At 42.9% G+C, this 144,179-nt stretch overlaps 4 long non-coding RNA genes across 5 annotated transcripts; 1 reads left to right on the top strand and 3 right to left on the bottom strand.

The window, feature by feature from the left end:
- Positions 1 to 54,413: 54,413 nt before the first annotated feature.
- On the top strand, positions 54,414 to 83,857 carry LOC132657027 (uncharacterized). Its single transcript, XR_009594871.1, has 3 exons — positions 54,414 to 54,746; positions 75,925 to 75,993; positions 83,619 to 83,857. It is a non-coding gene; the product is annotated as an uncharacterized LOC132657027 (long non-coding RNA).
- Positions 83,858 to 90,671: 6,814 nt separating this feature from the next.
- LOC132656846 (uncharacterized) lies at positions 90,672 to 112,270 on the bottom strand. Its single transcript, XR_009594609.1, has 3 exons — positions 112,240 to 112,270; positions 108,717 to 108,798; positions 90,672 to 91,444 (listed from the first exon to the last, which is right to left on the bottom strand). It is a non-coding gene; the product is annotated as an uncharacterized LOC132656846 (long non-coding RNA).
- Positions 112,271 to 122,335: 10,065 nt separating this feature from the next.
- On the bottom strand, positions 122,336 to 130,542 carry LOC132656845 (uncharacterized). 2 transcript variants are annotated; one of them, XR_009594608.1, is made up of 5 exons: positions 130,276 to 130,542; positions 130,019 to 130,113; positions 128,214 to 129,711; positions 124,194 to 124,303; positions 122,336 to 122,740 (listed from the first exon to the last, which is right to left on the bottom strand). It is a non-coding gene; the product is annotated as an uncharacterized LOC132656845 (long non-coding RNA). The 2 variants fall into 2 exon arrangements; XR_009594607.1 differs by lacking the exons at positions 122,336 to 122,740; positions 124,194 to 124,303 and having other exon boundaries at positions 127,323 to 129,711; positions 130,276 to 130,532.
- Positions 130,543 to 134,777: 4,235 nt separating this feature from the next.
- LOC132657026 (uncharacterized) lies at positions 134,778 to 135,166 on the bottom strand. Its single transcript, XR_009594870.1, has 2 exons — positions 134,975 to 135,166; positions 134,778 to 134,865 (listed from the first exon to the last, which is right to left on the bottom strand). It is a non-coding gene; the product is annotated as an uncharacterized LOC132657026 (long non-coding RNA).
- Between the last annotated feature and the right edge of the window lie 9,013 nt (positions 135,167 to 144,179).

Here is a 144,179-nt window from a genome sequence, read left to right as displayed (position 1 = left end):
GAAGGGAAGAGGGACTGGCCTTGTAGAAGAGGATGTAGCATGTGCACTGGGGAAGCATGTGCGACTCATGTTGACAGCGGGAATGAGGCCCATCTTGGCAGCTAATGATGACATATCCTACTGTTGCTGGGTCCCTGAGGCATGTGGTGGAGATGCCTGATTGCTAACAATCACTCCCCACTAGAAATGTCTGGTAGCTAGCTGCCCAGAGTGTGGAATAGATGCCAGGTTCTTTGACATGCCTGCCTGCTGTTTGTTGACATGGTCACTGCTTCTTGTTTCCTGCTCGTGCACTGTCACCAACCAAGGCTCTCTGTCCTGGTACTGTGCGGCCCACTCCTGTCCTTTGTGGATACCCTACCATTGATCTCCTGTGTCACACAGTCTGGCCCCAGGATAGCCACTCACTGCTAGAGCCTTTGCCTCCCAAGCACAAGGGCCTGAAACGAAAACAAATCCAAACCCTCCGCCACATTCTTTAGGTCTCTGTTTCTGTCATTGTCTCAAACATGTGACCCCTACCCCTATCCCATCCTACCCAATGTGAATTTATAATTTTTCTTTTTCTAAATTTCTTTCTGTTCTATGTAACACATTTTCTAACGGGCTCTTCTTTCATTCATTCCATAGAGAAATGTGGAATGAAAGAAAACCCTGGAGGTATTTCCCATCTACCCGACAGACCAGGACTTTCCTATGTTTTCTGTGGAAGTTAAGGTTGGTGAGGAAGAACACCATACAGTTCCAAGAGCACTGTTCACAAAGAACACAGTGGCTCCCGTAGCGGAACCATCTGTGCCTGTGTCCCATGAGAGCAAGGAGTTCCTGTACTCCTTGAGCCCAAGGGTTAGACAGACATGTCACTCAGAGGAAGACCCCAAGAAACAATGTGCTGTGAATAAAAGGGAGAGAAAAAAATGACACAGCTCTCAAGGATTGTGGGAGCAAAAAGACAAGGTCAGATTTTGTTTGGAACACATTGAGGCTGATGGCTTGATATACACTGAATAGGGCAACTCTATGTGTCTTTTCTTTGGGTCTAGGAGGACCCTATGTCCTCCATAGTGGTTCTCCTTTTTTTTTTTAAAGCTTCTTGAAAACTGTAAAACTTTTAGTCAAAAAATTTAAATGAGCCTGGTGGTGGTGGCACACACCTTTAATACCAGCACTCAGGAGGCACAGGCAGGTGGCTTTCTGAGTTCAAGGGCAGTCTGGTCTACACACACACACACACACACACACACACACACACACAGAGAGAGAGAGAGAGAGAGAGAGAGAGAGAGAGAGAGAGAGAGAGAGAGAAAACAGAGCCAGGAAACATAGAAACCCTGCCTTGGAAAAAAAACAAAACAAAACAAAAAACAAAATTTAAATTGAGCTGGGCATTGTGGCATACACTTTGAATCCCAGCAATGAGGAGGCATAGCACAAGGCTGGCATATATATATATATATATATATATATATATATATATATATCAGGAATATATATATATATATATATATCAGGAATATATATATATATTCTGCTAACAGTTCAGAGGCATCTCATGTTTATTAAGGGTAGTCTTCCTCTATGCAGGCATACATACGTGTTTACAGACTGCCTTGTACATCTCAGTTGTCTGTCTTCTTCCCCTTTGCTTCCTTCAATCATCATGCTTCCTTTGTAAAGCACAAGGACAGCACACTGCAGACAGCTGTGCACAGCTGGCCCCAAAGAGTGCTGTGCACTGGGATTCCTCTCAGCTACCTCTTTCGAGTCCTTCCACAAGATCCCATCCTACTTGACAGTTTTGCATAAAGCCCTGCAGAGAATTTCCCTTACAGAGCATCTCCTTTGACCTCTTCAGCAACCTGGACGGTAATCCAAGCAAATGAAATGAGCTGTTTTGTTGTGAACCAATGAGAAAGACTCAGAAAGAACCAAGTTGCTATGCTTGGAGTCGTTTAATGTTCTCTGCGGGTCCATGTGTTCAAGACTTGGTCCCCAGTTTGACACTGGGTTGGTGATGGAGCCTGTAAGTGATGGGTCATAGCAGAAGGACTTCTGTTCGCCTGGGTCATGATCTTGTGGAAGACTGTGCCGATCTGGCTCTTCCTCCTTCTGTCTGTCTCTCTGTTTCCTCCAGAAGAGTGTTTTTTCTCTGCCCCGCCACGTGCTATCTCATCACAGACTCAAATCAACTATGTCAAATCAATACATTTCACTTTCCTTAACTATGAGCCCAAAGAATCCCTTTTCTCTTTATGAGTTGATTGTCTTGGGTTTTTGTTAACCATAAGTGAAAGTTGACTGGCACAAGACTGCAGGAACCTTGGCTACCCTGAAAGTCCTTATTTTCCAGACTGTCCTCCACTGGAAGAGGAGCACTCATGGCATGGAGAGTCTGAAAGTAGCTTGAGAGAAGCTAAAGAGACATAACCAGCGACAGCAAGTAACAAGAGCAAAAAGGACTCTCAAGACGTCAGCTAGAATGGTAAGAGATTAAGCCCAGGCTACTTACTGTGTTAGTGAACGGAGTTTGGGAATGGCCCAAGGCCAGAGCTTTGCTGCCTGGTGCAGAAGGACCTGTGACTTCAAGGCAGAGGCTACTGTGAGAAAAGACATTGAGCTTGAGCACTTCTGTTTTCCTAACAAGCTCCTTCCAACTAGCCTGCAGTCAGCCCTCATTTCACGCAAACAAGAACCCTGCTTTGAGAAAAAGAAAAAAAAAGAAAAAAAAGAAAAGAAAAGAAAAAAAAAACAACCTTGAAGTACATTCATTCAGTTCTCAAGTACCAGGGATCATGTTATATTTTGAAATAAAAATTGTAATTGGATTATGCTCAATTGCAGCTGTAATAGGATTGGATCTTGGTATGGAATATGAACAAGGTCAAGCTACAGGAAGTAATTCATTCCTCTAATGACAACGTCTTGGTCTATGAAACAAAGATCAAAGCTCATTCAAAAATAAATGCATTTAATGGCACAGTAGTTAGAGAAGTCTGGAGAATTCATTTTATTTTCATTGTATAATATCTGTTTCTCATACAGTTGTCTCGCTCTCTACCACTTTTTTATTCTTACAACTGTGCATGGGTTTGATTAGCTTAATTAGAGTTAATGTCTTGGGAGCAGAATGTGGGACTGTGAAAGTTTGGGTTCTTGAAGACTTTGAAAAAAGAGAACTGTTGGCCTTGCTCTACATAAATTCAGAACCGAATGAGTCTGATGACTATTATCATCTTAAAATAATTGAAGCACTGCTAAAAATAAAAAGCAGAAGGAGAAAAATTGAACCCGAATAAAAGGAGTGGAGTTAGCCTGGATTTGGATACAATTCTTGCAGCAAATTGAGCTTAAATCTCAAGTCTTAGGTAATTTAACACAAATGCCAAAAAAAATTATTTTTCCCCCTCTGAGCTGTTAAAAAATGTGATCTTCTCAGGTTCACAAAATTGCATTTTATTTTCTCCCTTTATCTGTGGCTCCATGGAAGACAAAGGGGGACATTACAGAGAATGGCCAAGGCAGAGCAAAGCCTTGACAGATCTTACTTAGTAAACAGCATGGGGTCGTGCATCTGGAGCCAGTAGGCCTCTAAAGGAAACAGCACTGTGGCCTCCTTAGTGGGCTTCAAGAGCCAGGCTACCCACTCCCTCCTCATTAAGCCAGTGGGCTAGCCTCAGACTGGCCTTAGAGATGGACTTACCAGCCATCCTCCTAGCTAAGGAAGAGGAAGAAATCTCGGCATGAGCATAGGGTGAAGGCAAGTGGATTGCACCTCTGGTCTGCTGCTCAGGAGGCAGAGGCAGGAGGCTGCCTTGTACCCAGGAGTTCAAAGCCAATCTAAGCAATACAGTAAGGTACAAGTCCCAGATAAAATGTGTTTGCTTGAAGGATCTGTCCTTTAAGTTCTAAAACACAACCCTCATCATTTGGGGGAGAGGAGGAGACAGGACACTTGTTTAGCTATTATACGTGCGGACTTGTGAGTTACACGCTGTACTCAGGGCTAGAGAAAGTGGCGTCAAAAGCTCCCATGCTGGTGCTCCCGGTGCAGTGTGCAGAGGAGAGAGAGAACAAGTGAAGAACAGTCAGGGCAAAAGCAGATTTGTAACAACGATCAGAGTCAGAAAGCACAGAGATGGCCAACGACACAAATAAAAGTTATGAGAAGTTCTTTCCATTCTTTCCAACTCATCTTTAACGTTTACTTTTTGTAGTGTTGGAGACTGGATCCCAGGCCCGTACATGCCGTGCATGCTCCTAACCACTGAGCTACACCACCAGCCCACTTCTGTCTCTCCAACATCCACATCACGCCCACTGCTCCCAGTCCCTTGCTTTCTCAGATAAGGTCTTGCTATGCAGCTCTGACTGGTCTGGTCCTCCCTGTAAGTCAAGGCACTCTGGATCTTGTGGCTTTCCTGTCTCTGCCTTCTGAGTGTGGGATTTCGGGTGTGGCTACCACACCCGGCTTTCCCATTCTTGTGAACAATATGTTTGGTATTTAAAAGTTAATATTTAATCACCCTTCTAGAGATGTTTTTCTTGTAAAGAAGTCTTAATCACCACTGATTATAATGTATGTTGATTGAGTACATACTTTGTCAACTGGAAAATTTGATCTAATTTCCTTTCTGAACATTTATTTAAATTACATACTGTTTCTCATGCCATTTGTGGAAAAAACACTGTATTTTTATATTTTTCAAACTCCTTTTAGTGTCTCCTTTCTCCTCCCCCGATGCCCACCCCAATCAGGTTCTATTTTCTTGAAAATGGACCAATTCAGAGCTCTTTCATTCACCTCTTCAATAAACACAGATTCAGCATCTGAAGCAGGCTGGATTCTGGGTGCAAGGTACCATCCCACAGGAGAGCCCACTCATTATCAAGTATGACAGCACCAGTGAGGAAAGATTTTCTCCCTCCTGCTTTATGCCTGTCTAGTTTCCATTCAGAGTTCAAGCTCAGACCCACCTGGGCCCAGTCATTGCCAGTTCTTCAGGGAGCTGGTCAGCATTTGGCTCTAGCTCCTGATGCCCACAGCCATGCTCAGAGAGATGTGGATAGAGAGATGCCCCAGTAGCACAAGGTATGGATGGAGAGTTTCCTCAGTATCAACAGCTCCCATGTCCTTCTGGGGGTGGTCTCTCACTACTAAGTAACAAGGAATAAAAATGTCTCAGTCTGTTTTCTCTTGCAATACTCAACACAGAGTGATTAACTCTTGTCCTCTATCAGACAGCCTTTGACCAGTACTTCCCTGTTCCTTCCTACCTGGTCCCCCACCTCTGACAATCACCCTTTCTTTCTAAAGATGGACATTTGCCAAATTTTATTAGAATCCAATATCATCGAATTTAATGCTAAAGGACGGCCACTCCCATGAGAAAATGAAGGTACTCATTGTCAGTTGTCTGTCTTCTGTTTGTTAGGAGTCCCGTCTATTGGGGTGTGAAGAAGGGACTTTGAGGTGCGGTGACTTTAGATCACAAGGTCAAGGGTGGTGGGTGAAATCTGGGCATGGTTTAGCACAATGCTTCTGATGGGGAAGGCCATACTGGCTGGCCCCGGGTTCTCACTGGATGTTGTTTGGCATTGACATTTAGGCCTCTTTGTAGCATAGGAGGTGTCACCTTTGCGGGGAAGCCTTTTCTTAATGATTCTGTGGTTACAGTCCTGTGTCTTTGGGGACAGCTTGCAGGTCTGTGGAAGGAGTCCTGCACATCTAACTTCTGCTGATTTGTAAGCCTCCCACAGTGACCTGCAGACAGCTGGTCTTGTGTCTCATTCAGTTCTGTTTTCCCAAAACCTCACAATTTGCTGGAATGAGAGGGAGAGAGAGAGAAAGAGAAAGGGAAACAGAGAGAGAGAGGGGGCATTATATAAGAATAAAGCAAGGATTTCTCTCTGTGAGACTTCATTACTGTCCCTGCCATATTCCCTTTGATGGTATTAACACCTTCCACAGCATTTCTGTCACTTCCTCAGACTCCAGGGTGCCCTCAACAAGGCCTTCTGCTTGCATGTTGGCAGCTATTTCTGTGGTGTTTCTTTGTGTGACTTGTTCTGGGGAAGCACAGAAATGCTCTCCAGTGTGCCATTACAATGACGATCCATTACACACCCACTTCCTCACATCTGACATACCCTCTCTCCAGGAATGGGGTTGGGTGGGATCTTCCTCTCCTCTTGATTTGACAATTACTGCTCCAGGTTAGTCTCTGAACCCTTTTACAACCCAAATTCTGTGAGCCCATTTGCTGCCAACATTTGGTCAGGAGATGAGTGGAGACGAAAGGGATTTAAGAGCTATGTGGGACAGCTTTGTTCTGGGGCTGGCATTGGTGCCATTGTGGTCTGGAGAGGTTTTGTGGTTGGAGTTTGATTATTTGCTAGTTTTGGCAACTGTTGAGATGTTAGATCTCATATTGTTTCTATCATTTTTTATAGTTTCTCGTTTAACTCTTTGCTGAACGTATCAGACACACATCAAGACTCTTGAACTTGATTTAAAACAGAAGCAGTGGGCGCTGCCTCCTGTTTTCCTTGGGGGCTCACCTGGCAGGCTGTGTCTGGGCTGTTATGTGACATTGCTTCTCCTGCATTAGTGAGTGCCAAAGCCTCAACCGCATGGAAGACAAAAGGAAAATCAAATCCTGGCAAGTCCAGCCATCAGGTTTAGGGCATACCACTATGGCCTATTGTGACATATGTGTATATTTTAGTTTGATTCTCATTTGACACATTTGTGCTTTTCCCTTCCTGTATCTGCTCTGTTTTTTGTTTGTTTGTTTGTTTGTTTTTTGTTTTCTCTCTCTCTGCTCTTGTTTTTACAGTGCTATAGATGGAACTCAAGGGCCTTATGCATGCCAGGCAAGTCTTCTACTGAGTTACACCTTCAGCCTCATACTTCTTTTTCACACACTTGGCCCTGCGTAGGTCTCCCTGAACTATCACAGATTTCTCACCAATTTTGCTATTCAATACATCATGTCCAAGGAACACCCCCTTCCCCAAGCCCCATCCTCCATCCTTCCCACTGTCATACAGTTTAGTTCTGTTTCTTTAGGCCTTAAAATAATGCCATCTTGGGGGCTGTGGAGATGGCTCAGTAGGTAAAGTGACCAAGTCCCAATGTCCAGTACCAACATACAAACAGGCATGGTGGCATACACCTGTAATCCCAGGGCTGGGCGCAGGGTTAGAATTACATGTGTCTCTGGGGCTCACTGGCCAGCAATCTAACTGTAATCATGAGAGATCTTGCCTTCCAAATAAGATGGAGAACATTAGATGAAGAAAGCTCAAGTCTGTGTCTGGCCTCACAAGTGAGCGTGCAGGTGTACCCACCCACACCCACCCTAATGCATACCGCTTCACCCCCCCGCACTGCCGTCATAATTAACTTTTGAAGAAATCCATACTTCCATGCTCCCAACCGGCCACGCCAAACACTAGCGTATCCTCCGAGACTGCGAAGGGATAAGAACGTCTCTGCATTTGTCCCACAGAGAGGGGCTGTTGGCTCTGCAGCCCGGGACCGGGAGGCTGTGTTGCCGTCAGCTCGTAACTGTGAGCTGATGCTGACACTTTTATGGCCACTTATTATACTCTCGGTTTTTCAGTTCATAACTTAGAATCATATTGATAGGAACATGACATCCAAGCCCTGGGAAGTCAACTCCAGGTCTTGGACACTTGTGTGCCAATCCTGTTGGTCACAGTTGCAGCGTACAATGTTAGGGACCTGACAAAACCCCCAGGCTCTGGGCAGGACTGTGTGCGTTCCGTAAGCTTGAAAACCTCCATGAACATGGGCAGGAATCTGGCAGCACTGACACCAGGCTACTGGTGCTTTTTGCCTCCAATAGGTGGGTGCAGCCTCAGGGCACGTGAGGAGGCAGCCTCCCCTTTCCTGCCTGTCCTTGTAGATTTATACAGCTCTTAAAACAAAAATCAAAATCAAAAACGAAAACAAAAACCCTTAGTTTTTAAGTTTTTATTTTTAAGTGTGTGTGTGTGTACATGAGCACAGGTGGCCACAGAGGTCAGAAAATTTCAGATCCCTGGAGCTGGAGTTACAGATGGCTGTGAGGCACCCCATATGAGCACTGGGAAATGAACTCAGGTCTTCTGCAAAAGCAGTGTGAGCCATGAACAACCGAGCAATCTCTCCAGCCCCTAGTTAAGGCAGTTCTATGTGCTTTAACAGGAAAACCAAAAGCTCATCTGATTAATGAACTAGAAATATATCTCATGTTCATATCAAACTCAGAGTTGTGAGTCAGCAAGGCTCTGCTCCAGGCAGCCGTGCAATGGCCAAAGCTGGTTGCATCTGTGACTCAGCCAAACTCCATTGTGCCGTGGGGAGAAAGGTAGTGTAAAACCTTGTGCAGAGTTTTCATATGCCAACAGTCACTAAGCATAGTTGAATGGCATGGCAGCTGTGCCACGGTCCTCAAGGAGGACAGACCTCAGACTGCCCTTAGCACCCAAGGGAGCTGTGCTCCCACCTCCCTCCTGAGTGCTGCCCTTCACAAACATGTGCACGAGCATATGTTTATTAAATAACATGTGCTGCTTTGGGATGTGGATCTGGTGCCTGGCATTGGTGTAGCACGTACTGTAATCCAGAGCTCTGTGACCAACACAGTTCAGGCCCCAGAGAAATGCTTCTGTCCCCTCCAGCTTCTCCCAAGTGAGAGGCCGCTGGGCACAGTACCAGAAAAGGATTGAGTCTTCTTAATGAAGAAGCAAGATGAAGGTAGCCTTAGGAGAGCAGGGGTTGTGGAAGTCTGCAATAGAAGATCCCAAGGATACAATTAACTACTAACCTTCTGGTCTGATAGGGAGCCTGGTGCGGATCCCACATCTAGAGATGAGAAGGGATGTCAAGAGGAAGGAGTACCCACTTCTCAGTTCTTTTCATTTCCCAGGTATGCTATCAGGGAGGTCTAGAAGGTAGCTTTACACTTTGAATGTACCACTATGAAGGTGCATTGTCTACGTGGCCCTGGGATTGTTGGTTTAGGCAGGCTAGAATTCAGGATGTCCTTAGGTAATCTGGCAACCCCAGGGAGGGTACTGATGTTAGCTTCATTAATAACTTTAAAATATTCATGCATGTGCCTGGTGGATTTTATTTAGTCTCCACTGAGCCCCAATTTTTTCTTAGGATTTAGATGGCACCATTTTCTTCCTTTATTCTGTGGCTTTTGAAAGACCAGCTCCTGGTTCGGAGGCCAGCAGCTCATTAAGACAACCCAGGCACAATGAGTCCTTGGACATCTGCTGGAGATTAAGAACAAAGGCACCTTCAGTTTTCTTAATGAATTGGGACACACAGACTAGGGAGCTATCAGCAGCCACTTTAAACTACGAGAGGGAACATTGTGGGGATCTGAATGAGAATGTTCCCCACAGGCTCGGGTGTTTGAACAGCTGATCCCCACTTGGTAGCACTGTCTGAATTGGCTTAGGAGGTGTAGTGATGGATGGTGAAGGAAGCATATCACTGGGGGTGGAATTTGAGGTTTTGACTGCTCATGATTCTTAGGTTGTTCCTTCAGCTTCCTGCTTGTGGTTCAAAATCTAAGCTCCCAGTTTTCTGCTCTAGCCACCATGCTTTTCCTCTGGTACCAAGGACTCCTGTTCCCTTGCAACTCTCAGCCCAAATAAACTCTTCAACAAGTTATTTTGACCATGCTCTTTTATCAAAGCAGCAGAAAAGTAACCAAAACAAACATGTTAGTTACTTTTGTGTTACTGTGGCTAGAATACTCAAGAAAGCAATTTAGAAAAGGAGTGTAAAGGCCTGTTTTCCTCCTGTATCCCAGCTCCTAAAATAATGGTTCTTAGGCTTAAACATACTTACAAAAGCCTAGGCCACACAGCATGTTCCCTGACTTGTTCATAGCTAATATTCTATTTATGCTATTCTTAGTTCTGCCAGGTGGCTGCTTACCTCTGCTCAGTTTCATAAGTCTCTCAAAGCTCTTCTTTCTTTCCATCTGAAACTCTTATCTTCTTATTTCCAGCCTCAGTAACAGACCACTAGAATTTTATTGACAGATGGTACTTTTATACAGACATAGGAAATTCCTTCTACAAAGGAAGGATTTACTTTGCCTATTGTTTCAGAGGGCTCAGTATGTACAATTGGTCCTGTTTCCTTGGGCAGAAATCAGGGCAATGGTGAAGCATGTGATAGGGGACATTTTTCATATATCAGTAATGAAACAGAGAAAAAGGAAGCAGCTAGGAGCCAGCTACATCCTTAAAATGCACACCCCAGTGACCTAATTCTTACAACTATGCCCAATCTCTTCACCTCACTATTCTAGTCTAGAAGTTCTGAAAAGCTTGAAATAGGGCAAGGAACATTAGAAATAGAGGGAAAGATCGCATTTCATCTAAAAAGTAGCCACCTTTAAGGTCCAGTTAAGGTAATTTTCCCTAGGAAATGTTCTAATTATGGAAAGGAAGTTCTTAAAAAGGAAATGAAGATTATCCAAATGAGCCAGAACAATGATCTCTTGTTTTCTTTTCTCTCTTGTTTTCTTTTCTTTTCTTTTCTTTTCTTTTCTTTTCTTTTCTTTTCTTTCTTTCTTTCTTTCTTTCTTTCCTTCTATGCAATAGAAAATCAATGTCTCAATGGTTGACTCATTTATTAAACTTACACTGGGTTTCCTTTAGGTGTCCTGCCTAGAAATTCTGTCTGGTAGCAAGAGAGTAATAAGTCAAAGACTGTAAGCATCCTAAAATGCTATAGGTTTTTGAAAGAATTTTGTAAATGGTGGCCTCAGGTATCAGCAATGAAGGCTTGGTCCCAACTTGAGCCAGAAATGATTCAGACCAAAGGCTCTGGCCAGAGGGCCTTCTGCCCTATGCTTTCTCAAATATTTTCTAACTACGCCTATTGTGGATGGGATTAGATGTTGGAAATAAAGAATAAAAAGTCCCTGTCTTCAGGGGTTTTCCATTCCAGAAAGACACAGAAACCTATGAGCAAAAGGATGCAGACATGCGATGATAGGATTTAGAATCACCTAGGAGACACACATCTGGGTGTGTCTATGAGGGTGTTGCCATAGAGGATAGACTGGACTAATTGCCCTCTAAGGGGAAAGTACCTGTTTTAATGGGTGGCCCAAAATAGAAGCATCAGGGAAAAGCAGTCACCTGCCTGCCCACACTTCTTCTCTAGTGGGCAGGTGGATTGCTGTTGCCACCATCATCTGCTAACATCATACTCCAGTTTCCACAGCTCCTCAGGTTTCCTATGTGAATTCAATACCAGAGATTCTCCTGGTATTGACATAGTTCATAGTCAATCGAAAGTTTATTCCAACTGGTTGGGACTACACTCAAGTATTGAGGCTTTCATGAAGCCCTCAGCATTTAGACCAAGGGGATTTTAAAAGCAAAACCCACATCGGATCATCTTGCTTAGCTGCTGAATATGTAGGTTTGCATAAGCAAGGAGTTTAACAGAAGTAAAGGTAAGTTAGCTGAGGCATCTTGACCTCAGGTTCCTAGGATAGAACTGGATAATTTTCCATGGGATTCTTCATTAGGAGATCAAATTCTCCTTAAGTCTGAAATGGTCTCAGTAAGAATACAAGCCGGTGAAACCTCTTCACTGTCTTGTCTTGTTGCAGTCTCATTGATTCCTATAAGGAAAGCCCCAGTGTTGATTTTTTTTTTGGGCAGGTTAGAAGGGCCTACCTTAGAGCTGGTGCCAGGGAGTAATCTGTAGATAGGGCTAGGGGTTTTGTCTTGTGGAAAGCTCTCTTATGATGGGAAACATAAAAAGGAGGGACTGGGTTTTATCTTCCAATCGTTTCATGCTGGTGAAAGAGAAAATGAATGCTGTGAAATCCTAATTATTGTCAGAGATTTCTGCTGATATTGGCTGCTTCCAGGAGTGCTTCATGCTCATTTGTAAAAGGAAAACATTTTATGAAATGATTCACACCACCAGAGTGTGGTCTGGAGGATACAAGGGTTACCAACGACTCCACATGCCCCAATGTCTCCTTTGCTAGAGCTACCTGCTTTTGGGAGTATTGCAAAACCTGGTTGACAAAGCCTCTCCTATTTACAAAGTGTTACCAGCAGAAGATAATTGAGAGCAATTGGTTTTAAGAACAGAGAGTTGAATTCAAACACGATTTCTCTGCACTTTTCTCTTGTGGAGTCAAGCTAGTTCCCACATCTTTACAGTTTACTCTTTAGGTATGTTGAAGAGGAAAACTGATATTTCTCATATGTTGTGTGTGGTCCTGACGGTATATAGTCTGGTCAGTGCATCTCAACTGTTCTTTTCTGGGTACTTATCATATAAAAGTTGTCTCAGCTTTTAAAACAGTTACAGCTATTACAATAGTTGTAAATATCTAACTTAAGTGACAGAACTCACTGACTCAGAGTTTAGGAGACTATAAGTCTAAAATCAGGATTCCAGTGTGGCTAGATTCTTGTGACGGCTTAATTCCGGGTTATTGCCGAATTACTTGTTTCATCTCCTCATGCGGGGCAGGTAGACTGCAAACAGCTTTTTGCTCTCTTTTTAGAGGGCTACTGATCGTATTCAGGAGGGCTCCACGCTCATTATCCACTCACTTCTTTCTCTATCAGAGTTTTTTTTTGCTGTGATGAAATGTCCAGCGTAAACCCCTTAAAGAATGAAAGACTGAGTTTTATTCATGGTTTCAAATGGCTGAGTCCATTTGACAGAAGAGCATGGTAAAGCAAAACAGTTGACCTGGCAGTGGCCAGGAAGCAAGTACAAGAATGTGTTGCTAGTAGACTGTTTTTTCCTCTTTCATCCATTTAGGCTCCCAGCCTATGGAATGGTGTTGCCTACATTCAGAGTGGGCAATCCCAATGTATAGTAATTTGTTTCTTCTTAAGGATCCTAATGTCTACTCCAGCAACCACACCATCATTGATGCTAACTTCATACATTATTCTTTCCCAGGCAAACGGTAAGTTTTTTTTTTCCTTTCTTCCTTTTTTTATTGTTTTTGGTCACAATTCTCATTGTAAATGTGGCTAAAAGCAGCTATCAACATCTATGTTACAGCCTGAATGCTATGTTGCTGAGAAGTACTTTTCCACAACCTACCACAGATGGCTGGTATCCAGTTCCTGACAGAGTCTTTCTTCTCATCTGAAACCTCATGAGCACAGTTTTTCTTTTTGTTCTATCAGGATTCTGTTCATTCAGTTTTACAACAGAATCATCCATTAAGTTCTACTTATCCCATTCTAGGAGTTTTAGAGTTTCTACCTCTAATATTTTCTAAGTTCCTTCTACAAACTAGCTTTAAAAGCTAGTTCATGAAATGGTTTTCCTCACCTTCATGTTTTCGTTAGCCCACTTAAAGACCTCTAGAAATGGGCTGATGGGAACACTGAAAGTTTGTTTAGGTAGTCACTAAGGTGCTTCCCAACCCATTCATGTTACAGTCAACCTTACATGTCCCGTAGACTGTGTCCTCCTAGCACCATGGGACTAAGGCTTTAGGGGAACATGCACATTAGTTGTTTTGGTGACTCTGTTACATACTTGAGCCTGCTATCTCTCTTTCTCCTCTATCTATCACCTATCTATCTTTTATCTGTCTATCATCTATCTATATCTATTGTCTATCTATCATATCTAATTTCAATATACCTCTAATTATAGAAAAAAAATTCCTGAGAAAATGCTTCAGTATTGCCCATAGAAGACTATATGAGTCTCCTAATGGAGCCACAGTACAATATCACAGACTGAGCAGCTTAAAAAGTGTGTGAAATAAAATAAATAAATAAATAAATAAAATTCCTCAGAGGCATACCTAGCAGCTTGGGTTGAGAAGCACCTTGGTGACTAAACAAACTTCCGGTGTTCCCATCAGCTCATTTCTAAAGACTGCTAAGTGGGGGGAAAACCTGACTGTGAGGAGAAGCATTTCATAAACTGGAGGAGGTCAGTGGAATTAGAAGAGGCAAGAAGAAAGCTTGGGCATACAGGGATTCTTGCTCCGTGCTTTCTAGCCACCATGATGTAAGATGCTTCTCTACCTTAAAGTTTCCTCCATAAAGTTCCTTTCCTCAGGCATTTTGTCACAAAAATGAATATCTGACTCTAAGACAGAAAATTGGCATGAGGATCGTGGTTGATTTAGTTGATTCCACATGTAGTCAAGTTGACAACCAAGATTAGCCATCACAATATATATTTCTTTTATGCAGGTACTTAATGCTTAGCTAACAGTGTATCTTCGATTTCTGATTGAATTAGATGTTCTTTCTAAGTTCATAATGTTCTCTGTGTTAGGTATAGCTTAAATATATAGTTTAGTTTTTATATATACTCCATAATAATTTACATTTGTTCTTTTGGGACACAGTCTAACTATGTAGCCCTGGCTGTCCTAGAACTTACTACATAGACTAAATTAGCTTCCACCTTGTAGAGACCTCTCTATCCGGGCCTTCTAAGTGCCAGAATTAAAGCCAAATGCCACCATGCCAAGACTTATAGAAGTATTGATGCATTTCTTAATGACAAATTTATGATCTATATCAGAGATAATATTCATCATTAGTAACTGTAGTTCAAGTGTGTAAAGCAATCATTGGTTTGGAAAAAAAATGTATATATGATCTGGTGAAATATTGAGCTGCTTAACTGTCCTTGGTCTTTTAGGTAATGATCAAAAGTCAGTGTGAAGTGGAACTGTGGCACACATGGCTCAGTGGTTAAGAGCGCCTGCTGCTGATATCCTAGGTTCAGTTCCTGGCTCACCACCACCTGTAACTCCAGACCTACCCAGTGCCCTCTTCCATGAGTACCAGGCATATGTATAGTGCACACACATAATGGAAGCAAAACCATGCAAACGTATGAAATAAAACTTTTTTAAATGGTTGAAATTATTATTTTTATGCTTTAAATTTTATTTATTTAATCACTTTACAGCCTGATCCCAGCTCCCACCTTCCAGGTCCTGCCATCGTGACCCCCTCCCTGCTTCCCCTCTCTCTCCTTCTCAGAGAAGGGGAGGCCCCTCAGGGGTACCAACCCATCCTGGCACCTCTAGTCACAGCAGGACTAAGCACATCTTCTTCCACTGAGGTCAGACAAGGCAGCCCAACTAGGTGAAAGGGATCCCAAGGAAGGCAACAGCGTCAGAGACAGCCCCTACTCCCATTGTTAGGGGTTCGCATGATGACCGAACTGCAACCTGCCCATGAAGCTCTTTGGTTGGTGGTTTAGTCTCTGTGAGCGCCCATGGACCCAGGTTAGTTTACTCAGTAAGAATTTTTTGCAGTGTCCTTGACACCTCTGACTCTCTCAATCCATCCTTCCACTCTTCCATAGAACTCCCCAGGCTTGGTCTATTGTCATGATTCATAACAGTAGCAAAAGAGGTAGCAATGAAAATAATATTATGGTTATAAGAGTTACCGCAACATGAGAAACTTTATTACAGGGTCACAGCATTAGGAAGATTGAGAACCATTTCTCTACTGTCTGTTTTTTACCACATTCATGTTTCCCTGTTGTTGTAGTAAATAAAAAATGAGTGTTGGATTACATAATGTTTATTATTTGCCCTAAGATTATCATGGCGGTATTATCTAACCTACTATCAAAAATAATAAAACACAGACACCTGTTATTTACCCAAGGTAAATAAGGCGATTGCCCAAGGTAAATAAGGCAATTATAAAATCTAACAGGTGTCTGTGAAATATTTCACCTATGTTGTCTCAATAACCTCACCATCCATCTCCAAGCCCCCATCCACTGCCATCTGCCTTCCATTCATAATCTTATAAATGCTTGCTTGTTTTCTCCATCCATATCACCCTCAGAGTTCTTCCTCTTTGCCCACCTAACCCATCGTGGCATCCTCCATCCTCCTCTCTTCCCATCTGTCTAGTTCCTGTGATTCTCCTGTCCTCAAACACTAAAAACCTTAGCTACACCTACCCCATCCTGCCCTGCCCAGGTACAGGACTTTAATCAACCAAACAGGTAAAATGTCTTAGGTGGGTTTACAAAATAAGGATAAGGTAACCAACTCTTGAGAGCCAGTAATTAGCATCAAAATAAAGCAGCAGAACAATCCCAGCATTCGGCTGTATTTAATCTATTATTTTTCTTTAAATTGACTCCTATACCTCAGTTCCATAAACGTGATGATTAGTTTAAGCATCAAATTGCCACACTCTAGAATCACCTGAAGCGGACCTGCCTGAGGGATTACCTTACATTACACTGGCCTATGAGGGACTGTCTTGACGTAGAAAGACCCAGCCCATTGTGTGGGTGGCACCGTTCTTTAGGCAAGTGGTCCTGAACCGTGAATACAAGACTGGGAAAATTAAGATAATAGTAGCTAATATTAGATAATATTCATTTCCCTCTGCCCTTGACTGTGGATATGTAAAACCAGCTGTGACAGACTGTAATCCGAAATTGTAAACCAAATAAGACTTTTCTTCTCTAAATTGCTTTTTGGTCAGAGCGGTTTATTACAGCAACAGAAATGAAGCCAGAACAATAAGTTTATGGTAAAAGAAAACTTAAGTGATCAGTAAGAAGTAGAGACTGTCTTGCTATTTGAATATAGCCATCACAAACTAAACAGAATAAAATGCTTTGCTAAATTTCCCTGCCATGTGATTGAACAAGGCTTGCACTTACTGTATGCACAGACATCCTGATCACTTTAAAAACTTAGTTTTGTATTTTCTTCATGACCTGTCAATAGTTAACTTGTTTCCCTTATTTATAGAGGAACAAATTAAGGCACAGAGAAGGAATCTGCTTCTAGAACTTTTAATGAGTAAATCATATTTTAGATCTCCAGACTCAATGGCGAAAGTCCTAGATATCTCTGTCGGTATTCTCAGCATGAAAATTCCAAGCTCATGTCAAATAAAAACAAAACAAAACAACCACGAAAAGCTTTTGATTCCGAGAACTAGCATCAAGAGTTTGGGCAGCGTCACAGTCCAGTCTCCCTGACTGAGAAGCCTCACGTGTCCATAATGAGCAGGAAGCATCCACAGGACAGGGCCGCGTCAGCCACCTGACTCCTAGCCACTCCTTGCAAGCAGATGTCCCTTCCCAGCAGGTAGCAGAGGTAGAGGGATGGGAAGTGTTACTCTAAGGAGCGGTGTGGGAGCCCAAGCTCCATCTGCTTGTGCCTGGGTTAACAGAAAGGAGTCAGCATTGAAGGATAACTCCTGGAAACAGCACCCTGCCGCCACATTAACTTCCACACCCGGGGCCCTCACAGGAAACGCGCCCACAAATACACTCTCATATTCATACACATTAACATATATTTTAATCTTCGTCATACATGTGGAATTATATGTACACGCAAGAAATCCTTTCCTTGTATCCTTGGCGATTTATGCCAACATGATTTAGATAATTAAAAAAGCCATCGTTTAATGATGTAACATGTACATACTATAAAACATTCACGCTCTCCCTGTGGCCCTAAGCCCTACACCAGAAGACAGGAACGGGGGACCTTATCGTTGTTCCTTTAATCCAGCTGTGTCGGGCTGTTCTAACAGTCCCGTGGAAAACGGACAGGCTCACCCAGGCCATGCTCAACCCACCCTCATCCCAGCCAGAAAGGGTTGTGGCGGTCCAGCCAGCCAGTGGTCTGAGTGGCTGACCACTGAGCCATGCTCGGCTTTGCCATTGTCCCCAGCGCTGTGTTGGAGATGGGCCCTGGCATTCACAGGGCCATTTGTACCCTTCCAGAGCAAGCAGTGGCCCTTGCAGTCAGCAGGGGACTAGCCCTGGCAGCCCCGGCTTTAAAAGTAGCTTTGTGCAAATGAGCCTCTCCCAGAGGCCGTCTTTGAGCCCGGCGCCCACAGATTTCCAGACCCGGGGGAAACGCTGGCGGGATTAAGCTTTCCAGGGTTTGGGAGCCGGGGGCGGGGGTGTGTTTATATTTTCTTCGCATCCTTTTGGATGGGGGACGGACGGGGAGGGGGAGGGACCGAGGTGGGAGAATCTTCATTTATATGCTAATAGTTGCCTGCACCCAGGCTAAACTGAGCGAACTATTTCATGGGAAACTGACAATTTTTGTCAGCCAGGCTGCGCCTTCACATCTCAATGGGCCAATAATCTTGATTAGCAAAACAATTGGGGGCCTTGGGTTCTCGCTCAGGTTACACTGGGCCAGTTTGAGCATAGCTGGGGCCTCGGAGATGGAACTCATTGTCTCGAGCCAGGAGTTTAGGCAAATGAAGGGGACCACTGAGCTGGGGGAGGGAGGTAATGGACAAAAGGGGTTAATTTGATTGACCGAATCTTCATCGTTTTATAACAATCATTTACTTAGCAAGTAATTCGAAAGAAACCAGTGGCGCCGACAGGAAATTAGAGGCTGTATCTGTGTGCCCCAGATGTGTGGGAATTTGAGCTGCCCTCTCCTGCCACTAGCCAACCCGCGGGAAAAAGAGAAAAAAAAAAGAAGGAAAAAAAAAAAAAAAAAAAAAACAACAACTCCTTGGGGCCCTAATTGCCACATGCAGAATTAGTCCTTATCAAAAATACACACACCTCCCCACCTACAAACAGTCACTGCGGGCCGCGGCCAGCACCTTCTTTCGCCGAGGATCGGCTTTCGGCTTTCATTATTAGTTCACAGATTGCTAATTGATGCTGGACGCAGAGCCGGCTTCTTCCTTCCAGGAACTCCGGAGCCTCGGAGAGCTGCCGAGGCGCGATTTTCTGCGCGACCCACTGGCCGCCTTTCGTGTTTGCACACACGCAGCCGGAAGGGCTGTGGCTGTCCCTGCACGCCGGGTAGAATTTCGTCCCCACCCGCGGGGAGGGACCGTCCCCATCTGCGGCTGCTACAGAACTGCAGTTCAGCGTGGCAGGGGTTAATTCAGTGGAAACTTTAACTTCTGAAAGAGTGGTGAACTCACTGCAACTGACGCCGTAATGCTACCGCGAGGTCCTGAGAACCCTCCGCGGAGCGGCTCGTTCTCAGAAGTTAGACGTTTGTCCGCCGTGCAGCTAACCCCAGACCTTACTTCTAGCAAACATTTTAAACTGCTGCTGTGTACATTTTGCATGTGTGTGCGCGTGCGAGTGTGTAGTTCTATGCCTTAGTTTTAACTTAATAACTATGGAATTTCAGGGCTGGGACGGTGGTGGCGGCAGTGTGAGTGCGGGGGTGGGGTCTGGGTGGGTGCGGGTCATCCCACCCACTACCCTCCTGTCCTTCCCACTCTCAGAGCAATCCTCCAACTCCCATCTCAGAAACATATTGTCCTTAGCAGCTATCACAACCTACCTCCCTAGGAAACTCATCACTTCTTCAAATATCTTGGTCTGTTTCTCCTTTCAAAGTCCTCGAAGAGACACACAACTTTAGTGGCTCAGAGGAAGTCAATCTAACCCAGTGGGTCCTGTCTTCAAATTACCCGCCAGAGTTTCCCAACTCCCTAGTGACAGGATGGACCCAAATTCTGTGTTTCTGGAGAGGATGCTAAAACGGTCCCCACAGATTCACGTTTTGAACACAGGGTCCCCAGCTGGTGGCGCCCTTTTAGGAAGGTCTGGAAACTTTGGGCATTAGGGACTAGTTGGACGGAGTAGGTCACTAGGGGGGGGGTTATTGTTTATTATTCATGAGCCCACTTCCGGATGCCTCTCTGCCTCCCGGTACACTGTTTCTGAACAGCAGTCCTTGTTAGATATTAAGAAAAGTGGTTTCAAGAGAGAGGTGGAAAAGGCAGAGGAGAGCTGACCTTTTTAAGGCAGGACCGTTTTTATTGGGGTTATCTCAGATCTCACCCACGTGGGTGAGACCATCAAGCAGCCAGATGAGCGAACCACACCAGGTGTGTGAATGAGAGAAATTCTCTGCAGGAAGAAGCTGTCTGCAAACTTTATGGCGGAGGAAAAGACTCTGGTAGCACGCAAGGAACTCTGGGAAGTGCGGTCTTTGAACAGGAAGCAAGCTTTCTGCTTTTCCGGCTCATTGTATCCACCGTCCTTTAATCTAACAGTGCTCCTTTACACGCTTCTTCTGCCGTAACAGTCTATGCCTGTGCAGGACCAAGCCAGCATGAGCTGAGAGCCCTCTGGAACCCTGAGCCAAAATCAGTCTCTCTTTCTTTAAGTTCTGTCAGGTAAAATCCAGCCATAGCAATGCAAACATGACTGAAAAGTAAACTCAGGCATCAACACTGTTTTTAAAACATCTCAGCAGAACCAGCAGCTAAGACTGTTCCAAGCCCTCAGGATGTATAAGACAGACCCACCCCACTTAGAGTAAAACACAGCACCCGGTTAAATTTAACTTTGGGACCAACAGTGATAGTAAGTTTTTGTATAAGTGTATTTCAACTCCTGTCTCTTATACGTTTATTCTAGAAATGCTTAAAATTCAAGTTTAGTGCCGTATACTTGTGTTTGCTAAGTCTGGTATGTTGATGAACACTTACTTTCCTGTCTGTGCCACGTGCTTCCAAAGCCTTCGCCCGTAAATGAGCTGAAGTTGAACACCTTTTGGGACTAGTTGCCGTGAATGCCCTCTCTTCTCTTGTCTCGATATTGCTTCATATCCTTTCTTCCTCGGTCCTGGCTCCAGCCATTCCTAGTGTCAGAGAATTGGGAAAGTGAGGGTCATACCAACAAAGGGTGTGGGCAAAGGCTGTGACCTATGACTTTTCATTTGTTGGCTAATACTGTGTGGTCATTTCCCCCCTGCTTCACAGTAGGGCACATGCCCTGGCTGCTTGGTGTGTAAGCCTTGTGTAAGGAGCATCAGCGGCACCCGGGAGCATGGTGTTGCAGAGGAAGATGTCTACAGGCTTGTGAATCAACACTGCAGTAGACAGAGTAACAGGAGGAAAATGGGCACAAGTGAATGTTGAATTCACAGGGGTCCATGTGCCTAACTTAGAGGGGAGAGGGAGAAGGACCGAAAGGCAAAAGGCAAAGGATATTTTGAGACAAGTAAAGGAGCCTGTAGGAGAACAGCTGCCAGGAGAGCAGGTTGATGTCTGGATGTAGGGACAACTTTTCCTCTCTCCTGAGAGTAGCGTTTATGACAATGGAGTAGCTAATACTAACTCTCTTCATCAGAATTGCAGGCCCTCCCTCATCTCCTGAATCAAAGCCTGTATGTTAGCTAGATCTTTAGGCTTTCTTCCTCCACCAGAAATTGTGAGGAACATTGTCCTAAGTGTAGCCTGCCAACAGATAGCCTGCCTTTAGATAGTGTCCAATTGTGAAACCTAAGGCCCTTGTGTGCCATTTAGACCCTGTGGGTATGGGTATGCCTTGGTCTCTTAGGAGAGGAAGGCGTTCCGAGTCACTCCTCAAGGAGATGAGAAGAGATAGATGCCTTCGTTTTTTTTCCTGTTGCTATAAACAATATATCATAGCCTGGGTCTTTGATAAATAATAGGGAGGTCAGCAAGGCCAAGTCCAAAACACCAGCAAATTCTGCAACTAGGAAAAGCTTGGGTGTGTTTCCAAGATGGCACCTTGTTTCCGTGTCTTCTGGAAGGCATGAATACCATGTCCCTCCATGGTGACAGGGACAAAGGACTCCAGCAACCTTTCTGAAGATTCTCTTACAGGATGTGAGTCCCATCCTAAGGGTGGTGCCTTCCTAACTTAGTCACTTCTGAAAGGCTCCATTCCTAAGTCCATCACCTTGAGGCTCAAATTCTCATGAGGAAGCTTGTAAGAGAAAAATCATAGCAACAAGAATACCAGAGGCAGACCCAGGGGGCAGAAGCAGGATCTGCCATTGGTCCTGATCTTGTAAGCATGAACTGCTGTGAAAGTTCTGACCGGGCACCTGATGGTGCTTCTAGAGGGAACCAGGATGAGCCGTGGTCAGCTGGTCCAGCTGAGGAGAACTCTGCACTGAGAAGATCTGCCAGACCGAACAGGACAGACAGCATTAGCCACGGTCTCCTCTGTGCCTTCCTCTCCCCTGTCGTACTGTGAAACAACAGAGGATGCCCAGAGCCAGGGCTTTCAACACTGTGCTGTAGTTTCCCTTTACTTTGGTTCAGGTCAGTGTCAGGCAGGGACATTCATCTGGGACATAGAGCTTAGAGCCAGAGAGTCACCCTGCACACCCCACCTGGCGTAGGCTTCCCTCTTTTAACAATGTTACTAGCTCGTTTTATTGTGAAATGTGATTTCCTCAAAGGAGGTTGAAAACTTTCCCAGTTACCTCCTGGGAAACTTTCACATTTCTCCAGAGTCTGAGTTCAGTTCTAAGAACTAGGAAGGTTCCCAAAGCATATTTGCATGTCATTTACATTAATGCTCTATATGCCCCTGCTTCAAGATACAGGAACTAACACATCACTCTTTTCAAAAGGGAGCTTTTTGACTTAGCAAAGGCCAGTAAACCCCCCTGTTTCATATCTGAAGGCCAGAGTAAGTACAAACTGCAAATCATCATATTTCAGATAAATGTATTGACTGAACATAAGCTTTTCTTTGTTATGTTTTGTAATTTATCAGATTCTAATCTGTTCAAACTAGTAGAGATTCTAGAAATCATTTGCTTCAGGGGATATTGACAAAGTTTCATCTTTTGGTTTAACCCTGGGCAGGGGAATGAAGATTATACTGAGAGCAATCTGAAGCTAGGTCTTGGCTTAGGAGAAAAGAAAAAAAAATGTTGTGATTGATTAGTGATGTTTGCTCGGGACAGCAGTGTTGAAGGAGCTGTACCGGGTGTTAGTTGTGCAGTGAGGCCCATCCCTCATTTCCTAGACGAGTAATTCACATGCCAGAGAAAGGGAACCCTGCAAGTCTTCAGATGAGCCAAGATGTTTTGTTTTGCCCTAGACTTCAGCTCCAGCGTTATTTCTATGATATAACAAAAGGTCTCTAATACTCAGTCTGGCTATCTACATTAGTTGAACCTACAGGTTAATTGCTTAAAGCTCATTCTGTGCACATTGTCTTATTTTACTTATTTAAAAACAGGCAGAGAGCAGTTTTCAATTGCTAGTCTACTTGGCACAAATACCAATAACTCGAAACTTGTTTTTTCCCTTTTATCGAAATTTTTTTCTCATATAGTATATTCTGATTATGAATTCCCCTCCTCTGTTCCTCCTAGTTACTCCCTACATACTCCAAGCTCTTTGAGTAGAACAGTAATGATTCATATGCTTACTAATATAGCAGCAAAGTGGGTCAAAGATCAAAGGCTCATGAACATAGCTGTGACAATGCTGGAGTAGTAATTTTTAAAGGTACACATTTATGAATGAATCAGCTGTCCTTATTTTAATACTCAAAAGAACACTCTGAGTTCCTAATAACTGACTTGAAATTATTATCAATGCAAGGGAAAGAGGACAAGGAACAGCAGTCTACAGCTAGGAATATAAATCTGTCTTCCCTTCAGGTAAACATTTCCAAGAGAGGTGTTAAATGCGAATATGTCCTATTTGTTCCGGTTTTCCTGTTGCTTGTTCTTATTCTTTTAAAGAAAGATTCATTTGTTTTTATTTTTATGTGTATGAGTGTTTTGCCCGAGTGTATGGATGTGCCTGGTGTGTGTGCCTGGTGCCTGCAGAGGCCGGAAGAACCCTGGGACTTGAGTTGCAGATAGTTGTGAGCCATTGTGTAGGTGCTGGGAACTGAACCTTGGTTCTGTGGAAGAGCAATAAGTACTCACAACCACTGAGCCATGTCTCCACTCTCTTGTTCTCCTGTTTGACATGCTGACCTGATGCTAACTTCAAAGGCATGCTCCCCCTGCCTCAGCCTTCCAAGTGCTGGTACTACAGAGCTGTATTGCTGTGCCCATGCAGTCATTTTAATACAAAAAACCAAGCTACTGATGCTGTAGCACAGATCCGAGGAAGGCACAGAGAAAGATTTGTCTATACATGATGATGTGTCATTTCACTTTTTCTTAGTGAGCCAATCACTTATTTGCTAATGTGTAGATCTTCTGAGAACAGAAAGCTTCTTTATGGGCTAAAAAAAAAAATCTATAACCATTTTTGCCTAAGGGTGGAAGTTATGATAGAAACCAAAATTATTATCCTCCTAATGCATTTTAGACTAAGAAAAGTTTTGCTTTAGCTCATAGTTGGACACCTGAAAATTCCATTTCCCTGCTAACCTTGCAGCAATCGGAGGGAGAAGTTGAGTGCAAGAGCTGGCAGAGCACAGCAGCAGGCAGAGGTATGGGTCTCTGATATCAGTCCTGGGCCCCTGCAGGGTAGTAAGCTTCTATCTTATTTAACCTGTGGGTTACCCTGATCCTGCCTCTAGACCTAGCTCTGGGCTTCTGGGTTTGTGCCCTGATAAACAGCTGCTCCGAGCTTCTGCTGCCATGTCCTCACCGCATGGGCAGTGGGGTTAGCGTCCATCGCTTCTTCATGAGTCTCTCCACTGTCCTGAATCACTGAATTAAGGTTTTGTTTTGTTTTGCTTTGCTTTTTTATAACCTCTGGTCTAAGGATTCTATTGACAAGCCGTTGGACTTAGGCTAAAGTCTTGGAAGGTCCTGACTTTGCCCCTAACTACCTTTCCACAGCCACTGGCACTGTCTCCCTCCCTTCCTTTCTGCCTGTATTTTGATTCCTCCTTTCTTTTAGAAATGGTTGGGTTTAAATGTTGGCTGCCTGGAGAGCAAACTTGTCTAAGGAACCATAGAAAGCCTAACTGAATTTTCTCTTACTTTGCTTTCCATTATCATCATCATCCTCATTCTTGTCATTGTCACCGTCATCATCATTATTTTCTCTTCCTTTCCTCCCTTCCTCCTCCTCGTCTCTTCCTTTCCTACTTTTTCTCTTTCTCGTTTCTTCTTTCTCCATCATCTCCTTCTTTCCTTTCTTTTCCTTATCCTTATTATTTTTTCATAATGATGTCACTATCTGACAGTAGTCAGTCACCTTATTTGCTTGTGTTCTCTTCTCCAGGGAGAGTACCAGCTTCAGAATGATGTGGGCTTAGCATCCCACTGACTGGACATGCCAGGGATATATTAGGTGCTCAGTAAATATTTTCTGAATCACCAGAGTAAACATTTTATGAAATACATCCTGTTGTTGACCACATTGAACAGATAAGGAAATGAGAAACAGGTTCACAGACTCAGAAAAGTGACCATGTCAGTCTCAGTCACACCTGGTGAAGCTCATGTACGCAATGAAGCTCATGCACTGCTCTGCATGATGGGGACATTACTTCTTCTTCTTCTTCTTCTTCTTCTTCTTCTTCTTCTTCTTCTTCTTCTTCTTCTTCTTCTTCCTAGACATAATTTTCTTATCTTTTATACTGATATTATAGCTATTTCTTATATCTCACTGATATATCTCATTGATATAGCCATTATGACTGTTTATTAATTTATAGTGTGAATGGTGAATATGCTGAAGGGGATGTCTGGCATCATGATACACACTTGCATGTGCAAATAAAAAAACATATAGCAATAATCAATCATTTTCTTTTTGGTCCCTTTTTTTGGGTATCAGAATGTGGAAAAAGAATATGTTTTGAACTCAGTTCTTGAGTCGGACTTGTTAGGTGGTGATCATAACATAGCAGTTTTTAGCTTAACTTGACTTTATGAAATATAAAGGACGAGAGACACCAGGATAGAGGTTTAAAATGAGTTTATTGACAGCTTTCTAAGAGAAGCTAAACAGATTTGGCCATGTTCCTGCCTCCTCGATTGGGGAAGAAGGCTTGTCCAGCCAGAGCTATGTTTGGTTATAGATTAATAATCTAAGGTACAAATAGTTCAGAACATTACAGAAAACATAAACGACAACAGCCAACAAATGGGGGTTCAAAGGTTTCTGGAATATGCTGAGTGTTCTCACACAGACATTTTTTGGAAGTGATGATGCAATACAGAGTTTTGAGCTTTGCAACACAAACAACAGGTCGATTTCTGCCTCAATATGATTACAAATTGTGCAACCATTCCACAAAGGCCAGGAGGAAGGCAAACAGAAAGGGCAGAGAATGCAGACTGCCAATTAAAGAATAATCCAGTAATTCCTCTGCAGCAAATATGCCCTTTCTACTGATTCCCCATTGCTTGGGTTGAGGGAACACAGGGCTTTGGGCTCTGTCTTCAGACCCCGGATGCCTCTGATGGAGTCAATGACTAGGCTGAGCTTCTGGGAGGGTTGAAGCTTTGTGTGCACAGCCAGCCAGGTCAGCCTACAATAGCAATCACACTGCTGCCTGGCCTCTAGAAGAAGTTCGAGACCATTCTGGATAATGTGGCAAGATCCTGTCTCAAAAAGTTAAAACAAAAACCAACCAACCAAACAAAAAAGCATTGTAATTGTTGCTTCTTGGGAGAGCATTTGCCTAGTAGATGTGTGCCCTGGACTCAAAAAATCCCCATAACTACAGAGAAAAATAAGCCACGTCACAAATTGCTTCTCAAAAACCCCAAATGTCTTTATATGGAGATGTGCTCTTCCTTGACCTGTGTCCCAGTCTAGTCACACACTTCCTTGTGTCCAGGGCTTCAACCTCATTGGGCAGCTTTGTGTTCCTTCACTCTACAGCTTCATACCCCAGGGCCTTTGTATCTGCTCTTCCTTCTGCCCAGAATCATTTTTTGCATCTCATTTCCCTAACACATTTTTTGAGTTCTGTGTAATCATGAAGTCTGTGTGGAATGGCCTCCAGCCTTCCATATCTATTGTGTACACAGGTGAACTCAGACAGTGAATTGCTTAATTGGTGGCTCTTGTCTACCATCTGCTCGGGGTATCAGGTTCCATGAGGAAGGCTGCAGAATCAGACCTGTCTTTTGCACTCACACCCCTCAGCTCAGAGTCTCTAGTGGGCGAAGCTATCCTCAGCCATTGGAAGAAGATAGAACAAAGGTAGAACTTGCAGATCTCAGAGGTTCTCTTCCTTGTCTGTTTGCAGTGGGAAGAAACCAGACCCCTCAATGACTAAATGAGGAGGCCTGCCCCAGGCTTTGGAAGCCCTGAAGGAGCCCGCAGAGGAAAGATGACAGCTCAGAATCTACTCAGGGTAATTCTAACTTCAAGGTACCCCACTTCAATTCAAAGAAATGGGTTTTAGTCTGAAAAGGGAGAAAAAAATCAGCAGGGATTTTTGTCACTTGAGACTGAAGGGGCTGCGGTGGTAGCATTCGGATGTGGATTTCCTCTTTCTTCTCTCTGCTTTCCTGTGTCCTGTCACCTCTGGAGTAGAGAGGGATGCAGCTTAAAATCCCTTATACCAGCCTAGCTCCTGGGGACAGAGAGACATTGCTTTCTATAGTTGCTGTTGGAACCTGCCCAGAGTTCTCCTTGGCTTGTTTAAATGATGTGAGCTCTTTGAACTGCCTACTCTTAAGAGGGTGGACTCACTGGCTACCGATAAGGGACACAATAGCCTTGGGACTTGGAGTTGGGGTTAGCCACACTGAACAACATGGACTAAAAAGGAAGAATGATTGACTGACCAAGAAAATAGGGTTGCTTAGCAAAAGCAGAAATCAACTGGTGTTGGAAAGATCATGGAGGATCCACAGCTGTGGTCCAACTCAGTTAAGGAATTACTGGCTTGGTGCTTGGGCCCAACAATGAGAATGAGCTGAGTTCTCTGCCTCCCCCCACCCCCGCCCAGCAGTCTGTGCAAACTGTGCTCCACGGACATGCAATGTGCTCCTCTGGTTAAATGGCCTGGCTTGGGAGTTGGTGGGAGGAATAGAAGAGAGGAGGTAGGGAAGGCATTTACAAAAAATCAAGTGGGACCATCAGTTCTCTGAAGGAAAACAGGTGAGAGCCTAGCATGAGGGGCACTGCATTTGGATCTCGAGAAAAGACAGAGAAGCACTCAAAAGTTCAGTGGGCCCTCTAGTTCTCAGGAAATTGGCATCATGCAAATCACCAGAAGCAACAAAATTACGAATGATTAAATGGGATTTGATTCACTTGTTAGTCTTGTTAGTCCTGGATAAGTATGGCAGATACATGCTGGGTAGCCAGACAAGCCCCCTTCCAAGCCCCATTTGTAAGGCACTTTCCACTCATGATCTTTGAGGTCTGTGTTGGCTACTGTTCTGTCAACTTGACACATGCTAGAATTATATATATATATATATATATATATATATATATATATATATATATAAATATATATATGGGAAGAGAGAACTTCATCTGAGAAAAGGCCTTCAGAAGACTGGCCAGTAGGGGAGCGTGTGGGGAATTTCCTTGATTTGTGATTGATGTGAGAGTGCCCAACTCATTGTGTGGCACTACCTCTGGACAGGTAGTCTTGGGTTATAGAAGAAAGAAAAATGAGCAAGCCAGAGGGAACATACCGGTAAGCCAAATTCTTCTGTGGCCTCAGCTTCAGCTCCTGCCTCCACAGTACTGTCTTGAGTTTCTGCCCTGACCTCCCTTCGTAATGGACCAAGCAGTATGAGAAAATAAGCCCTTTTGATGAAATAAGCCTTTTTCTTCCAAAGTTGCTTTTGGACATGGTGTTCATCACAGCCACAGAAAACAAACTGATACAGGGTCCTTGGAGGGGATGCTTTTGGCCTATGATACATGTAAGCTGAAGTTGCTGGATGGGCTTATGGAGATGTGGAAGCCAACTTGTGATTTTAGAGACAAAATTCTCACTGTATTTTGTTTTTGTTTTTGTTTTTTGTTTGTTTGGAGCCCTAGTGTTTTCAGGCCAGTGTCTTCGTTAGCTTTCAGACATTGTAGACAGTGGTTATCACCATGCCATGTGATAAAACGGACCTACAAAGCATCATTTCACCATTTCATTTTCTTAGTCTTTTGGGAGAATTTTCTGGATGATATCACGTGAAACACATTCTTATTTTGTAATTCATCAAAGTCATCTCCTTTTATAGTATATTTTTAAGATTGTTTGGGAAGTGAATCTTTAAAGAATGTTTTATGTCAATTTGTGGAAACTATTAAGGAAATTTGTTGGGTGTTTACTTAGCTCTGGTACTTTGTGCTGTTCTGAAATGTCTGTAAAGACACTGTGTCTGGAGTCTTCCTTGGGAAGAAGACTCTAGGAATCTTCCCTGGGGAACGCAGAAGGCAAGAGGCATGTATTTGTAGTTGTAAACATTTGGTTTCTGTCAGCCGGTGATGGCCATGCATTGTTCAGTTTCGATAGCACTTAGTGAAGGTAGTCAAGAAAAGCATAGTATACAGGAGTTCAAGAAAAGGAGAAGGACCAGTCATTGAGTCTCTGAATTTGGTTTTGGCAAAGCGAGGCTCATCTTTGCCAAGAACACGCTGAAGTGAGATGTTTCTTACTTTGTTTTAGAACAGAGCTATAGCACACTGAGCAATGGGATGTTGCTTCTAGAAAAGTTGTAGACCATAGGAATAACTTTCTCCAGGCCTGTCTAGTCCAAATCTGGCTCATCTCACGGCATCAGCACTGGAGCCAAGAGGGGCAGGCCTGGACAAGGTAGCCCAGCCAGGGAAGGCTAAGGCTCTGGCCTGGGAGCTGCTGTTATTTAATCCCATCTCCATGGCTGTGATCAAAGGACACAGTTTCTCTCACACATAAAGCAATAACCTGGCCTTAATAAAAAGCTGGGTAGGTGACTAATGAACTATGTCTACCATGAAGTGGGTATCCTTAGTCAACCGCCAAGCCCTGTTTATGCATAAGCTTTTATGTCTGTGTGACAAGCTCTCATTTGAATGCACAAGCGAGCACACAGACCCCTGTGGAAAAAATCATTAACTGAGCTGTGGTGGGGCCCACAGGTGGCCAGACCACATGTCTGTGGCACTGCTGGAAGTGATGGGGTGTATGAAAGCTCACTTCCCACCGTGAGCGCCTGTGTCACACATGTGAACTTGGGCCCCTCCCGTGAAGTGCAGAACAGATCTGTATGTGAAGACTGACCACCCTCTGCCTACTGGGCACTCTCTCTCTCTCTCTCCCCCCAGTATCTGCACTCATGGGTATGTTTTGGCATGGGCAGGCACTCTGCATCCAATGAGAGTTGGAGATGGCTATACTTTATTTTGAGAGGCCTGTCAATTCAGTCAATCCTTCCTCCTTTGAATTTGTTTTTGTCTTTTGGGGGCTTTCTTTATTCTTTCCCCTTCCCTTCTCTTTCTCTCCCTGATGCATTTCTTTCTTTGGCAGGATCTTGCTTCATAGTACAGTATAGCTTCAAACTTCTACTTCTCTTGCCTTAGTCTATTGAGTACTCAGATTATAGGTGGACAGCGCATTACATCACACCATGGCTGCTTTTGTCAGAGTTTTTTTGTTGGTTTGTTTGTTTTTGTTTAAATTAGAAGTCTCTCTCCTTTTTAAAAGGTGCATTAAAACAAAAACTACAAAACCAAAATCAACCAACCAACCAACCAAACAAACAAACAAACAAACATAGTTACTATCTTCTGCTCTAAACTGGGTCTTGAGTTTTATTGGGTCTGGTAGAACACACTGCAAACCAATGTACTGAAATACAGTTGGAAATACACTGTGATGGCTATAAGAGACTTTTAGTTTTCTTACGTTTTGTGGTACTGAGTATCCAACCTAAGGATGGGCTAGCACATTTTACTCCTGATGTCTAGCCTGACGAAGGTTTCTAAGGAAAAAAAGGAGCTCTCAAAAGAAGAGCTGATCGACAATGTGTAGCAAAGACAAAGTCCTGGCCTGGCCTAAGACTGGTGCCTCATGACTTTGGGCACACATTGTTTATCTGTGCAGGCTGAAGTCCCCTCTCTATGGCCCTCTTTCAGCAGTGGAGAGGGCCTTTCCCCATGTGGGTCTTGAAGACATGAAGCTTTCAGGTCCATCCACTTCAGTCTCACAGATCCACTAGCTCAGGGGGTACTTCAAGAACCTTTTTAAAAAAAAATCCAAGCCCAGGCTTAGAATTTCTCTCTCAATTCTGAAACTTCAAAAGAAACCCTGCCACCGACTGAAGCCCAGGGTCCCGAATTCTTTATGTCCTAATTTTGCATAGTGTCAAACTCTTAACCTTCTGAATGTACAAAGAGGTTTTTTATTTTAAATCCATGGCACAAACGACCTCTTCAGATTCATAATGAGGCACGCATTGAATGGAACATAGCTCAAGGTGAGTCATTCATTAATCATAAACAAAACAGCCCCTGATCAAGGACACATAAGCACACACTGTAAAAAGAGGCCAGTTGCCCAATCTCTTTATTTAATATTAACTACATTATGTTTTTCATGTGAGTCCTGAGAAGGTGATTTTTCTCACTTTATTTGTAGGCAACCCAGTATGAATAGATCATTACTTCCTTTAGTGTTGTTTCCCCTGAAGCTCCACTGTGTTCAACAAGGCACCATCAAATCTGGCCTCTTGTGGTGAGGTGGAGTGTGAGGGGCCCAGGGCCTGGAGCTGGAGACTTCAAGCTGGAATCCACCAAGCATGAAAAACAGCCACCAACAAAAGTATTACGAGTGACACGAATAATATTTGTGATTAATAACAGCTAACCAGAGTCTCATGATCTAAGAAATGCATGATTACTTTATTACAGATATCTGATATGTTAATTATCTTCAAAAATTTCACCAGTGTTCTCTGTTTTGGCAGGAATTTGAGCAGGAGAAGAGGAAATTTGAACTTTTATGTAAGTTGGAAACAAAGCATTTAGGAGATTGTGTTTTAGAAGACCTGGGAATGGTATTTGGAATTTAATTCTGTTGGATGAGAAGGAAATTAAATCGCAAGAATAGAAAGCAGTGTGAAGACTGAAATTCGAGTCTAGGAGAACTTGGCTGTCATCAGTAGAAGCTCGCCATTACCTTTCTGAACCAAAGCGCTCTGTGTGTAAAGTAAGAGGGAAAAGAGATGAGACTGGCAGCATTTGCTGCAGTGCCTTTCAAGGGGGCATGTATCACTCTCTGCCTAAGACTCAGTTGCCCGAGGATTTTCTTCTTACTCCCAGGGACGCTTTCCCACATCAGCTCCTTTCCCAGGCAAGCTGTCACTGAAGCAACATCCCAACTGGGGAGGGGGGAGGTTACCCAACTGTTAATACTGGTAAGTAGGCTGAGTCAGTAGTTACCAGAGATCCCAAAGGAGGATGGAATCCTGGCTGCAGGGAGCCAGCCATCTGGCTGTGGCTCAGAGAACTGACAGCATTGAGTTATCTGCTTAGCCATAGCAATTCCTCAGAAGAACCTTCTAGAAGTCAAGGGTGGCATTTCGGTGGTAGTGGCAAACAAAAATAGACTAAAAATATCTCTCAGATTGCCTGTCAGCCAGGCAGACTTTCTGGAAGGGTAGTGCCCAGAAATGGTTCTCTTTCTTCAGGTGAATTGCCAGGGTGGCACTTCTGTTTTTCACTTCTGTCTACTTACAAAAGGTCAAGTCATCTTTGTATTTATGATCATAGAAGAAAAGGAGGGAAGTCATACACAGGGCAGTTGCTCAGGGGACAGCAATGAAGGTGGGCTTGGACTCCTCGGGTTTACATAGCCTTAGATTTACGATACTGCTTCACAACAAACCACTGAGCCTGTCACAGTAGAGCAAGAATTGACATAGAATAGTCTACCTGCTATAGCTAAAGTCTGTGAAGACCCAGCCCACAGCACTACCACTTACCACCAGTCACTGTCCTAGAACAGCTTTGATTCAACACAGGCTCAGTGACTGATGAAACATCACAGCTGACCATTTTTTAGCTCTTTCTTTGGGTCAGCCTCCTGAGCACCTGAAAAGAGGCCACCCTCCCCTGTCCTCAGCGAGTTCTCAGTGTGTACAGACCAAAGATGGTGTGGTGAACCCAACATCTACTGCTGGTGAGAGCTCACAGTGTCCAGACTAGTGTTTGGTGCCCTTGCTCTTCCTCATCGGCTTGTTTTGGCTTAGAGTCGGCTGGAAGACTGGGGGGTGCACCTCTGGCCTTGTCTGTGGGTATGTTTCTAGAGAAGACTAAAAGAGTCAAGGAGACATACCTTGAAAGTCAGTGGCACCACCTATGGCCTGGCCTTTGAAGGAAATAAGAGGGTTTGGGAGGACACAGCCACACACACAGCGGTTTCTTCTTTTCCTTCCCCCAATCTTGCTGCGTGACACTCTGCTCCACTAACCCTTTCTTCTATGACAGACTGGAAGCTCTCAAACTTCGAGCCAAGGTAAATCCTTCACCCATGAAACTGATTCTGGCAAAAACTTAAGTCACAGGAGCTATGAGAGTAACCAGCAAGGGCCTTGATCTTCAGTGCACCTGCTGTGTAGCTGTCACAGTGACAACATTTCAAGGTCATGTTTCCTCAACTGTAGAACATGGAAAATAGTTACCCTTCATACATGGAAGGGCATGTGAAAAAAAGTCACAGAAGTATTTCAGCACAAAGCTGGGTCCATAATGAGTACTGCTGGAAACTCACTGGTTTTCATTACCATCCTCCTCCACCTCCTCCTCCTCCTCCTCCTCCTCCTCCTCCTCCTCCTCCTCATCATCATCATCATCAATCACTGGGTAGTGCTATTAGCAGTGGTAGTGTTACCACCATGACCGTGCTCCTTTGCCTTTCTTTTAGCCTTTCTGTGTAAGCCCTCTGCTCTATATCTAATACAAGGATAGCTACATACATTCCTATCTGCTCAAGCAATTTGGATCCTCTTGAAGCAGTGGATCTCAACCTTCCTAATGCTGTGACCCCTTAATACAGTTCCTCATGTATGGTGACCCCCAACCATAAAATTATTTGTTGCTTCATAACTATAATTTTGCTACTGTTATGAGCCTTAATGCAAACACCTGATACGCAGGATAGCTGATAGGCAACTTCAAAGGAGTCTCAACCCATAGGTTGAGAACCACTGTCTTAAAGGCTGGATGAATCATCTCTCAAGCATTTCAAAGGGATGAAAAAGAAAATGCTACTATTGTTCTTTGTTTCTTCTTTCCTTTCATGTTTGCAGCTCTTAGCTCAACCCCTGTACTTATACTCAACCCTGTAGGTATAGTCTAGTGACGTCCATGAGTTCATGTGAATGAAGGGAATTCAGGTTGAGTTGCAGCCCTTTTCTCAGAAGGTACAAGGGAACTGAGGTGAGCTTCCAGCATTTATTGAGGGGTAGCTGGACGCTCCCAGGGAGTCACTAAATGCCTCCGCCAGTTGTTGCAAACAGCAGCCCATGTGTTGTAGGTAGCCTTGACTGAAAAACTAGTCAGCAGGCTGGAGGTGCTATCAATAAAGAGGAGAAAGATTGATTTGAATACTTGATAAAAGTTTTCAAAGTCCAAATACTTGAAAATGTAGAGATAACTAGTAAAAAGACAATAAAAAAATGGCAGGATTTTATGAGAACAGTAACATTTTCTAGAAAACCATCTCCGTCCTATGCAAGGACTTAAGAGAGAAGATTTGGGGCTGGAGGGATGGCTCCGTAAGCTGAAAAGAAAATAAACATTCTGTTTCTCCACCGCACGTGCATCCTTGGGTGGGCTGTGTTAGCCTTCAGTCAACTGATGGGGCGGAATTATCAAAATAAGAAGCAGCAGAGTCCTCACCGTGGTCCGGCTCTGTGCTGGCTAGTCCTCAGACAGACTGTTTGCTTTCCCCAAACACTCCTGATGCCCCAGTGTTTCTGTACCTGATTTTACAGGTGAGAAATCTGTGGGGAGGGTAATTCCACACAGCCAAAAGTGCGGAGTTAGGCCTGAAGGCTCATGAACCAACCCATTGCATTGCTTGAAGACAGTTTAGGCACACTTCAAATTTAGAGATGTGGGACAATGAAGAGCCAAAGCCCTACCACATTGCGGAGTATACTGGCCTAGTGATCTAACTTTGGTCAGGTGTTTAGCACAGTTCTGACCAGTAAGTCTCTCCTGCATCTTAACAGAGAAGCCTTCTGGTGTGTGTGCACGTGTGTGTGTGTGTGTGTGTGTGTGTGTGTGTGTGTGTGTAGGGCAATCTTAGCAATTTTTTTCTCAGGAAACCATCCACCATCCACTACTTGCTTAAGACAGGGTTTCTCATTGGCCTGGAAGTCTACTAAAGAGACTAATGTAGCTGGCCTCCAAGTTCTGGGCATCCTTCTATCTTGTCCTGTCTCACAATAGTTGGGATTATTAGCGTACACTTGCCATTTTCCACAGGGTATAGGCATAAGAAGTCAGGTTTTCATAGCTGCAAGGCAAGTGCTTTCCAAGTGAGAAGTATCTGATGGGCATAAAAGAAGAGATGCACCCCCAATTTAGGGGAACATCATAATCAGGGTACAAGATGTCCCTAAAGATACCAGAAACACGGGAAGGTGGAGAAACTCTACTGAAACGGAGAAAGGAAATGGAGAGGGAAGCTCAGGTGACAATGACATCACCATAGTAGCAACACCTACCTTTTATAAAGTATCTGTTTCCTTCTTGACTGTTTGTAAATGAATCTTGATGCATGTGGTAAAACCTGCCTATAAATTTAAGGTGGGCTAAAAGTTTAAGGCCAGCCTTGGCTATTTAGTAAGACTTCTGCTCTGCAACAACAGCCAGCTTATAAACTGTTTTCTTGGAGATGGCTCAATGGTTAAGAAGAGCATTGGTTAGTTTTGCAGAGGACCTGGATTCAATTCCCAGCATCCACATGGTACTTCACAACTGTCTGTAGCTTCAGTTCTAGGCTGTCTGCCAATCTCACAGAGCCAAAACACAGGCAGAACACCAAAGCCATAGAATAAAAACAAATCATGTTATAAGAGAGAGAGAGAGAGAGCGAAGAAGAAGAAAGGAAGGAGGGAGGGAAGGAAGAAAGAAACAAAAGAAAGAGGAAAAGAAAAGACAACTTTTCTTCCATGGTGCTGGTCTGACTGTTTACTGCCTTGCCTGGCCCTGTAATCAGCTTGCTTTGATTTCTCTCAAAAGGCTCCAGGCTTTGATTACACCTTGATTAGCACTGACTAATTTTTCTCCAATGATTCAGAGATGTAAACAAGAACATTTCCCCCAGTTCAGCTTGAGGGCTGGGAGCTGCCCGTTGGTTGGTCTCTCAGTCCCTCCCGAGCCTTCATAGTTCTCAGTGCCCAGCAGGCACACTCTGATTGATCAGTCTCAGTAGCAGATTATTTTGTGGGAATCCCACTTTAATATCCACATACCTTCTTCACAGAGGTTGTCTATTTACAGTGTAGCTGCTACTGAGTCCTTACCAGGAACACACGGATTTGAGAGTCTATCTTCCAGCATGGTGCTGGATGGCATCAGATGGGATTTAAACAGCAATGAGGAGCAGAAGGGTAGGAGAGAAGGAAGCTGCCCAGGGAGTAGACTGAGAACAGTGCTGTGGATATGTGCAGACAGGACTATTGTCATACAGGAACCCGAACAGGCACTACCACGCAAATTAAGACCAGTGCTGCTGGGCACTCAAGCACTGGTTGGCTGGCTACCCTGGCTGGGTTGAACACCAGCTTGGAACCCCAGAACATTTTTTAGTGAGTGCATCTAATCCCACTCCCCAGCACTAGGAGAGCTGTCAGGCTCACACCTTCCATCAGGCAATTCGGCAGCCCCCAAATCGCTCCACTACAAAAGCAGCTTTTGATTGATTCATCAGTCACCAAACAGGAAAGACACAGCTGTCATGGAGCTGTGAGCAGCAATTAGCAATGGGAAGAACCTCAGAGGCTGGGAATTTGGGTTTTGGTCTAGAAGCGAAAGTTGACAGTTCTCCGTGTAACTGCCCCAAACTGCTTGGCTGGTGACCTAGCTTGCAGACAGGAATGAAATGGAATTTGGGGGACAAATACTGAAAGCCATGTTGACTCTGTAATCAGAGACCCTTTACTGAGACTGATCTGAATTAGAGGTTTTATATATATCACCAGTCTTCAAAATAAGCCTCAGAGGGGAGAGGGATCATCATCATTTTTGCTGACAAGGAAACAGAGGGTCAAGGACATTAAGCAAAGCCCAGCTTCAAACAGCAAGGAAGAGGTGATGCAGGGATTTGAGGACAGATCTTGATTTCTTCTCTTCTTGTCCTTCCTTCTTGTCTCCTTTTCTTTTATGCTCCTATTCATACCTCTCCCACCCCTTTTGAGACAAGCTTTTCTGTAGCTGAGGATGACTTCAAATTCTGGATTTTACTGTCTCTACCTCTTGAGTGCTGGGATTTACTTACAGTCCAACAGCATCAATCCTGGGTTAGATACAGGCCTCTGCCCCCCCTTCCTATGCACAAGCACTTTTAGATATTCTGACATTCTTATTTGCTCTGCTAGAATCCATCTTCTATCATCTGGTGGTATCAGGAGAGCTCAGACTGGGTATAATATAAAATTCATCAAGTCTTGCTTTCAGTGTGAATCTTTCCCTTTGCTCCCTCTCAGCTCCTTTCCACCCTAGCAAGCATGTAAGTGAGGATTGCGGTGTAGCCTGGGGATTCCAGAGAGCCGCCAATGTAGTTTTTCATCATTTCCATCTTTGGGTGCTTTCTTGGATGGTTTGTTGTTTGTATGTTTTGTTTTTCAAAGTAGGAAAAGCCCTAGTCTTACACAGCACTCATACATTCAATTACTATTATTGACATTATTTATTTACTTTTTTAAAACCTGGTTTAAAAAAAATAAAAGGCTTCCATGGTGTACATTATCTCGAACTATGATATACTTTTGGATAGCTTTTTCCTTAAAAAGATTGAACAAGGACCTAGATTTTTAACATTGGCATTGTACATGTATGTATTTTATAGGTTTCACATAGATTTACATGTAATCTTAGGTTTTCAATAAGCCGTGAAGAATTCTGTCACATCAGCTCCTCTGTTTTCTGCGGTGATTCTGTCTGTGTTGAGGTTGGGCCCACTTTTCAGACATCACCAAGCTAATGGCGCTAAGCAGTAAACACTTCTCCATTCCTGAAGGCAGTAATGTCTTTTCCTAGAGTCCTTTCATGTGCCCTTCCCACCTAATTTAAAGAGTTGATGCAGGGCATTTTAATGAGCTGACTTCCACCATGTTACGCTACTCTTCAATTCTCTTTCCTAAGCCTGTCAGACACCATCAAGCCCCAAGACCTTGTGATGTCCAGGATGTTTGTTGTATGACTATACCCCCAAAATGCCTCAGCAAAGGATTCTAAAGTTCCATTAAAGAGAGAGAGAGAGAGAGAGAGAGAGAGAGAGAGAGAGAACAGCACGGCTTCAGGATGTGGAGTGACCCGGTGACTTCATGTCGCCGGTAGCTGTGGAGCGAACGGAGAGCCAGGCTGCTCGATCGCAGAGTGCGCCCGTCATACGTCACCTCTGAAAGACCCTGTTCACTGCTCTGCCATGCCGCTCAAGCATTGCTGAGTACCCTCCCTTCTCTTCTCTCACTTCTGAAAACCCCTATGAAACTCCCTTTCAAACTACTCAAGGCTTTCTTTACTCTACTCTCACATTTTAAAGGAGATGGAGGTAAAATGCCCCGTGAGTTCCACCAATGTTTGCCGAGGTAGCCTGGCATCCATGCTTCAGAGGTTCCCAGGTGTGCCAGTAGGACAGACATTCTTCCTCCCCTTTTTCTTTTTGAAGTCCAAAAAGAAAACAAACAAACAAACAAAACAAAACACCTCTATGCACAACGTATCAAAAATTTTTTTTTCCTCCCTTGCCCCTATTTGGGAAGCAAGGGGAGGAGAGGTGGCTACTTAGAGTAAGGAGACCAGCCACTGGGTGTCTCAGCTTCAGGGAGATCCAAAAGCAGGGCCATCCAGCCATCCTACCTCTGTCATCTCTGGCCCTCATCTCCCTAAGGTGGAGGAGAAAGTTCTCTGACTCTAGGAGTTCTGGCTTGGGCATGGTCTCCATCTAGCGCTTCTCTACCTGCAAAGCAGAACCTCTGACCACAGACCTAATCCCCCTGTACTGTCCTATTCAGATCTGTCAGAGCCACCCCACCCCCAGAGCCTGAGCTGCCCGAGGCTAGCAAAAAGGGAAGGTAGCTGGAGCCCAGGGACCCTCCAGCCTCAGGAGATTTTGTTACCCCTCTGCAGTATGTTCTGTCCCATGCTTTAAAGGGAGTGACTTTGGGTGTCCAGGGACTGGACCTAGAGTCATTACTGCCTCCACCCCTTCCCATCCATATATCAATGGAAAGGACCTCAAAGGCACCTTGTTTTTTGGTCTGGTTTGATTGATTTCTTCCACCTTCTTTTGCTTTGCTTGGGGATGTCTGGTCCTTCCCCCAGGCCCTATCCCTCCTCCCGACCCCCTTTTATCATGCTCTAAGTAAGCTTTCACTAACACTTTGGACTTCACTCTTTCTTTAGAATTCTACTCCCCGATATGTGGCTTCTTGTCCGCCGTGCAGTTAACTCCGTGTTGGCTTAATTCAGAGGGCATAGTTTCATTTCCCTTCCCTTCTCCATTCTTCTCCTCCCGTGGCTGCTGAGAGTTACACCTTCCGGGTTTCTCTTTTAAATTGTAATAAAATTGTCCTTAAGCGTCCTTCTGAATCTACTTAAACATTTCTTAAAAATAAAAAGGATCCCAATTTCTCTTGGTAAGAATCAACAAATCTGAAAGGACACCCCCAGTTTTCCATTAATGAAATCTTACAGTAAATGGAAAGTTAAAGGAGGACCCACAAATTGGACAAAGGGAAAGCCTGATGACTGAGACTGAAGCTCTACCAATAGAGAAATCACCTGAACTTTGAGGAGGCTAGGAAGAGCTTTAGTGTTGCCATAAGGCTCAGGAGAATAAAGGGTTAAAAAGCCCAGGTAAGAGGCCTGGGTGGTGGGGAAGCCCCTTCCTTCCCCACCCCCAAGGCAAGGAAATGACTTGTCTATGACCCAGGTCCCTGGGTCCCTTTTCTCCAGCCCTTGGTTCCTCTGCAGAGATGAGTCAGAGAGCATATCACCTCAGCTTCTCAGGTGTGTGCATGTCACTGTTATTTGAGGCCTCTCAGCCCACAGCCCGTAAAATGCAAATTTTGCCGAAGGCCCTACTTTTCCCATTTACCAGGAGAGGTTGGGCAGTGATGCTCTGAGTTGACCCATCAGGATTTGAAGGCCAAGAACTCTGAGGCAGCGGGTTCCTAGCTCCTACCTCCAAGACTGCTGGTCAAATTGCTTCTTAGTGTCTCCCTAAAGCAAATCCAGGGTATGGGCCCCAAGTCTCTGTCTACTAGGGTAGGGGATGAGGAACTCAGTCCCAGAGGTTGCGGGTGTCTATGGACCATCAGCACAGAGGGCTGTGGCTGCACCTGGGGAGACAGTAGTTCTGTTTTGCCCTTCAGATAGAAAACTAACATGGCAAGTGACTTAGCCATGCAAGCTCAAGACCATGTCCTTGCTTTTAGACTGGTCTAAATGGGACTGTGCACTTTGAAGGGGCTGATAACCCTCTTTTTGAGGTCTCAGATGGTGTTATATGGTGTGAGAGTTTGGCAGCATTTTTCTGTCCTCAAGATGCCAGTACCATCTTTCTTCCTACGCGATTAACGATGGCACCAAACTGAGCATGGCTGTCCTCAGTTATCACTGCACTTGGGAGACTGAGGCAAGAAGTTCAAGGCTAGCTTGCATTATGCAGTCTCAGTGACCCAGCCACGTGGAAGGGACTCTGAACGGGGGCTCTGCAGAGTCCACATATGTGGGTCGTCATTATCATTATGAGACTATTGTATATATCAAAGTACCTGTGTGTAACACTGGGTTCTTGGTGTCTATTCTGATTCCACAGGTGTGTATGGAGTGTGTGTGTGTGTGGGGGGGGCAGAAGGGATGTCTGCATTTCCAACAATCCCCAGGGACTGTTGCTACTTAGACCACACACTGAGTAGCAGGTGCCAAGGCTAGCTACATCACTGTTATTTGAGAGTTCAGCTACAGAGGCGGACCCTTGTGGAGCTCTGCTCAGAAAATTGTAATTATTCATCTATATCTCCGAAAAGCCAGGATTATAATCCCAGCTCTCTCTCTAGCCACATCTTAAATCCTGTCAAACACATGGACCTCACCTGTTTCTTAAGTTTCTTACAAAGTACATGCTTCAGGCTACTCTGGTTTCACCAGCAGATGTTGGCATACCTACCTCTGCTTGGCCTTTCTTGTGCTTCAAGTCCATTATCTACAGCTAGATCTGCTCTCCTTATCAAAGTGTCAGGCTTCACATCCAGCCTAATGCTTTTTATTTTGCTCATCTCGGGAAAGTCTTCAAGTCTGCATGGCATATTTTTTCTCCTCTGTGGCCCCTGCCATTAACAATTATCTACATAGGTGCACATGGTGCCATGTGATCCAGTTATTAGAAACTGGTGTAACCTGAAAACACACACACACACACACACACACACACACACACACACACACACACACCAGTATGAGAAGATGCTTTGCTCCAAGAATGGAAAACCTTAAACATTAATAAGTAGAAAATCTGTGAAATCAAAGCATTTTTTTCTTTTCTTTTTTTTTTGTATAATAGCCTTTCATTCTTTTTATGATTTTGTCTTTGAAAGCTCTTTCTACAGATGACAGATGATATTGTTCTTCCATCCTGCTACAGACAGAATTAAGGGAGGAAGGGGGAAACTATTGTAGAAACTCCATTCTGCACCACGATTTTTATAATTAATATATACAACTGAGCAAAGAAAGGTACGTTATAATGAAATGCAATTAAGAGGTGTTTGTTCTTTCCCCACACATGATGACTATAATTTCCTTGGCTGTTTAGAAGTCAACCATTATCATTACATTTTGCACATATCTTTTCTTATTTTTTGTCCCTGAATTTGTTTATTTTCAACAAAAAAACAAACAAACCTAGATTTAGAACATTTGATATTTGGATGACATTATCTCGTGCTTATTACCTCTGGTAATCATCAAATTTGACACCATTTATGGAATTTCTTGCACTGGCTTGGCTTCCAATTTTTAATTAATGGACCTTTAAAAATAGCTCCAAATAAAACTGTAATTTCAATTTACAAAAAAGCCTGGGTTGGATGACAACATTATGTTTTCCTTCCATGTGGAAAGGAACCAATCTGATTTTATCGTTATCTGTCATCTTGGACTTTAATTATAACTCTCTCATACAACCTGACATTTACACGTGTATGCTGGGCTGCCCTAGCTTCATGCTCCTCATTTTCTTTCTTCTCGTCCAGATTCTGCCAAACCTGAATGGAAAAAAAAAGTGTTGAGAGGATCCAGCCATTATGTGTAGGACGGTGGCATGTGATGGGTTGAAGTCGGGACCATTTGGATCTCACCTCTCACTTCCTCCAGGCCTTTCATGGGGCTGGAAAAGTTGGGTATGTTAGTGTCCATATAAAGTGTCTAACCCATTTGGAATTTTGGAGAAACCTACTTTGAGCATCGAAGACCCACCTTCCTGTAGAGTAGAGCGCAACCATCGAGATTGTATAAGAGTTGCTTAATAAAAATGTGTGGCTTTGAAGCCGGGAGCTTTATTGGGATGAGAATAGGAGTAGACAATTATGTAGAGCAGGCTCTCTGATAGCAACTGTAAGGGCATAATTTTTACTCAACATCTTTTAAGTGTTCTGGTACTTGAAGATAGTGGTGGCATTAATTCTTCTGTACTGGGAGGGAGCTTGTTCAAAAGCACACATTGCAAAGGATGGCAACTTGGGAGCTTATCAGGGAGGTGGCTAGGTCACAGATATGAGCTATTCTTCCAGGCATGGAGAAACAGGAGCCACAGGAAGAACACAGAAAGAGATGGACACTTCTTTATGGTGCTTTATTAAATTGGCAATGTCATTAACAACTTGTAATAGCACCCCCCCCCGTTTTTTTATCCTACAAAGAGAAGTCAAAGCAGAGAGAAAAATAGCAAAGCAGAGGAAAGACTCCCGATGGTGTTGGGATGAGCCTGCATTCCCATCTTCTTCTTGCTTCCAGCTTGCTTGTGGTTGGCAGTCAGCTCCAACCTGGAGAGGGAGCAACTTGCAGGTTCCCAGGAGCCTTGAATACCTTCCCTTGTATCCTTAGTCCCTGATCTTACCACCAAGGCAGAGAATGGAGAAAAAAAAGAAACTAACAAAAGCAGCATGCCCCATTCCGCCCAGCTTTGCTTCTCACCTTAGGCTCATTTCCTCATTTCCTCCCACCCAGGAGCAGTCTTCTAAGATGGGACTTAATTAACTTTCCTTTACACTATTCTGCTTTTTCAGCATGAGAATTTAGCATGAAACCACGTCTCTGCTCAGCTCTGAACTCCCAATGTGTATGTGATACATTCAGGCCTTCTTAAATCTTTGAAATGATTTCTGCCTTTCACAAGAATCTGAAGCTTACAAGGTTTGACTGTATTTGTGTCCTGGTCTCTTCACTTAGGTTTTTTTCCCCCCTTGAGAGATTTTCTCACTGTGTAGCCCCAAATGGCCTTGAACTCAGGATCTTTTGGTTCCTTCTTCAATGTTGAGATTGCAGGTGTGAGCCACCACACCCTGCTTCCCTCAGATTTTTCGACTTATTTCTCCCAGGTGAGTGCCCAGCTCTGCAGCAGGCTGCCGGAAGTGTGGAATGTGGAACTCAGGTCTCCTCTTCTGTTTCGTTATGGATAGTTTGTGCCACGTTCAGATCTGATTTGCCTGTGAATTTCCCAAGTGAATTTCATAGGGGCTTAACTGTTTCTCCTGACTGTCACAGTCAGAGGTGTCCAACTAGTTGTCACGAAAAGAAAGCCAAAACGAGTGTTGAGAGAAGGGACTCTGGCCTAATGCTGAGATGCCCACTCAGGGCTGTCCACCCTTTGAGCCAGATGGGACATTTTATGATGATTGACTACCCCATCTTCAACATAAGGTGTGATGGGAGTAGTTATGAAGACCAGGTAAAAGCTTTTGGTATTCAGATTAACACATAGTAAGTCATTCCTAACTGCTGGCAAGTATTGGTTAGGTGTGTGTATATATGGTGTGTATATGTATGGGGGGTTATGTGTGTGTGTTTGTGTTGTGTATGAGAGAGAGAGAGAGAGAGAGAGAGAGAGAGAGAGAGAGAGAGACATAGAGAGACAGAGATAGAGAGCAAGACACACTCAGAGACAGAGAGACAGAGAAGGACAGAGACAAGGAGACACAGAGAGAGACAGAGTCAGAAGACTAGGGGCACATGCCCCCATCTGGTGAGGATTTCTCCAGTAAGAGATGGCCTCCTGGGTGTGAGATTGGGTTAAAGGGCCCTGTTCTCAGGAGTACCCCACCTTTGAGTTCGTGTGTTGCTGTGGTCATCTTGAAGTCCTGCAGTCTTCAACTTTTGGCTTGGCAAATCACTGTGCCCCTTTCTCTTCAGTCTGCTAAAGTGGCCTTTGGTTCTGGAGGTGACAGGCTCCAGAGGGAGCTTCTGCAGACACTATGGGTGTCCTCTGACCCTCCTTCAGTCCCACATCTGGATCAGGTATTTGCTTTTTCGCTCAAGGTAGATTTTGAGGATCAATGGCTGGTGATCTCCTGGCTGGATGTGCTGGGCAACTCTTTGGTTTTCACTCTGATGGGAAAAATGTAGCATTTATTTAATTAAACCAGTTCCTCCCTCCCCCCCCCCGCCCGACACACACTCCTCCTCAGTGAACATTGCTTTGCTGTATGATTTTGAAGCCCACTGATAGCAGGTATGACTCTCCTATGGGCTACATGATGAACGTAGCTTTTCATGGTCAAGTGGGCTGAAGGCACAAGGGGTCCTTTCAGGATTAAGCAGTCTACAGTGAGTCAGCCCTTTGTGTGTGTGTGTGTGTGTATTTAAACCAAGTCCCAGGAAGCAGTCCCATGTTACCTTTGTTTACCTGTCTAAGACAGTTCGCTCCCATGCCTTTTGAACTTAAACATCCATTCTTCCTGCTCCGATGCACCATTGGCATGGCTCTGTCAGTTCCATACCTGCCAGGCACCACTTCAGTTTTTCTATTTCTTTCTTTAATGTCAGGCTCTGTCCAGTGATTGACAATCATAATTACTCCCTAGAAAGCCTCATATTACTAACAGCCATTGATCTAACACTGATGATTCCAAGCATTTTTATTCCCTACCCTCAAATATGAAACTTTATCTCCTCCAAGCTTGAATTCTGTAGCTTGCCATGAAAAACTAAGACCAGGTTTCAAAACAATAGGTAACCTTCCTCTCCAGATCAGCCCACTGCACAGCCCCCTCTCCTTGAGATTTTTTTTCCCTCTTCTTGATCAACATATTATTATTTTAAAAAATCCATTTTGACTTTCTCTTGCCAGAAAAGGCTCTCTAACCCCCCTGCTGCACAGCAGGAAGCTCCTTTCAGACAAGCTCAGATTGCTGGGTGGAGGAGACCACAATTATACCCCCTTTCAATGACATGTCTGGGGTTGCAGTGGCTCCAGACAAAGAAGCTGAAATGTAGGAAAGTTTCTGTGTCTTCAAGACAGAACCTAAAAATACCTGCCTGAGATGCAGGTTGGAAGCTATTTCCAACAACAGGGCTCCAAGCTTTCCCTGCTGGGAGCCTGAGCGCCTGTGAATTCTTTTCAGCGGGCTGTCGGAGGAACCTGGTGATCACTGCAGTGATGCACAGAGACCAAAGAGGGTAGAAGACCCCTCCAGAGGCATCTTCGCCTCCTGTTGCCACTTGCTGTGCTGGGTGACAGGCTGTTGTGAGTCTGTGGGCAGCCCAGGATATGCTCCATGAAAAGGACAGGACTCTCTGGGCACCAGCCTGATTGCTATTGGTCCTATCCCAAGGAAATTGCCCTGTCACCAGGCAGTTGAAGACAAGAGAAAAGTGAGCAGCTTGGGAGAACACCTAGAAATGTTGGAGTCATTCCTTTGCTTGGGGCTTCAGCTATGTCACAGAGAGTCCTCATTCAGTGGCTTCTGTGCTCACTCATCCTTTGATGGAGAGCTTACTGCTTGCAGTGGCATAATGCTGTTTCATGTTCAAAACTGACCTGTCCCTGGTATTTCTTGGCCCTGGAGTATCCATCCTGTTTCTCTTTTGTGTTTGAATAGGCACTTACTTAGAGACATGCTCACAACCTTCTACAGAACTTGTCTTCCTTAGGCCAAGGTCACTGTTTCCTTCAACTTTTCCTTCTATGACTTTGGCTCTACCTTCACGTCCCCCTTTTGAGAAAGGCCCTCCCAGTGGTGGTACAGAAAGCCTGGCTTCTGCGGTGGGCCTCTTAGAGAGGGCATTCGAAAGCCGTTTAAAGGGCTGAGAGTGGGCCACTATCACATTTTGCACCCAAATTCTTGTAGACACACAGGGACCGGCTGGGCAGACCAGGTCTCGTCTTGAGATGATAAACTTGAAGCTTATGATGGCGCCATGCTCAGGGGTGTCTCTTGGCATTTTAAGATCAACCTCTCTGTTCCAGAAAAACTCTCAGTCTGTGACAGTGATGCTTTTCTAGAAGGACCAGGAAAAGTGCCTCCCGATTTGCAGAACAGTGTAGAAATGAACTGTGTGTTATGGGAGAGCAGAGGGTACCAGACTCATTTAGAACCTTTCATCATTCTTTTAAAAAGGGCATTGGACACATGTAGGAGCCACACTGGAAAAAAGCCAGCTAGTAATGACAGCAGAAAATCTGGGGCAAGGAAGCTGTGGGTTTTGCCCAAAGATAATTTTCCTGGTCTTTTCTCTTTTTGTATTCTTATGATCTTTTCCTTTAAAACACTTTTTGTTTTGTTTTTCAAGACAGGATTTGTCTCTGTAACAATAGCCTTGGCTGTCCTGGAACTCTCTTTGTAAACCAGGTTGGCCTCAGGCTCACAGAGATACCCTGCCTCTGCCTCCCATGTGCTGGGATTAAAGGCGCATGCCACCATTGCATTGCCAATCTTTTTTTTTTCTTTTCTTTCTTTTTAATTTTACATCCACAAGGAAAGATGAAATCACTCTATGAGGAATGTCCAAATGTCATCATCTAACTTCAACACCTACCATCATCTTATAACTGCTTCCCTCTCTAAACATGCACACACACAGGCACCCACGGACATTATACATGTACACATTGACACACACAATCGTGCTCATAGTGACACACAGACACACACACATTGACAGACAAACACACACGTGGACAGACAGACACCCTCCTACATGCACACGCACACACACACACCACCCTCTAAGCAGTTTTCAGCCTTTGTAGTACAATCATTCTCCCATTTACATTCTTTAGTGGCATCATTCAGGAATAAGACAGTCCTGCTCAGTCAGTGTATCCTAAAACATCTCTGAAAGTCATAAATTCAACAGCAGCCCATCCTCAAAATTTCAAAATGATTAAAAGCAAAAGCAAAAATATTATTTGATTATGTGTGTATGTGTGTATAGCCCTGGCTGTCCTGGAACTCGATCTGCAGACAAGGCTGGCCTTGAACGCACAGCTACTTAAAGAGTGGAGTCACACTCACCTGAGACGCAGACTCATTTGCGGAGTCCTGTACAGTAAGCAACACTCTGAATTTCTCTGACTAACTTTTCAGACTTATACTAAGGTTAAATAGCTATTGCAGGAAGAGCAATCCTTCTTATGAGATCATGCATGATTGGGGATGTCTATTTTTGCATGTTGTTTTTTTGTTTGTTTGTTTTATTTAAAGTTTTAGGCATCTCTTAATGCCGACCCTTCCCTGTTCCATATCAGCAATTGGGGATTTGAGCACCCACAACAAGGCACTCATTTCATACCTAAGAGAAGATGGCTATTCATAGAACTGCAAAGCGTTTTGGAAAGGCGCCAATTAAAGCAACTCTGAATGGATTGTGCTAAGTATCTGTAGATAAGGCTGCAGTCATCAGGTCTGATTTTTGACACTGATCAAGGGGGTGAAAAAGAATAGATTGCCTTAGACGGGATCTTAAAAATCTAAATCTGAGAGATGTTGAGCAGCTTTGTTCTTGACCAGCTTTATACTCCAGGCTATGTCGACTGGCTGGCACCCTCCTCTTCAGCTCTGCTCAACACTCTCTTGGAGGGATATCTTGGGGTTCTTAGGATAGGTGGTACCCAGCCAGAAGCTCTGGAGAAGTCTCTTCATGTGCTTCTCTTCTCTGTCTCTCTGCCTATGTCTTTCTCCCTCACTGCTCTCATCAATCTCCAAATCAAGCTTCCCCAATTTGTTGCACTCAGAGCTTTCCCTGCCACCTGGTATAATCCACCCGGAGCTAACAAAGTTGTTCAGGGAGACAAAGCTTGGCTGTAAGAATCCCTGCCTCACTCAGGCCTCACAGGAGCTCTCTGAGATGTGCAGCTATGGCTGATAGATGCTGCGCCGATGTCTTGCTGTCCTCCTCCATATGTGTCGACTGTCAGATCCAGAGCTTTCCTCCCTGCTCTGGCTTGTGAACCATGCACTCCCCCTCCCCCAAGCCCAGCTTCCCACAGGCATCACTTCATATTCACAGCTACTTAAAGAGTAGAGTCACTCACCTGAGACCCAGACTCATTTCAACAGAGCACAAGCTAGCCAAGGCCAGCATTGATGATGTATGCTTCAGTAGAATTAATTTCCTCAGTTAATTAATTTCCTACAGTTTCAGACATCGATGTAAGTCAGGGGAACACCTACGTGTTTTAGAACTTTATGGCCAAGCATGTTTGGAGGCTGTCATGTCCTCACACACAATGCATGTTTTTGTCCTTGTGGCAGACACTTATCAAAACAACGAGCCTTGTAATGCTCCAAGAAAAGACTCACTTTTGCAGTATTGCTCTAGTCACTTGCATGAGAACCCTGATTTCTTGGAGGAGTTTGTGGCACACCTGCCACTGCACACCTGTCTAACGGTGTCATCTGTTCCAGGAATTGTACAGTTGGAGGATGTCAGTGCTGCCATCCCTGGGATAGAGGTGTGGCTTATGGTTTTCTGCCAGCCATTAGGTTCTGAAGCCCAAAGACAAGACAGCCCAAGGATAAATTACTTCTTATTTGGAGATTAAAAGCAGCTTTGGGGCATGATTGCCTAATAGGTTCTGCCTTACTTATGAGTCACTGGGGGAAAAAACACTTATTGGTATTTTATAAATATGCTTTTATCTTGGAATCTTCCATCAAGAGTCTAGGGAGATCTCTGCTGTTCTATCAAAGGTGAAGATGTCACTGCATTCAACATGCTTTTATGAGCAGAACAAGGGGACATCCACTCATCCATATCTACTTGATGTCCTCAGGGACAAAAGGCTTGTTCTTTTCTTGTAAGATTACCTTCGAAGTATAAGTACAGACACAATTGCGAATTGCTACTTGTACTCATCTTATCAATCCACATCCTATAATTTACTGAGCCCTTCTCCACAACAGGTTCCCTGACAGTGTCTGGAAGGATTTTAAGAAGTGGAGGGCTACTGAAGTAGTGTGCAAAATGCCATCTCCGGGAAAACACGGAGACAGTGGCTGGTGTCAGTTGCACTCAGTCTAAACATTCCCCACAGTCCTAATGAACCACATCTGCTTTGCCTTTCCTTCAGGCTGAGTCAGCCCAGGCATGACCAAATTCTGTATGCTCACATGACATATGACTGTATCTTGGCCTGTGATAAATAATCATGTTCGTTGATGTGCGAGAGTCTGTAACATATTTTATAGTATGTATTGAGTCATTACTACAACATCAAATCAAAGTTGGTGAATATTAGCCCATTACTACTGCCATTACAGAAAGAAAAAAGAAAGGAAGTAAGAAAGGAAGGAAAGAAGAAAAAAAGAAAGGGAAGAAGAAAATAAAGGGAGAGAGAAAGAAAGGGAAAGGGGGTGGAGGAAAAGAAGGGAAGAAGATGGATACGTATTTTGTTCCATATCAACGTCTCAGGGCCTGCCAGGCAGGATGGATAGATTTGAGCTTTCACGATGCTCTAGACCAGTTGTTCTCAACATGTGGGTTTCAACCCATTTGACAAACCTCTATATCCAAAGGTATTTACATGATGATTCATAACAGTGTTGGGGATTTGTCTGGTGCTTTGCATTTAATTGTTAATTACTGGCCTCCCAAGATCTGGCTACACTGCTGATGAGTACATTATCAAGCACACCACGTAATGCTGTGTAGCTCTGCCTCCAAATTATCCCAGATGGGCTAGATCAAGCTACCTGTAGCCTGAACTGGTCAGAAGAGAGGTAGGTAGAGACAAGGTTCTTGACATAGTTGGGTCAGACTAGATGAATATCTGCCCAGGTAGATACCTTAAAAGGTTCTTGGGCTATGGTGGAGGGGATCACAGGAAGATCATGAGGAGAGGGGTGTAGGAGGGGAGGAAAGGAGGAGCTCGTGACAGAGTAGTGTGAAGTGAAGAAGCATGTGGCTGGGAGGAGCTTGCTCTGAGGATTGGCATGATGGAGAGAAGCAGCCCAAATGGAGCAGGTACAGGTATCTTTTTGGAAAATTTGGATGGGAAGTGTGGCTGGGAGATAACAAGGTAGCTTAGGGGTTAATATCTATCCAGCCCCAGTGTTTAAGGCATATTAAAAATATAACAGGTGTCTGTTTATAACATAGTGGGTTAAAGAATAACCACTGCATTAATAATCATATCAATCACTATTAATTAATAATAGTTATTTCAACATAACAGCAGCAAAATTCCAACAGTTATGAAGTACCATTTATGAAGTAACAACGGAAATAATTTTATGGTTGGGAGTCACCACTACAGGAAGAATTGTATTAGAGTCATAGCATTAGGAAGGTTGAGAACCACTGCTCCAGATGTCTGGCAGTTCATTCAGTTGAGTCAGTTCCCAGCAATAGGAACACTCCTGGTGGCTATGGTTTGAACTCTCATTGAGACCTACTCTCTGCTGTGATTCATTGATGCTCTCTGGCAGAAAGGCCTTTGGAACCTGATTGACATTAGATAAGAGCTTTAAGGTGAGACCTCATAATGACTTTGACGCTTGTAAAAGAAGAGAAAGACAGACTCACGCTGGCTAGCTTTTTTCTGTTTTGTCATGTAATGCTCTCTGTCATATTATATAGTACAGCATGGAGCTCTCAGGAGACTATGGCACCATATAGCCAAGTGTTCAGAATTATGAGCTATCAAAACCTCTTTTCTTTAAAAGTTATCCAGTGTTTGAGATGGAACTATGTTGAGGGATGGGCTTGTGCATTGTGTGTTCAGATGCCAATTTCTGTGCCCCGAGATCTGGTGGCAATCTGGACGTGGGCATTGTCATTTCTGTGATGTATCCCCTGTCTCAATATTATGTAGAAATTGTTCTCTGATTGGTTAGTAAGAAGCTGATTAGCCTATATCTGGGCAAGAGAGGACAGGAGGTGGGACTTGCAGTCCAAACCAGGGGCTGTCCTAGGTAGGGACCAGAAAAGAGGAAGAAGAAGGCAGAGAGAAGAGGAGGTTGCCATTAAGGAGTTGTCATGAGAACAGAGAGATGCAGCAGAAAGCCAAGGCGACAGCAAGGAATGGCCTTTTGCCTGGCAAGTAGCCAGACTAGCATAGTTGGGTCAGACTAGATGAATCTGCCCAGGTATAATGCTTAAAACTTGTTGAATATATCTAATAGGTCTTTGTGTCAATTATTTGGAAGCTAGGGCATTTGTTGGCAAAGTCCCCTACTCATATCCTAACTCAACACAGTTATAACAATAAAAGCATAACAAGACACTAAGCTTGAGTGAGGCCTCCACTCAGTCTCTGTGAACCTGAGCTACTTAAGCTACTTAAGGCCCCTTTGCCTTACTTCTTGCTGGCCCAACCCTGGTCATCCACACAGAGCAGCTTGCTCAATTCTTTTGTCCTAGCTTGTTCTCCATTGCTGCCATAAAACCCCATGATGGAAAGAAACTTAAGGAGGAAAGGGTTTTCAGCTTACTGTTGTAGTCTATCATGAATGGAAGATGGGGCAGGAACTGAAACAGAAGTCATGGAGAAACTGCTGCCTGCCTTGCTCCTCTTAGTTTATACATCTCAGGACTACCTTCGAAGAGACACTACCACCCACAGAGATCCAGGCCCTTCTACATCAATCATTAATCAAGAAAATGTCCCCCAGGCTAATCTAAAGGAGGCACTTCCTCAGTTATGCTTCCCCTTTCCCAGATGACTGAGAATGTGTGGAGTTGACAAAAAAACTAACCAGCACAGCTTTCTACCATCTTAAAGAAAGGGACTTGATAAAGCCCATCTTATCACCAGGGTACTTGCTTTCCCTGGGTTGGCTTGTGAGTCTTCTGAGGATAAAACAATGCTATCAGTACAAGGCCCTCAGCTCAGTGCTTGGGCTACAGGAAGCCCAGGAAAATTGTAATTGATTGTGTGTAAGATGAGGCCATTGTGATATTATGTTCCAGGTACTGTTCTAAATATTAAAAAACTACTAAATTATTCAGCCCTATGAGGTAGATATAGGTTCATTTCCAGGCAATAACTGTGAAAACGAGTCTCAGCCATGGATCTATCCATGATCACACAGCTGTTTAATTGAAAGCTGGGATCCGAGCCCAGGCACTCTGGCTCAGGGATTATACTCTTAAACCCTGTACCAAAATGTCACTTGTTTGCAGGTTCAGGTCTGCTGTCACCTTTTGCATATGACTTTCTTCATCAGAGAAATGATCTGCAAACTGGTGTCCTTTACCTCTTTCTCTTCCTGCTACCGCTGCTAGAACTGGGAAGTGTGTGTGTGTGTGTGTGTGTGTGTGGTGTGTGTGGACAGTGGCATGTTTTGTTGTTGAATAAGTGAATAATCTTAAGAGGTGGCCTATGGTTTGATGGAGACACGGTCAGAGAGCCGTAGGAGTGGCAAACAGGTAGTTTGCTGCTTGAAATGTTGGTACTAGTCAAAGAGGTACCAATGCCACTTCAGTGGGCTCAAAGGGTTCCAGCCCCAGTGAAGAGCTACCAGAGCTAAGCTACATTTCTTCACAAAATCGTGAGGAGACTGCTGTCATCCATAACATATAGAAGCAGAACCTGTGTGTAGGCTGGCCTGAATGTGAACAGCAGGCTCACACCACTTACTCCCTACCCAGCACAGCACCAAGCCTTCCTCGGCTTCCTGAGCTCTTCCGGTTTTCCAATTTCATTCTCTCCACAGCCATTCATGTTCCAGCTGTATCTCCATTGGCACTCAAGCAAACTGAGTCCTGGGCTACACGGTCACAAGATAGTTAGGAATTGTGTCCACATTGTTAGATGCTGAGTACCTCTGTGGAGCTCAGTGGGGCAAGGTTCTCATTTGTGATGGCTCACGGAGGCTCATACTCTTGCCAAGTGCCTCTTTCGGGGATTTCTTCTCATGCATAATGTCCAGTCCTCCTGGCAGAGTGAGTGCAGCCAAAGGGAGAGGCAACCCAAAGTCAAGGGACTGTTTGCCTCTTGACACAGTTCCTAACATGTTATCTGTTGAGTGCTCTGAGAACCCTCAGCTAAATAATGACACTGGGGAGAGAGCAAGCTGTGTTTACACTCTTTAACCCAGTTGTTCCACTTTATTCTAGAGTCCTGCATACTCTAGTGTTGTATTGTTTTGTTTTTGTTGACTTTTGTTTGCTTGCTTGCTTTTGAGGCAAGATTGTCCTGTACAGCTCAGGTTGGCCTATCAGTCCTTGGCCTCTTGCTTTTACCATCCAAGGACTACAATCATAGACAGGCACCACACTGGGCTTTCTATTTTTCCCCTCTTAATGCTCAAAAATCTACCATGTCACTGGGGCAATACTGCAGACTATGCCATAAAAGTTGACTTTGATGCCAAGAGCAGGCAAATATTGCTGGGTTTTGTTTGATTGCTTGTTTTGTGTTTTATTGAAAGAGGAGGGAGAATTGGCATTGCTTAGGAAATCTCTGTGTGTTCATTTTAACAGCATCAGGTCCCTCTGATTGGCCACTTCACAAATCCCCAAACTCCATGAAACAGTAAATGACAAAGAACAAGTGACGTCAGAGTGAGAAAAACGAACCGAGAAAGATTTTCATAGAAGCACCCATTTTTTAACAGAAAAAAAATATGAACAAGTTCAAAGGCACATTCATGAGGCTTTTCATGAATCTTTTTTAAAACTAGTAGAGAGAATGGAGAATAGGAAGAAAAGGGAGAGAAGAATTTGGGCTAGTAGAACTTGGAAGTTGAGGAGACGATTAAATTTTCCCTTCAGTAGAAATGTCAGCAGCCTTGATGCTCCCAGTGTTCGTGGAGTCTAGATAGAAGTTCGTCTTGTCACGGGCTCATTAGTATTCATCATTAATTCATATTTTCAAAGCAACAAAGGAGCAAACAGTAGCAGGAAGAATGAGGAGATGTCAAATCCTGGGAGTGACATTTCAGCACAGTGTTCCCACTGAGGTTATCTGAGTGTTGTGCTGTTTCGAAAGCCAATCCAAACACAGGGAGGAGACAGCGGGACCTCCCACCTCTGCGGCAGGCAACCTCCACTCCCAGCCCATCTCCTTTACTCCAGAAAGTGCCTCACATGACAGAAATGACTTTAGGAAGTGTGTGTTTTGTGCCAGGTGCATAACACTGCTATACAGTACATAGTAATGGCTACTGCATTGTTCATATAGTAAAGGCAAGGTGACCCAATGCATAAAGGTCACCCAGAGGCTGGGTGCTGTGGCTGAAACTCAAACCAAGGCAGTCTGGTTGTAGAACCTGTTTTCATGGCGACACTCCCACAAAGGACATCTGTCATCTGCTGGGCTATAACATCCCAGCCTTTCTACTACCTGACACGAGGACATGTGGTTTCTTCATGGTCAAAGTGTAGACTGAAGCAAGACCTTCCTTCATCTTCATGATTTGGTGAGCCTCGTGTCCTGACCAGGAGGTGACAAGCAAGACTGGTGTGGTTTTCTACTGAGAGGAAAGTTCTGAAGTTTCTCTGAATGAATGGCTGTGGGAGTGGGTTATGTAAAAGAAATTGTGTTTCCAATTTTAGAATGCACATATATACATACGTATGTGTGTGTGTAGGATAGCTTGCTTGCCCTCTCCTCTGCTGTCCTCTTTCTCTCCCTGCTCCTTCCCTCTCTCCCTCCCTCTTTCCTTCCTTCCCTTTCACCTATACTTATGCAATGTACGTTTCAACATAGAAAGTCCTCCCTTTCTTTGATTTTCTATTTTCTTGTTCTTCTTAACAATTCACACAGCAGCCTTGCCTGGCTTCCCATGCCTTATCAGGTTCCAGGGTAAGAACAGAATACAAGGATGAATACATGAAGGTTCTTGTCTTGGATGTTGGGGTGCAGTGAAGGGGGAATGTGATATTTCCAGACACAGAAATGGAAAGCCACCACAGAAAACGAGAGCCAGCCTTTACCAGAGCTCTTGGGCATTCTAAGCACATAGGTTAATGTGTGTTAGATGCTGTCATCTGCTTTTTATTTCTAGTGAAAAGGGGTCTGACTATGTGGCCCAGGCTGGCCTTGAGCTCCTCCATCCTCCTGCCACTGCCTGTGATTACACAAGACTCTTCCCACACCCAGCTTCTAGTGTCCTTATTTTATGCACAGCAGAAAAAGGCACAAGATGCCTATGGACTCCCAGCTAGTGTTACAAGGTCAAGAACCTTGCTCCAGGCCCACAACCTTTCTGCTTTACAAGTAAATTATTCTAAGGGAAAAGAGCTCCGGGTGTGTGAATCAGCCACACAGGAGGCTGACATCTGAACTAGATCTTGGCAGAGAAGCAGAAGTTGACCAGGCAAGGGAAATATAAGCCATGCAAGGAGGACTGGCCCTTCCTTGCAAGGCCCCATGGATGTGAAAATCATGTAGACTAACAGAGGGTGGGTAACAGTGAGGGCTACAAGATGGGTAGATGGCCAAACCCAACTGTTTTAAACAGAAACTCACCTGGCCTACTTGGTGGGTAATACAGAATAGTTGAGGGTTCAAAGCACAAGGTGTACTTGGTGAACTCCAGTGAGAACATTCTCTCCATGATAAAAAAATAAAAATAGAAAGAAAGAAAAGAAAAGAAAAACAAATGAAAACAAAACAAAACAAAACAACAACAACACAAATGAAATCAGGAGTATGGCTCCTTCCAGAGAATTCTTTTGGTATTAGTTTTAATTCTTTGAGGATGGTTTTTCTTCACTTTCTCAGAAAAGTCTGAGTCTACTCAAAGTGCAGTAGAGGTGGAAAAAGGAAAAGTTATTTAGTCTGTCAATCCGAACACCGTTTTGGACTGTGTGGACCTGGGTGTGTGTGTGTGTGTGTGTGTGTGTGTGTGTGTGTGTGTGTGTATGGAGGGGGAGGGGTGACTGTGGAGGTGGCCCATGAGATGGAGTCAGAGATGAGCTTCCTCCTGGTTTGACCATAAGAGAGAAGCTTGCAGGCTTACCATCCCCACCCTTTTGTGAGCTCTGCTTGTGCCCCTTTCTCCCACAGATAGTAAAATACAGAGAAGCAAGCCTGCAGCCCTGCAGTAGCACAGTTAGGCCTGACTGTGGACGCCATGATGGGCAGGAAGGGCAGAGTGATTGTCTTGCTGTTTGAAGGTCCTTCAGGTGACCTCCAGGTGGATTTGTTAGTTTCACCTAAGAGCGTCCTCTGCTAACCTGATTCTGACTGATCTGAGAAAGACTGCCACCATCGATGAATGAAGTCTGCTGTGGTTGTAGCAGGGCTTGAGACAACACTTGGCTGAGTAGCTGTTGTCACTGATCAAAACCTCTGATGCAAATGAACGCCGAGTAGCCTCCATTTTTAAACTATGCACCTCATACATGATGCTATGTGTCGGGGTTTAACTGAGGCCTTGTGGCTGGTTTTCTGACTTGGCCCCAAACAGAGAAGCAACCCACACCATGTGCAAAACACACATTAACACAGAATGATCTGGTAACACATGCTCACAGCTGGGAATGACTAGATATTGACCTGTGACTATGTATGAACTCGGTAGGACATGCTCAAAACCATTCTGGCCAATGAGTATGATTAGCCGACTTAGCCTTTTGTTTTGAAGTCTAATCTTAATCAGACCTTCAATTGTGGTGGTCTCAACTGTTCTGTGCAGAAGATTTTGTGTCTACACTACACAGCCAAAACTTGCAAGCTCGCTGTAAAAGATTGCCATCCCGGGCTCTGTCGTGAGCAGCATGCCTGAGTTAAATCAGGACAGTTTATTCCAGCTACACCCTGATGACAAGGGCAGATACGCAGCCCTCACTAGTATTAAAGGAAAACTGACTTTTTACAATTCATTTTACACTTGCTGAACGCAGAAAGTTTTTAGATAGAAATGAACCACGGGCAAATGTTCCAAGGGCCACATTCTCAAGGTATCCTTGCTGTTAGACCATCCAGTAGCATCTTGGGAGGGGCAACAAGACAAACAAACCAGCAGACAAACAGAAAACCCTTGGCCCTGGGAGGCAGGAGCTGAGGAAGGATTCAGGTGGACGTGAGGAGATGGAGGGGTGCTACCAGCAGACAAGTGTAATAAACTCTACTTATTTGGGACCTAATTATTTTTGTTTGAAAAAAAAATTCTGCCCACAGCAAAATAAGAGTGAAAGGAAAAAACAAACAAACAAACAACACATTGACAGAGAAACAGGTACAGAGAAGAGCTAGGAGAAAGGGGAGAAAGGAAAGAAGGGAAGGAGAGGAAGAGAGAGAGAGAGAGGGAGAAAATCCAAACGGGAAATTTTAGACTGAATATAATGAAGCTGTTAACATTTAACTGACTAACTTGCAAAAAGACAGCTTCTTGCAGTGTAACCCTACAGGCTCCCCGGGGCTTCCACTCGGCCCTGTTAGGCCCATCTGTGTTCACGGAGGCCCAGCCCACAGCATGCTCTGCAGTGGCAGAGCTGGTCCTCCATCACTGTCTGAGGGTGTTTGTACTGAGCGCTCTGAATGTGGCTCGGCCTCCCCAAGGGGCATCTCTCCCCAGTGCCTCTGACCTCCACCGAGAAACAAAAATCGCAGGCAGAGAAGTAGCTGTTTAAACATCCTTTGATTTCCCCCTCGTCATTTAGTAAATGCATTAAATGAAGCTGCAGATGTTTTACTGTCAACACAGCGCTGTGTTATGGTGTGTTATTTGCCTGATAGAAACATTTTATATACTGTAAATAAACACAGTTTTGTTAATTAGTTAATGAATTATTTTTTAATGCTCCATTAGGCTTTCGAAAGAAAAATAGCACAAGCTATTGAAAGTTCTCATTTTTAATAAACAGGCCTTGTGGTAAATACAGAATGTCTACTGTCTACTGAGATGCAGTTCTTGGCCTGGAATAATTACATCTCTATCTCTCAGTTTTAAGGTATTTTATGCTGCAGAGAGAATATTTTAGGTGTGCAATTAAAGTTCAGCAGTAGCGTCCAGAACCAAGAATGGAGTATCGGAACGCACAGAGGAAATCTTGGGGTTTGCCCACTTTTATATTTTAATTTTCTTACAACAAGGGAGTGCTTTAAACACATATTTGGGAAATAGAGAATTCTGTACTTAAAGGTCCAAGTCAGCCCTGAGAAATGCCAGAATTTTAGCAACAAAACAAACCACAAGCCTTCTTCGTTCTTGAGAGTCAGGCTGTTTTCCTCTAAACAAGGTCGGAAGGCTCTTTGCTGGAGTGTCTCGGTCCAGCAGTAGATTGGAAAAATGTCCAAGCAGGGGACGAGAGTTCTCTCCCGGATGAGTTCATTTCAATAGTCACTGTGTTTCATCCGATGCAGCTGGTTACATTTTTAATAGGCAGATGGCTAATTTTACAGTTCCAAGCCAAACTCTCATTGGATAGCATCCAGAAAGCCCGTGGTAGGGTAATGCCCAGCAAAAAGTTCAACAGGACACTTGGGGGGAACATATGCTAATGTCAGCCCTTTTACTTAACCGTCTTTAGAAAGAATATTCAGGGCTAAGCTGGGGGATTTTCATGGATGGGAGCCTAGCACCAGATGGGTGGCCAGCTAGGACATCCTTAGGGCCTAAGCAAATGCTCTTAATCAGGCTTGCATGGCCAGAGAGTCAAATAGCACCAAACCAGTCATCACTGAGTCATTTAAAAAAACAAAAAACAAAAGAGGAGAGGTGTACTTGTTTGTACACATGACCCAGCTAACCAGAGTAGCCATTTTCTTCCATCCACAGTCCACACCGCCGAAAAAGCCCGGAGTCCTAGGACCACCTCTGCATCGCAGCTGTCCTGTGCCTCAAGTTGTGAATACCGTCCCCCCTCCCCGCCCCCAACACACACACACACACACACACACACACACCTTCACATCCCCACAGGTGGGGTCCCCTTCCCCCAGAGTCAGAGAGGGAGGTTGTCCGTCCCAATTCAGCATTTTTTTCTAAACTGTTTGGAAATCGTGTTCTCCAAAGCAATGGCTATTTAGACATCTTAATTAAAAGAGAATTGGAAATATCTCCCGTTTTGGAGGGCATGTAATCAAGCATTTCTTATTCTCTGCAGAAGGACTTTGGTTCCCTCGTCACAAAAGGCTTTGAAATGTCCTAAAACAATCTCCCCCGCAGCTCAGAGTGGGGGTGAGGGTGGGTGGGAGTTAAAAAAAAACAAAGCAAAAAACAACAAACAATTTCTGGGGGGTGATAAAAGTCTTGGATGCAAAGTCTCCTCATTTTCCCCCATGTGATGAATCGCCATAGGGTGACTGGAGAAGGATTTAAGACCCACAATGGCAAACGCTGTTGTTTAAATGAAGCAAATGTTTACCTCTAAGCAAAATAAAAGATGAGGATCAGAAGGAAGAGGGGATCAAAAGAGCTTTCTCCAAACAGATTTATAAAAGAGAGTGATTTTTAAATGATTTCAACTCCTACTTTATAAAAATATTTTATGAGCCACTTTTCGGAAAATAACATGCTTCATGCTTCTGAAGGGTTTTCCTCCTCAGATCGCTTCCTGGAAATGGCGACATGACTTTTATTCCCTGGGTTGCCTGAAAAAGACCTTATTTAAAACAATGCAACACGGTTCCAACAAAGCCCAAAGCCAGTATCGGTACAGAGAAACCAGTCCTGCCCCTGACACCCCCCCCCCCAAGAAAATAACCTTCAAACCTCAGATTTAATTTGTAAATGCTTCATCAGAGTTTCTTTCAGAGGTCTGGAAAGCGGTTCATTTTCTTTTCCCGAACAGGTTGTGAAAAGAGTTTTCTTGCAGAGTTTTTGTTTTATAATCAAAATAATTCAAAAGAAGTGAAATGACTTTTCTTTTGAATTTTTTTTCTCTCTCTCCTGGTCAAAGTAGAAGAAGAAGGGTGGGGGATCTAACCAAATCTAAGACTTGCAGACAAAAGTTATAAACAATAGGGAAAACCTCAAAGATAGTTATAAATTATTCTGTCACTAAATTAAAGTATTGATAGAAGAAAATGTCTAAAAACTGCAAAATGAGTATTGGCCAAAATCAACAGAATCAGGGTGCTAGAGAAATTTTTCTCTAGGATAAATACCCACAAATACTTTGTATCGGCTTATTTTTAAAATCTATTTTCAAGAAACTTTATGCTAACATGAAGAAAAAAAAAGAACTTTGAAAAGGTGGAAAAATCCGAGAGACAAGCAGAAATAAGGACAGTTTTTAAACTACAAGCAAACTGTTTGCCCCACTTTGCTTTCTTTAGCAGTTCTCAAGGTATTTAAAACTTGAACATTAAAACTGCAGAATAATTTGCAAATGAATGCAGTTGCAGTGTGAAAATATAACTCACAGCTGAATGTGGGTTATTCAGACAAATGGCTGCTTTGTTCCAGGAGGGGAAGTAAAGTTCTCTGTTAATTTATTACAAACTGCAGCATTTCATCCCTGATGTCCAGGCAACAATGTTTTTTATTTCAAGTAATTTATAAGCACTTCCCAGAGCACTTAGCAGCGATGTCCTTGGCTGTTTGGCTCCCAGAAACGGAGTGTATATGTATTTACTGTGGGAATTTGTTTTTAATAAAACTGTTGTAAGGCATTTTTATTCCTTTGCTTTGTTACATTAAAACATTCTCTGCATAAGTAATGTATTTTATTCCACGCTGAAAGGCAGCAGATCACAGCCGGCAACTGTACTGGGGGGCGGGGGTGGTGGTGCAGAGAATAAGGATGGGAGAGGTAATGTTTAAAGAGAACCAGACTGTTTTCTGCTGTTAGGTGTGGCCTCTTCCTGGGCTCTCAGGGAAGCAGCAATTAGATGACCCCCAGCCCCTTGGGAGTTCCCAGAAGTCCCAGGATGCTAACACTCCAAAGTAAAATCCTCTTGAAAACTGATCTCTATTGAAAAATTTGAGTGAAACCTACATATATCCAGGTTTCTTGTGGACACCTGGATATTTACAACTTTATTTTATAAATTTAAACTTCTTTCTTTTTTTTGAGACAAAGTTTTGTTTTGCTTCCTCCGATGACCTGGCCTTGTGACGCTTCTGCCTCAGTCTTCTTAGTGTTACAACCAGGACCATCGGTGTTCATCATCATACCTACCATAGCTTCTGTGATACAGGATGGAGCTGTGGTGTGATTTTAGCTTTCATGAAAGACTTGTAGGATCATTTAGAAAGGTCTTGCCCCAGAGGAAGTTTTCCACCAATGTCAAGAGTCTTTCTGGAGAGTCTAGGTCCTCATTGTCCTTTAATCACTCCACTTTTCAAGAAGGGATGAGTAGGTGAAGGCAGAGCTCATCTGCCCATCTGCGTATCTAACCATCTTTTATGTAGGTTCAGTAGTTTCGAAACCTCAACAGAAAGAAGACTGCTTGCTGTGTCCCAGGAGCTGGTGCTGTAGGAAGCTCAGAGGTCATTTCTACAGGACTGTGTGTGCAGCCTCCAGAATGCTGTCTCTAAAAAATGTATCACATGGTATTTTGCTTGTGAGCACAATCAGTGAATCTTGGGCTCCAACACAAAGATTATAACATGCCTTGCAGCCTTCTGATTGCACAGGTTGACTAAGTTGGTAGATAATTGTACTTGCAACAGCAGACATGCTATATAATGTAATTTCATTATATGATGTTTGCTAATGAACATAGCTGATGGATTGAGTCTTATAACAGGCCTCACAGCCTCCCGGGGTCTAAGAGTTACATAAAATAAAGCCTCATAATTATCTAGACACATCTGAGAAGTTCTTTATAATTTAAAAATTACCTTGACTTTTAAAAAGAAATTTGATGAGCAATTACTCTATAACAATAGATTTTAAAACTTATTATTTAAAAATAAACGGGAGAACTGTTTGAACAAATTACCTTTAGGATAACCTAGCTTCCTGAACCCTGTTGGTTCTGGCCACTAACTTTTCAAGGAGTGAGGAGTAGAGTGAAATAGAGATCACTGTGTAAATCAGCCATAAGACAATAGTTTTTATTTGTAAAGGAGCCCGTGGGCCGGAGAACCAGGAAGCAGATATAAGGTAGCCAGACAATACCCTCTTGTCCCCCTCCCCCGCTTACTGCTGTCACTGTTCCTCATGGAAAAGCTTTGATTAATATGTCCTCCTATGCTTCCCATTTTCTTATTAAGAGTCAACATAGCTCTAAAAGATAAGCTTTTAGAAACTTTCCTGATGTTAGTGTCCCAGCCTTGATCACTTTGGTCTTCTGTGCTGGTGGCCACATGTATGTATATATGTAGGATTTGTCATGATTGAGAAGAAGTATGGACAACTCTTGTCTGGGCCTTGAGTATCTCACTTGTCAAGAAGGCAGCTGGATTGGGAGGAGAAAAAGCACAGGTGTTCCGACAAAGCATGGCCATGGTTGTAGAAAGGTTGGGCTCAGGGGGTTGAGTGTCTTCTGCATCTTCAAGTTTTTACAGAGTTCTAAGGACCCTCTCCAAGGCTGCTAACAACCTTGGTGCCTTGAATAAAGAAAAGTGTCAAATATTTTTTCTTAGGAAATAAATTCGCTTAAGAATTGGTGGAAGAAAACAGTGTTCACTTTGTTTTTTTTTGGAGAGAAAAAGAAAACATTAAAAGATAACACATCAATTCATGATTTGGCAGTGACAGCTGAGCATATTTAGCTGACAATGAAAACAATTATCTATCAATCAAGCCATCTTCGATTCAAAATTTGCCTAAACAAATATTTACCATGTATAACGAATCTCAGTGTTTCTGGAGGGTCTGCTTGTTCGTCTTCTAGATGAACAGATCTCAGTTCTTATTTGTTTCTGCCAAGCTGAGTTTAAAACCCCATTTTAAGCATGACCCTAACATAAGCTATAGTGGTTAACCTACATGTCACAGAGTCTTTGGGAAGGAAATATACTCAGTCCCCCAAAAGGAAAGGCCAAGATGGCCAAGATACCTAAATTCTGTTTCCCAGTGAACACTAAATCCAAGTAATGGAAGAAATCAAGTACTTACCCTAAAGGCACCTTTTACCTGATTCTGATTCTGAAACCTTGTCCCTTCTCTTTGGGGTATTTTGGTGTGGGTCCTTCAGAGCAGGTATACAGTGCCTCTATGAGCTAGTGGGAAGCTCTGAAGGAGTACCTCCCCAGCCTCTGGCCCAAGATACTCCTACCATTGTGACACTGGGGCAATGACTTTCCCATGCCTGTGTCTCTGTCTTCCCATTTAAATGTTTGGGGTAGCCATGACAGCACCTACCTCATAGGTGTGTGGACGCATATTCTATTTGTCACCAAAGCAACAAATACATACGGCAAATCCCTTCATGACTATGTCAAGGCTGAGCCTGGGTTAATGACTTTCTTCAGTGTAGTAGCATCTGCATTGAGCCTCAGCTTGGTTTGATGAGGAGGGGCATGCATACTTTCTGCCCACTTTACTCTTGTGAAAAGTGTTCCCTTCACCAACCACACTGCACAAGTTACTTGTACATTCTGTCTCCCTGAGTCTCTGGCTTTTTCGCCCTTTCAGTCTTTTCTTCTTGTCTCTGTCTCCTTGAGTTATCTCTCTACATCCTCAGTGCTATGGCTATGAGAGCAGTTTTTATTGATCTGTTATCATATGGCTTATGTGTCCCTCTTCTAAGTAAGCCATAGTAGGTGGGTGATGCTACTCAGAGATAACAGGATGCTAGGACTTCCAGGTGTTAAGAAAGTCTAGAGAACCATTATGGAAGAAGGTTGAAATCCAGGCTTAGAAGCCCCCTGAATAGGCTATTAGGTTTTGGGACCTCAGTTCTGCTCAGAGCTAGTAGGAAAAGTGCTCCATTAAGGGATAGGTGTTTCTGTTTCTAATCAAAGCTGGGGTAGCAGGGATGAAGGTCAGGTGTAGATCAGGACCAGATCTGGGCTCCCCAGTATTCGAGGTTTGCTCTTTTGTAGTTTTTTAGTTTCTTTTGATCTTATTGCAGGTTTTCCTGTACTCCACCATTATCTACACCTGTCAGATTTATACTCCGGTGAAAGGTGCTAATCCAGTTTAATGTAGTATTTCCCCCCAAGGGATTTGGGTTTTGATAAGGTTCAAAGACTTTTCTCTAGATTTTAGGACAAGGCAAAAAAACTGGTAGAGTATGGGCCACATATATATTGGCCCTTACATATCCATAATGTGAGGTCCTAAACCAAACTGGCATTAACCATTGGGAAGGTCCCCATACATGCCTGGCCTTCCATCTTTCTCACACTGTCTGTCTCTAAGCCACTGGGTTGATTAAGCCTTCTGTTTAATCAATGTTCATTCTGAAATGCCTGTGATCGAAACCAAAAGTAACTAAGGCCACCACTACCTAGGTGCTTTGGGTCTCCCAGAAGAGGCAGGTGGATTCATATGACTCACTAAGATTTAGGAGCAGAGCTGGAGTTTTTTTTTTTTTTCAATGCAGTTTATTCAGGAACCTTGAACAATCCTCGGACCCTGGGGAAAGCCAGCCCACAGCTTAAATAGCCTCTGGGTAGCCAACCCAGGCGTGCCACGTGGGCAATGCAGATAGGTCCACATACATGGAAGCAAGCCAGATCCTCAGCCTTAGCCAAATGTGGAATTGTTCGTGACAGAGAGCACTCACCATCGGGGAGGTGGAAGGCGGAAACCAGCTCCATCTTTAAGGCATAGCATTCCGCAGCTCTCTACAGTTCCTCCTTTTTGTTTTAGACGCATCAGGCAAAAGTAGAAGTCTGATCTCTGATATTAGAAATAAATTGGGACTTTGTACCGATGTTCATTTAGGTGTCATCCACCCAAAGAGCATCAGACCCGTCCGATACCTTTTTCTCAGAGGCGGGACCTGGGGCATCAACCCGCATGCAATCAGACATGCTCTTCTCTGGGTCGAAAGCGGCTGACCCTGAGTGCAGTAGTTAGCCTCCCATCCTGAGCGTATCATTTTGAGCTGGAGTTTTTAATTTCTCATTTTGTGTTTGTGTACTTTGTTTCATGAACATAACATAATGAAAGAAATGCACCTCTATTGGGGTGCAGGTCCAACACTAAATTGTACCCGATCACATGTGGAGACCCTGGTTGCTACAGTGTGGTGTGCTGTGCAACAGTTGTCATAGTGCAAAACATACCAACTCATGAATAACAAATGAGGCAGGTTGAGCTTGCCCCCGGAAGCCTGGAGACAGAGATAGGCATGTACGCGGGGAGGCAGAGGCCGGCATCTCTCATTGTAAATAGGAGTCTTTAAGGAAATCTGTATGTTCTGTAACAAGTCCGTTTAGAATTGGTAGAAATGCCGAAGTGGGAGCAAACACATGGGATTCTGGGCACATCGGCATGGAGGTGGGAGGAAATTTAAGATGACCAGTCGAATAGATCAGTTTGAACAGATGGGAAAAATCAAGAAAATTAAGTTTGAGAACTTAAGCACAATATCTATGATCGTCAACAAGGTTCTTTAACGATGAGCTGGCTATTTCAGGTTTCTGAGAAATAAGTCATTATTGCTGTGTATCAAAAAGTACTCACACATTCCACCAATTAAGGAACTGCCTCTGACATAATCTGATAGGCCTGCTCTTTGATCACCTCCCCCTGGGGGGAGCAGTCTTACCAAGCCACAGAAGATGACAATGCAGCCACTCCTGATGTGATCTGATAGACTAAGATCAGAAGGAAGGAGAGGAGGACCTCCCCTATCAGTGGACTTGGGGAGGGGCATTCATGAAGAAGGGGGAGGGAGAGTGGGATCGGGAGGGGTGGAGGGAGGGCTTACGGGGGGATACAAAGTGAATAAAGTGTAATTAATGTAAAAAGTGCCCTCATCTCTCAAAAAAAAATTTCCATTTGCATTCAAACTATATCCTTTATCAGAAACCTGTTCTTATCATTTCTACAAAAATAAATTACTTTCCTACCCACCAGGTGCCACCCATGTTCTTGTTTGTCCACAGGGAAAAGAAAAATATATTTTTATTTATTTACTTATATTTATTATGTACATATACTTCTTATCATGATACACACACACACACACACATATCAGAATAAGTAATACAGCCAATAGGGCAAAATTCAAGCTAGAGCACAGTAGAGAAAGCCAATGATTTCCATGACCGCCTTTGTCAGGTGTGACCATGGATACAAAGCAAGTCAATTTTCCCATCTGTAAATGGAAGCAATGACAATTATCACCATCTCAGGTTCTTGGGAAATTATGAGATGGTGTGAGCAGGATCAGGATAGTGCCTACCACATAAAAAGAGCCCAGTAAGCAGTCAACATTTTGAGATGAAAATCTGAGTTCTTATGTCATCTCTAAGCTGTCCGTGTGTCAGTGACTGCTGGAAAATGGAAACAGCGGATGCCTTACCTTAAGAGTCTTCTTTGAGTGACAGTCATTCTCCTCCATCATTAGGAGTGATTTCCTTAAGTCCCTTTTCATCCATGATAGAACCATAACTTATTAATATTAGGAACTTTGGTCCAGGAAGAGCTCTACCCTTATTCTTTCTGAGAGAAAGCAAAACAAAACGTCTTTCTGATGAACTGTATGTGTAATCCAAGATCTATGTACTGAGGTGTGCTCATGCTATCTCTCAGAAAGAGAACTTGGATGTTCACTAGGGTGTCCTCTGGTCAGAAGGGTGTTTGTCTTATAGGATCTATCTATCTGTCTGTCTGTCATTCTGTCTGTCATTCTATCTATCTATCTATCTATCTATCTATCTATCTATCTATCTATCTATCTATCTATTTATCTATCTATCTGTCTATCTGTCTGTCTATCTTCTAGCTATCTCATAATTATCATATATATAATTTTTGGTAGGGGAGAGGAGCTAAGGAATTTACCTGAGGTTTGGTTCAAGAAGGTCTCCTGACTTATTTTTGTTCTGTTGTGCCCCCTTCTCATTTTTTTCTTCCTTTAGTCAATCAAGGGAAAAGCCAAGGACTTTGACTGTGGCCTTGACTCTTCCTGGCTAGTGTGCCCCTCCTGGAACCTCAGTGGCCTTCTGTTTGTCCTCAGTGGCACTGTGCGTAGATGCTGCTACCCTCCCTCACAAGGACAGATTGGAAGTGCCCTTTCTCTCATCTCTGTACCAGCTTTGAAAAACAGTGGCCTCTCATCTCCAACTCAAGTCCACAGACTCAGAACATCCTTTCTGCTCTCCATGAAGACTCCTTCATGTTATTTCACCCATGTTCTATGGAAGAGCCCCAAATACCAGTAGTGAGCTCTGGAGGGATGATGTTTTATCTCATCCCAAGTGCTCTAGTAGGAAAGGGATGGTCAGTGCTAGGGAAGGAATCCAGCTCAAAAAGTCAGTATTGGCCATAGTGACTATTGCCACCATATGTCATGCTACTCCAGGATGGGCCACAGACTCCTTTTCCTTTCTGCTGTGGCTCTATCTGTCTGTACTAGTAACTTCTAAAACTCCATTAACTAGTAATTCTTCAGGGTCAGCAAGAGCACCTCCACCACTCCAGGAATATCCAATTAGCAAACCATGATCCAGCCTTCCCACGAAAGAAGTCAGATCCATTATCCATGGTGTCCCCCAATTAGAGTGTTTATTCATGAAAGACTGAGCTAAGTTGGCCTTTGCAATACCTTCTTTCTGCAACCCTGGCCAGACGAAGCACTGGTTCCATTCCCAGCCCAGTACTCCCTCCCTTCCCCTGATTTCCTTCCTAGTCTGCCCAAATCATGAGGAATTCAGCTAGCAGCAGGACGGAAGAGTCACATTCTTCAGGTTTGGTCATGCCTGACTCGAGCTCCATGTTTTGTGTTCCTTTTAGGGTGGAGAAAGAAATGAGCTGCCCCAAGCGTGCCTGTGATTTAGTTAGAATTTATCAATCTCACTTTGGCAGTAAATCTGGCATTTATCAGACACCGAGAATGCCCCAGGTGCTGGGATCTCACTCCTTCCCTTTCCTGCGTTTGCTCCTCACTTGCAATCAGTTATGTTTTAACTGCATAAAAATTCGCAACAAAAATTCATCTACTTCTGTGGTTAAATGGACCCTTTGCCACCGCAGGGTCAGCCCCCTCTTTGATTCCATTTTACAGACAAAGAGTGGTGATCACATTAGGGTTGGTTGCTTTTGATAAACACTCTTTTTTTTTATATGGCTAAACATGTACCTCCACTTTCAAAAGGCTTACATATATGCATTGAGCATGGAGCACAGAGAAACCAAATGACCTGAAAAAGATGTTCTCATTATTATTATTTTAAAAAAAAAGGGAAAAATATTTGAACACACTTAAAAGAACACCAGTTATCCTGTTTACTCAAGAAAGAACATCCCAACTTGTAGAGCATGTAGATCTGCTATAGCTTGAATTTCCTTTTAATACAAGCTTAAGAAGTGCAGCCTCTTCCCCGCTGGCAAGGAGCTGATGTCCCTCCCTCCTCCTGCTTATACAAGTTACAAGTTGTGTGGGGGAATTAGGGAGCATCTTTCTCCACCAAAACTTGTGTCAGGCTGCTGAAAAAACACAGTCTGTCTGTTTAGATTTCTAGAGCCAAACGTGGCTGTTATCGCTAATTCTGATTAACATCTACTTGGCTCCTTTCTTGAAGCATCCTCTGTGGGAATGCTTCAAGATAGACGTGTCTGAGCTCTTACAGGCAGTGAGTGTCTGGGCTCCAGGGAGCTTCATTGGTCAGAATGGAGCTTTAAAACACAACTGTTACTAAAATTCACATGGCACAGTTGAACAATGAAAAAAAAAAAAAAGATAACCATACACAATCAGTTCCTAGGGTTTTTCCTGCTTGTTAATGGTTAAATACATTTCCACTACCTCCGAAGAGGAAGCACCCCAGAATAGTCACTGCGAATGAGGCTCTGTTCCCAATTCTGCATCACAGTGGTCCCATAGCAGCCCCTAAGTGAATATTTGCAGCATGAAAATCAGCCATCTACAAGCCCTGCTCCTCTGTCTCCTCCCGGCTAGCTAAGCATTAGCCACCAGTTTAATCTGCAGCCTTAGGAAACGCTCCAAGTGTGAAGTTCACTCTGCGGCCCTGCTTTACCTGGGCTGGCTGGCCACTGCCTGGCTGGTACAAGTGACCTCACATGCACCTGACCCATAGTCCACTCTGTATCAAGTCCTTTATGGTTGTGCAATACTTTTGCCATTTTTTTTATGGACATTTTACTAAATCATGCGGTGTCTTTCAAACAGACATTCAGAGGCTATTTTGATATTTTCTTGAGGACGAGGTACCAGCATTGCTGGGTGCTCTAGTGACATCCTTAGGAGATGTGAAAGTGGTTGCTTATTTCTTACAAATCAGCAGCTAGGAGAGCTATGAAATTTTAGGGTTTTTTTTTCCAGTTTTGTTTGCTTTCTTAAACACCTTTCTTGATTAGTGGAAAGATGCCAGTTGTTATTTATGCTTTAAATTATATAAATAGCCTAAGACTGTGTTCACAGTGAGTGGTTTAAGCAAGACATCGCTTATAAAGATGATCTCTCCCTTTCTTTTATAGTTACTGATTGGAAAATAGCCTTCATTACCAGCTTCCTCATGAGCTTTGGTATACAGTTCTAAATGCTGTTAGTTATAATAATACATATTTATACCATATATACTCAATCTTTGTGTAAATGGGAATCAGACCATGGCAAGGCTTTTTCAATTCTTTATAACGTACAATTATTTACAATAACTAAAGTAAGGTTCTAAAGCCTTAGTTTAACCATTATCTCACTGATAGGCATTTTGGTTGGTTCCTTCTTTTTAAAAAAAATATTAAAATATTTGCTGCAAACATGAGCCACTTAATATCTCTCTTTACTTGCCCCTGTGAACGTATGTAAGGCAATATTCACAAAGAATAACTGAGTTATAGGTTAGTTGTCATTTCTTACTTCTTATTTCTTACTTATAATTTCCACTAAGTTGAGGAAATTGTACCATCTTTAAATGTTGCATCTATGTGTAAATCTCCAATACGAATAAATAATTGCTATTACTTATATAGTACGAGGATATTGAGATAACTCTCCCCTGACTAAATGAATACAGTGAATTATTTTTCTTTTTCTTTTCTTTTTTTTTTTTACCATTGGTGTATTAGTTATCTTTTCTGTTGCTATGACAAAATTCCCCAGCTAAAGGAAGGAAGGGTTTGTTCTGGCCCACAGATTCAGGTTACAGCCCACCATGTTGGGGGAGTCACAGTAGCAGTCGGTCATATTACATCCACAGTCAAGAAACAGTGAGAAATGCCTGTGCTCAGTCTGTTTTCTCCTATTTATACAGTACAGAGTCCCAACCTAGGGAATTGTATCACCTGTAGTGGACAGGTCTTCCTGTCTCAGCTAACTCAACCATGATGATCCCCAATACATATGCCAAAAGGCCATCATCTCCCAGATGATTCTGGATCACACGGAGTTGGCAGCTGAGGTTTCCCCTCACATTGAAGAGACATAGCATGGTATCTTCAGGAGCCAGCACCTTGAGTGTCCATCATTTTCTTGAGGTAGCACCCTTGAGATAGTATCAGTTCCCTCCAGCTAATGCTTTTGACCTTTCTATGCTTAGAAGCTCTCTCCAATAACCCCCAAAGCTCTTATGAGGTGAAGTAGACTCAAAGTGATGGGAAATCAATAGCCTTCAGAAGCGGGTTGCAAACAATAACTAGAGATGACGTAAAAACACTTTTTCTTCCCCTACCCTCTCGGGTGGGGTCATCCTGAGAGATCCCTGTGTTTCCCCACTCCTTCACATTTCCTCAAGGAACTGAGCTCATAATGGTAGAGGGTATACAAAACACTATGTACTGGTAACTCTCCCCTCCCAAGCTCATTTCCCTAGTACTCTGCAAAGATGTTCTGTTCATACCAGATTGATAGCTGCACTTGAACCAGTCTCTGGGTTGCTTTTGGAAGAACCTTATCAAGTATGGCTTCTCTCTTAGGTGTAGGATGTTGGTCTTGACCTGGAAATAAGATTTTGCTAAGCACACATGATGCTTTCCTCCACTCTTTGTAAAACACGGGGATCTTTTTTTATGAAATAAACAGGCTACATCTGCGACCCTTGGACTATGATTTGACCAGTAGACTGCGCTGATAGAATTCCAGTGTGCTGCATTTTTAAGGTCAACAATCTAGACATTCTCACGTTGTACTTCTGCAGTGTACATACAGAGAAGGGGCCCATGGTTTGACACACCTTCCTTGCATTTAGAGTTTGGGGAACTTGTGTGAATTGGGATAGTCAGTCAGTAAATCTGCATCAGGTACACAGAAGAAAGTGAGGTCTCGGGATTGCATCAACAAAGACATCCAGGACGAGGCAGCACAGGCTGCCTCATAAGGTAATGTTCGCCTGCTGGAGGCTGAAGACTGGCACATAGACACATGATCGCATCATCTCTGGGCTGAGGTCAGAATGCCCCAGAGCTGCTCTCTGGACGCTTGACGGAGGGCTTGTGAATTATTTTATAATCTCGAGAGAAGTCTGTAGCTTCTTTGAGTTGATAAAACCTTTGGTGGAATCTGGCCTGTTCTACTCCTGGGGTGTGGATCAGCCATTGGGACTGATACCTTCTCTGTCACCCCGGTTTGGATCCTTTTTCTTATCTGTTTATCTCTTGTTTAAAACAGCTCTCAGATGTGACAAATGGTCCCTAGACTAACCAGTATAACAATAGAGGTACTGTAGGGAAACCCCCAAACAAACAGCAGAAGAGCTTGGATAAAGAGAACAAAGTGACTGTTATATCCAGATGGAGAAACTGAGGCACAGTGAGGTTTAGCAGCCAAGTCTGAGCCACGTAAGTAGTAAGTGGCAGAGCTGGAATTTTATCCCAGGTGGTGTGGTTTCAGAACCCACAGTTTTCTCTTCGTGAAGGGCAGTCTTGGAGATTAGACCCTTCCTGTGTTGATGACTTAGATTACTTCGTTGTGTGATTTATAGGAGTCATTTGATGTGCCTGAGCTTGAGGGTGATAATACTCATAAGGATGTCAGACTTGCATGGATGGAGAGGGTTCAACCACAACAGGCACGTAGGCACACACACATACACACACACACACACACACAAACACACACACACACACACACTTTAGGCCAGGCTCACTGAACAGGCGCTCCTTTTGCACACACACTCAGCCTTCCGGCTGACTGCACTGTTCTTATCTTCACTCTCTGGTGAACTAACCACCCTTTTAGGCCCGGTGTAGACATTTCCTTGTTGAATTTCTCAGAGGCACGTCTTCATCAGCAATTCTGTCTAGCAGGGGAATACCATTCTGATTAACAGCATAAGGTCTAGAGATGGACTCTGGAGACTTAAGAAATGATTCCTATTGTAGACATGGATGTGTGCAAAATGAGGGAAAGGTATCTATCTCGCAAGATCATCATGATGCTTAAATGAGACATAGCATGTTAACAGTTGGCATGGGGTTGGAATGCAGACATATTTGGTAAACAATATCATATCAATTTAGCCCTCTGATTCTATCCTTTCTGATATTTAATATTGAGTATTCATGTGCTTATGTTTTTTTATTTTCACCAGGCCAAAAAATCTTTAACCTAAGAGTAGAATTGTGTGTGTGTGTGTGTGTGTGTTTGCTTCAATGTCAAATATATAATAATTGATTTAACATTGAATGGACTGATGGATGATGGTTACACAGTGAAATGGGTGGATAACTGTTTCCAGTACTTGTGGCAAGGGCTTGGACCATCTCTGCTAACTGGGGTGTGTTTTCTTTCATATCAGTAGTAGGAGACCAGAATGGCCAAGAATTATGGTTTGAGTTCTTTCATTTGGCCGGAAGATGACAAAGACAAACCAAACAATAACAAAGCCAAAAGGGTCAGTGGCTCCTCACTGAGGGATGAGCTGATTTCTAGTGCATCTCATATCCTCTGAGTCTCAGAAACGACGTGTCATGAGAACCTCTTCCCCAGCTAAGAAGCTGGGAAATTCGTTTCTCAGCAGTGTCTGCTCAAAGCTAGATGTCCTGGGCCTGTACCAGGAGGGAAGAAGACAACATAGAACCTGGGTTTGGGGTTACCCTGACTCAGAGAGGTCTCTGTATATGATCTAAGAGCTGTGCCAGTGGGACAAAGGCACTATTGAACTGATCAAGCAAGAGTCTTGATATTCAGTCTTGGTCCTCAAAAGCTCTTCCTGGATCCCTTATCCAGTTCTTCTCAGTGATTCTTAGCACCTTGACTCAACAGGCTGACTCAGCAGTTTCCTCAGCTGACTATCAAATGAGCACTAATCCCCCATGTCATCAATGATCCCCTCCCCTTCCCTGAAGCCCAGTGTAGCTTGTTACTTTCAAGGCTGTATCTATGCCACCAAAAAATAGTTAACATTCACCTTTTTCTTCAGTCATCTCAGCTGAAACCAGCTAGGGGAACTGCCAATTACCAAGCATGCATTCTGCTCCTGCTAGGCTTAAATAATGAGCTTTAGCACTTTGGTGGGGGTAGTTAGAAGTGTGGGGGGGCAGAGCTGAGCTGAGTCTAAAATAACAGGAAAACAGGGGGTGGGCAGACAAAGAAGAAGATTATTATTCTCCCAAATTGAACTCTCCTCCAGCTTGGAAAATGGGCACTCATAAAATGATCAAAGACCTTAAGGCCAGTGATGGGATACTTTGCTAGGTGACCCTGAGTCATCTCTGCACTAAAAGGAAGAAGCAGAATTGGCTGAAGAGGCGGAGAGATGTGTGGAGTGAAGTGAAGCATCCTTTCCCATGTCTCTGTTTTTGTTTTTGTTTTTGTTTTAATTTTATTTTTTACAGTGAAGACATGCAGATTCATCTAGTAAGCTCTTCTAAGTCATCCAGCCATGGGGGAGAGCAATGAATTGGACCCCAGGGCAGTGATCCTGAGACCAAAGAATTGTCACAGGGTAGTGGCTTCTCCCTCCCTCCCCCTTCCTTTCTCCTTTCTTTCCATTTAGTTGTTCAACAGATATTCCTATTAGCAGAGCTACCAAGTCCAAAGCAATCTTCTGTAGGGTGTTGTGGGTGCTTGGTAATGAGCTCTAGGTCTCATACTCTGGCTAGCTAAGGAACTCTACAAGTCTAAAGGTGTATCCTTACAGTGGAGTACACCTGCCTTGGCGGGAAGGGTGAAGCTCAAGATGAAGTCATTAACGGAAGGCACCAGAAGGAGCTGTCACTTCATAGCGTTATTAATTATAGTATTACAAAGTCACCAGTGCACCAAAACTGGCTGGCTGTGTCTTTATCTTTATATTTCAGAGCTTATTTAATAAACAGTCCTAGTGTATTTCATTGTAAATTTAAAAGTCTCAGAAGGACCAGGACATTAATATTCCTGTTTTAAAAATAGTAGCACTATCAAAATTGAGGTTCCTAAAGATCCTAGGTTGGAAAGGATGAAGGAAAAGTGAGGATAGAGATGGCTGAGTCACAAGCCTACAATTTTCATGAGGACAGAGTGATTCCCTAGGTTTGAGGAAGATTCCAGAGTAGAACTTAGATTTAATGCCGCTGGCTAGGGTCTGAGATGAGCTGTGTCACGTTGAGGATCTCGGAAGTTCTGGGCTCCCTTCTAGTCTTGTGATGGTGAGACAGCTGATCCAGAACATCTGCTCTCAGGGATGTCTTCTGCAACGACTCTCTTTAAGGTGCAGATTCTTGCCTGTATTAAAAAGTTTTTTATGTGTATCTGGATTAGACAGTCTGGGATTCTGATACTTCAGGTGTGCCTTTCTCAGCCCTAGCCATATCTTGCTTCCATTTTCAGCTAGAGGAAAACCTTTCAACTTTCCTGCTCTGTAACTAGCTTTTTCTTTTCTTCTCTTCTCTTTCCTTCCTTCCTTTTCTTCTTCCTTCCTTCCTTCCTTCCTTCCTTCCTTCCTTCCTTCCTCCGCTTAGCAACAGAGTTGTTCTCACCACGCATGCTGGGAAAGACCAAGAGACTTCTTTGTTTGTTCTGTGGGGCAGAACAGCATCTTACCCAGCCCACCTGTTCCTTCGTAGTGGCCCCTGAGGCCTCAGAGTTTGGTGTCCTGCACATTTTGACTTAGAGAACAAAAGAAACTATTGAAATGTCATATGTCAACCACTTCCTCTTATTCTATTAAAACACCTCTCTCTCTCTCTCTCTCTTTCTCTCTTTCTCTGTCTGTCTCTCAACATTCTGGGAGGGAAATAAAGAGAAACGGGAAGAATACAGCAATGGGAAAAACAGTTTAGTTTTTTTTTTTTTTTTTTTTTTTTTTTTTTTTACTAAGGGGGAAAAAAGACCCAGCAAGCCCAAGCCCACTTCAGGGCCTTGAAACATCTGCACTTTCTCAGCAGTTTGAAAGGAAACAAAAAATTGCCAAGTGGTATAAAATTTGAAGAAAAATTACCCAAAGGAGGAATGGATGTTAACCACGCTTCAATTCCCCACTATGGGTTGACATTTGAAGCACTTTCTTCTTTCCTCTTTCTTTCTGATTCACAGTGTGTCTAAAGAGGTGAATTGGGCGCACAAAACCCAACCTCCTCTTGCCAGGGTGGGTATGAAATATGAAGGCCAGACGATTGTCTGGGCTCAGTGCATTGGAATAACATTGGTTAAATTATGGATAGTTTTTGAATAGTGTCACTTTTTTTTCTCTGCAGATGGTTGTTCTCACAAGGAGCCGGGTCTGCATAATTGTATCAGTAATCAGCAGTAAGGCAATTAGTTGTGTAAGTGTGCTATAATCATTCTAACAGAAGAGATGACGAAAAGACAAAAAAAGGGAGGGGGGGACCAACATGTCTTTTCTGAATCCATCAACTGACAGCCATAATTAGATATATATAATTGAAAATTCCACAGTAGGGGGCCAGATTATACAAATGAATTTTCTCTGCTGCCCTTATGCATTTTTTGTCTTTGGCTGAGCATCCCCCCGGAGAGGCAGAAAACTCGTCATTCCAAAAGAGTGCATACTGTACTCAGTATTGTTCTAGACCCATGATGTCAGCATAGCATTTTTTTTTTTTGGTGTGGGGGTGTGGGCACGGGGCTGAGGTTAGTGTGGCGTGAGGACAGTGCATGGGCTGATGCGAGTCACACCGCTTTGAATATCACTGTCTGCACTGCTGCTTAGACTCTCTTCTCAGCTCGTCAAATGTCCATCTTTTGGTTTACAGTGAAATCCTGGGTGAGTTGATTTGACCGTGAGGTGTGGTAGACAGGCATTATAGAAACAACCATACTTTTAGGGGTCCATGAAAATGTTTTAAGTTCTTTACGCATCAAAAGAAAAAATGAACAGAGTGATAACCAGTCTGGTCTAGTTTGGGATCACCTGTATGCCAATGTGGATGTACAATAGAATCTTTAATGCACTTTTGTGAAGGAAGTTGTGCATGGATGCTGCAATGCCCCAGGGATCTCTGAAGTTATCATGCAGCCCTCATCCTGGGCTGAGGGAGAGTCTCTTCAGGAAGTGAGAATGATGGCGTCTGAGGAGCTCCCTTGCAAGGGGATATTTCAAACCTCAGTTTTCATAGGAAAGAGGGGACTCTATTTAACTAAAGTCTGATTATCAAAACCTATAATTACATTTGGTTAAAAATTCTTAAGTGCCTATGAGTTTGTGGAAACTGTGCAGAAAAGCTTAGCACCGAATTAATCAGACTATAGGTCTCCCATCAGACCGAAATCTTCTTTTTAAATTGGAAGTGCAACCCCCAGCCTCCCCCTCTCTCCTTTTGAATTCAGCAATTCTTCTATAATTTAATTGGACAAATCTTAACTGTGATTTTTCCCCCTCCCAAAGAGGGGCACATTGCGGCCAAGGCTTGTTAATTAAGGTCTTTAAATGCCCCCAGCTGTGCAATAAGTTTTCAAAGCAACACAACTGCAAATTTATTTATTTTTTTTAACATTTTTCGGCTAGTTTTCAATCATGTATTATTCCCCCCTCCTTGTTATGAGGATGGGAAAAACAGGAAAAATCTCAGAGAGAGTTCCCATGCATTGTGGAATCTTGGACAGACAGTCAAATTGGAGGTGCCATTAAGTGGTGTCTAATTGGAGCCTGTTTAAAGGCGAAGGGAGCCACAAGGGACAATTCTTTGGACTCGTAGGCCATGTGGGCATATGCGTACTGTCTAGAAATTACCTAGATGAGTACCAGAAAGGCAAAAGTCCCATTGGCGTTGGAAGGCAGCACTGCTCTCTAACAGACAGAAGAGGCTTTTTGGGTGACTGTACTGAGCCAGGTCCTAGGAGGTGTCTCTGGTCTCTTCAGGGTACTGGTCTCCCACTAAATATAGCCCATATTCCTGGTCCTTCCCACTCTAACTTAGCTGGGAAAGAGAAGGAATTGGAAGGAAAAGTGCTGAAGTGAGTTTGCAGTTGCACTCCCTCTAGGAAGTGACACGTACGAGGCTACATCTTAGATGCCTTCATTTAAGATGCTAAAGGAGCAAGATGACTCGGTGGGTGAAGCCACCTGCTGCCAAGCCTGAGATCCGAGCTCAATCCTGAGGCCCACGTGGTGGAAGCAGAGAACTGACTTCTGTGAGTTGTCCTCTGCCTTTTATACATGGAGTACGTGCACACCCACACCCAAACACCAACCCCAACAGTCAATAAATTAAAATGATAAAAATACCTAGAAGATGCTAATAGGTGGCATCATACTTAAACAAGTGGAGCCCAGTTTAAAATGGTGAAGCTCTTGGCTAATAGTCCGATTTGTCCATGTTCAGATTTGTTTTTCAGACACCTTACGACTCTCTTAAAACTGAGACTAGCCAAGGCAGATTACACTACAGGTGTGCAGTGGCCGCTGAAAGCCAGGGCACCATTTGCCTCATTTAGTGGTCCTCTGCATGAGTGTCTGTGTTGATGGGGACCAAGTCATTCACCTTGGGTCCCGCTGCTTTCCTGATGCTTACTTGAAGAAGAAAGAAACTTTCCCATGGTAATTGTCCACTAGTCTGATAAATTTAAAATCTATAGCTCAGACACGTTTTCTATAAAACTGGCCTTCGAGTTGAGTCACCTAGTACTGGAACATGTTGTCAGTATCCTTCTTGGTATGACCCAGGAAGGTCAGTTACATGACCACTTGTTCCTTGCAGGCCAAGATCTTTGCCCACCTAAAGAATGGATGGGAGCTGGAGGCCGAGTCTAGAAGATGAAACAGACATCTAGGGTGTGGTGCGTCAGAGACAGAGGCTGAGGCTGAGGGATGCTGTCTGGGAGCTGGAGGCTGAGGCTGGGATATCTTGCTCTTTGATATGCCTTTTATTGAAGATGCTGTGGCTCAGCTGCCTTCTGTGATCTGAATTTCACAGAATGGCCATGGGTACTGAGAAGAATAAACCTTGGGAGGAGAGTGTAGCAGAATGGCCACTTGCCAAGTTTGTACCAACCACACTAGGCTAAGGCAAAGAAGACAAGACAAGGTTGCTATTGGTAAGTTCAGGGCAGGACAGTGCGTGCTACCTCTTGCCCTGTCCCCACAGGCACAGCATGCTGTGGCTGCCCATCTGGAAAGCAAGCCTTCTATGTGTTCTCTGGGATGCCCAGTTCTTCTTCCTGTGAGAAGAGACCCAGCTGCTTGCTCTTCTGTTATCCCAGAGTCTTGTGAACACGTGGTTTCACTGGTGATTCTAAGAGCCCAAGCTGAACCTATGAAGCAGAGAGAAGCCAAAACAGTCGTATCAATACTTCACTGAGGGAGTTCCCCTTGGGTTGAGGCCCCACAGGATGGCTATTTCATGTCCTGCCTCTGTTGACTCTGGGCAGGTTTCTCTCTGTTGAGTGCCGTCCCCAATGAACCTTCCTTCCTCCTTAGCATGTCTGTCTGTGTTCCAGGCGAGATGCAAACCTCAGGTAAACCCTTAAGCAGAATGAAATTTTCATCTTCAAAGCTTTATCTTAGGACTGTGTCCCTGGCCCTACACCCCTGTCCACATTCTCTTGCCTGCAGATACTGCACGCTTTCCCCAGGCTACTTTGATTCTAGTGCCCCAGTGGGGCACAGCACCCAGTGCCTCTGCTTCCTTGTTTCATAAGACCATTAGACTTCTGTCTTCTGAACATTCTTATGTTGTTACTAATATATTAGGACGTATAGACCACTTCAGCTGTCACCAGGCTTCCAGGGGTTCTCAGTAGGTCAGCCCCTCCAGAGCTCTGACCACCTTTGCTTCTCTGACCACCTTCTTCAAGAGCTGTATCCTCAGACATCTTAGGGTCAGCAGGCACGGCATTTCCTTCCTTCCTCTTTCCTAGCCTGGAACATGGACTGTCCCTTCCTGCCTCTTCAACAGAGTTTAATGATGGCAACTGTCAAGAAACAGTTCCATCAGGTAACGATGGAACATCTCTTTCCTAAGCCAGAGGGGGCTTTTAACCCCTTTGCCCTTGAGATCCTGATGGAAGTGGCTGTTTCTATGGCTTTTTCTTTGGACAACCTTCATTCAGTCTCTACCCAATGATAAATGAGCCCTGAATTGAAGTTGTCTATCATCCCACTTCATCTGGAGCACCTTCTGATTTAGGAAGATCCAGAATTGATCCTGGCAACTCTCAGCTGCCAGGGTTGAGAACTGCCATCAGAATTTGGAAACATGTCCTCTACCCCTCTGTCTTAGGCTTTGCATGCCATGCTGGCAACCTTGTAAGGTTGTCTGTTGCCAGCTTCTTTGGATTATGTCTTAGCTTTTATTAAGCCACATGCAGTCCTGCTTTTCTTGTCATCCAGTTACGTGGGGCTTTGAGACCTGACACCAATACACTGCCTGTACTTATCAGCTTTATAATGGGTGGCCAGGTCCCTGGATGACCACAGCTTGGCCATCCCACTGAGCCAGCCGGCTTTGTGCTGAGTCAAGGTAAGGTTAGGAGAATCAAGCAAGTCCTGTGCTGGGCATTCTAGGAGAAGGACCTGGCTCGTTCTCAGAACACAGATGAATTCAGTCTGCACAGCACGTTTAATAAAACATAGATTTCAGCATTTCAAAGTGAATTGAATACAATATCTGCTAACTCCTTTCTGTCTTAAATCTGGCCTACTTCATTCCCTGCATTAACCTGCTTGGTTCCTGTGAACAGCTGCCCTGGGAGCCCAGCGCATCCTTTGTAACTATGGAAACGCCTCCTAGGAATATAGAGCATAGAGTGTTGAATAGGAAAGAAAGTCATGATTTTCTTGGTTGCAGACCTGCATTTCCAAGCAGGGACTCTGAGGCCAGAAGAAGAAACAGGAACTATTTTTTACCCATGGTCACCTGTCATTACAACTTCCTTGGCATGGTTTCAGGCTACATTATTTTTTTGGAAATATTTTGAGAAGAGTAGTGGAAGCAGTGCTAAGGGTGTCATTTTCTCTTCAAACCCATTTGACAGCTGTCACTCACTGTGGCCTCTGCCTGGTCTCTCACCTAACGGAAGGACTTCTTGGTGGCATGGAAAAGCTAAATGAAGTCATTGGTGAACAGTGCAGCTATGAAGATCTCAGCTGAACAAGGATAAAGTGGTTTGGGGCTCTAATTACCCAGTTTTCTGTTTCTCTCCTGGTCTCTCTTCTCTGCCCATGGTCTAGCAGCCCTGCTCCTGCCCTTAATTTGCTTTAGGCTGGACATTTCTATCTTCTCCATTCTGCCAGGCTTCACAGCTCTCCCTTAGTTTCCACTGCCTTGTCCCCCTTAACGCTTCCTCAAGTCACAGTGTTGGGTTCTCCAGCCTCACCCAAACTCCTTCCTTCCTTCTTTACTCTGTGAGACCAATGGATGACGGTGGTACTGTTAACTTCATTGATTTGCAGGCACCAATTCCAGACACCAATTCCAGGCACCGATTCCTTTAGATTTTCCTGGGATCTAGTAACTCAGAGGTGGCAACTTTGGTTAAATACTCTCTTTTTAGAACAGAATTCATCCACAGGGAACTTCCCAGGACTTAGAAGGAAACCCCTAATGATGAGGCCTCCCCAACTTCTCCTCATTTGGGCCTCATTGTAATTCAGGCCTATGCTTCCCTTCTGACAGTGTTCTCTTTTCTTTCTATCTTTAATTAGTACTGTCATTTTTAATCCCCTGGAAAGAGGAGAGGAGGGAATGAATGTTCCAACAACAGGCATGTTTGTGAGACTCTGATGAACTCACAGAGTTATAACATATATGACGCAGGCATCTGCATACATTTTCCCATAATCTCAGAGCAGGGGAGTGTGAGTCTTTTTCTCCTCTGGGGTTAACTTCAATGCCATTTTTGGTTGCCACGTAAGAGGCATTTTAAACTGAGTTGTCAAGCTCTCAGATGGCTTCACCATGAAGTGTCCCAGTAACCCGACCCCTTTGGATTGCTCCAACCATCTTAAATGTTTTGATTGCAAAAACAGGAGGGAAGCCACTGTTCCAAACAGTGGCCCCTCAAATCATCATATGGATTAGTGTGCTGGGTGGCCTGAAATAGGTCAAAAGGTTTGGGCTTGGAAGTAGAATTCTAGAAATAATCACCCTATAGACACTCTAAATCAATCATAATTAATGCACTTGCCGAGTCCTGTCATCCGCTTGCTGCTAGAGGGTGAAATAAAGAGACCCTTTCTAATACAATTTGAAAAGAGATCAAATCTGTCATTTCATCTAATAATTGAGCCAAATGAGAAAAGAGAGAGGTCAAAGTTCGCTGGGTGACCTTATGTAAACCCAATAATGCATAATTCATTTCCTTTTTATGGAATTTAAAAGCTGCTGTAAATGGGCAGGACAGAGGCTCTGCTTCCCGCAGCTTCTGCCAGGCTACTCATGTACAGTCCGAGAGAGCTTCACCAACTTCCCAGCAGCATATTCCAACCGAATAATCCCCAAACCTTCCATATGGGCCGGCATTTAACTCATCTTCCCAAGCGTGTGGCGTTAATAACTGAATAAATCACTGACAGCCCTCTCTGAAGGATATAAAACCTGTAATTTATTTATTGAGTGCTACAAATACAGTTAAAACATGTTTTCATGCAAAATGCTTTCCCTCTTTTTAATATTATCAAAAGGGAGAATCTAGGTTGAGCTTTGTGGAAGAGAAAGTTGCAGATAGCCTTTGTGTCATTTGTCTTCTCTTTCTTGGTGTCAAAATGTTGGAGAATTTCATCTCTTTCCAACCTTAACACAATTTGGGCTGAGGATAGTGGGAACGGAAGACAGTGCATTTGAGGAAAGCTTCCAGCAGGGCACCTTAACAATCTGGGCTCAAGTTTACCTGAGCCTAGAACTGGAGCGGGCTGATCTTCTCCCATGGATCACTTCAGGAACTCCTGGGTATCAGCCAATCAGATGCCTGCTTTTCCATCAGGTGGCACCATCGGAGCCTTAGTTAGTTACTCTTGTAAGCGGTGGTAAGCGCCGACGGAGAGACTGCATGCCCCCGCTATGAAAGTGGCCTCGAGATGCCTTTAGAACACTCCGTGGCTGCTCATAGTCCTTCCGTAGTTGCAGCGTCTGAATGTTGAGTTGAATCTGTCTCACAAGATGGAGAGCCCTCCAGCTCGCGCAGCAGGTTCCTGCTCTCCACGCTCTTTGACACTCCCAGCCTCAGCACACGATTGCATGCCTGCAGCTCCATGCTCAGACTTTACACCCCGAGGCTGCACTTTCTAACACTTCCGATGTGATCTTGCCGTTTTCTACTGATGGAGACTTTAGTGTGCCTTGAGGTGGTTGTGGAGAAATTAATCTAATTTTTCTAGAGCAGTGGTTCTCAAGCTGTGGATCTCAACCCCTTTAACAAACCCCTACCTCCAAAAATACTTACATTATGATTAATTACAATAGCAAAATTACAGTTATGAGATAGCAACAAAAATAATTTTATGGCTGAGGGTCACCGCAACGTGAGGAACTGTATTAAAGCGTCACAGCATTGGGAAGGTTAAGAACTGCTGCTCTAGAGGAAGCTTTAGCATTCTATAACGAGATGGAAATGTCATCCACTCTGAGTCCCATACTCGTGTTTAATGATTTTTTTTCTAAACAATAGCTAATTTGCCTAAAATATAATGTTATATACTTTATAATTACAGTACATATTACATATACTATTTGTTATAAGTATAATATTATATACATAAACCATATGGACTATATTATATTTTGTTGAAACAGTTTAAAGGCTTATCAGGATGAAATCATTAAATAAAATTATAGAGTTCCCAAAATGAGGAAATATTTTATAGGCATGAAAAATAATGTCTTTAGCCACATCTAAAGACACCTAAGACCTGTCATTAAGCAACAAAGCATAGCATAATGTAACCTGAGAAGTATGATCTCACTGTTCTTAAAATGTTCTTCTCTCTAAACAGAAAGAAGAAAAATGTGCTTTGGAGCTTAGCACAGACCGGTGTTACAAGACGCAGGAAGGCCGAGGATGGACATTAACAAGGAAATCTAGGTCACAGTCACGATTGACAGAGGATGGAATGGATGACAAACAGACCAAAAAAATAGACAATTGCTGGAATATTTGATAATCTGTAATAAGCCCATAGAGAAATTCCATATGAAACTCTGGACCATAAAGTTGAAGCCCTTAGCATGAAAATGTATGAATTCTGTACATATTGTTCACCTACGCACATGCCCACTGACACCTACATAGATACGCATGTAAATACAGAGAGATTTGCCAACAGTGAAATGAAAACCTTCAGTATGCTATAGGATATGTTATACAAAGTTGAAAGATAAGCCACAGACTGCACAACTATAGTGGAAAACCAGAAAGCGGGCTTGGGACCTACCTTGGTGCAAGGCGTTTCTGGCATGCACTTGCAGGAGATCTTAGTTTCACCCTCAGCACTTCAAGGAAAAGCAAGTAAAAACAGCTCACTAGAAAAACAAAAGAGGGGGGAATCCTATTGATAATTAGAGAAAGAAATCTAAGTGACCAAAGAAACCGTAACAGAAGCTTAATGTCTTTAGTTATAAGGAAAACATACATTAAGAAAAAAAAAAAGACCACCACTGTCATGCATTAACTCCTATGCAAATGATTTTTAAAAATGAAGTGGGGGTGGAGCACAAATCATGGAATTATCTAGTGCTGGTGGCTCTGTGGAGAGGCAGCCAGTCCTAGGTTCAGTATGTACTACAGCCCAGTTGCCATCCTTCTTGTGCTGACTTGAAGCAATTCCTGTTCTGGGCAGGTGGCTCAGTGGATAAATGTCCTTGCCACCAAGCCTGACTACCTGAGTTCAGTTTCTGGCAACCCATATGGTAGAAGGAGGGAACCAACTGTAGCAAGCTGTCTTCCGACCTCCACATGTGCACGGTGGCATGTGTGCCCCTCACAAGAAAATAAAACTAGTAAAATGAGAGGCTCCCATCTATAGCAGAAGGACACAGGCACAGGGATGTCCACAGCTGGTGAGAACAACAAATGTGAAGCCTTCTAGATGCACCGGACAGGCAGCTAAGTGTTGAACTGTACCACAGAGGGACATGGCTCTGGGCAGACTACTCAGGTTCAAACCCGGGCTTCTCATTTATGAACACCGCAACCAGGGCAGCCACTTAACTGTTCTGTACTTTGCTCTTTTCTTACCAGCAAGGTAGGAACAAATGTAAAATAGGCCATAAGCATTTTGAAAAGACACTGACATGCAGCAGTACATTAACACACACAAAAGGCAAAGAAAAAGATCTGAGCTCCTTGTGCTTCAGTAGTTAATGAACAAATGGTTAGTGGGGGAAAAAAAAGGAAGCTGATCTGCCTCGAATGGTGCAGTGGAAAATCTTTATCACTTTTAGGAAAACAAAACAACACACACACACCAGCATGATTTGGTGTCATGGTAATAGCTATGAGAGAGAAATGTTGGCATTCACGTAAGAGTCTAAGAATTTTTCCCAGTTCAGGAAAGAAAGAGGGCAGCCCAGAAAAGGATGAGCTAGGTGCAGTGGCTCATACCTGCAGCCAAAGCTGCTTGAGAGGCTGAGACAGGAGGATTGCAGCTTCTAGGCTTGCTGGGGCTACTTTGTGAGTCCGTGGCCTACCTAGGAAACTTAGCAAGATCCTGTTGCAAGACAACAATTTAATAATGCTGGAGAGATGGATCAATAGTTAGGAGCGCACAATGCTCTTACAGAGGACCAGCGTTCAGTTCTTGGCGCCCACATGGCAGCTCACAACCACGTGTAATTCCAGTTCCAATGCCCCTTTCTGCAATCTGTTGATACCAGGCACACACACGGTATACAGATCCCATCCAAAACAAGACATTTGTATACAAATATAAATAAATTGATTTAAAAAAAAATCTTGGGGTTGCAACTCAACAGTTGAGTTCTTGTGGGTTCAACTATCAAGATAGAAAACATATATTGACTTAGGTATATTAATACTGTTTTGTTTCTTAAAGAGAGAGAAAAAGAGATCTAAAGCAAAAATGTGAACTCCAGGTAGTCAGTGTACAAGAGTTATGTTATTTTTAAAACACTTAGTGATAGCTTTTTAACTTTTTGATTGTTTTTTTGAGACCCTCCTTCATTCCAGGCTGACTCTGAACTTGTTTTATAGTCAAGGTTTCTTACCTCCATCTCCTCTTTTTTGGGGTAAAAGATTATTTATTTATCTATTTATTTATTTTTATGACTTATGTTTCAGTGTCAAGTTTAAAGTTTCTATGTCTAGCCAATGATGCCAAAAAGTTATAGTCTACTTTTTTTTTTAAAGAAAAGTTTTATAACCTTACATTTCAGTATCAGGTGTATTAGTCAGCTCATTCATAAAGTCAGTTTATTAATGGGATTATAGAATTGTTCTTCATTGATATATCACAACTAATACAACTTACTACTTACAACTGGGGAGGTTTTAGTATGGCCACAAGATTGTACAACCATCACTCCTCAAGTTTCAGAACTTACGTTCTGGAACACTTTCATGACCCTTAAGTAGAGCCTTGTGCTCGCCAACAGCTGCTCCCTCTATCTTTACCTGCGTCTTCATGCCTCGTTTCTTTCGTTCAGTATAACATTTTTTTGCTACTGTCTGTATTGTGGCACTTGCTCTTTCTCGTGACAAATATTCTGTGATATGGAAATACCACACTCATTTGGCCATCTGTTAGTTGATGGACATTTGGGTTGCTTCTGGTTTCCTGGCTTCGTTTCCTACGAAAATGTAACTGTTAACACATTGTACAAATTTTTCTGACTGAATGCTTTTCATCCCCGTGGATATGTAAGCATGAATAGGATTGTCCAGGGTCAACTGTTGACAACTGTTGACCCCATCAGAATGCAGTTTTCCTCAGTGACGACCCGCTTTATATCCACTCAACAACTAAAGCTCCTGCTTTTCACACCCTTCTTTTTTTAAATTTAAATGTATTTTTTAATAATTTATTCACTTTAAATCCCAATTGTAGCCCCCTTTCTTGTCTCCTCCAGGTTCCTTTCTTCATCCAACCTCCCCTTTCTCCCTCCCTTCTTCCCTCTCTTTCCCTCATCTTTCTCCCCTAGTCTTCAGAAAGGGAGAATCCTCCTCCCCTACCTTGACCCCAACCTATCAAGTCCCATTAGGACTTCCTGTATCCTCTTCCTCTGTGGCCTAGCAAGCCCACCCCCAAACCTCTACCACCAGGGTGAAATGATCAAAGAGCAGGCAACAGAGTCCATGTTAGAGACAACCCCTGCTCCCCTTACTAGAGAACCCACATGAAGACTGAGCTGCCTATTGGCTACATCTGAGCAGGGGGCCTAGGTCCTCTTCATGCATGGTCCTTGGTTGGTGCATCAATCTTTGCAGGGCCCCATGAGCCCAGATTTGTTGGCTCAGCTGGTCTTCTTATGAAGCTTCTATTCACTCTGGTCCTATGTCCCCACTCTTTCCCATGACTCCCTGTGCTCTGCCCAAAGTTTGGTTGTGAGTCTCAGCATCTGCTTTGATCCCCTGCTGGGTGGAGTCTTTCAGAGGACATTTATGGTAGGCTCCCATCCTGTTCCCTCTCTTCAACAGCTTCTGGTGTCTATTCTATTTGCCCTTCTGAATGAGAATTAAGCATCTTCCCCATGATCCATTTGTTATTCAGCTTCTTTAGGTCTGTTTCCACACCCTTCTTAGAATGGTATTATTTTTCTAAAATTTGAAATTACATTTTTATTTTATTTTTTTCTGAGTGGGTGTATTTGTGCATGGTGGCAGGCACTTCGCGTAGCCATGTAAACATCAGAGGACAATTTTTGGGGGCCGGTTCTTTTCTTCTACCATGTGGATCCTGGGGTTCGAACTCAGGTTGTCAACTTGGTACCAGGCACCTTTACCAACTAACTAAGGGGTCACCAGCTCTATTTCCTGGAAGCAATTTTAAAAGATGTCTGTTTATCCTAGTTTGTTTTTCTGTTGCTGTGGTAAACAATGACCAAAAGCAAGTTGGGGAAGAAAGGGTTTGTTTCCTCTTCCTGGCCCCAGTCTGTCATCAAGAAATCTAAGGCAGGAAAACAACTCAAGCAAGGCAGGAAACATGAAACAGAAACCTTGGAGAACGCTGCTTACTGGCTTGCGACAAGGTTCGTGTTCAGCTACCTTTCTTATACGGCTGAACCCGCCTGCCGAGGGATGGTTCTGCCCACAGTGGGATGAACCTTCCTATATCAATTGTCAGTCAGGGAAACGACCCATAGACACAGCCACAGGCCAAGAGGATCAAGGTGATTCCTCAGTGGAAATTTCTTCCCAGGTGTATCAAGTTGACAACCAAGATGAGCTATCACGCTGTCCTAAGATGTTTGAAACAGTATCACGCTGTAGTGTTGATTGTGGCTTCTCTTAATTTTATTGTTGTTTGTGTATGTGAATGTAGTACAGGCATGTGCGCACAGGTGGGCGTGTGCAGGTGTACGCACCCACACACACGCAGGCCGGTGCCAATGTCAGATGTTTTCCTGTTCATCCTCATCCTAATTTGTGACACAAAATCTCTTTCTGAGCCGAAAGCTGGCTAGAAAAAAAAAGGATAAAGCAAAAACAAAACAACAGCAACAAAACCCCAAACCAAAAACCATAACCACCATCACCACCAAAAAGTAACAAACAGGAATTCACCTGTTTTCATCTTCTGCTACCATTGGGGTTACAGACGTCGGCTGCTGCATGTGGCTCTTACGTAGGTGCTGGGATCTGAACTCAGGTCTCCATACTTGAGCAGAAATTTCTTTATTCACCAAACCATCCCGCCAGCACTGCCCAGCATTCTATTTTTAATGATGCGATGCTGTCAATTCCTCCATGCAGTTTAGACACCTTTAAATTATCTTTGAAGAAACATTTATTTAGATCTTTTGATTCATTTTAAAGATAGTTTTCTACTTTTGCTTGTCTTTGTGTTGTTATGATACAAGAGTTATGTATATATCCTGGCTTCTAATGTCTTAGAAAACCCTGTTAGGTTGGTTTCCCATTTGGATGGAGCCTTCACTGTCTTGAGAGAGTCACTGGATGCACACAGACTGTTCATTTTGGGGTCCATTTCTTTATTGCTCCTGGAGTCACAGCTAACCTTCAGTCATGGAGGTCCATACTTGTGCTCATCATTACTGCTGAAGTTGTTGGACCTAGGTTCCTGGATTCTGCCATAGTTACCTTTCAGTTACTGTGACGAAGTACCATGACAAAGGCAACTGACAGAAAGAGTTTATTGGAGACTTACACTATCCTTCATAAAATCATGGCAGGGAAAATAGCAGGCAGGCAAGCATGGCCCTGGAGTAGCACGTGAGAGCTTACATCTTATCCAAATACAGGAAGCAGAGGGAGAGAGAGACAGACAGAGAGGGAGAGAGACAGAGACAGACAGGCAGACAAGTGGAGAGGAAGAGATAGTGCCTGTAGTGATACACCTCCAATAAGGCCATGCCTCCTAAACCTTCCCAAAGAACTAGGGATCAAACATTCAAATATATGAACCCATGGGAGCATTCTCACTCAAACCATCACGTTCTACTACCTGCTTCTTTTAAGTGTGTGGCCATATCAAAATGCAAAATGCATTTAGTCCAACTTCAAACATTCTTACAGTCTTTCACAGTCTCAGCACAGTTTAAAAGTTTAGAGTCTCTTCTGAGACTCATTCTCTTAATTGTCCCCTGTTAAGTAAAAAAACAAAAACAAAAACAAAAACAAACAAACAAACAAAAAACAAATTACATACTTCTAACATGCAATGGCACGAAATATATATTACCATTCCAAAAGGGAGGAATTAGGGCATAGTGAGGAAATACTGGACCAAAGCAAGACTGAAACCCAGTAGGACAAATTCCAAATCCTATAGCTCCTTGTCTGATGTCAAAGGACTTAGATAGCTCCACCCTTCCTGCTTTGCTGACGGTAGTTCACTTCCCATTCTTGCCAGTGTCAATGTTAGCTATCTTCCCGTTCATCTTCACATCTTCATCCTAATTTTTGACATAGGGTCTCTTTCTGAAGCAATCTCTCAAGCCTTTTCCTTTCACAAGTTAAAGGATTAGGTGGATTGGGTCTTGCCTTGAGGACACCGTTCCTTTTATTCCATTTCTTTTTATCTTTTTTAGCACAAACCATTGGCTCCAACATGGCATTTCCTGGTGCTCCCTTTCTCCTGGTGCTGAACATTTTGTATTTCTTTTGATCCACTTGCTCTTTTTCATTGTAGATCTGTATAAGAGTTCTCACTAGTACCCACAAGACTTAATCAATATTAGGCTGCCTTGAAATCTCCTTTGCCAAAGAAATCAGTCCTAAACTCTACAATTTAGCCTGAGGCAAGTTACCAGGACAAAAAAGGGAACAGGACAGGAGCCTACCATAGATGTCTACCCAGCAAGGCATCAAAGCAGATGCTGAGACTCATAGCCAAACTTTGGGCAGACCACAGGGAGTTGTAGGAAAGAATTGGGGATTAGAAGGACCTGGAGGGGGCAGGTGCTTCATAAGAAGATCAACCGAGCCAACAAATCTATGCCCAGGGGGCTTGCAGAGACTGATGCACCAACCAAGGACCATCCATGGAAAGGACATAGGCCCCCTGCTCAGATGTAGCTAACAGGCATCTCAGTCTCCATGTAGGTTCCCTAGAAAGAGTAGCAGGGGCTGTCTTTCACATGGATAGTGTTGTCTGCTCTTTGATCACTTTTGCCTGGTGGTGCAGCCTTACAGGCCACAGAGGAAAAGGATGCAACCAGAGGGGTCACTTGGCAAGGGAAGAGGGCTCCCCCTTTCTGAGGACTAGGGAATGGGAAAGGGGGAAGAAAGAGGGAGGGTGGGACTGGGAGGAGATGAAGAAGGGAGCTACAATCAGGTTGTAAGGTGAATAAATTATAAAAAATAAATAAATAAATCCCTAGGACAAGAGCAAAAAGCAGCCACATTCTTTTTTTAATTAATTAATTAATTTATTCAGTTTCTATCTCAATTGTAGCCCTTTCACTCCTTTCCTCTGGGTCCCACCCTCCCTCCATCTTTCTTCTATCCTGCTTTCCCTAACCCCCAGAAAAGGAGATCCCCACCAGCAACCCACAGCAGCACATCAAGTCATACCTGGACTGAGCGCCTCCTCTTCCTGAGTGGCCTGGCAAGGCAGCGCTGCCAGGAGAAAGAGTTCAAAAAGCAAAACAGCTTTTCCTTTTTCTTTTTCTTCCTCTCTCTCTCTCTCTCTCTTTCTCTCTCTCTCTCTGTCTTTGTATGTGGATGTAATACAAACTATCAAAAGAATTGTCTCTAGCCTATTGCTCATATAGTCTCCCTCTGAAACCTTTTGAGCTGGGTACATAGTTCACTTTCTCTAAGTACTATTGTCTTCCAATCTCCTATTAAGATTATAAATTCCCATTTTCAGTATTCAACTCCTTGTGTAGTTGAAAGTTCCAGACTAAAACAAAAACAAAAAACAGTTTCGTTGAGCCTGTGAGAGCAATACCTTAGTCCTGATGCTAACTTACGCTTTCATTATTTTTCAGTCGCTCTGACAAAACATGGTGGCCAAAGCGTTTGTTGGGTACTTATAGAAGGGTTTGTTGGGTACTTATAGTTGCAGAGAGTGAGTCTATGACTGTCATGGTGGAGAGGGTGGTGAGAACATGGTCACAGGGAGGCAGGCATGGTGCTAGAGCAGGAACTGCTGAGAGCTTCCATCTTGTCTTCTTCCATCTTGCAAGAAGAATGGGGAGAGAGAGAGAGAGAGATAAGGAGGGCTTGTGGGCTCTTGAAACCTCAGTGCTCAGCCCCAGTAACATACCATCTCCAACCCTTCCCAAATAGTTTCACCAACCCTGGACCAAGCATTCAAATACATGAATCTAAGGGGAACCATTGTTAGTCAAACCTCCACAGATGCCTTTGAATTTAATATTTGAATATCATAATGGTAGTGTTACAAAGTAATTCTTTTGTATGTGGATATCTAGCTCTTATCCCTGGTTAAAAGAATGTTTTGTTTTGCTTTGTTTTCCTTTAAATGTTTATGACACCTTGATCAATATCAGTTGACCATAAACACATAGGTTCATTTCTAGACTCCAAATTTTATCAGTTAATCTGTATATCAGCTTTGCCCCAGGACTATACAGTCTTAATTACTGTAAAGTTTTTAGAACTTTTTTTCCAAAAAATTATTTTTAATACTCAATGTCTCTCAACATTCCACATGAACTTTATTCAACATGTTCAATTGTTTTTTAGAAAAAAAGACAGTTGAACTTTTGATAGAGAGTACACTGAATCTGTATGAGGGGATTTCTATCTTACTAAAGTTAAATCCTTCAGTACATCCTCTTGAATTATTTAGTTTTTAAATATTTTTGAGCAAAATATACTTTTCGGTACATGAAATTTGTGAGTTTGTACTTTTTTTTAAAGATTTATTTTTTCAATTATGTGTATGCATGTGTATGTTTATAGGTGTGGTGGTTTGAAAAAGAATGGCCCTTATGGGCTCATAGATTTGAATGCTTGGTCACTAGGGAGTGGCACTATTTGAAAGGATTAGGAGATGTGGTCTTGTTGAAGGAACTGTGTCATTAGGAGGGGATTTTAAGGTTTCAAAAGCCCACACCAAATCCAGAGCACCCCCCCATGCCTGTACATCAGGTGTAGAAGTCTCAGTTACCTCTCCTGCATGCTGATGTGCTCCCTGTAATGTTGACAATGGACTAAACCTCTGAAAGTGTAAATAAGCCCCAATCAAATGCTTTCTTTTGGTCATGGTGTGCTTCGTTAAAGCAATAGAACACCTACTAATACAATATGTATATATCTGTGAGCATGAACACATGAAGTCCCTGTGGAAGTCAGAAGAAGGTTCTAGCTCCCATGAAGTTGAAGCTACAGGTGTTTGTGAGACATCTTATACGGCTGCTGGGAACCCAATTAAGATCCTCTGGAAGAAAACTCTTAATTCTTCTCCTAAACAACTGTCCTAAACAACTTTCAACTCAATGTCCTTCCTTTCTACGTCCTGTGTGTTTTTCTATCCATTCTCTGGACTTCCTCTCTATGGTTTTGTTTTTTTCCTCCATATTCACTTCCTATCATTCTGGTCTCTTACTCTGCTTCTTGACCTAGGGTTAACTTTATTTAATCCTGTTTACAGAAAGCTTTTGAATTAAAGATGTGTGCTAGGGCTGAGCCATACCACAAGTACTTATTTACAGTAAACAGAAAGCTCTAGGATCAAAGACTGAGGCGTAACACAATTAGAAACAGTTTTACATCTCACATTCTCAGGGCTCACAATAGGATCAAATATCCTGCAGCACCGCAGTATTCAATACTATTAGCTAAGTTTATTCTTAAGTACTTTACTGCCTCTTATACTGTTATACATGGAATTGCTAATTTCACCCTTTGTTCATTTTTAGTGTATAGAAATATACTGTTTTAATATATTGATCTCATTTCCTACAAATGTCCACAACTTATGCGTTAATTTTTTCTGTGTGTTCTTTGATTTTTATCTATGTAAAAAAATCACACAATCTACAAAGAGCGATACTTTTTACATCTTCTGTCCAGTCTCATGTTTTGATCTCCTTCATCAATTGTCTGGACTGGAGCCTTTAGCCAATGTTGAACGGAAGGGGTGGGAATGTATTCCTGCACTGTGCTGACCTTAACAGTGCAAATCCCACTATCATGAATCCTGTCAGATGGCAGCTTTTCATGGGTGGCCTGGTGAGGTTATAGACCTTGCCTTCTAGTCTGGGTTTGATGCAGATAGTCACTGTAGAAAGGTCTTGGAATTCTTTCAGCATCAGTTTAGATAAACATGTGAGTTTCATCTTTCACAGTGTGTTGTGCATTACATTGAGTGATATTCACGTAGCAGGCCAGTGTTGCATAAATCCTTCATGACCATAGATTATTATGTTTTTCCATTTGGCTAATTCAATGTTGTTGTTGCTTTTTTTTTAATATTTTTGACTCTGTGTTCATAAGTGATATACCAGCTTAACATTATTTTCAGTTGATGTATCTGTCTTGTTTAGGTATCAGGGAATGCTGGCATCCCAGTTAATAAGCTTCCTCTATCTTTTGGGAGGAATTTGTGAGGGATTGGTCATTGTTTTTCTTTCAACATTCAATACAATTCATGTCACACTGCCCAGGGTTAGGGTTAGGGTTACTAGGGTTTCTAGTTACTTAGGTTTATAATTACTAAGTCAGTATCCTCAGCTGTCACATTTAAGTTCTCATGCAATCTCTAGTTAGTTTTAGAATATGAGTTTCATCTGGGCTCTCATATTACTTTCCTACAATCCTTTTAAGAAATTACATCACTCCTTTTCTTGTTTTTACTGTTTTTACCCCTCTGTTTCTTTAATTGTTCATTCTAGTTAGTAGCTGGTGGTATTTGTTGATAAATTTTGTTTTGTTGATTTTTTTCTACAGAATTCCTGTTTGGCTTATTTCTATTTTAATGTTCATTATTTCCCTCTGCTGGCTTTGGGTTTCCTTTTTTTCTCCATTTCTTAGGATGCAAGCCTAGGCTGCTGATCTGAGATCTTTTGGGTTAGGTTTTCTTGTGAGATCTATATTGACTCCTTCAGATTGGTCCTCTGCACATATGCTTTGTTCATTTAATGGACTCTCAGCTTTCATTTGGATTGTTTGTTTTTTCCAAAGCCATTAGTAATTTAGCATTGTCTTTAGTTTCCATTGTCTTTACTCTCTCTATTTTTCATTTGTTTCTTACTTCTAGTTTCATTTCACTGAGATTATAACAAACATCTTGGTTGATTTCTCTCCTTTTGAAAATGTATTGAGACTTGTTTTTATTTACATTCTTAATATAAATTCTGTCCTTGAGAATGTACTCTGTTATATGAGAAGATAGCCAAGTCTGCTGTTGTTGTCTGCAGTGTTGTATTTACACCTTCTGGCTCCTCACATACCCTATATCTAGTTGTTCTGTGCATGAATGAGAGTGGGTCATTGAAGTCTCCAATTATTTATAAGTGATTTTTAAATGTTTTCCTTCAGATCTGTCATGCTTGCTTTGAGTTAGATGCTCTGAAGCTCTGTTGTTAGGTGCTTTTATATTTAAAATTGCTATATGTTCTTGGTTGATTGGTTCTTTTATCATCATATGATATCATACTTTGTATCCAGTAACAATAAAAATCTCTTTTATCTGATAGCATAGCTATTCTACCTCTCTTTTATTTACCATTTGCACGTCTTTTGTAGGCAACTGTAACCCGTTACTTTTTGAATACGAAGTGTGTTCAATTAAGTGTATGTATACACACACACACACACACACACACACACACACACACTCACTCTCATATATATTTAACCCTTAGCACCAGGAGACAGGCAGGTTGACATAAGGGCACTCTGCATGCTAGGTAAATGTAGTACCATTGAGACAGCTGAATCATTTTTAATTTTCCTAATAGTCTACTGGAAATAGTTTCTAATAGTTTTTTTGACTGGAGAGCCTGATTCACTTATTTAATATAATTAGTAAAAATACAGGATTTATAAGTCTATCTTCTATTTATTTTCTTTCTCCCCAAATTTTTTACTTCTGCTTTCTTTACTGTTCTAAAGTTTTAGTGTGCTACTTACTATTTTTTTTCCTTTTTCTTTTAACGTAGAATTTTGAATTCTTTTCTCAAGGAGTGCCCTGAAGATTGCTATTAATATCTTAACTTATAAAAAATTGATTAAATTTTAATACCCACCTGATATTATCTGTACATAAAATGTTGCTCTCATATGGGTCTTTTTTTTCTTTTTTCCATAAATTATATCTTCATACATTGTTTTCCCATGTTTAGATTTTTACAATTATTGCATTGTGGAGTTGTTGTATTTAAGTCACATTGAACAAGAATTTTATTTTGTTTGTTTATTTTTATTTGTATATTTGTTTATTTTTTTAAGGCAGGGTTTCTCTGTGCTGACCTGGCTGTCCTAGAATTCTCTCTTTAGACCAGGCTGGCCTCAAACTCACAGAGATCCACCTACCTCTGCCTCCCAAGTGCTAGGATTAAAGGCATGCACTGCCACGCCTGGCTGAACAAAAGTTTTAAACAACAAAATGTTTATACTCTTCTTTTTGTTTATCTATGTAGCCACTTCTCTGGTGTCCTGTTGACTGAGGTTGAAGTAACTGATTTTCTTTTAATTAAGCTGGAAGGACAGCTTACAGTGTTTCTTATAGGGTACGTACATCTATTAGCAAAAAGTTTTGATGTTTTCATTTACTTTATATCATATATTTAAAATTTGCCATAATTTTCATTTTCTTTATGAATGAAAGTTTTGCCAGATTAAAAAACAAAACAAAACAAAACAAAAACACTTGGTGGACAGGTTTTAGTTTTTTGTTTTTTCTTCTTCTTCTTTCTTTGGGAACTTTGAAAATGTCTTTCTGATGCTTCCTGACCCTCCTGATTCCTGATAAGAAACCACCTATTAATCTTATTCGGGATTCTTTGTACGGGATTAATAGCTTCTCTCTGCTTTCAAGAGCCTCTCTTTGTCTTTGAATTTTGACAGCTTGACTCTGATGTGTGTAGGTGTGAATTTCCTTGCATTCTATGTAAAAATTTCTGAGCTTTTTCAATGTTGAGGAATCATTTCTTCAGATAGTCCCACTATCCTTTTCTGTCCCTCTCCAGGACCAGAATGCACTGCATTTGTGCTCTTAATGATCCCGCAGGTTTTTGCTGCAATGCCCATTCTATTCCAGCTTTCTTTCTATTCTGGGCTAGTGAAATTTTCATCTCAGCTTTTATACTTTTCAATTACAAAATTTCTGGTTGATTGCCTTTTATAATTTGCATATCTTATTGCTTATTTCCTTTTGATTATGCATTTTCCACATATTTTTCTTTAGCATTGCAAACATATTTAAAGTAGCTTAATTAAAGTCTTTGTCTTGTGAGTATGGATCTTAGCTTTCTCAGTTATAGTCTCTAAATATTTCTTTCTTATGTATAAAAGACTTTCATTTTGCAGGTGATTTATATACTTTTGTATATATTTGTGTGTGTGTATGTGTATAAAACTGAAAAGATTATATTTCTTTATATTTCTAATAGTCTAATAGTAACTCTTAAAAGCAGATGGCTTTCTTTCCCAGAGTTCCTCATTGTTTCCTTTTGTGGTTGTTACGGTGAATTTAGATGTTGTGAACTAATTCTGTAGAATCTATATCTTTGTTATGTATAGTCAATAAAGTCTCTACTCAGCTCCATAATTAGCTAACGATTGGACAGAAATTTTCTTGGAAGCCTGGAGCTAATAAGTCTTATTTTTTGCTTAATGGTTGTATATGGATATTGGGGGATGTCTTCAATAGTTAACTAGCTAGTATAAAATTATACTTTAGCCTTCAATTCTTGCCTGAGTTGAAATGCGATATGGAGCTTTTCAATAGGTCATTTCCTTCATTGTTGGTCTCAACTACTAACCACCACTCAGTGGCTCATGCATGTATTTTTTTTCTATATTGTCTCATATTTGCTGATATCCTCTTAAGGACTTCTGCACCCATATTCATGGATGATGTTATCTGTGGCTGCCTCTTTTTTACCACTCTCTTTGGTTTGGATATTAGAGTAATATTAGCATTCTGTGGAGAATTTTATTGGATAGAATTTTATCTTTTGCTTTTTGTAAGCCACAGAGTAGAATTGGCATTGATTTTTTTAACGTGTTGTGGTGTTTTCCAGAGTTATGCTCAGGACTAAGAACTAAGGTATATGTTGAGGTCTTTGAGCCATTTGGACTTGAGCTTTGTGCAGAGTAAATTTGGATTTATTTTGCATTTCTCTGCATGCAGACATCCAGTTAGACCAGCACCATTTGATAAAGATGTTTTCTTTTTTCCATTGTATGATTTCATCTTTTTTTTTGCCAAAAATCAAGTGTCCGTAGGTCTGTGGGTATATTCTGGATTTTCAATTAGATTCTATTGATTGACCTGTCTGTTTTTATGCCAATACCATGCAGTTTTTACTCCTATTGCTCTGCAGTACAGCTTGAAATCAGAAGTGGTGACACCTCCAGAAGTTCTTTTATTGCACAGGACTATTTTAGCTACCCTGGGTTTTTATTTTTCCATATGAAGTTGAGTATTGTTCTTTAAAGGTCTGTAAGGAATTGTGTTGGACTTTTGATGGAAATTGCATAGGCATGGTATGTCCTCACTTCTAAGTGGACATTAGCCGTAAAGTATAGGATAGCCATCTTACAATCCAAAGATCCCAAAGAGCTAAGTAACAAGGACAGCCCAAGGGAGGATGTTTGAATCTCACTCAAAAGGGAAAATAAAATAGACATCTGAAGTAGATAGTGGGAGAGAACTGGGTAGGAGTTGAAGTGAGGAGGGGAATGGGCTAGGAATCAGGTATGGTGGACATGGAGGTAGAGTTAGGAGAAAAAAACAGAAATTGGAGGTGGTGGGGTCTCTGGGGATGGGGAGGAGGCTCTTAGAAATCTATGATACTCACCCTAGCTGAGACTCCTAGCGATGGGGGATATGGAGCCTGAAGTGGCCACCTCCTGTAGCCAAGTGGGACTTCCAGGGTAGGAAGGAGACACCAACCCCCACACAAATCCTTTGATCCAGTCAATCAACATCTGGCCCAAATTGAGTTGCATGCCGTGAGAGAGAGCCTGCCACTGACACTATTAATGACATTCTGCTATACTTGCTGATAGGATGCATAACAATCATCTGGGGGCTTCACCCAGCAGCTCACAAAACAGATTAAAATCCCACAGTCAAACATTAGGTGAAGCATGGGGAATCTTATGGAAGACAGGGAGGAAGGACTGAAAGAGCCAGAGAGGTCAAGGTCACCACAAAAAATCCTACAAAATCAACTAACCCAGACCCATAGAGACTCACAGAGACTGAGCCACCAATCAGAGAACATCCATGGGACAGATCTAGGCCCCACTCACATACGGAACAGATGGACAGCTTTGTCCTGATGTGAGACCTGGAACGGAGGGAGCAGGGACTCTGACTCTGTTGCCTGCCTTTGGATCCTTTTCCCCTAACTGGACCACCTTGTCTAGCCTCAATAGAAGATGTGCCAGTCCTACTTGATATGCCAAGGCAGGCTGATACTCACATGAGACAGAGGGGGATGCTGTAGGGAGAGGAGAGGTAGGTGAGAGGGAGGGGCTGGGAGGAGAGGGGGAAGGGGAAGTGCTGACAAGAATGTAAAGTAACTAAATAATTAATGGAAAAAAGTTCCAGAATTATCAATTCAGTTTCCTCAAGAGCTGTCAGTCTGTTCAAATTGACTGCCCCATGTTAGATCACATATGGTGGTTGAGATTTTGTAGAATTGCTCCATTTTATACAAGCTGTCAATCTCACCTGCGTTGATGTTTGTATCAGTTTTTACTATCCTCTTTAGCTTAGCAGAGTCCCTGAAACATCAAATGTATCCTGTCTGATTTTGGCCATTTGTGTCAACTTTTTGTCAGTTTTGTTACAGGTTTGTCATTTTGTATTAATCTTTTCAATCTATTTACCTGACTTTTAATGCTACTTTTCTGTTTCTGATTTCATGTGTTTTACTGTTTTACTACTATTTCTCTTATTATGCTGTTTCCTTAGTTACTTTTTTTTAATTGCTGTGATAAAAAACTTATAAAACTTCACCTTAATTTTCTGGCTAACAGTTAGGGCAGGAACTTAAGACAAAACTGGAGCAGTAAGCCAAGCCTATTGGCTTGCTCATCACAGCTTGCTCAGTCTGTGTTCTTATACAACCTAGAAACCCTGCAAGGGATGACACTACCCACAGTGGACTGGACCCACTACCCACAATGTACTGGACCCTCCTGCATCAAGCATTAATCAAGATAATATCCCATAATCAAGACTTGTCTATAGGCAATCTGATGCAGGCATTTTCTCAGTTGAGGTACTCTTTTCTTAGATAACTCTACCTTTTGCTAATAAGAAAAAAAAATCACCATCTCTGTTTTCTTTCCCTAGGTTCTTGAGTTAGAAGCCAAAATCATTTATTTACATTCTTTTTCTTCTTATATGTAATATTAATGCTGAAAACACTCCTTTTATCATACAATCTGGTTTCCACTAATCATGTTATGTTTTATTTTATTTCATTCAGTTACATGTATATTTTTATTTCCCATAAGACTTCCTGCATAAATCATAGACAACTGGAAGTAAGAGTTTTTTGTTTACAAATGTCTGAAGATTTTCATTTTTATCTTTTTGCTATTAATTTCCAACTTGATTCCATTGCAGTAGGAAAGACGCTCTGTATAATTTTTCAAACTGCCTTCTGTTTAGGGTGCTATCAGTCTTACTTTATGTTCTATATCCATGTGAAAAGGATGCATGTCTTGGCATATGGCACGTTATAAGAGCACATAGGCTGTGACCACTGTCAACATTCAATTCCTATTGTTTGTATTATTACTGATTTCTATTTATGAGTCTATGAGTCATTCCTTTGAGTTCATCATATGTGTCTGAATATGCTTTATCTCTTAGTAGGTGACACATTTAGCATTAGTGAATCTTGTTGCAAGATGGACCCATTTAACATCACAGAGTATGCTTTTATGTTTCTGTCATTTCTCTGAAGTCTAATTTCTTTTAAGATGGCTATTCTCTGTTTTAACATTTTCATTATATGTATTTCTTTATTTTTCTACTTTACTCATAATGTAAGTGGTTTTGTACAGACAACACAGACCGTCACTATGCTTTACAAGCAATTGTTCCAGTCTTTGTTTCTTATTGGAAAGCTCTAGAAAATTTACAGTGTGATTATTACTGTGATAGGATATTGAAAATAACAAGTATGACATTTTGTTGTGTTTATTGTTTGTTTCTCTGCTTTACTTTTCCTGGCCTCTGTGGTTTATTTTTAACTTTTCTTTCTTTCTTTCTTTCTTTCTTTCTTTCTTTCCTTCTTTCTTTCTTTTTTAATTTTGGTTTATTTTATTGTATTACATTTTGGATCTATTTTTATCTATAATATTTTTTAATGTTTGCTTTACGAATTATCCTGTATATACACATGGTTATAGTCTGCTCATGTTGCCATTTGTTAGTTTGAAGAGTAAAAGAATCAAAGCATTGCCTTACTTTCTGTCTCCTCTAGGAACTTACATAAAATTTCTGCCTGGGGGACTTCAGTTATTTTCTAGGCTTTGTCTGCCGGTGACACATTATTATTTTTCCAGAATGTCTTTATTTACTCTCATTTGGTTTTGTTGTTTGTTTTGTCTTTTATAGTCCAGGTTGGCTGGGAATTCACTATGCGGTTGGTTGAGGCTGGTCTTGAACTCCTGATTCTGCCTCTACCTTTCAAGTGCTGGAATGACAGATGCCACTGCATCTGCCACTCTTCATTCCTAGAGTATCTTCAGATAGAAAGTACTTGAACTGTGTCAGTTCTTCATCTGTGTAAACGCTTTGCTATTTCCTCACTGATTTTTGATGAAAAATAAACTTTATTTAGATTGGTTTTCTTTGTTTGCTTTCAAAGTTTTCTTTTTTTGGGGGGGGGAGATCTTTCACTTTTATAAGGTTTAACATGATTTTACAAAAATTTCTTTGAGTTTAGATTAAATCTGCAGTTTAGATATTTTTCCAAATTTAGAAACTTTCAAGCCGTCATTTCCTGGAGTAGCCTATCAGCTTTACTTTTCTGCTTCTTAAAGAACTTAGATAATAGATGTTTGTCTCAGTCTCACTGCTCCCTGAGATGTTTCTTTTCACTTTCAGATCTTTGCAGTCTGATTAAACTGGGCCTTTTCTATTGTCTTATTTTCAGACTTATTTGTTTGTCTCCCTGGTCCCCCCATTTATTATATTTATCCTTCTAGTTATCATATTTTTCAGTTCTAAATCTTGCATCTCTTTATTCTTCACATTTCTCTTTTTTCCTCTTGGGGAGGCAGAGGCAGGAGGATCTCTGTGAGTTCGAGGCCAGTCTGATCTACAAAGTGAGTTCAAGGCTGTACAGAGAAACCCTATCTCAAAAAAAAAAAAAAAAATTTACAACTATTTGCTGAAACTTTTGCTATGGCTTTAAAAAATCTCTTGCTGTGTAATTTTCTATCATTATGGCACTGACTTCCATTGATTGCTTTTTTTTTTTTAATTCAGACTGCGATCTTGTGTTGGATACTAGTGCTTTTTATTGCTAGCTAAAGACCGGAGCTTATGCCACGAAGCTCACACTCTTACTGCAACCATCTTTCCTAGCTGGTTTTCTCCAGCAGTGTTTTGGCATGAAAAGGGAGTGTGGTCTGTTGCGGTTGTTGGGACAGGAGTGCAGGATCTCTTCCAGCCTACTCCGCCTTGGTTGGGGTGGGGTCCTCCTAAGGAGCGAGCATGGGCAAAAGGGCTCCCAGCAGACCCTCGCTGAGACATCTGAGGAGCTTCCTGCAAGATCACCAGTGGCTTCACGCAGAAGTAGGTTGGCCTTTTTCAGCTGGACTGCCCTGGCTCTTCACACTCTCTTCTAAGCCCTACCCAAGGAGGGATCAGTCGGGGGCCTTCTTCCTGCTGGTTAGAAGTTCAAGTCCAAGATTCCTCTGTAGGTAGTCTCCCATGGCATTAAGGGAGTGGGCAGGGATAAACGCCCAGGTCTCTACTTGATATTTTCTAATACCAGTTCCCTGTGAAAATTTATTTCAGCCATCTTGTTTTCTCCATGGGACGTGGGGCGGCTATTTTTTTCCTCTGCGGTGGGGCCGCTGCGTTTTCTGTGTGGTTAAACGACTGTTGTTTAAAGTGCTTTGTTGTTTTGTTGTTGTTGTTTTTCTCTTTTTCTTGTTTGGTTTGCAAGTTGCTCCTTCCCCTAGCTCTATGACTAGAAACAAGTTCGTGCTATTTCTTCTGCCAGTTGGCCCATTTTGGTGAAGCAAGTTTTATTGCGTTCCCTCTGTTGATTGGTCATTCTGGTGCGCACACCTCTGAGTTTGGGAAAACCCGGGGAACTTGCCACCATGTTTTTCTGAGTTTTTTTTAAAAAATATTTATTTATTTACTTTTATCTGTGAGCGATCTGTTTTCACACACCTAGAAGAGGAGATCAAATTCTATTACAGATGGTTATGAGCCACCATGTGGTTGCTGGGAATTGAACTCAAGACCTCTAGAAGAACAGCCAGTGCTCTTAACCGCTGAGCCATCTCTCCAATCCACTGACTTTTTCCTTTTTTTAAGATTTATTTATTATGTATACAGTGTTCTGCCTGCATATGATCCCATTATAGATGGTCATGAGACACAATGTGGTTGCTGGGAATTGAACTCAGGACCTCTGGGAGAGCAACCAGTGCTCTTAACCTCTGAGCCATTTCTCCAGCCCTTTTCTGAGGTCTTAAAGCCTCTTTCAGCTCTAGTTTTTCCTTTTCAACGTTTCCCACCTTTTAAGCTTTATTTTATAGACAATGCCTGGGGATTCTTAGCACTGCAGAAAAGGAAAGAGAAAAATGTATGCTCCTCTTATCTCCATGGGAGGAAAATTAACAAAGCTTACAAAAACATAACTTATAGTCAAAATAGATTTTTAAAAATGAGCATACATTTTGGAATGCCAGGGGCTAGGTGGGGAGAGCAGTGAATTGGATGGAGATCGGGAAGAAGGTGGTTCCACAGGGAGGAACAGGGATGCACAGGCATGAAGGAGCTGGAGGAAGTTTCCCAGTGGTGGAAATTGACAAGGTAAGAACTTTTGAACAGGGCCTGGCTTCCAAAGTCTTTGGGGAATGCAGGAAGAATGGTCCTTAGTTGTCTAGCCTGTAGCAAATACTCAGCATCACTTTCCTTCTCAGGCTTGCTTCAGCCTCCTCCCTCGCTCTTTGGGAGTAACAGAAACGGACAATAACAGATGAATCCTGTGAGCTATTTGGGAGTGACTTCCTAACTCAGAGGTCAAGCTTTTTGCTTACCCATCTGATCAGAACATTCCATAATTTGGGAGGAACACATCCACAAACCCTTTTCACTAATTAGACCAACACTTGCAGATCTCTGGAGGATTCACAGACTCCGAAGAGGAAATGCTAGTGTTGAAACCTCTCAAATCTGTCTGTGGTGATTAGGAAGTGAGATAAGGCAGGGCAGCTTTTCACAAAGTGTGGCAGTCAACTTGCAAACCCTGGAGAGGCAGCTTTCTGTAATCTGAGAGGACACCAGATGCAGGAAAAAAAAAGACTCACCCCCAACTAAGGCTCGGTGTTAAGTAAAGTATATATATCTGAAGCTCAGCCTGTGCAGCCAGGCCAAAGAGGACAGTGTTAAATTGCCTTCTATTCTTGGACACTGGACAATGCACCTTGACACTGTAAAGCCTTTGAAATCATATCAGGATGTATCGCAGAGTTGCCTTGGTGTAGGTGTGGGCAAGACTGAACCAATGGACATGGTCTGAGGTGAAGTGAGGTAAACCACGGAGCTGAAGAGAAGTTTGAAAGTGGGACATAAGAACAGGATTCTCTTCAAAGTCTGTGGAGGTAACGAAGGGGATATGTTCTAGGCCTGAGGCCCCTCTACTTCCCAGACACAAAGGATGTAGTTTGGGACATGGAAGTGTACTCAGACCTTGGCCACTTACTAGGTTGATGACATTTGAGAGAGAGGTTCTGCCTCTCTAGCTTCAGTTGGAATTATGTGGCATTAGTAATGGATTGTAGCTCATGGATTTGGGGCAGGATTAAATGGGAGAGCTGCACATTTTAAACAAGGCATGCTCTACGACCCGAGGTGGCCATTATTTTTATCACTACCTGCCTAACAGAATGTTCCTGGAGACTTGGAAGGAGCCTTTCTGAGTTAAGGCCATTTATCTCATCTTGTAGACAGTGTGACTGAGACTTAATAAAGAAGATGCTCCTAACTGTCCCTATCTCCACCCAAGGGCATCCGTCTAGCTAAAGAAAGAGCTCAAAAAAACAAGGCCAGTTTCTAAACTTGGAATTCTTCAAATCCAGTTTGTCATTCACATATGAAGTATGTATTATTTGAGTTTTTAAGATTTTTTTCTTAAGTACCCATCTCAACAGAGTTGTACCCAAAGAAAACTGAACTCAGAAAGAAACAAAAACAAACAAACAAACACAAAAGTGAAATGGTGGTTCCAAGAAACGAAGGACAGAGACTGCTGGAAGAAGAGATTCACAGCTATTGACACCACATCCCAACAAAGGGCCATGTGTCTCATAGGCACACCGATCATGGATTGGACTCCTTCCCCCTCCCAAGGTGAGCGATCCCCAGTGCATTCTAATGCATGCTTTATTTCTACATTGATTTTAATTAAAAGGATATTGTCAAGGTTGCTAGGCATAAATATTGACTGGTTTTGACACTACAGTTGTCCCAGAGGCCCATTCTTGCTCTTTCAAGGTTTCTGTATCTCTTCAAGTTCCCTGTCCCTCCTTTTTGGTACATGGGACATATCAAAAAGAAAGCTATCAAAAAATGCTTGGTTGAAACACCAAGTTACAAGAAAAATGAGTTCTAGTAAGTTAGAATAGTTACTCCTACATGAGATCTTGGTTATACAATGGATAAAATCTTCTGCCTAATGGTCTGACAGTTCAGTTTGTATATGCAACAACCCATATGCCCACAAACAGTGCTTTTAATACAGTGAATGACAGTCTTTGAAACAGTAGCTTTGCTAAAAGAGATTTCTGCAGCCCATCGCTCCAGCATGCCTCCTGGGTTCAGGTGTGGCCTCTAAGTGATCATAACGCCTTCATTTAATCAAGTTGTTTTCAAAACACCATTTATGCTCAGTTCTACTTAGGGACCAGGAAGCACTGTGGAGGGGCTGGCACTTCAGGGTTAATTCTAAGAGAGGCATAAGCAGCAGGAGGTGAAAGCAGGCTTGGCAGTGTCAGGAGGAGGTGGGCCACTGAGAATGAATGAGGGGTGAAATACATTATGAACATTCTCAGCGCAGACAGATTGTCTCTTCCTTGTTTATAGTAGAAAATCAATAGGGTTGTTTTCTGTTCAGTTTTCAAGGGCACAAGTTGCTGCTACTTGGGGCTGGAGAAGTTCATAGGGTGGTTAACGAATTGTCAGCCTCGACAGAGCAATTCAAGTCAAATTGACATCCATGTGCCATAAGTCTACCCTGAGTGAATTGGGGGCTACAGGGAAAGGCAAGAACATCCAGGGCTGTGAGGAGCAGGCAGTCCGACTCACTGAACTATAAAAGGGATTTGTGGCTTCATCCAAAAGGTAAAGGGAAGACACGTCATTGTACGTGGAGAGGGCTGCCATGCTGAAGAAGGCAGTAACATTTCTGGTACAACACAGCTGTTTTTAGTCAGTGTCCTATTGCTGTGAAGAGACTTCATGATCATGGCAACTTTTATAAAAGAAAGTATTTAATTGGGGCAGGTTTACAGTTTCAGAGGCTCAGTCCATTTTCATCGTGGTGGGGAGCATGGTGGCATGAAGGCAGACATGATGCTAGAGGCGTAGCTGAGAGTTCTACATCCGGATCTGCATGCAGCAGGAAGAGAGAAATATGGGCCTGGCTTGGACTTTTGTAATCTCAAAGTCCGCCCCATGCTTCCTCCAATAAGGTCACACCTTCAAATCCTTTCAGTCCTTGCAAATAGTGCTACTCCTTGGTGACTAAGCATTGAAATGTATGAACCAATGGGGGCCATTCTTATTCAAACTGCCATGCTTCTTTTTACCACTTCTTCCATTTCCCATTGCTAGGCTCTCTTTTCATTCCCAAGTAGCAGAAGGTTGTTATTACTCAGGATCTCATGGTAACAAATAGACAGGCTCTGGTGTCCATAGACCCTGAGTTTAAAAGCCTGGATGGACATAGAATGAGATCATTTGTTGGTCCCTCCTGCACCCCATAACTTTGGCTTTATCAACTATAAAATGGGCAACAATTTGTAAGGCTACATTGAAATGTTCATTGAAGGCTCTCACTTGTAGCAAATGCTTTTAGCTCTTCTTTTCTAGTTAATGGGCTCTCCTGGTTTCCTTAATAGCCCTAAATCTCTGAATCACCTTTCGTTCCCAGAAAGTAAACTTATAAATTCACTTAGCCCAAAGGGTTGACAGCAGTTTCCCTCCCCAAGTGCACCTCAAGGGACAAAAAGTATTGTCAGCAAATTATGAAATGTAACTGTCCCATCAAGCCCTAGGAGGAAGGTGTCAGGTAGAGCTCATTAGCATATCGGTGCTTTGAGCTTCAGGGTTACTTATTCAAAGTGACAGCTCAAATTATGGGGCCTTGTGGATGTGGCACTTTAGTTAAAAGATGTTAGCATAAGGCTGGAGTCAAGGCAACCTGCAGGCCCCAAGCCCACTGTAGTAGATGTCCCAGGCTTAGGCAATCCCAAGCTTCAACCATCCCAACCTGTCCCAAGGCACAGGGTGGCCCACCAAGCTGAGGTGCCTTGCTACCCCAAGTCCTTCTGACGCCCCACAAGAGTAGTGACTCACTGCCACTCCTCCCATCTTGCAACAGATTACTGCACTCTTCCCTGCCAAGAGCTATGTTTACAGGCCGGTTAAATGTAGCCTTTGAGCAGTGGGCTCACTGGCAGTTCTCCTTCCTGCCTCAGGACAGTCAGCCTCTCCTTACTTCCCCAGGGCCTGTGGAGGCAGGAGACAAAATGGCGGCAACACCTTAGTGGGAGCTGTCCATGGTGACTATTCCTGCCTCAGCTGACTGCCTCCGAATGCCTTATTGCCCCCATGGGAGGTCTCTATAATGATGACAACATTTCCTGCTTCAGCCTACTGCCTTCACAGTGGACTCTTCCTAAAATTTGGACTCTTGGTGGACTTTATAACCTCTCAAGGCAGAAAAGCAGCCAGACCTCTGCCTGAGGAAGCTCCAGCAGCCCAGCCCCCGCCCCTGACCTTTGTAACTGCCATATCCAGCCTCCCAGATTATGCAAATTTGAGGTGAAAATTCTGGACAAAACCCCGCCAATCTCTGAGCAGAAAAACTGAGCAATCCCTGAGCTTTCCACCAAAACCCACCAATCCGTGAACAGGAAAGCCCACCAATCCCTGAGTTCCCCCAAGCTTAGGACTTGAAATCCCACCAATTCACACTCTGGAAATCCATGCCCCACAAAACTCCATTCCCTAAAAAAAAATCCTATATAAAGGCTGTGTCTGCCCAGTTCCCTGCTGTCTTCTCTCACCAGCCACTTCCTGATTCATCCCTCCTCTCCTGGATTTGTCCTTTCAATAAATCTTTTTTTAAGGGATTTACTGTCTGTTGTGACTCACTTTTCTGAAGAAGAAGAAGAAGAAGAAGAAGAAGAAGAAGAAGAAGAAGAAGGAGAAGAAGAAGGAGTTCAGACTCCAAATCTCCTCAGCTCATCAGGGGTTGGGGCAACCCTCCCCTGGAAACTGCAGTGTCTCTTTTGAGGAGGCCTCCTCTCAGAGCTGTGTGGTTCCTGGGCTCCTGTGCCTCAGGATGCCCTTGGGACACTGCTCCAACTCATCTCTGGGATTCGGAGTTGTGAGTTTTCTGGACCCCGTCCCACCTGGTCAGTAAGGCAGGCTGGCAGCAGCAAACAAAAACATTTGGGGCCGTGACTCTGATTTGGGTCCTCAGAGTTGTGAGTTTCCTTGACACCCTTCCATCCGAGCACCAGACAGCAGACCAACAAAAACAACAGTCAGTCAAGGGCCTTTAGAAAAATACCATACAGCACAGCAAATGTCTATACTGCCTTCAGCAAGCCAGGCTGTGAGCTGTGAAGTTTTAGCTTTAAGATAGATTTTTGGAGAATTGTCATAGACTGTGCTAGTCAGGAAAGACCAACAAGCTGTCACACATTACTCTACCTGTCAATAGCATGGTTTAAAGCATAAATGTTTGTCTTGTTAATGTCACTGTACCATGGAGGCAGGGGGCTAGGGCAGGGCTGTGTTCCATGTACTCACTGGAACTCCTATCTGCTTCCATTTCACTGTATTGCAGGCTGTCTCTTGATGGCAAAGGAGTCCAAGGATCCACCCAGGAGTGCTGAGGACCAAGAAAACAGCTTAGTGAGTCACTAGGCAGCATCTGCCACATATGAAAGTTGTGTTTCTTCAGTTGGGGACAAGGTCAAGATCCAATTTTAAGGGGGAAAGAGTCAGAGAGTAGTTTACCTGGGTGGATCTTGAATGAAAAATGTTAGTTTAAAATTTAAGGAAGTACTTCACATAAGAGGCCTGTGATGCATTGCATGGAATTGAGTTCCTTCTTAAATCGAGTGTTGTAAGCACCTCACTCATTTCACCCTATTGGGAACTTATTGTCAGTAACTGTTGTCAGGCTAGCTAACTGGCAAGCATCCTGTAAGTCTTCCCTCATTAGTTGACTGTAATCTCTTACCTTTTGTCAGCATAGACTTGAAAAATTCTTAATTTTTTTATTTTTGAACCTATATACCTATGTGTTCATGTTTGTGTGTGTACACGTGCCTGTGTGCATGAACACAGAGCTTAGATGTCAATGCCAAGTGCCCCCCTCCATTGTTTTCCATCTTAATTGTGGAGACAGGATCTGTAACTCAGCATGGAGTTTTCTGATTGGCTAGATTGGCAGGACAGTGAACCTTCTATTTTCCCATGGCTGAGATTAGAGATACATACCTCCTCCTTGAATTTTTCTCTTAAGGTATAGGAGCTGGGGATCTGACTCAGGTCCTCCTGCTTGAATGACAATCATTTTACCGGCTAGGCCATCTCTCTGTCTCTCCATCCAACCCATATTGGTATATATTTCCACATTTTTGTCAGCATGAATTCTCAGCTGATCTAATGGCTAGTATGTGTATTGTTGCTCATATCTTTTTCTCCTCCCTCTTGCAACTAGAAGATGAAAGAAGTCTTTCTCATTTCCTAAAACCTAGAAGTTGACACAAAACTGCCTCCTACAAAGCAGTGGACTTAAAGGCAGTGACAAATAGTCTTTATGTCCTTGATCTCCACAGGGTTACATAGGGCTTTTTTTTTCCGAGTTCCCATTACATATGGGAATGGACTTTGAAAGAATAATTTGGAACAGCTTAACAGTGACAACACTATCTTATTGTTTTATTCTGCAGGTGATGATATCTCGTGATGAGAAAGCATACATGGGAGCTGCATATTGCAAACATGTTTGTTTGTTTCCACAAAGAAACAACTAGTATATGTGCAAGCTAGTATATGTTATACAACTGATGGCCAAAATTTTAATTCAAATGCATTAGCTCTGCACAGAACAAAACTCAGGATTTGACTAAGGTCTCATTAAAGGCAAGCAAGTATAATAAAATATACTATAATAAAATACATATATTATAAGTCCTTCCTTAAGTACTTTGCTGTGTGTATGACTCTCCTTCCTTTCACTGGAAACTTTTCCTCATCACAGCATTTTGGAAAGGAGAGAGGGAATAAACCACCCTCAAATGAAGATAATTGTTCCTTCTTAAAAGATGACCTTAAGGTCAGGTGGAGTGGTGTACCAACACTTAGGAGGTAGTGGCAGGTGGATCTCTGTGTGTTCCAGGCCAGCCTAGTCTGCATAATGAGTTCCAGGCCAGCCAGAGCTACCCCGGGAGTGCCTGTCCCTAAAAACGAACAAACAATCCTAAAACAGACCTACTTCTAAGCTCTTCTGGTGCTTCCTTTTCTTACCAAGACTTTACAATTTAGTTACAGAATCCTTGAGTAGTTTTCTAGACTTTTCCTAGTTTTGGAAGCTCTTTTCTCTCTATCCTTCTCAGCTCCCCCTCCCTCCCATGTGTGTGTGTGTGTATGTGTATGTTTGTGTGACTGTGTCTTTCTGTCTTTCTGTCATGGGATATGGGAGGTGCTGACAGAATTTATCTTTTTTTTTTTTCAGTTTTCCATGACTATGAAAAGAGACATCAAAGGACTCATTGAAATAGATAAAATGCTCCATCAAGACCCTCTAGTAAAACAGTGGCTTGCTGGGTTTTGAGAGGATGGATCAGAAGCATATGGACTCAATTTTCTTTGGAAAAGTCTACTGGGAAAAGGAAAACTAGCAGTGTGTGCAAAGTGCTTCAAATATTTGTTCTATTTCTAGTTCTGAAGGATAGCATAACTGTTAGTGAAGAAGCTCATTAGGTTGGTTTTAGCTCTGAGTCCAGATTAGATTTTTACTCCCATGGAGCACAAGAATTTCATCAGGGAAAATCCTAAAGAATGATGTCTTAGCTACTATCTAGAAAGAGGATACTGTGTTTTAACCATCAAGCACAAGAATTCATCTTGGAGTAAGAAAGAGGAATGGGAAAGGGGGAGAAAGGACTCAGATTCACCAGCTCGTGACCTTTGTCCCAGGTCTTCCATCCTCAGATGTCATCAGCTCTAAAAAGATCACTAATTCTTACTAAATCCTGTGATGGTTGATCATTCTTTTATTTGGTGTCAATTAGATAAGAAGGAATTTCCAATGATTCAATAGTTGTGTATTAAAGGGCGGCTCAACCACACATAGCTCATCTCTGATGTTATCAATTGTTTTGATGGAGCAGCCCAGTGGAGATCACTTGGATGACTCTCCATCCATCCATCAGAGCTCAGATTTATCTGAGGAAATGCAGTTATGATTTAATTACCAAAGGCTGGCTTCAGATACAGCAGAATGAGATTTGTTTATAGAAAGATGGCTTGTTTTTCTCAGTTACTAATCATGAGCTTAATTTTTAATGGAAGAGCATTGCTAGCATAATTAACACCCAATTTACATGTGCATCCATAGAACCAATTAATTAAATTTTATTGATGTCTAGTTGCTCTTTAAAATGCTTTCCAAATGCCTCCAAATTGATTTTAAACTGTTGATAGTGGAAGTCAGTTTACACTTTCTTGGGTTTATGAAACACTAACCTCTTCATTCATTAAATATGTTTTATTCACTAGAGGCATTCCATAATTTCCCAAGAATGGGAATGCACAGTGAAATCTGATGGCATTGCGAGTACTTAATTCAGATGCGATATACTCAGCGCTACAGTCAAATGGCCCCCTGGATTTGACAATAAAGCAAAGCAGCATGACCTCTAGGGCAGGGTGGAGGCAGTCAGCATCATCCAGAGTAAAGACAGTCACCATCATCCAGAGTGGAGACAGACAGCATAATCCAGAGGGGAGAGAGTTAGCATTACCCGCAGGGGAGACAGTCAGCATCACCAAGAATGGAGAGAGTCAATGTCATTCACAAGGGAGACAGTCAGCATCAACTGAAGGAGTCAAGAAAGCTTCCAGGACAGCAGGACAAGACTGTAGGTTGACCAGTATGCTAACGTAGCTAAAGAAGTTCAAGTAGTACTGAAGGTTAGGCAAACAGCGTCCTGGGTGTATTTTACTGCCACAAAGGCGTGCACTATGAGGACAAATTCTGAACATCTGAATTTTCAGTTCCTCATCAATGACTACAGTTGGAAGTCTCTGGGATCCTTACCTCACATAATGCCAAGTCACACATCCTCTCCTGTTCAGTAGGAAGCTTCTACAGGCACATGCAGAAACACAAGTAGAGAAGACATGAATGGCCATGAGGACTTTCCATGACTTTATAGGCTTTTTGATGGACATTTTTGATGGACTGACTCAATTGTAACAGAAGAGGGAAGGGATGACCAAGCATCCTGGACAACCCTTCCTCTTCATCAGACTCCCAGAAAGGACACTGCAAATTATACATGTCTCTCATTCCAACTTGGACATCTCAAATCTGCCCTCTGTACTGTGAGTGACCATGTCATATGCATGGGTGATATCTCTCCCTCTGAAAACACCCACTTCTGCATGCTCACACACAAATACATGCACGATCCTGCAATGATCTAAGCTTTCATTGTCAAGCCAACATTTCTCCATATGCCAAGGTCAGGTGATTAGGCCACAGTATATATCCATTTCTCTCCAGCTTTACTTAACATGACCCCCTCTCTTCTCTAAACATACTGTCTTCCTCGGTTCCTCATGCAAAACCCCTGACTCATTACTATGGAGACTGTCAACCACAATTTTCTCAAAAGAACAAGATTATTATTGGGAAGGGGAGATGGCCAGAAATTCTACCAGGCAAGCCTGGCAACCTGTGTTAGAGCCCCAGAGCCCATGTTAAATGCTGGGTGCGGTCCAGCGAGCCTGGAGGAAGCCATGCAACAGGGAAAACGAGAGGTCCAGCCTCAGTTAGGTAGAAGTCAAGAACTGACTCCAACAAGTTGTCTTCGCACTCACTCATACACCCCAAATAAGTTAATTTTAAAAGGGACCAAGATTATTGTCCACATAGAAAGTGAAGAAATGCAAATATTTATCAATTAGTCTATTTAATGAGGGAATCAAGAAAACAGAAAAGCTGGTTTAAAGCAAGCTCTGGAATTAAGTACTTGGTGTTGGAAAAAATAATACTGGGTTATAACTGCTTGGTTAGATAAAGTGTGATAAACAGCGTGGAGCCTTAAGTTGGTTTTCCTATTGGCCAAAGTCATTTTCATTCCTTCCATACCAAACCACCTCCGAGTTAGCTGTAACTTTTAGAGTGCATTACCCTAATCAATAACAAAGAACATGGCAAATGAAGGCAGCATATTCTAAAACAGGAGCCGGGAAGCTATAGCTCCTAGGCCAAATGGCGTCTTATAGTGCATAGCTCGAGAACAAACACTTTAAGGACCTCTGGAATTCTGTAAGCAATCCTCTAAGACAGCAAAGAATATAGGGCAGGTGCTATATATGGCTCAAAATTTTAAAGCAAATTTCCCTTTTTAAAAACTAAGGGAGAATTTCTCTCTCTGTCTCTGTCTCTCTGTGTGCCTGTGTATGTGTGTGTATGTGTGCGTGTGTGTGTATGTGTGCGTGTGTGTGCATGTGTGTGTGTGTGTGTGTATGTGTGTGTGTTGTGTGTATGTATGTATGACTCAAAGGTCAGAGGCATTGGTTTCTCTGGAGCTGGAATCACAGGCAGTTGTGAGCCTCCTGTCCTGCATCCTGGGTGCTGAACTCGTCTTCTTGCAAGAGCAGTGTGAACTCAACTTTGAGCTATTTCTTCAGCCCCAATATGGCTCAATTTTTAAAACTGCATATAAGTTGACTAAGTTTTATAGACTTTGAATGTGGTTAATTTTGATGAGTAATATTCTTATTTATTGTCAAGCTTCTTATTTCAAAAAAAATAAAAAGTAAAAAAGAAAGAAAACGTAACTACTTATAATGTAAGTGCAGAAAAGTCTGCTGTTATCTAGAGAATTAGGTAGTAGCTGATCCTGTTATCTCTTCACTGGGACTTCCAACACTGGCAGCCGGGGCCTGAGAGATGGCCTAGCAGTTAGGTGTCTTTGTTGTACGGTGCATGTGCTTCTGGGCTCAGCACACATGAGACTGATACTTGTTCAGAAAGCTTCAGTGTTAGGGTATTTAGAGTTCAGTGTGAGAATATTCGAGTCACCCGGTTTCCTTTGTCTTCACACTAGGTATAGATCTGAGCTCCACAAACATCTGGGGACTCAAGGGCTTTGTGGGAACTAACTGATCTTCAGAAAGCCGGAGCCCAGTGAAGCTTGGTAAGTTTGTGGACCTTGGTGTTGAGAACTGCTTAGCTCATCCTGGAGATTGGAGGCAGGAGACAGGGCTGGAGACACTGAATCTGGACCATTAAACTGAAAATATCCCTGAGGAATGAGTGGATTGCTTCCTTGAGTTGGTGGCTGGAGACAGGAAATTCCCTAGAAATTTTCCTGACTCAGTTATGGACCTCAACTCCAAAGCGCAGACTAAAGAGAAAGGGTGGCGCACGCCCGGCCAAAGCACTGCTGATCTGACGGAAGTCTGCATGGAACCTTGCTGTGATGGGCACAGTAATCATTTTTGAGCTCTGATTTCTTCCTTTGTAAACTAGAAACCATGCTGTCATCATTGCAACACCATTGAGAATCCTTATAGGGAGAGTGTGTTAGACTCAGGTAGAGTGGCCTGTTGTCCTGTGTTGAGGTCTATGAATTTTACCTTGTATTCTTCACTTTGCTTAATGTTAAAAATCCAAGTATGAGATGAAGCACAGTAATGCAACCAGCAGGGAAATTACATCAATGGAGTTGTGTGGGCAGTATAATGACAGAGTTGAAAGGTAAGATGGCTGAGAGGGTTAAGGTGCTTGCTGCCATGCCTGATAACCTGAGTTCCATCCTTGGGACTAACAAGGTGGAAGGGGAAAAGTGACTCCTGCAAACTGTCCTTTGATCTCCTCATGTGCGCTGTGGTACTTACATGCCCACACACATATACACACAAACTAAATCAATGTAATTAAAATCATTTAAATTCATTGGAAAGTTGTTTGGTTCTTTGGGAGAGCAAGCCTTCTTTCCTGAAATTAAGGAGCCGTGTGCTCTGTTGCATATTCGGAGGCTCTGGCTCATTTTCAGCTGACCTCCATGGGCCCTTTGGCAGCAGCTTTGTCCCAAGGAAGAGCAGAGCAGCAGTGGGAGAGTCATTGGCTCCTCAGTGGCCTTGGGTAGGAGACAGAGCAGTGGGCTGCTTACCAAAGCTTTCCTTTGACGGTACATTTCCATCTCTTATAAGCGACCACACTTACGGGTTTGCTCATGGTGAGTTTGCCAGTCTTTTGTCTCAGCTCTGAGGCTTGAGACCTGGGTTGAGTTCACATTTCCCCTGTTACTTTGCTGGAATTTTCTCTGTGTTGAAAATTCCAACACAGAGAAATTGGGATCTGGGTCCCAGTTGGCCCACTTGTCCTTCAACACTTCTGGCCACATAGGAACTGTTCATTCCCTTAGGTGTTCTATCCTCATGTCCTGCTCCCTTGTCCAGCACAGTTCTGAGCATCTGGCTGACGGCTACTAAGTAGCTGTCAATTAATAGTTCAGTGATGTGAGAGCTCACATGTGCACTCTTTTACAAAAGATTTACTTATTTACGTATATGAATGTTGTGTTTGCACATATGCCTGCATGACAGAAGAGGGCATCAGATCCCTTTATAGATGGTTGTGAGCCACCATGTGGCTGCTGGGAATTAAATTTAGGACCTCTGGATGAACAACCAGTGATCTTAACCACTTTGCTATCTCTCCAGTTCCTCAGGTACTCTTTTAACAAATTATTTATTTAAAAAAATTATAGAATACATGTACGGAAACTGCCCTGAACATACTGTGAGATTTTCTTAGACAGCCTGGCCAGCTGTAAGAAGTAAGGCTGCATTGCTCTCATTCTACATGGTACAGAATTTCTTCAGCTTCAAATATCCAGTCCACAGGACAGGGATGAGATCCCATCCCTGAGCAAACACACTGGGTGCTGTAGCTGGACTTCAGGCTACTTTATGGGGTTTATCTTCCTATCTCACTATGCCACCCTTATCCTTTCCAACCCCCAATACTAGGTAGGGCAGAAAGAAGGCTACAGGGAAAAAAGGGTCTTGATATCATTAGACTACTTCCTGCTGATGAGGGATGTTGAGTTCCTTGCAGCAAGTTTGATCCTCACAGTCAGTTTTCAGGATATCTCTACCTAGTGAACAGCAAACAGCAACAGCAGCAACCAGCAGGGGCGGCAGGGGCAGCAGGGGCAGCAGCAGCCATGGCCTCTCTTGGTGCTCTAACATTTGTATACTCTCTGAAGAGTCCCCAGAATTCCAAAACATAAACTATTCACAGCCGGCCAAATCATGTCCCTGCCAGAGCACAAGACAGCTTATAGTTAGCTGCTGTGGACAATCTGAAGCAGCCCCACACCCCATACCTGATATTAAGAAAAAAACAATTCACATAACATTTCTATGTTTTTTTAAAACCAAAATTCTTGTTCCTGGGCACCAGTATGCCCATTCAAACCATAGCTAGCCATCTTGTAGCATGGCCAGCCCTGCAATGGCTGAGGCAAGGGCATGGCTCCACTCGCACTCACAAAGCCTAGCTAAATGGTGAAGCAGTCACAACAAGATCTTGAGTTTAACTACATTTGATGTCAGAGCCTCAGATTTCCAGAGACAGAAAAGGAAATCTCTGCCTTGCATCACCGAGCTCTTTATGGACAGAATAATGTTAGTGTAATGGAAGTTCTGGTCAGCAGACCATCAGACCCCTTGCACAACAGAGCTGCATTGGGATGTAGTAACCATTATTGCAAAGACAAGGTGGGAACAGATTTTACAATACTTTTCATAGCAAAATTCATAATAAAGTAAACTCCATTTGTTAAATTAATTCCTCTTGAATGGATCACAAATTCTAAGTATTGAGAATGAAATTAATAGCCCAGAGATTATTTTATGCCTCGGCTGATTGAAAAGTTAGATGTTTATTCAGTATGCACATAGTTTGCTATCTCCTGAGTAAAATGATACAATATGTTTGGACAAGTGTATAATTGCACACATATGAACATATGTACACACACACACACACATATATTACACATCTCTCTATATCCTTTCTCTTTGTAGTATAGATGGCAAAGCAAGATTCTATTCAGCAAAGGAATTCTGTCTAGAATAACCAGTTTCTCTGTCTGAGTAAGAAATAAACCAGCCCAATAGAACAGAAAATGGATAACCATCCTGAATTCTATTTGCGTGTTTGAATAGGTCAAGCCTCCTCACTAGTGAGGCTATAAAGAACCAATAGTCATATTTGCTATAGGAGAAACACGTGTGAAAGACACAATAAGACGTGACTATCTGTCCATCAAAACGGCAAACCCCAACAAAATCTGTCCATACCAAATGTTGTGTTTGTGGGTGGGGCATACTGGGAGCAGATAGCACGTGGCAGTCATGCTGCAGGAGTGCCAGATGACTGGAAAAGTGACTGTGCTGAGAATTCCTCCCACAGTGTTGTAAGTCCTCAAAGTAGCCTAAGCTATTGCCTGCCCCTGACACTTTCTTTCATTAAAAAAATGAAAAAAAGACTTTTAGGTGCATGTGCGTGCATGTGTGTGGGGGTAGGAGGGGTTGTATATGTGAGAGCAGGTATCCATTGAGACCAGAGTTCCAGGTGGAACTGGAGTTCCAGGTGGCTGTGAGCTGCCTGTCATGGGTGCTGGGAACTGAACTCCTGTCCTCTGTGAGAGCAGCATGTAGTCTGTACCACTGAGGCCTCTCTCTGACTCCCTGACCTCTCATTATGAAAAGCAAAAAAATAAGTATTCTGATACATAATCAGACAAACGAGCCTCTGTCTAAGGTAATGTTGGGTCAGGTTTTCTATTATTAACAGCTGATTATATTCCTAATTTACTCAGAGATACAAATCATTGACAACCCTGAACTCTTCCTACTCTGACTTTTCAGCTTCTTCCAAATGGAAAAACTATTTCTTGAGGTTCCTTGACCATCTCCATCTCTTTGCCTCCTAGTCTCAGCCTGAGAACAATCTAAATTGTAGTGCAGCAGCTGGCAAGATGGTGCAGAGAGGGACAGGATTCAGTTCCCAGCACCCACATATGGTAGCTCACAGCTGCTTATAACTCCATTCCCTGGGAACCACCATCTGCTTCCGTCTTCTGAAGGCACCCCATGTACATACAAGCCTGCTTACATACATGTGGACACACACACACACACACACACACACACACACATTCACAGTCTTGAAGTTGATGAGATTCATCTACTCAGCGGCTGGAAGGACCCAAGTTTGGTTGACTGCACCCATATCAGGTGGCTTACAAACAGCGCTGGGATTCCAGTTCCAGATAATCTAACAACCTCAGTGGGCACTGGCATGAACAGAAATAAATCCTTAAAATAACTGTCCTCTGAAAGATCCCCAGCAGAGGATCAGAGCAGATGCTGAGACTCACAGCCAAACCTTGGGCAGACGCTGGGAGTAGTATGGAAGAGTAAGAAGATAAAAGGAATCAGAGGGGACAGGAGCTCCATAAGGAGACCAACAAAGCCAACTAATCTCTGGGCCCAGGAGGACCTGCAGAGACTGCACCAACTGAGGACCATGCATAAAGAGGACCTAGACTCTCTGCTCAGATGTAGCCGGTAATCAGTTCAGCCTCCATGTAGGTTCCCTAGTAAGGGGAGCTGGGGCTGTCTCTGACATGGACTCTGTTGCTTTTTTTTTGATCAATTCCCCCTGTCAGGGCAGCCTAGCCAAGCTTCAGAGGAAGAAGATGCAGACAGTCCTAATGAGACTTGATAGGGTCAGATGGTAGGAGAGGAGAGCTCCTCCTTTCTGTGGACTAGGGGAGAGGAATGGGGGGGGGGGAAGAGTGAGAGGAGGATGGGCCAGGAAGAGACGAGGGAGGGGGTTACAATAAGGATGTAAAGTGAATAAATTGTAAAAAATAAATTAAAGGAAAAAAGAAAAGAGCTATTCCTGCTCCTGCAGAGGACCCAGGCTTGGTTCCCAGCATCCACATGGCAGCTCACAAACATCTGGGGCCCTATGATCTGGGGTATTCCTGCCCTCTTCTGACCTTTGCTGGTTCCTGCATGCATATGGTTCATAGACACACAGTTGGGCACAGAGACACATACACATAAAACAAATGTATGTATTTTTAAAATAAGCAGGAAATTTAAAATATAAAATAAAATCTTAAAAATTTATACTGCAGTGCCTTATAACACACTCCATCCTAACTCATTTTAGACTATTTGCATGTCCCTGGACTATACACTCACACACACACACACACACACACACACACACACACACACACACACTGGTGGAAAGTGTAGAAAAAGCTCAAGGGATCAAGAGGCAGAGGAAAGAGCCTGAATTCCCATCCATGAGTAACACATAATGAGTGTTGCACAAACACCTCTCATTCCTTCTCTGAGCATGTAAAAGGCAAATGTGCAAGGGCAAACCCATGTTCCCCAAATTCCCCAGTCACTGCTGTGGCCTCAGTGCCAGGTCTGTGTGATGGACTGTGGGGAGAGGTTGGGGCCAAAGCAGGTGTGCAACCTCACTCAGGGCTCTCATCTCTGCTGTGTGACCTTTGACCTATTTGTAGCCTGGTTTCCTTATCTCATGGCTATACTGTAGAACAATAGGTCTACCCTTAGGGCAATTTTCAGTATCAAATGTGTTCACATATAAAGAAGCTTGTAAAATCGGTGCCTGCGTAAGCATGAGGAAGGAGGAAATCCTAGGAGTCCAAATATGTCCAAGGGGTGATTGGTCAGCATTGTTTTTAACAGTGAAGCCGAAACAGGGGACAATTGTTGTCAGGGAGTCATGGAAGAGGCATTCAGAACTCCCTAAGTAAAGTCCTGGCGTTCTCTACATACCTTCTAGACCTTTCTTTTACTGTTGTGTGTGATCTGAAAAGAATGAGGCATGTGTGTGTTCTCTCTCTCTCTCTCTCTCTCTCTGTGTGTGTGTGTGTGAGAGAGAGAGAGACAGAGAGAGAGAGAGAGAGTTTCTGAGACACATGCTTTGATGTGGCTATAGCCAGCAACAGTGAGCTGGTAAAGGAGATTTGTCTGCTGGCTACCTCTCATAGGGGGAGTTCTCATGGGGGAGACATTGTTTCTTTGGGTCCATCTAAGAAGCTATTCATTTGCTCAGTGGTACCTGCATGGCATGAGAAACATATTGACTAGCCAACCATGAGCAATAAATCAAGATTTATCATCTCTTGGAGTAAAAATTGACCCCAATTTAACCTCTATTAATATTTATTTCTCAGGTCAATAAATCTAGAATTTGTCTTAGTAAAAGCCAATGTCAGTTGAATTCTGTCTATTCATCTTAGAGGTCAAAGAAAAAAGAAAACTATCATTTGAAAATATTATAAATGAAATAAGAAAGCCACACACAGAAAAAAGAAAACTCTCTAATTTTAAAACAAATGGAAAAAGAATTTATAGTCAGCTTCAAACATCATTTGTCTTCATTCCTCATTTAATATCCTCAGTGGAGAGAAACTTCACTATCCAGAAGACAGAGGCTCTGGGCTATGGTTCAGGACCAGGCTATTTTGAGTTCATGCTTTTAGTCTTCTGATCATCTACTTCCGAAGACCTGCATTTCTATCTATATTAAATTCTACCGTATCCTAATATACATTCTATCCTATCTATATTCTATTGGGCTGGCACTGCAGCTCAGCCATAGGTTACTAACACATGGTGCTCCTGGGATGGATGCTTGAGACCATAAGAGACAAAGTGACGTGGAGAGAGAATGGGGGGACAGATAGAGGGGTCATAGGAGACAGGGAGTGGGTGATGGTAGTCCATGCAACTCTAGTGTCGGTTTTATTTTACCTACAATCCCCCCCCCGAACGTCAGCTCTGCCATACATTTTTCTCTGGCCGTAGCAGAAAGAAACTTAAGTTACCATGTTAGAGTTTTAATATCCTGTAAAATATGATATTATGTGTTGATAAGTCTAGCCAGCAAATGTTCTTGTATCTTGTCTTCACACTGTCTTGTCCTCTCATGATGCATGCGTGGGAGGGTAGCTAGTGATAACCCTCATGTGTTTAGCACATCAGTTTTAGATGTCTTGGCTACCTGCTAGCTACTATCTACCTTCCATGCTTCATTTTCTTACTTTCCTTTTCTCCTGAACAATAAATTTGATCCTCCTGGGTCTTGATCCATTTTTGTACAATAATAGAATACCTGATATTTACTAATATATAAAGTGGTTAATCTGTCTCAAGATTATGGTGGCTGGAGAATGCAAACAGCATACTGCTTGCATCTAACAAAGGCTTCTTGTTGCAAAAAAAAACAGGGTAAATGGTGTTGTATGGCAGTGGAGAGAGAGAGAGAGAGAGAGAGAGAGAGAGAGAGAGAGAGAGCACTTCATACAGAAAACAGGCTCTTTTATTCCCTCCCCCACAAAAAAATACTTGTATTTTGGAGAAATTAACCCATCCTGAAAACCTCCATTAATTCCTCCTGGAGATGTTGTTGCCAGGACCTAATTATCTCCCGTAAGGTCCCACTGCAATATTATTACAGGGTGAAAGGATCAGTTGATGGGGACAAGCCACATTTAGCTAACGTACTTGGAGAACACCCTTCTGTTCTGTACTTCAGTGACATCGAAACAGGTGTCTTGTTGTCTCAGTTAGTCCCAGTCTATTGCCAAGATACTCCTCCAGGCTGAACTCACACAAAAAGCTGGGAAACACATTGCAGTTATGAGGCACCAGATAATGAAGAGGACTTCTAATAATTTTTCTTCTTTAGGCTTAATCAATACATGCCAGAACTAACACCTGGGATCTTCTGTCTGAGGCTAGACACCTTTTTCCACTGTCCCGCTGGCCTCCTGCTTGACCAAGCATCTAATAGCCAGTGTACTTTAGCACTCCCAAGGCCTGGTTGTTTATGTGAGTAACATATACATACTGAATGAGGGATGGGCTTCCCTAATCCTTCTCTCTCCAAATTTGCCCCTTCCCCTTCATCATCCCAAATTAATTAATGTACTTTATGGTGGCTATAGTAGTACTCAATTGTCTTTTTGTTTAACCAGTTCATTATTGTCATGTGACAGAGACCTCCTCATGTGTCTTCCACCTCTACATAACTTGAGCCCCACACATACTTTGTTCTTTGTAGATATTTACTGATTTATTTGTTGCATAGTATATGATGAATAAACAAATGCTTAAGTGCAGGGTTGCATTTGGAAGCAGACATGAAAATTGAATTAAACCTCCAATTCTTTCCCTTTCCCTCTGTGTATCCCTTGCTGTGTGACTTGAAGTCTTGTGACTTACTTTGCAGAAGTGAGGAGGCTGTGCTTGGGTGAAGCAGGGCCCTAAGTAGCTTCATTTTTCCCACCTGCTTCCTTTCACCTCCTGTGGCACAACCCGGCCCTCCTGGGTGGGCTCAAGAGAAGGTCAGTTTCTTTTGGAGCAGAATGACTTGCAGTACATCAGGCTAGAAGGGTTGGGTTCCAAGCACGAATCACTCTTCAGTTTTCAGCTTCTGGCAGGGGGGCTGCTTACTGCACAGAGATGGAAGGACAGGGATGTGGCGACAGTCAAAGGCAATGGGAGGTGGCAGGCTGAGCAGTTGGAGTGTGGATCTAGCTGGCGGTTCAATGGTCCTGACTTTTACAGACTCAGATTTTCCAAGGTGAGCCGGGATGGCATAGAATTAGGAAGTCATGGGGGTGGGGGGGGGCAAGTGGAGAGAGACCTCGCTGCCGTTCTTTTCCCCCTTTCTCTCATCTCTGCCCTTCGCACAACAGAAGCCTCAGTGTGGATATGACTCCAGCTACTACCACAGTTTTACTGGGAGCCTCCTTTGCCTGTGACGAAAGCCATAAGCCTCCCCATCAGGGCTGAGGGAGATCAAGTCACGCCTCGCTGTTTGCATTTGTTGTCTCCATTTCCGCCATTTATGAGAGGAAGCAAAGTTAATTCGACATTTATTCATCTTCTATAATGAACTTGTGAAGAATGGCGCGGATCACTTCCCGCAGGCTCCCAGAAAATCATTTTCTAAATGTGCTTTTTTTTTTTTTTAATCACCTAAAATGTTTATCTGCCCCGAGGTTTCAAGACGGAAGACTCGGTGTTTGAAGCACTATGCAGAACCCATAATAAATTCACTATTAATTGGAGTAGCGGGAAAGTCAATTACAGAAAAATTCCCAATCTTTTTATCAACCTACTCATATTTTTTATTATCCGGCATGCAACGTTTGTTTTTCCAACACAAATAATGTTAGCACTTATGCATCTAATTTACTTGTCTTGAAATCTTTTGGTTTGCTTCTTAATGCAGTTAAGAAACATTTCCGGCTTCTATTTAAATGGTGGCATTAAAATTTTTTAGAACATTATAATTTAACTATGTCGCTATGACGATAGTGAGGCTTCCGAGATGATGACCGAGCTTTCCGTGCTCCAGAGCTAAGACTGTAGGAAGTCACTCAGTGATGGAGTTTGGCGGGACCCAACATGGGGGAGACTCATCTTCTCCTAGAAGATGATGCTTATCTGAGCGTTGGGATTCAAATGCCCCCGAAATCAGGGTTCAACAAGGAAAAGGAAAGGCCTCCAGCGAGGTGCTGTACCCTGGAGAAGTCACCAAACTGTTGTGCACGGTGCCTGTGCAGTTACAGGGAAAGTGTCAGGCTTTAGCTCTCATTGGCTGGTGCAAGGTCACGTGATCACATCTGAGCTAATCGGAATGGACAAAAGGATGGCTAGCTTTGATTGGTTCCAGACTTAAGGTGTTTGTTTGTTTGTTTGTTTCCCCTGAAAACATAACTAAGGTGGGCCTTGCTTGCATTATACAGACGCAAAAGAAGTTCCCCAAAGAAAAACGGCCATTTTTACCAGAAATGGATAGACAAAACGGCTGTAATTCCCACCCCACCTCATGTTTTGTGACTATAGAAAACACCAACAAAATAAAATACAACTGTGTATCACTACTTGAACACTTACTTTTTGATTGGACGATTATGCTCCATGAAATGGTCTAAATGTTTGTGTCTACTCAAAATGCCTGTGTTGAAACTCTGTTCCCAAGTTGATGGCTTCAGGAATTGAGATACCTGGAGAAGAGATCACAGGGACAGAGCTTTCCTGAATGAAAGGTTTGCGTCTATTAAAGTACCTGAGGACTGCCCTTGTCTCGTTTACCGAGTGTGTACATGGAGAGGGAACTGTAAGTGGGCCAGAAAGTGGACAGTGAATCTGCCTTGAACTTGGTAGCCCCCACAACTGTGGGAAATGGGTTTCTGTTGTACACAGGCAAGCAGGCCTGATGTTATTTTGTAAAAGCTCCAGGACGGACTTAGACACCTCTTCATGAACTGTTAGATCTACAGCTTTGCTTTGTCCCCATCATGGCAGAGTACACTTCCTGTCCCTTGACCTTAGGCTTGATAATATCATTTACTTTGGCCTCCTGGACATCGTAGGGTGGTGGGTCAGGGTGCAAGTTTGAAAAGTGCTGATGTGTTTGGGTTTGTCCTGTGACTTTGGCTTACTGCCATGAAAAAGATGTGCTGTGGGGATCTGCTGACCACAGACATGTGAAGCACACCTGAAGCCCTAGTGAACCTCAGATGCTCAGGTGAGAAGTGAAGTTTATAGCTGAGGGTCAGTGAGATTTTTTTTTTAATGACACCTCTCATTCCAATCTAACTCTGGAGAAACTGGAAATGGCTATGTACCTGATAGTCCACTAGCTGCATTTACAAGAAAGCTATTTATCTTTTCTCTTTATTCTATCCAGACACCATCTGTGAAGTGAATAAAAATGATTTCTAATTTGGTTGAGTAATTTCTCACCATAATTCCCCCAAATTAGATTTTATTTCTATTGTCGCTCTTTTTATAAACTTTCTCCCAAACTCTAAGAGTTTGTAATTTGTGTCCCCAAATGTGTGACATTGAACAGGATGCTATAAATATTCCACCACTCTGAGCATGCTCCATAAGAATTATAACACCATTATTATGACTACACTTAGCGTCTACAAATTTGCCTGTAAATGGAGATTTATTGGGGGTTTCAGCATCTCTGTGACAGAACAATATTAACGTCTTCACAAGCACAAGCAAGTTAATCCAATTTTCTATATGCTCAGAGATGTTAACGCTCTCAGTTTGTCCAGCTGGCTTTCTACGTACAGTCGCTTCTCTGTTACATGAAAGTCTGGGAGGAGGGGTGGCATTTGTGTATCTTTTTTGTGCTATTACACAGGACTCGAGATTGAAGAGAAACAAAACCTCCACAGACACAGGCTGTCCATTTATTCTGAGCTACAGACATTCAAATAGGGCATGAAAAAAGGGCCAAGGCCTGGTCCCTTCAGGAGCATCTGTGGTGTTTTCCATGGTGACTCCTTAAAGAAGGCACATGGTTGCAGAGGGACTCAATGACTCAGTCCTCCAGGGTTTGAATCATGTGATTCCTTTGATTCATGTAATGCATTCAAGAGACATTTGCTCAATGCCTGTGCTAAGACGAGAGAGGTTTAAACATTGTGGGTTCTGGCTCGGTAGGCCTAACATTCTAATGAAGTGCTTCAAAGCTGAACAAGTTATTCTACAAAGGTGAACATTTAGTCTAGGAAAGTTCTGGTGAATGTAGGAGACTTGGTCTCAGCAGGCAGCTTGAGAATCTCTTTCTAAGAAAAGAGGTGGTGCATGTGGGTTCTGGGGAACAGGTATGAGGCAACTCTGTGCTTCTGAACAGTGCCCGGTGGCCACAGGTCTTGTGTCGGGGTGGAGCAAACTGCACTCCGGAATCTGAAAGGACTGCTGGGGAGATGCAGTGGACAGGCATTCTTAGATGTGCCTGGAAGGTAGGTAGAGTCCATAGGTTTAGGGTGTTTATGTTCATTCTAATGGCAGTTAGAAGGCATTGCATAGGGCTGAGCAGGGCTGGGGTGTGTGAAGGACCTGCTGTTTGAGTATCTTTTTCCTTTATTAGGAGGAATGGCTGGGAGTACAAGGCAAGAGAATCTTCAGATTGATGGAGTGCAAATGTGATATTTCTACTCTTCCTTTCTCTTTTGCTATGGATTGATTATTCATCCCCTTCAAAATCCCTGTTGAAATGTAACTGCCATTGTTAACAGTGCTGAAAGGTGAGCCCCAGTAAGGATTGTTGGAGTGTGCCTGTCACCCCAGTGCTTAGGCAGATCACAAGTTCTACTGTGGGATGATGCAGTGAGAAGAGTCCTCCAGTGCTGTGGTGTTAGTCTTCCCAGCGTCCAGAGCTGAAATGGGCAAGGACGTCTTTAATTCCAAGAGAGTAAAATCTTCCATTTGTGGCACATGTTGCTCTTCCCTCTTGGTAGTTTGTGTCTTTATCTGTTTGTAGGTTATTCTGAGGTCAACTTCAGTAGGGTTAGTACCCATGAGAGCACCAACGCCATGGATTGTGAAAGTGCTTCTATTAATATTGATCTGTAAACCTGATATCTCTGCATGGTGTTGGTAAGATTTTGAGAAAGGTACAAGAGATAAGAGCCCACTTCCCAACCTAAGGCTAGAACTGAAATACATAAGCAGAGAAGCCACAGAAATCACAGTTGACTGTGCTGCTGTTGAAGGTGAATTTGGATAGCATGGCTCGGATGCATGAACACCAGAGCAAAGGGTTTCCCGTTGCCACACATGAAAATTAGACTAATCCGGGTACAGTGGTGCACATCTGTAATCCAGCACTCGGGGAGGCAGAGGCCGGCAGATCTCTATGAGTTCGAGGCCAGCCTGGTCTACAAAGTGAGTCCAGGACAGCCAACACTAAAGGCTAAACAGAGAAATCTTATCTAGAGAAAAAAAAAAAAAAGGGAACTATCCATTTCTGATGTAAAAAAAAAATAAAAATAAAAATAAAAAACTGCTAAAAGCTTAGACATTTGTGTTAGCTAAAGTTTTACTGCTGAGCCAAGTGAAGGTAAAGATCATGGAGACCCTTCTTTTAGCAAGAAGAGATGAAGATGTTGGAGTCCAGTTGTAGTCCAAAATGCGCTGGGACCATTAAGGAAGAATGAAGAGTGTTTCTTGAAGACAATGAAATTAACTGACCCCTGAATGAAAGACTGCTTACTCAAGGACTGTTGATTATTTACTATGGAGCAGGCTTTACTACAGAGGATGGCTTTGAGTTGACAGAGAGAGATGGTGGAATTCCATGGTGAGGTTCCATGTTAGACAGCAACACAGATATTTACAGTAGAGAAAACAAGACTAACTACTTTTTAAGTTTGTTGGTTCTCCACTGGTGTCACCATGACAGAGACCACTCCTGCTAAGGGGTTCTTGCTGTTAGTATCCTGGTGACAGGGGCAACCTGGAGGCTAGAGCAGACAGTAACCACTAAGCAGCCAACATCGGTAGGACCAGTACTCAGCTAGTGATGGGCACAAGCTAGTTCATGCTCTGGTTCCTTTGCTTCTTACATGAACCAACTAGGAACACAATTTTTCTATTTGAACATTGAGTACAGCTGTTCATGTGAAAACAAGGTACCCCTCTTCCCTATGGGCATTTCCTGAGAGTGCTGCTCAAATCAAAGAGGCTCACACCTTGTTTGCATCTCAAGATCTGCCTCTGGTAAAATAATTCTCCACCTTTTACTACTTTTAAGGAACAACGTATAAGTTGATTATCAACAAGCATAATTAAATATTAAACTAAGTCACATTCCCAAGTGCTTATTCATAAGATCAATCTGCTATCAAATATTGTTGAGCACACTTCTGATCGGTGTGGGGGATTGTGCCAAGTACTTAACAACATCACATGCCACACACTAAAAGTGCTTATGGGATATGACTTCACTGTATGATTCACATCACTACATTGACTGTAATAGGCTTGTTTTTTGTTCTTAAAATGGGTTTGTCTTTCTTCTATCACAATCATTCTAATAACATGTTGCAATATTGACTCAGCTGCTGCCAAATGCCAAATGCCTTTCATACACCATCACGAGGTGCTTACCTTAAGCCCAAAGGGCAATACTTGTCCAGTTATAGCAAGTGGATCACGCTGGTGTTGCCATTCTTAGGTCAGGACTTGGGCAATTGCTTGGACAAGTTAGTCAGAGATCACCCTGCTTTTGAAGAACAGGTCAGGGTTTCTGTCAAAAACTCAATGTTCTCTTGGGTTTTGGTCCAATCTCTGTTTCTATATTGCTATTCTTCACAAGTGCATCCACACATGCACAGCAATACACCCTGACAGGTACAGTCCTCTTTCTGTGAGTATGCTTAATATCACAAAATAACAAATGTTACCAGGAAACCTTCCTACATGTTTTAATCACATGAACCTCCTAATATCTTATTTTGTTCTCCCTCCCTCCTTCCAATGGTCACCTTCCCCTTTCATGACTTACAGTCATATGAATATGGATCTAAACATTTTTGGATTGTGTGTATGAGATGAAATATTAGATATTTGCTTCCTTAATGGTGGCCATTCTCATTCAGATGAAGTGGATTTTAAAAGGATACAATTACAAAACCCTAAGTGATGCCATGCTGCTTGTTTTAATATTCTTTCCCTGTCTCTGGCTAAATAGACAACATTTTCATGTAATTACAGTACACATTTTTCATTCTATTCACTTCTACCTTTATTTTCACTAGTATTTTTCCTCTCTATCTATTTAATCAATGCTTTTTAAATGCCAGAGGTAGAACCCTGCAACTAGAAGGGACTTAAACTATTTTGCAATCCCACTGGGGACTCAGAGAAAAACTCTTTTTAGCCTTCTGTATTTTTCTGGCTGCTGCTCCTTTCAAGGGAATGTGCCTGGACATTGTCTCCAGCAGGAGCTAGCCCCAGTGAACCAGGCACATAGTCTTGGCACACTGTCATTTATTCACTCTCTCAGCACGTAGCCACTGGGAACCCAACTGTCTCACTAGACAGTGGCCATGCTGCTTTCTGCAGAGGCAGGCAGTGGAGGGTCAAGGTAGCCAAGGATCAGGAACCAGAAAACAAAAAGAGAAGAGAGACCACTAGAACAGGATGTGAGGGGTCACACCTGTCCGGATGAGTAGTCAGGAATGCAGAGCAGAAAGATGGACAGAAGTCCACAGCAGATCATGAAGAGGAGAGCACCAAACATGAAGTCAAACATAAAGGCATTAGTGACAAGGACAGACCCTGAGAAATTCAACAAAGAACAGCACAGGTCCCTTTTGAGCATGGCTCCTGGAAAGGTAACCATACATCCCAAACATGGTGCATCCATCTGCCTGCCGCAAGAGCCTTTGAGAAGGACCGTGGCCATGAGCCAGGCTGCCTGGGTTTGACTCTCAGGTGGGCTCTATGTGACTTTAGGTAAGTTGCTTCACTTGCACAGTTTCTAGATTCACAAGACAGTGATGACATACAAGCACTTGGTTCCTAGACATATAAAGAGATGTACAAGAGTCAATGCTTGCAAAATTCTTCTCTTCCTCCTCCACCTCCTCTCCTCTTCTTCTTCCTGACATATTCAAAAAGAAGAAATGCTATAAGACAATTTCTAATTTACAAAGTTGCACATCAAACATGGCTCCTGACAAAGCAACACATGTAGTGTGTGCACAGAGAAATACACACTGCAGGGACACTAGGTGACTACATTCACAAATGACACGTACACTTTACATTTGAAGAACAGGATGAACATGAGGCTCCCAGCCAGATGGTTCTGTGCCTCCGTCCCAGGCAGATGGTTCGGTCTGGGTACTCCTCAGAAAGAACACCTCCCCTCCCTCTCCCTGTATCATCCCCACCATGCAAGACCTTACCTGCTCCCTCTGTGCTTTGTTCACCAACTTCAGGTGCATAGCGTCTCGCTCATAATTTCTTTTCTTTTAAAAATTCCTCCAGGAGAAGACTCCACCTGAAAAGCAGAATATTTGTAGGTTTGGAATAAGCCTGAAAACCAAAGTCTTGTTTCTCCTTTTCTCCCAACCCATCTCAAACACCCACCCACATACCTGCTTGCTCTCATCCTCACTCTTGCTGCCCCCCACCACACACAGGCTTGCACACTGAAACCTACCTCCAGCTTGCTGTGCTGTCCCTTTCCTCCACGCATCTGCACAGACTTATTTCATAAAAACGTCAGCTGTTAAGTTAACATTATTTAAGGGGCTTTGGGTTTTAGTTCCTGAGTGCAACCTAAGCTGGATCCTCAAAGACCTGACAAGAAGCCCAGGCTGTATAAAACATGACCCACAGAGGCACTAAATAAATAACCTGGCTGTGGGCTCCCAGGCCTCTATTTATCACCGAGGCAATGATAAGGATCTGATTTAGAGTGAACCCTGCTGAGGGTCGAACCACCACAAGCTGTAATATGATCTGCAGGGGAGGGCTGATAACCTTAAACAATGTGAAGAAACCCTGTCAGATAAATAAAACAAACTGTTTGTCCATTAAATAGTGCTGTCAGTAAGAGAACTGGGAAGCCAAACACAGCTAAATCCAATTCCTTTATGGCTGCACAAAGCCAGAAACATCTGAACCAAGCTGGGGGATAAGTTTTCTCTGAACAGACTGTGGGCTGGAGATCTGATTATTGAAGTCTCTGGAGGAGGAGAGAGCAGATTTTTGATCCAGGGCATGCCCTATGCCCTCTGTCATCCATGGACTTTGGTGCAATGGCTTCTCATCCTGCTAGTTCAGCCCACCCTGCTGGCTTGTTGATGTGGACCCACGAGATGACCCTGGTGAAATAATACTGAAGAAATTATGGCAGGATGCTCAGAAAGGCTAGTGTGTGGGTGACTAGGCTGGTCACTGAGGGGCTTGCCAACCAGAGTATAGAGGAGTTCATGTCAAAGGATAACCTGCCACTCAGCCTTGTCAATCAGGCTGCCTCCAAATAAGCCTGCTGCTGTTAAATCTGAGTGTGTTCTAAGATGAAGACAGGGATTTGAATGGGAAATCTCGAGAGGCAACATAGAAATGTGAGATTTCTCTCATGTTCGATGTTGCCGTAAGATGTTTTAGAGTTCCATGTGCAGCTAGTTGAAAGCTGTCTGGATTTTTTTCTTTCAGCTTACAGCCAGCCAGCCTTTGGACTAGTGAAGGCAAGAGGGAATGATTTCCTAGTAGTCATCACGAAACTGCTGTTCACATCATGTCGAACTTGGGAATACAAAGGACACAGAGACAACTGTGTTTGTCCGCAGGCTCTCAGGCACATCTGTTTCTCCCTTCCAACTTCCTGATAGAATCCAGGAAGAAGGTCATTGCACATGCCACAGATTCATCCCATGACAGAGAATCTCTGCCATTGGTACCCTACAACTTTTCCTGGGATGTTTACCTCTGCACAGAAAATGCTGATCTCTCTCTGTGCTAGTATTTCTCACTAGTTGAATAGGGTCTGAGTCTCTTGAGGCCTAAGGCAACCAAAACATGGTCCCACAATTTAGCCAACACAATGGCAGCATGAAGTCAATTCTCTGATCCTTCCTCCCTATGGGAACCGAAGTCTAGTCTGTGTTTGAAGAAAAGCAACCATACACGTGATCAGCATGACCAAGCCAGGCTTTGTGAGGAGATCCAGAGAATATGTCAAACTGGCTAACAGGAACAGGCTGTTCTGGAGGACTGTGGTTGGTTCTCAGCACAGGCTCGGAGCTGTCAGTGGTGCTTTTCCTGGCCTTTTCCTGGCGGCTGAATTGGGTATGACCCAGGGACTTTCATCACTAATAGGTATGAGCTATTTTTTACATGCTGATTTAATGCAAGTGTTCATCTTTGATTCCGCTAAAGCCAGCATCCTCACACTTGCTTGCCAGACTTGTAAAAATGTTTGCAAATGTGGCTCCTCGGGAACACTCTAGAAGACAGACTCGGTTTGAATTATGGGGTTGAATTTTGATGTGCCCGTGGTGAGTGTGGAAAGAGAGAAACCCTTGTCTCTTTATGATGATCTGAAGGTGTAGCCCTTCTCCACACCTTACAAATGGAAGAACTGACATCCAGAAATGGAACATGACCATAATTTTAGATTCAGGACAAGATTAGGTTTCCTTGTACAGGCTGTGGCTGTAGATGTCTGCTGCAGGCTCTGAAGGCTGCTGTCTGTTCACATCACTTACTGTGAGTTCAAGTTCATTTGGGGAAGGAGAAGAGGAAGTATTTATTTGCATTGAATTATATGATGTGTATTATTGAATTATCCTGTTACCTGTCTCTGAACCAAGCCAGAGGTTGGTTCAGGTTCTGTATTTTCTTGGCTTTGAGATGGTTCTTGGTACAACTTTGTGGCTTTAGGTCAGACTACCCATTCACTGAGAGTCCTGTGTGCCAGCAATCAAGGATTAATTCTTGATTGAAAAGCAGCTCCAGGGATTGAGAGAGCAGTAGACAGAGGGTCAGAGCAAATGTTAAATGGATCGACAATACAGAAATTTGAAATGTTTTTCCTAATAATTTTTTTTAGATCAGAATGTTGTATATACTATCTTTAGTTCTGAGATAAATGGAATATTGGCCTAAAAATTTGCAGGTAGTGAGGCTGGATCATCTGTGTGTGATCATAGCACTCTGGAGGTCATCACTGGAGCCCACAAGTTTAAGAGCAGACAGGGAAATATAGCAAGCCCTGACCTCCAAACAACAACAGCACACATAGGCACACACATTTCTACATTGATAACCATTTTTTAATATTGAAGAAATGATTCCTTAAGTGAATAGAAATTTAATTTTTTTTTTCAAAAAAAATATAATGTAAGATGGCCAAGAAAAAAATATTTAAAAAGAAGTCTATCGTGACCAATAGGAGTGGAACCCCAGATATGTAAATGACTTCAGGTCTGATGTAATCCACAGCTTTGGGTGATAGCACTGGAAATCCTTCCTCCTTAGCATCACTTTCTGTGCTGACTGTACAGCACAGAAAGTACAACAGTACAGTCAGGTTCCCTCTCCCATATCATAACTCCCAACGTACATACTACCAGATGGACAACACTCGTGTTCACCTATCACATTCTCTTATTGGCTTATTTTGAGATATGTGCACTCTCCCTCTCCTCTCCATCCATCATTGTATAGCATGCTGACTACCTGTCTTGTATTCAGCAGAGTGGACAGGCAGTAAGGACATAGTGGTACCCAAAGAGAGGGGAGATTAGGATTGTAACAACCAAAAGGGAAACTGATCCTGGTTAGGACTGAACTATGGATGTTTTCTACAAATAGAGACAAAATGAATGTAGAGAAAGAAATCGAGACTATTTTCTCTTCTCTGTCTCATATTAACACTCACTAAATTAAGAAGCCAAAATATTGAAATGAACACTCACCCAGAAGGGGACTTAGACAAGATCCTTCTCCACTTGTGAGAATTCTAACTTAGTATCATCTTTGGGACAGCTACTTAAGTTTTTGTTTCCCTTTAAGAACCTATAGTAACTGAGTCTGGCTAATAAAGTGTCTGCTTAGTACATTATGAAAGTCTTAGGAGACTATTGAATCAATTAGAATGATTTGTAATTAGCACACCAACCTAATGACAGGGTGTCTCTAAATGGCTTGAAAATAGTTTGGTCTTTTAAGGGACCTTCAATGCCCCTCTTGTGAGCTCATTTATAGTAGTGATAGGTTTATTAGTTTTTTTTAATTAAATAATAAATTTCATCCAGATTCTGCTTGAAATGTTTCAAGTTCTGAATTAAATATTTTTTGAATAATGGACTAAGTTGTTTTATTAGATAGAACCCCCTATCCACATGGAAAATTATTCACAAAATTCTCTTAAATGGGACAATGCAAAAAGCACCTTTGAAAATTCTAATTTACAGGAAAAAAAATAGTGTTAGGTTCTGAAGCCCTATCAAATGGAGAAGCCAGAAAGAATAGATTTGCCATTGAGGGTGCCATTTTCATACCATACAAATTGCACAAGTGCACAGTGGTATAAAATATGTCCTTACCTTTGTATGCCTTTGTTCTAGTTTGCGTTCTATTGATGTGATAAAGACCATGACCTAAAGCAATTTAGGGAGGAAAGAGTTTATTTCTGCTACACTCCTCGGTAACAGGCAGAAATTGAAAGAGAGACCATGGAGAAACATTCCTTATTAACATGTTCCCTATGGTTTTCTCAGCCTGTTTTCATATAGAACCCAGGTAACTCTGGCTACATTAAGCTAAGTCCTCTCACATCAACCATTAATGAAGAAAATGTCCTGAAGACTTGTCTATAACCAAATCATACAGAGATGTTTTCTCAACTGAAGTTCTGTTTTTCAAGATGACCTTAGCTTATGTTCAGTTGACAAATAAAACAAACAAACAAAAAAAGCCAAAAAATCATAACCAGCACAACTGACTCCTTGCTAAACACACACATACCACAAACACATACACACAACAACACATATCACTGTTTGTATTTTTTTTTGAATTTTATTTTTTTCTTATCAGTTACATTTTATTATCTCTGTATAACACATATCACTGTTAAACCATAACCTTTCCTTTCTTGATTATCCCCAATATCATATGTTACTATCAATACCACAATAAAAAAATTCCAAATTTTGAAAGGCCCAAGGTTTATTAAAAGTTCAGTCTCTTTAAAATATCCAAAGTCTCTCTAAACATCCAGTCTCTTAACTGTGGGTTCCTGTAAAATAAAACAAAACCACATACTTTTTATTCCAAGAAGGAAGAATCAAGGCACATTCACAATCAAATAAAAGCAAAAGCAAAGTTCAACAGTGTAAAAAACTTACTGCCAGACGTCTGGGAGTCACTGACTATATTCTGGTTCCAAAGACCTTGGGTAGCTCTGCTTCTCTGCTCTGCCAACAGGTATATTCAAAGGCTCAGGCTATCTATATTCTATAGCTGCTACTGCCATTGGTAGTTGTCCTATGGTACTGGAACCTCTACTGTCCTGGATCTCTAGGCCATTGGGATGAACCTTCACCAGTAGCCTCTCCTAGGGTTGGCACTGCCCACAAGGTACTGGGCCCTCTCATGTCAATAATTAATCAAGAAAATGCCCCACAAACTTTTCTATGGGCCAATCTTTTGAAGGCAATTCCTCAACTGAGGTACCCTTTTCTAAGATGACCCTTACTTGTGTCAAGTTGACAAAAAACAAACAAACAACAACAACAAAAAAAAAACCAACAAACAAAAAACCCCAAGAGAGTCTAGAAACTTGAAAGGCAGCTCCTCGCTGGTTGATCCTTTTCAAAGGTTCAAAGACTGGGTTGATAGTCCAGGTGCCCATCATTCCACATCTCCAGAGCCCAGTATAAGAGAAGGTGGATTATTCAAATTTTATGTCCAGCTCTTCCCAGCAAAGAGTTTTCATTCCTTCATTCTTTCATGTACTTTTCCCCATAGACATTGATTGATTGATGCCTATTGATCTCTGTAGGGACTAATCACAAACACCAATTGGAAGTCAGTAGAGATTGAAATCATAGAGTAGTCACGTCCTTAAGCCTACTAAGTAAACTGATTTTCAGCCCTCTGGAATAATATAACCTGTGAGATTTCACCACGCCCAGGCAACCAACAAGGAAAATAGGAAGGTAAACTTTTCTAGCTCATAACCATAGTAAAAAGACTGAAAACACATGTTGTGCTCACCACAGGATTTTCATCATGTCACAGAATAACTCAATATGAATAATGGTTTCATCTGCTACTACAACTACTATGCGATCGTTCTTTAAAGAACTATGATGTTGCTGGCCATAATAGCTCACACCTTTAATCCCAAATTCTCAAAGAGCAGAGGTAAAAAGATCTCCATGAGTTTCAGGCTAGCCTGGAAGAAGACTCAGACTTAAAACCAAACCCAAACCCAAAAGTCTCCTGCCCAAAAACAAAACTATGACATGATTAAAATATTAAGCACAACTTGATTCATAGTTGGCCTGGCCTCATAACCAAAGACAGTTGTGGACAAATTGTTCATTCTCTCTCTATTTTGATTTCCCTTATGTGTTAAATGACTATGGGATGGGTGCCTGACTCACAGGGTCGTTTTAATCATCAAGTGATAATTTGTCTGTCAAGCCAAACATAGCACCTAGAGTGGAGCCCCTGCTTACCATAATCAGCAGAGTAACTGAAGCTGCCTAACATTGAACATTGATGCAGTTTCTTCACCTGCATGTTCTCATTTCATGTTCAGAAAACCATAGAAGGTTACTGATTGTTGTTGCTGTCATCCTCATTATACTTATTCATAAACTGAGAAGGGGCTCAGCAGTTTTCTAAGGTCCCTTGGCAGGTGAACAGTGGTGGTGCTAGCAGCCATTCTTGGTCTCACAGTTGATTTTTGAAGTGACCCTTTGGCCTGAAAAAGAGTGTCTCATCTTAAACGTTTCTACAAGTGGCTCAACAGTGACTTGAAGAGCTCTGGGATGCTCTGAGATGCCATACACATGTTGGTGGGGAATGAAGAACATACGTTAAAAAGGTTATCTGTATGTCACGCTGAGGAACCTGGCCATAGGAGAGGACTTTGGGAGAATCTTAGTCCCTTTGCTTCAGTTTCAATCAAAACAAAGGTACGTGGGTGTTTTAGTCCTCTAAATAGCTTTCCTTCTTGCTGTGCTGTCTCTTGACCCTAGCTAGGCTGACATGTTTTCTTTAAAACACTGTTGGGAGGAGGATTAGGGGGCTTCTTTTACAGTATCGTCTCTCCCAAAAAGGACGGAGAGACAATCAAACACCATAAGACCAGAGTCTAGCTGGTGTGGACACATTTTCATATGAAATGTACTTGTTTTAAAAACACAGGCTCAAATGAGACAAATATGAACTATCTCCCAGGTGAGGTCTGGGGATTGTGACTACAATCTCAGTTGTCACCGTAAGAGTGATTCATTTCAAAGTGCAGAAAAGAGCTCAGTGACCAAGAAAACCGGATTCTCAAGCTGTAAGGCTGAGTAGGTATTTGCTAGAGGAAGGGCAGGAGCTGATCCTGTAGTGGGAGTGTAGAGTCCACACGGAAGGCTGCTGTCAGGAAAATGGGGAGTATGGAGCTCTGTTGCTTAGTAGGATGAACCCAACAGAAAGCATGGTGGTGCTATGGCTAGTCTTGGAAGCCTCCCCAAAACATGATGTCCTGAAGGAAACTGGCTAGAAGCTGAGACTTTGTATGGCATTGCCATAGTGACTCAGACACTTCTTATTCCCATCGTCATTGTTGGTTTCAGGGTGGAAGCCAAGAAAATTCACTTCAGAGACAGAAGCTTTAAAGTACAAGCTTTATTTTTTAAGAACACAGGGAGGCTGCCAATTTGGTAAAGATCTGAACATCTTTACCAAAAGAAGATTGTACGACATTTTTAAAGGATGGGAAAGGGAGTGGGCTCTTTCATTGACCAATCAAAAGTAAGTGTGAGTGAGTGGGTCTTTCCAGGTCACTTGGTTTCAGAACACTTGACTCAGCTCTTTGCAGTCATGTCCTTTCTTGGACTTTGACCTGTAATTTAGAGTGATAGGGGAACAAAGGAGTGGGCAAGCTTTAAGTCAAGACAGGCAACACATTTACAACCTGTGTGCCTTAGCTTAGAATGGCAACTTCCCTCTTCATATTCTTTTCTGGTTAACAGACAAACATGAAAACACTGAAGAAGCAGGATAGGAGTTGGGTTCTGGGGCTTGCAACTATGAACTCAGTTTTGACCCTGCTAGCAAGATGAGACTTGTTTGTGAGATGGCTGGACCCAAGAAACTGCCATGTCATGGTCACAGGAGACCAGTGCAGCACAGCACCGGCAAGTGACTTTCTGCTTGTCTATATTCAATTGAAGATATTGCTTCCCTGTTCAATTCTCATTAACTCTCCTCTTTAATTCTTTACCCCTAGTGTTTTCATTTTACACCTAACTGTCCAATTTTCAACTGTCACTGAATAAAAATCAGGAACATGATACATGAAAAAAAAAACTTATCAGCATATGAACCTTTTGGCACACATTAGGGTTGAGGAACACAGTGCCATTTTCTTTTATATCTACCTAAGGAAACATTTCCCCCTTTCTTACTGATGACATATATTTTGAGAAATGAGGCCCTTGGATTGTTGTTCTGCAGTCCTTGAAGTCACTGTGAATTGAATAACATGAGCTTGATGGCAAACTGCCATGGAATTTAAACTGTGCATGAAAAGCTATTAGTATCCCCCTGCCCCTCCCCCAGACATTTTAAGTTTCCAAAGCCATCCTGTAGAATGGTGAGATTGGTTGGTGGCGACTGTCCATAAGTATGGGTTCTCACACTCCTAAATGCCAGTAGAAATTTGTTGGAGCAGTGACAATCAGAACATCAAAGTTGTCATATTGCCTCCTGACTACAAGTGGGACAGGATCTAGATAAGTGAAGAAATTACAAGTCTTTTCTTGATCTTAGGAAAGCAGTTTGTATATTATAATGTACAATGTGCTGTATTCAGAGGGTGTGTTTAGAGGGATTCTTCATGAACTGTGTTAGCTAGCTTTTTCTCCCTCCCTACTTTGTTCTTTGTTCTTCAATGCCATCAATTTTCTTCCCTCATTTCCTTCTCTTACTTTACACTCTGGAAAAGAGAACAGAGACCTCCCTTAGAGAGGCTAACTGTGCAAACTCCAGTGCCCTGTGTACACGGAGACTCGGCTGCCATTGGGATGAATGAGTTGATGTGTTGCCGGGAGATGCCTGTGTCTGTCTGCTGGGCATACTGTATTTTTATAATGAATCAGGCCTTGCATCTGGTCCTTTTGCAATGCTGCAACTTTTGCATCTTGTGTGTGTGTGTGTGTGTGTGTGTGTGTGTGTGTGATGTCAAATAAATCATTTCTTTCTGGTTAGATAAAAAGTTGGCCTTGCTCTTTGGAAGCAACAGACTTCTAGATAATTTTATGTTTTCACTATACACTATACACTCAATTGTACCTTCATGGGTAGATTTGGGCCAGATTTATGCCCCTGAGAAAGTTCTCTTTCTGCATGATTTAAACAAAAAATGTGTCTGCTCAGTGTTCCTCAGCCTAATTTATATGAAACTGGGGTTCTGCCACCTGGAGTTTTGGGTCTGCTCTGTGAGATGTGTCTGCTATGTGACTAAAGCACTAAGCAAGGAGGAGGAGGTGGGGGGGATGAGCCAGCCCACTTGAAAGGGAGACAGTCATTCCAGCCAACTGAATGGAGCGTGCTCAACCAGCTGGGAGGGGGGCTTGTGCATTGTGCCTCTGCTATTGCTCTTGTGTACAAGCAGAAAGGCGCCTCCTCCCCAGGGCATGCTTGTTGCTATCATCTGTTTCTGGGGACTTGTGTGCATCTCAAGCGGTTATTCCCTTACTCTCCAGATAGGCTTCAGTTGCTCAGTTCCCAAGCCGGCAGCGTTTTGATCCCAGACCCTTCTGAAGCCTACCTGCATCTGAAACCCCGTGAGGAAGAGGGTGGGCAGAGAGCAGCTCTTCCTGCTGTCTTCCCTGGGTGAATGTCTGTAGAATCACCCAGTCTCTGGCAGGCTGGGATCAATCATTCTTACTTATGCAAACTGTGGGCAACGTGCTTTGGTTTCACCTTGTTTTGAGCTGTCAAAGTCCTCATCTAAGGCTCTGGCCATTTTTAGTTGACTGCACTCAGGTGCTTTCACAGCAAGGCTGGTTGTCTGACATCTGCACATTTTTTAGAGGGTGGGGCCTCTACTGATGTTTGCTAAGTACATTTGAGTGTGATAACTCCATGTACTAGTCTGGCAGTTATGATACAATGATGAACAAGGTAAATATGTTTATTGCTACTAGGGAGTTCACAGCTTGAGCAGAAAGAGCCACTGGTCCAGTCACCACAGTGATATGCACAGTCTGTACAGGAAGTCTTGTCTTTCTTAGCACTGGGTGGTACTGGTGGCTGAAGGGCTTCAGAAGGAGGGGCTGCTGGATCTGCGACTTAAGTATGCATTCAGAAACCTGAGATGTCAGTCTCTGGGTAAAGGGGATGCCACTGTCGTGTAGCTCAGGAGGGGTGCCTTTTTGACCCAGTTAGAGAGAATGACTTGACCAAGAACACTCTGCCTGCCAGTTGCCATGGTCACAGCAAGACCCTTGATGCATTCAAGGAACATGCTTCAGCTCATAGTTCTGAGTCAGACGGTCTGGGCCTGGTTTCGCAGTCTTCCCACTACACAGCTCATCTCTCAGATTCTTTTGTCTTTCCTCACCTGTGGCATGAGAATCAGAATGGCTGCTTCTCTACAGGGATGCATTGAGACATAATTGCGTTCAGTACGTAATGTGTTTGTGCAAAATAAATGTTAGTTATTACAACGATTGATTCCCTTTTCATCTTTGGAAGCAAGTCTATAGGATTTAAAGAAAAAGAGGCGTTTCTCCAGTACCCACCCACAAATCTTTTATTATAAACAAGTGAAGAAAGAGCCATAAAGGCTGTTCAATCATGCCTGAATGAATCCATTCAAAATATTTATTTATTAACTTCACACTATGGTAGAAGGTGTTATTTGAGATGGAAAAGAACTGGTGAAATACGGCCCCTGCCCTCAAGTTCAGATAACTTGTGTGAGGAGCACCCAGGTTTCAGAGAGTCAGGTGTCGGACCACAGCAAGGCTTCGGCTACTTTACTTTCTTGCTTCCTAAGTGGTAAAACTGAGCCTAGCATGAAAGGTTGGGAGCTTAAACCATCACCCAGTCATTTCTGTGCATCTTCTGCCCATGATGCATGGCCTGCCAGCATCCCAAGAAATAATAGGGAGGTCTAATGGCTAGCCAGAGTTTCTGAGGTTAGCAGTACGATCTCTGGTTGTCCTCTCCAATCCACCTCAACAGCCATCAAAAGATCCCTGCAGAGGCCTGGAAAAAACTTTTCACCCTGGTCCTTCCAGGAAGAACAGAAAAGGCTCCCAATGTTCTCTGAAAGTTTCATTTGATTTCCAAGACAAGCTCTCTCTGTGTTTCGTGGGGTGACCTCAAACTTCCCATCTTCCAAACTTAGCTTCTCGAATGCACAGATTCAGGTGTGCACTGCCATTCTCTGAAAAGAGAAATTAAGAGATTTTATCTTTATTTCCACCTTTTGTGGTCTCTCTGTGTGTATGCCACACATATGCACATACTTTCAGAGGCCAGAAGAGCTTGCTGGATCTCTTAGAGTAGTAGTTACAGGAGATTGTGGGTTGCTGGATGTGAGTTGTAGGAACTGAACTCCCTTGAGGAGGTCTAACTCTGTCAATCTTGAACAGCAGCAAATGGTACCAACCACAGAGCCATGTCTCCAGCCCCAGCCTCTGAAATTTTATGAGTTCATCTGAGGTAGGAATGACACAGGGTATGGCCAAGTGGATGCTCCTTAATGGATGGAGGTCTTTATGAACATCTCTAAGTGCTTCCCAGCTCCTCCTAGCTCAGGTGTCCTGTCCCGGTTGCCAGGCCTTCCTCCCCCTTGCAGAATGTGGTAGGTCTCTGGGCTTAATTATCTGAAGTGGTACTTGCCATATGGTTATAATGCATGCTCTACTCTCTTAGAGGGGGTGTGGGACAGAGACAAAGCACTCTCAGAGGATCTGGGCGAAACCCACACCCTGAAGAAACTTTAGAAACACCCACCTGGCTCCTCCCCGGCCAGACTTTACTTAACTGATGAGCTGATTTTGGGGGGGAGGGGGATGTTGGTGTGTAGGTCTATCTTGGAGTTGAAACTAATAATTTATGTATGTGGCAAGCAGCAAGTCATTTGTGATTTGTCCACAGGTAAATATTCAGAGGCTGAACAGAAGGAACCGCGCTGGACAGAGGTGGATAGGGCGCTGCACTCTAGGCTTTTTGGGAAGACCCTCCCGAGGCCCTTCCCATCCCCCCAGTGGGCCAGTGTCTGGGGTCCTTCTGAAGTGGCACAGAACTGAATTGGGGCCTGCGAAGTTAGACTTGGCTCCCTGTGTTGTTTTTGGGCAATTACCCTGGAAGTCCTTCCTGTAATTAACCCCAGCTTCATGGACATTGCTATTTGAACATCACCCCCCTCAAACACGCCTCTCTGCCATTATTTCCTGGGAAGATGAGGCCCGGAAGGAGCTGCCTTAACTCAGTTTGTAACCAGCTTTTGTCTCCCAAAGATATGTGAGGTTGTTACTAGGGATATTTCAAAACAGACATTTCTTCTTTCCCAACCCCTTTCCCTCCCCCTTCAACTTTTTTCTTTCTTCTTTCTTCTTCTTCTTCTTTTTTTTTAAAGAAAAATAACATTTTCTTCCTTTGCCCTTTTATATTTCTTCCTCTCCCTCCCATATTCTTTCATGTATTCAGGATGTAATAGAAGCAGCATCAAAGCCCAGAGCCCTGCTGAATCCTCCTCCCCTATAGCAAGCGTGCCCTTCTCCTGTCTGATCATTGACTCATAACCACAGAGATTTCCAGGCCTGGGTTGGGAGGGGAAGGCTGAATAAGCAGGAGACCACGGTCTGCAGCTCCTAGAAGGAAAAAAAAAAAGTGGAGGATTTGTTGAACAGGGCTTTGCGTTCTCATCCCTACCCCCCCCCCAACTTTGGAGATATTTGTTCAGAATAGGCTGGAGTGACCTGGGTATGGGGGGTGGGGAGGAAAGGGTGAGGGAGGGAAGCAAGCCTGCTATCCCCCAGCGAAGTGCCACTCATCTGAGGTGACTCCAGAATCCCAAGGCCAGGCAGGGTGCCACTACTACCTATCCCACCAAGACTGCTGTGCGTTATTTAATGCCTCTGCTACGGGACGTGTGCATCTTAGTTGCCTCCTAGGTGTTGGGCTTTGAGTGGGCAGCTGACAATGGCTTCAACACTGGGAAAGTTAATGTCTCTGTCTTTGAAGACAGACTGTGGGCCAAAGACAGCTTGGCACTTGCCCACCACGCAGGCCCCCCTCCCCGCTGCCTCCATTATGGATGAATGAGGACCACATCTGTTTCTTTTCTTACTGAGAAGTAAGAAGCTAAGACCCTAAAATGGGGACAGGCCAGCACACACCTGGGTGGTCTTTAAATCAGAAAATGTGTTTCTCTCTCTCTTTTGCCAGAGTTCCTCATCTGGGCCTGTATTCTCAACAGTCTCCACTGCTCTCTGTCCCTGTCTGTGCAGAGCTGTCATGGCGTAAGGAAAGCTCTCAATTGGGTGCATTGTTCCATTTTCCTCTTGGTTTCAGGCATATTGCTACCCACCATGCCTCCAGCACTGGAATCCTCACTGTTCCAACCAAGCATGCTCCGGTGCTCTAACTTGCATTTGACAGATGCTCCAGGTCAGGTGAGAACGATGTTGTCTATTTCATAGCTACATGGTTGCTATGTGCTATAAACTCTGAATTCTTCCTCAGTTGTCTCATCTGTAAAATGGGGATGATGTAAATTCTACCTTGACAAGTTACTGTGAGTTAGTCCAGAGGCTGGCTGTTATGTTTACTTTGGTGACAGCCTGTGATGGTCTCTCTGCCTTCTTGGCCCACATGGGACCGCCCTCAGAGAATTCCTTTGCCTTATTGAGCATCCTGGCAATGGGTGATTCCACTCAGCACTCTCCTTATAAGCTGTACCAGACCACTGCCCTCTTAGCAGAAAAAGAGAAGTATACTCAAACTGGGCTTGGAGACAAACTCACATTAAAATGTATTTGCTGGTCATCTGAACTTGAAATTCAATTAAGCACCCAGTATTTTTATTTGCTGAATCCACAATCTAACCTAGGTGTTTCCTTCTCTACTGACTGCTTAGCTGCCATGCCATGCATCCCTGGAGCAGAAGAGGACAGCTGCCCCCCCCCAGGGCTGGCTCTACTTGTGGGAAGAGAGGCTCAGAAGCTCAAAGCAGGTAAAAGACATTGGGGTTTCAGCAGAAAGTCAAGAAGCCCTGTTTCTCATAAAGTTAGTGAAGGAGCCCTTTGTAGCATAGCTGACCGTGACTGGGCAAGAGAATGGGCTAAGCCTTCTGGGAGGCTCTGTGGG

Source organism: Meriones unguiculatus, chromosome 10 (assembly GCF_030254825.1).
Source record: "Meriones unguiculatus strain TT.TT164.6M chromosome 10, Bangor_MerUng_6.1, whole genome shotgun sequence".
Lineage (NCBI taxonomy): Eukaryota > Metazoa > Chordata > Mammalia > Rodentia > Muridae > Meriones > Meriones unguiculatus.
Note: the sequence above shows the minus strand (reverse complement) of the source record. Positions and strands in the feature narration are given on the sequence as shown.